The sequence below is a fragment of the Diadema antillarum genome, unplaced genomic scaffold (assembly GCF_040938485.1).
Source record: "Diadema antillarum isolate AM-2024a unplaced genomic scaffold, OU_Dant_1.0 seq00001773_RagTag, whole genome shotgun sequence".
In the NCBI taxonomy this organism is placed as follows: domain Eukaryota; kingdom Metazoa; phylum Echinodermata; class Echinoidea; order Diadematoida; family Diadematidae; genus Diadema; species Diadema antillarum.
In genome coordinates this window covers 241,571-372,882 of record NW_027272454.1, presented here as the reverse complement: position 1 = coordinate 372,882, position 131,312 = coordinate 241,571, and the positions used below count along the sequence as shown (strand labels likewise).

General features: G+C 37.3%; 3 protein-coding genes across 3 annotated transcripts; 2 read left to right on the top strand and 1 right to left on the bottom strand.

The window, feature by feature from the left end:
• Positions 1-75,731: 75,731 nt before the first annotated feature.
• LOC139712204 (uncharacterized) lies at positions 75,732-78,086 on the top strand. Its single transcript, XM_071624043.1, has one exon. It carries the CDS (start codon positions 75,732-75,734, stop codon positions 78,084-78,086), a length of 2,355 nt encoding a protein of 784 aa, XP_071480144.1.
• Positions 78,087-92,578: 14,492 nt separating this feature from the next.
• Positions 92,579-100,613, bottom strand: LOC139712203 (proton-coupled folate transporter-like). Its single transcript, XM_071624042.1, has 7 exons — positions 100,194-100,613; positions 98,316-98,812; positions 96,684-96,864; positions 95,508-95,639; positions 94,363-94,446; positions 93,773-93,929; positions 92,579-92,648 (listed from the first exon to the last, which is right to left on the bottom strand). The coding sequence occupies exons 1-7, from the start codon at positions 100,609-100,611 to the stop codon at positions 92,579-92,581; spliced, it is 1,539 nt and encodes a 512-aa protein (XP_071480143.1). The 5' UTR covers positions 100,612-100,613.
• Positions 100,614-123,208: 22,595 nt separating this feature from the next.
• On the top strand, positions 123,209-130,650 carry LOC139712202 (uncharacterized). Its single transcript, XM_071624041.1, has 5 exons — positions 123,209-123,737; positions 124,968-125,273; positions 125,578-125,737; positions 126,633-127,411; positions 128,324-130,650. Exons 1-5 carry the CDS (start codon positions 123,209-123,211, stop codon positions 130,648-130,650), a joined length of 4,101 nt encoding a protein of 1,366 aa, XP_071480142.1.
• Positions 130,651-131,312: the final 662 nt, after the last annotated feature.

The window sequence follows — 131,312 nt, the reverse complement described above, 5'->3', positions numbered from 1 at the left end:
AAGAAGCCTTGATGCATGGTGTTTATCAAATAATTTTGAAAATGGAGGGGAAGCTAAAAGCAAAGCTTCTAATATGCATTTCCGTTAAACCATCATTAATAAGGTACAGAAAAATCCTACAGTACTGCAGAGATACATGGTTGAGGACAAAAACACATCGAACATTAATGACAAAACTAAAAAATCCTTAATAATGTAGCTTTTTTCAGCATGGAGAGGGGGGTGGGTCCTGAGGCGAGTTTGAAATGGCTCATAACCTCCATTACTTTAATATATGATATAATTTAGGAGTACCGCCTTGATATTATCGAGCAAACTTGATTTTCTTCTTGAATTAAAACAACGAAAACTAGTGAAGACATAAACGAATCTGTCCAAACGCAATACCGTATAAACTATTCATTAAACATCAACCAAGGAGCAAAGTGAGGTATTTTTTTTAGTTCTTTCACAGTTCCCAGGTGTTGATATATACACCTTAACATCATGAGGTCATTCAGTCTTGTCTTAAAACTAATACTGTCATTTTTATTGTCTTCAATGATCTCTTTAATTGGATATTTGGCAGCAGGCGACATCAGCCCCAAATTTGCAGGATTCTCAGGCTAAAGATGGATATCAGTCCTACAATTGCCTTAATTGCAACCACATCTGATTATGTTCAGCATTTCCTCAAGGGTCAGAGGGTGATTATTTGCCATAGAAATAGGGTGAAGACATAAAGACTTGATTCATTACCCGTTGAAGCCCTGTGGCTTTGTTGCCAGGCCAGAGACACTATTGTAGGTAACTTGGGTGGTATCAGAGATGGCATCAGACCAAGTCAAAGCTTTCAAGTGATGGGAGGGAAATCTAGGCTGGCTTGTAAGATTTCAGACCCGTTGATGGCAGGTTGTTCAGGAGGCATTTCATGAAGCGTTTTGTCAGATATATATATACATATATAAACTGTTATGAGCTACTAAAATCCTTGCATCTGATTGAATGAGGGCAAATTTGTTAGACAAGTGTTTCAGACAAAACGCTTCATGAAATGCCCCTCGGTTAGCGTGATTGTCATTACACGTATCATGAATCACCTGCATTGTACTAACATTGATAAATATTCCATAATTCCACATTTCATCACTGAAGGAAAGGTGTGAGCAAAGTACTCATCTCCAGACACAAAAATTTTACAGTGGCAAGCACTAAATAAAGATTACCTGATGTTATTTTGAGCATGTTGGGTGATAATAGGTGCCTACTTATGAGGTCAAATCTGTATCAGTAGGAGTAACTAGGCGCTTCCCACAGTCGTGCGGGGTAAGACAGACTTTTCTCCTGATGGAAGTAGCAATGCTCCTGACAACGACTTACTCTTATAATATGCGAATTTCAGCATCATATGCATCAACTCCATTCAGTGATTGCATTCCTAGACAAAATATAAAATCATTTTTGGATGTTACAAAATAAGACTACTGTGGTGTGATGACTTTCTGTTTACCATTAAAAATGAAAGAAATATGGTGGATATTGTACTATCAATACTTTACCAAACTCTTTGTAATCCTCCAAACACAAGTCCATGCTGTTACATTTCAACCAGCCTTGAGCAAATAGGTGAAAAATCACGCAAACACAAAACCAGTGGTAAACGTAATCTACGATATACAGATAAGACGGAAGGTAATTTGTCATTTGTATTTTCAAGCAAATCATATTCTGGGTTAGCATAAAAAACTTTGGGGCTTTTTTAATCTTATTTCAGAGATTTGACTTGAGGAAGTGAGATGGTCCCTTTTTTCCACTTTTCCCTGCTTCATGTTCTTTGTCGGAAGAGGGGATTTAAAAGTTTGTATAATAATATCGCTTTTAGATAATGTAGAACAAGACAGTTATTTGGACATTGCATTTGTGTCATCATCTAAGATTCAGCTTCAGTAAATCAGAGTGACTAATTTCATATCTAATAATTCCTAATAAACGATCTTGATGTTAGCGTCAATTCAAGTTTTTGGGGGCTTTTCCCCTAATTCCTAGGGAAAAATCCAGTTTGAGATAGCAAATTTGGATGTTTGCGTCACAAGTAAAACAGCTTTTTGTTAGAAACAACCTCCTGATTTCTAATGAACACCCATATTAATAGACTGTGTAGCTGCATGTCAGAAAAAAAAAATGTATTAAGAACAACAAATAAGCCTACAGATAATATATTTTCTGTTTGTTTGTTTGTTTGCTTGCTTGCTTGTTTTGCTAGTGGCACTCATCAGATTTGCATTGCACATGCAAAACTTGATAACAGAGTAGCTATGTGACTGGAAATACAGCAAATTCGTCTTTTGTTTCTATGCATATTTTTTACCATTCATATAGTACATGAGTACAGGATTGGCGGCCATTTTGAGTTGAAAATTAGCTTAAAATGCTAACTGTACCTACTTCAAATGAAATTTTTCTTGAATGTGTTAATAGAATTACTCAAGGAACTAGAATTCAAAAAGTTTGATGGAATAATCGGTCATAACATTGACATAACTGGGATTATCGTGGCCAAATTAGCATATCTGGCGGCCATTTCGGATTTTTGCATTTTGCCGAAAATGCTGAAGGTTAAGCGAGTGTTATCAATTAGATTTTGAATCAGTACCCTCGAATTGACAAGAAACCTTCAAAAAACATTTTGTATTTAAAAGACAAGGTTAGGTGCACTTCATATGGAGCATAGCCTGTACTATAATGACCTGATAGCGACAAATCACAAAATGCTAATACATGGCTCTATCTATTACATTTTGAAATACAGTATTAAGATAAACAGAGCTTGTAGCTGCGTGTATGTAATATATATATATATATATATATATATATATATATATATATATATATATATATACAGGGTGGCCCAAAAAGAAACGGAACGCCTAAGATTTTTAATTTCAGCAATATTGTTGCAAATATGTCATTATTTTGCATACTATTCGAAAGGCCATTCTTTTTCCAAAAGAATAACACCAAATTCTTTAATTTTGGTTCTGCATCATGGTTTTAGAACCCTTTTGTAAACCCTTGCAATTTTCAAAATGAGATCATTTTACACTCTCAGAGACACCGAAATCAGCGAGAATTCGGCTTGTCATACTAGCAGTAACGTTCACAATGTGTGGAATGTGGCTGTCATTGTCCGTTACCATTGTGAATGAGACGACCTGACGACAATAACACTGTCCGCCCCACATTCCGCATATTGCGAACGCTACTGGTTCTACGGTAAGCCGAATTCTCGCTGGTTTCTGTATCTCTGAGAGTGCAAAATGATCACATTTTGAAAATTGCAAGGGGTGACAAAAAGCGTCCTAAAACCATGATACATGAACCAAAACTAAAGAATTCGGTGGTATTCTTTTGGAAAAAGAATGGCCTTTCTAATAGTATGCAACATGATGACATATTTGCAACGATGCTGCTGAAATTAAAGATCTTAAGCGTTCCGTTCTTTTTGGGCCACCCTGTATACTAGGTGTTACATAAAAACATTTCCCACTTTTTATCCTTAATAGTTCAAAAACTATATACAATGTATCAGATTACACTGACATTAATATAAGCAATAGCTGAATATTGTACAAAATTTGTTGAAGTACTTTGAAACTGAAAGCATAAATCAGTTACATTAAATTCAAGATCTATTTTTAAGTTGCTCTGTTTTCAACCCTCTGTACAAAATTTTAATTTTGCACAGGGGTCAATTGGTGTGTATGGGAGTATATGGTTAACACCGGCCTGACAATGGTCCTGAACAATGGCCAGGATTGGAATTGCTCTTTTACATATTCATTGGAAATTCCACTTTCACAGCTAGTCTTTATTCATCCTGATATGAAGTGTATCCAAGCAAATGAAAACATGTGCTCATTGTTTTCATGTGCATGTATTTTATACTTTACCATATATTCAGACTAGCAGTGCCCAGGGCAATCCATCATGAATTATAGATAAAGCATTCATATGCCTTGGAGAGTCCAGAAGCCTAATCAGCAGAGCTCTGAAAAGGTGGTATTCGTGGTATTCATGTCTATTGTTCAGGATCGTTGTAAGCACACACTCACATACACATCATTGGTTCTTATGTAAAGTTCAAATTTGTACAGGAGTTCAAATTTGACCAAAATCTGAAACTTAACTCAGAGACTCCAACTCTCCCGCTTTTGACTGGAGATCTCCCGCCGAAAGCCTTTTTTTCAAAATCTCCCGTTCTCCCGCTTGAGATTTAATTTCTCCCGCCCTGGCTCTGTGTCTCCCATTGGAAAGGATTCCTTACTTATTAACCATCATATGTTGAAAAATAAGCCTTTGATAGCACAAGATAGCATCTAGAACCCTAGAGCTGGACCCCAGCCACAAGGAACTTCGCGCTTTGCGCACATCATCTTGGAGTCTCCCGTTTGCTAGGGGTTTCAGGCGGAAGAATCTCCAGATCAGAAGGTGCTTGGGGTTGGAGTCTCTGTTAACTTGAAAATTAATCATGGATTTAACGAAACTGATTCATGCTCTCATATCCAAATCACTTCCAACTAAATTGTACACTATTCAGGTATTACTTATATCAATGACAGTGTTTAGTTTTCGAACTGTTATGAATCAAAAGTGGGAAATGTTTTTTGTAACACCCAGTATATGTATATGTATATCTATATCTATATGTAGGCCTATATGTATACATGTAGATGTATTAATTTTGTATATGTATATATATATATATATATATATATATATATATATATGTAGGAACAATTGTGTCTCAATAGAGGAAAGCATTAAATGCCAATTGCCTTACAATAACATTGCACTTTTCACGTCTTTTCATGTCTGTTGTTGTCTAAATTGCAGGCTGTGTGCCCATATATCTGTAATCAAAATGCATGAAGATGCAGATGATAACTTAGTCACAGGATTAGGATTGTAAACACCAGCTGACAAAAATGGTAGGAAACAGTACATTGTAGTATTGCAATGTGAACGCAAGGTGATAAGAATTACAATATATGTATGTGTGTGTGTGTGTGTGAGTGACTTGTTAAACGTTTGTTCTTGTCTTTTTCTTCAATATTTCTGCAATCACGTGTGGATGAAAATCACCTAAGATTAAGCAGAAATGCAAAGTTTTCATTTACGTTTGAATGAAGGAATACGGTTGTAATAATTATGATCTGTCTTCATAGAGGAGCATGGCTAAAATATAATGCGGTTTCCTCTACCCAGTCTGGCCTGATTACTGGTGCCACTGCTCTTCCTGAGGGGATTATCACCAACGGGCATTACCATTATTATTAGAAAGCTTTAGTTCTACGACATGCACGCTAGTACAACACTAATTAGGCAAAAATGGTTTCTGCATATGCGCGGGACTGCTGTTGCCATTGCCCCACCCGGGAAGCTACGTCGTCTTAGTCTTTGCGTCGCAAATATAAAGCTCGCTATTACCCAAGCATAAGGCAAATGAACATGGCGTCTATCTCTTATGTCAGATCAGGTGGCGAGCCGATTTCCACACAGGAAGGAATTTGTATTGAAATTTTTGTGTTAAGAGACCGTGATGCCTTATTATCATAGGAGTAGTGATAGAAGGAGCTTCTAACATGTCACTAGACTTGCGCGTGGGAAGAGGGCCAATAATGCTGCACGGTGGGATGAAGTAACGCGTGGTTTCCTATTCAATAATATCATTATTATCTAAAGTCGTGCATAGGCAGTCAAAAAAAATGTCAAACAGTGAAACACCATTGCAAGAATTTTAAGGTGGGGTTGTATGTTTGGAGGGGATGTCAACAAACGCAATAAAAAAAGTCAACAGAAATTTGACAAGTCATCACGACAGAATAATGAGACTTAAAAGCCGAATGCCCACTGTGCGACCTGAGCCTGCGAGCTGTTGTGAGCTGTATGGGGCACCAAGGGTGGTATTCTGAAAATCTTCCTAAGTTTCTTCCTAAGTTTGAAACTGAGGAAGTGGCTAGGAAAGACAGAATTGGTATTCTGAAATTTCTTCCTAGGCACTTCTTAATGCAAATTAGGCCATCCTTATTCCCACCCACGTCCTTTCTTAAGCCAATACGAAATGCCGTATCATATTAAAGGAACCAACCAATGACAATCGCATACTACTATGACGTAGGGTCAAATACACGAAAGCGCGACATGTCCCCTTTCTCACGCCCATGTAGTACATGTAGCGCGCAGTGAATGACAAGCGCGACTATCACGATGTTTGCAGCTTGCTATTCTGAACAACGTACTTAGGACAGGGGTGGAGCTTTCCTAAATATCTTCCTACATTTCTTTCCTAAGTGTATTCTAGAATACCTACTTCTTCCTATTAAAGTCAGAAATTTGAATACTCCCGCCCCCTTCCTAAGTTTCTTCATATTAAGTCTAGGAAAAAAAAAACACTTTGGAACAGGCTTAGGAAGAAACTTAGGAAGATTTTCAGAATACCAGTTAGGTAAAATCCTGACTTATTATTAGGAAGAAATTTCTTTCTAGGAAGAATTTCAGAATACCACCCGAAGTGTCGCATGGCCTATTGCGTTAACAAATCAGTCATTTCGTACCGACATGTTGTCATTTCGTTACAAAATGATCATTTATTCAGTCATTTCGTCGACGAAATGACTGATTATACGTAACGAAATAGGCCATGCGACACTTGGGGTGGTATTCTGAAAATCTTCCTAAGTTTCTTCCTAAGTAGACTTAGGAAGAAACTTAGGACGGGGGCGGGAATATGCAAATTTCGGACTTAGGAAGAAGTTGGTATTCTAGAATGCACTTAGAAAAGAATTTTAGGAAAATATTTAGGAAAGCTCCACCCCTGTCCTAACTACGTTGTTAAGAATAGCAAACTGCAAGCATCGTGATAGGCGCTCTTGTCATTTACTGCGCGCACATGTACTTTGATGCGCGAAATGAGCGTGAGAAAGGAGACATGCCGCGCACTCGTGTATTTGACCCTACGTCATAGTAATATGCGATTGTCATTGTCAGGATTTGTTCATTACATTCTGAAAGCCATTGGATAGCCGTTGCCAGGCTTCTTCTTCTTCTTCTTCTGATTAAGTCTGCCTCCTTCAATAGACTGAAGATTCTTGCAGACTGGTGCTATTTACATTATAATACAATTTATTTACAGATATTTACAAGCACATAGAAAATTTGACGAAAATACTAGCCACTGTGATCAACCGTTAGACGGTTTCGAAATGATCCCACAGATGGCGCTGAAACAATTTCTGACGACAGGGAATTCCAGTTCCTTACAGTTCTTGGGAAGAACGAATGGCGATGCGATTCAGTTCTCGAATATGGCTTTTGCAGCGGGACGTCGTACACTGCAACACCACCATGCAATGGCTTTCAAAAATAGGCCCACAATAAGACATTATAAAATTGATTATGTGCATTTCGATTATACAATCTTATGAACAGGATGCACATGATTATGCTATTTAGGTAAGCCAGTTTGGCCTCTAAAGTCTCCAGTGAACCTTCAGACAAATGTGTTTGACATGAAATAAATTGTTAAAACAAAAAACTTTATTTTTGTTGTGTTGCAATTATCTAGTGATGACGGCTTTGAAAGGATTTAGTTCTTCAATAATTGACCAAAACATGATTTGTATGATGAAATTGATAATTTTGTATACCCCAACCAATGAAGGTCATTTGTTGTTGGGTCTTTTGTCAATTGATTACATCAACTAATCACAGCAAATATAGTTGCAACACTATGATCTGAGAAAACACAAACACTAAACTTCAAGATGACATGCAGTAAGTTTCATATCGAATGTCCAAATTTTGATACAGTTTCTCGCTCTTGAGTTGTCTGATTGTACTCTATATATCAAAAAGTCGATCTGACTTAATAATGGTGTATAGAATCAGAAAATCATGGCATGAAATTATTGAGGAGTTTTCTACACGTACCTTCACATTTTTAAGACGAGACAATTGATAATGTTTATCAACTTTATTTAATTATTAATGTTTATTAGCAATGTCATTAACATTGGCATTAAAAAATGAAAAGGTATATATTTACGACCTTCGGAATTACGAACCTTATTTTGATTTCGGATAAATGAACCTTCTGACTATCGAACAGTGCAACCGAGAAATTATGGACTATATGATGTCATATCGGCTGAACAAGTGTCTGTAAGTTTTACCAGTTTTTTTACTCCTGTTTCAATGCCCTAAGCTAGAAAATGTATATCGTATTTCCTTTCGGAGTAGAATTTTCCGCCCAAATAGATTCATATGCTACGAGCATGGTCAGCATCTCATGGCCTGTAAGGAAGCAGCAGGCATGCTCATGAGATTTGAAAGTAACGGAATGACAAGTATTCAACCGTTTTAACAATGTGAAACTTTTATCCGGTCTTATAATGTATTGTTCCAGTGCTGTGTAACATGGGTGAAGATCTAAGCTGTAATTTTTGGACAATACCTGTTTTTCTTCTGATTAAATCTCTAGATGTATGATTTGTCGATGTCCAGGTGAACGGGTCCACATCACAGTGCTTTCAGTTGGATTTTCAGACATTGAGAATGCAACCTCCCAGTTGCAATGCTTTCGGAGCTCTCCATCCACGGATGCCTCCCGAGTCTTTGGCAGGACAGCACCAATCCCCAGTGACACTTCACCTGACCCACCTGCAGCTACCTCTGTAGGAGATGTCGCGCGTGTGATCTTCCCATCCACTGCAGAATGGGATGTGGAGGGATTCGGAGCATTTTATTGCCGTGGTTCACAAGAATTATACGACGACCAGACCATATCATCATTCTTTAAACGAAGTGACGGTATGATGACAGAACAATGCATTGTGCTCAGATGACGATGTATGCATAATCAAACTTGTAAAAAAAGCTTACCCCAGGTACTTCTAGCTTTTAATATATAAGATAGTCAAATCCTGAATATTAACACTTAAGGTTGTCAAAAGCTTCGTCTGTAATGCTCACAAAGCTAGCAGGAATATGATTATACTGTCTTATATTATTACAGTAAATATGATCAAAATGACACACACAAAAAGAAAGTATTGGGCCAGAGTTTTTATGATCATAATTTTGAAGATTAGAAATATGGTGAAAAACATTCCTACCAACTAATTTGCAGCTTACATAGAATTTTTTTACATTTTCCATGTTATTGGGCATTAAAAAAAGGTATTTATACGTTATAAAATACTCCTCTGTAATGGGACCGGAAAATGCGCGTATTTTGAAAAATGAGTATAGCTTTTTTTATCAATAAGACATCACAATGCTTCCGCTGATGACGATCTTGGGTCTTGCTTTTCATGAAATTCAAATTATCAGAGCATTTTAGAATTTGAAACCTTCCCTTCTTCTACATTAAAATGGCATCTGTTTTGAATGTACATGTGAATTTTGACTTAGCAATGTAATAACACTATGATCAGCACTTCAGCAGTACACACAGTCCGTTTTTTGTTCATTAGGCTTCAGGTAGGAAAACAATTCCTCATTACTCTAGTGTGACACATCTAATTATGTTGTATTGATGCATTATAAACTACATTATGTTTGTACATTTAGCCTGCTTTGAGCCTGTGGATGGGGTATTCACCCGTACGGTCAATGTAGGTGACACAGGAGTGATGATCGAAATGACAGATACAGGTGATTGTACTCCTGGTACCCCTGTCTGGCGAAAAGATGGAGGAGACCCCGTGACAGGACAGACAAACACAACGTTCATGTTTTCTGATCCAATCGTGGCTGAGGATGAAGGCATCTATGAGATTTACTACAGTGGTATGCGAAGTCAAGGAAGAGGAGCCTTGTAAAGACTTATTGTTCGAAGTAAGTCACAGGAGCCAAAGCTACGTTATGATGTAGAGTTGATATCAAAACAGAAAGCTATAGCTGCCCATTGTTTATGTCTTGACTGTGTCTGTTTCTGTGCTTGGGTTGAATTTAAGATCACTGCATTTGAACATTCAATAAAATATCGAATAATAATCTATGCCTCTCAGAATGTCTTGACGGTTATTATTGATTAACTTTATCAGCCTTCATGATATAGTAGGGATACCATTTATTGTGTGTCTTATTCAGTTTTCTACAAAGTTCAATCAGATGCAACATACTCCCCGTACTCGCACTATTTTTGCAAAGAAAACAATTATATTTACTGGACCCAGATATTGGAATGATCTCCCTCTAGATATCACTTCTTCCTTATCTTTATTCACCTTTAAACGCAAACTAAAACAGTTATTACTTAGGGGATACACACTACCAATATTTTAGCAACCTTTTTATGCTCCCAGTCTTTTGTCCTTGTCCGCAGCACCAAGTCATTCAAGTTATTTCATGGTAACGATACATCTTTTAATAATATAGCATTTTTGTTTTTCAAACACTGCGAGATTTGTATGCAGTCTGGTTTGTGCGATATCTATGTGGTTCATTAGTTTATTACTCATCGATTTTTTGTACTGGTGTAATCTTAGTTGGTCAAGACAAACACATCCGTTCTCCGTGTAAAATTATATGCCTATGAACTCGGGAACCTACAGTTTTACAAGCTTTAAAGCTTTTATGTAGACCCATCATATTTCTTATACTTACTAGTGACATTTTCACACGATATGACCATGTACATTAGTGTCAGGTATATTTTCTTTTTCTTTTTCTTCTACAATCAAAAGACATGATTGTATATATTTTGTATTCTTGTTTTGTTGTCAATAATTTTGTGATCTCATCTTTGAGAAAATGGAAATATGAAATAGAAATTGAACTGAACTGAAATTTGAACTGAACATACCGTACATATTTCTTTTTCTGTTGGTAGATTGTCCAGCTGGTAGATGGGGTCCACCTGACTCCATCAGAATCTGTGACAAATGCTACAACGGTGGGGTCTGTGATGACGAGACTGGCAGGTGTATATGTCCAAACAATTTCAGAGGTCCAAACTGTTTGGAGAGTAAGTACACAGTTGATCATTGAGGTGTCTCACCTCACTATAGTAAACACCTATACAGTTAAATGATATATATATATATATATATATATATATATATATATATGTGTGTGTGTGTGTGTGTGCGAAGAGACTTATTGCAAAATGAGCTAAGCACCATTTTTAAACACTTCAAAGTGAGTCCATCATCAGCAAAATGAAACCTTTTCCAGTAATACCTCACTTGTTACATAACAATTACAAGGAATATTCTAAAAGTTATGATTAAAATTATTCTGTATTTTCTTATTATTTTCTGTTTTTAGCAGCTTTAATCACAAACATCTCAACTTAACAAGAATGGAGTTAGCTTGTTTTGCGCTAAAACTCTTCATAATAAATGTACGATATTGAACGGGATGCATACGATCTTGAAGTTTTAGACGTAAATGGACATGCAGGTCATTTCTTCGTGAATAATCAAACTATTTTTCTAAGGTGGTGCAAATTCAATGGTCAGATTAACTTTACAGTGATAGAAAGAATCAGATTAAGATACAGAGCCATGAAAATTTCATAATAACTAAACAAAGTAGTGGCAATCATTATTTGCATGATCAAGACAGGAATAAATCACGTATGAATATAATGGTAACAGTTAAGAAACGATGCTAATTTTTTTTTCTTCGATATATATAACGTCTATTAATTCATACGATGTATCAATGTACGAGTGTTCATGTATACCAGCTGTATACAGGTAGGAGAATAGAGAATTATTGGGCTTTATTATATATCATTTATATATTAATACCGAGAATTGGGCTTTTAACTTTTTTTTTTCGAGATACCAAGAAAATACTTATGAAATAGCAAAGAGCATACCCTTTTAAGAGAAATTCAAAGCTTGTTTGATGAAAATCGGGTTCGGAATGACTGAAACATCCAAAAGCAAAGTAAAACAAAGCGATCGTAATAAAGTGTGGATCCCACACTTATTAGAATCGCTCTGTTTTAGATATCTCAGCCATTTTCAAACCAATTTTCATCATATAAACATTGAATTGTTCATGGAATTACATGCTCTTTTACGTTTCATGAGAGGTTTCTCGTTATCTCATCAAAAAATGTTAGAAACATGAAATTAGATCTTACCCAAAACTATACGATCCCTTTAACAACATTACAAAATAATTTCAAACAAAATAATAATAATATCTGTTTTGTCATTACAGTACACTGGACTGTAGAAAATGCACATAATTCTACTTGATTTCATTTTTCATAAAACTGCATCTTCCTGCTTTTATATTGAAACAATTGCATGCCATGGCTGAGATGAATGTATGTGCTATTTCTCTTTCACTGATAATATTTTTCACTTATTTCCAAAGGTAATTAAAATAATTTGATACAGAAAATTGAACTGAATGTGCATTTGTGAGAAGGTATTGCATTGCATTGTCCCATCGGTTACAGTTCGTTATTCCGAAGGTTCGTTGTTCCGAAGATTCATTATTCCAAAGGTTCGTTAACCCGAAAATGTGATAAGGTTTGTTATTCCGAAGGTTCATTAATCCGAAAATGAAATAAGGTTCGTTATTCCGAAGGTTCGTTAATCCGAAAATTAAACAAAGCTCGTTACTCCGAAGGTTTGTTACGGACCTTATATTTCACTTCGGATCAACGAACCTTCGGAACATCGAACCCTATTTCATTTTCTGATTGACGAATCTTCGGAATAACGAACCCTATTTCATTTTCGGATAAACAAGCCTTCGGAATAGCGAACCCTATTTCATTTTCTGATCAACGATCCTTCGGAATAACGAACCTTCGGAATAACGCCACAAATGTTCTGATTAACGAAACTCTAGGTATAGGGAATTTGTGTGTTTCGGATTAACGAACCTTCGCAATAACGAACAGCATCCGTCCCATCAGTTCATTCTTATCAAATTTTATATAGGTAGTTGGTGGAATTTTGCCAGCCGAGAGCACTTGCCATGCAAACTACACATTTGTAAATTCATGTAATTCTCCTTTTATTGCCGACAAGTGTTAAAAGGTTTGAAAATGTAATGAAATATCAAGACAATCTTTAATTTTGATTAGAAGACCCCCCCCCATGTTTTCATCAATATTTACCGACGTCAGTGTTTTAAATATCTAACTTTTTCTGGTTCGTGAATACCTTTGGTGAAAATGTGTATTTTGTATGCATCTTTCAAAATCATGCTCAGTGTAGTATTTCAATGGAAACCGCAGGTATGCTTGTCTGCAAATTTTCTGTCATGTAGTGCTCTCATAAAGAGCCACGCTTTTTAATAGGTGGTCCATGGCCACCAGTTGGTCGCAAAGAAATTATTCAAAGTACACATATTTTCCCTAACCTGTGCATGGTGAGCCACTGGCATACAATTGAAATAAATTCCAGTCGTGGTTAACAACTTCACATCCTTCAAAAACTCTGACAGTAAAATTGGGTTTCAAATTAAAATCAAGGCAAGTGCCAAATTGTGTCTCGCCCATTCGCGTACAAGCAATTAATATTTTTCTAACTCCCAGAAGTTCATTGACCCACCTATGACCTTTGACCTTGTGGTGACCTTCAACTCCCCAAGGGACATTTACCATCCAAGTTTGGTCACAAAAAGACAAAGGGATCAAAAGTTATGAGCCATAATAGAAACGCGCCAGAAAAAATTAACAATGGGCCCTAAAAATTTGTTGACCCCTTTCTGTGATGTTTGAACTTGTGATGACCTTTAATTCCCCAAGGGACATCTACCGTCCAAGTTTGGTCACAAACGGACATAGGGAGCAAAAGTTCTGAACCACAATCGAAACGCGCACCCTTAAAAACATAACATTGGGCCCTAAAAATTTGTTGACCCCTGTCTGTGACCTTTCACCTTGTGATGACCTTCACCTCCCCAAGGGACATCTACCATCCAAGTTTGGTCACAAAGGGACAAAGGGATAACAAGTTATGAGCCATAATCAAAACACGCCATAAAAACTTCACATTGGGGGCTAAAAGTTCGTTGACCCCTGTATGACTGTGACCTTTGACCTTGTGATGACCTTCACCTCCCCAAGGGACATCTACAATCCAAGTTTGGTCACAAAGGGACAAAGGGATAAAAAGTTATGAGCCATAATCAAAACACGCCATAAAAACTTCACATTGGGGGCTAAAAGTTCGTTGACCCCTGTATGACTGTGACCTTTGACCTTGTGATGACCTTCACCTCCCCAAGGGACATCTACCATCCAAGTTTGGTCGCAAACAGACAAAGGGATCAAAAGTTATGAGCCATAATCAAAATGCGCCATAAAACTTAACATTGGGCCCTAAAAGTTTGTTGCCCCCTGTCTGTGACAGTCTTGCAAGTAAACTTTAACGTATGACCTCAAATGACCTTTGACCTTATCATGTGACCTCTTACGGCACCACAACATGAAGGTACCCCCAGTGCATCCATCACCCAAGTTTGACTACCATTGTAGCAACATGTGTCGAGTTACGTGTGATAAGAGAGTCTTGCAAGTAAACTTTAACATTTGACCTCAAATGACCTTTGACCTTATCCTGTGACCTCCAACGGCACCATAACATGAAGGTACCCCCAGTGCACCTATGTAATCCAAGCAACTTATGAGAAGTTATTTGTCAAAAGAGAGTCTTGCAGGTAAACTTTAACATAGAAAAGTGAGTTTTGCAGGTAAACTTTAACATAGAAAGGAGAGTCTTGCACATACTCTTTAATATAATACCTCAAATGACCTTTGACATCATCACATGACCTCCGACAACACCATAACATGAAGATACTCCTAGTGCTTCTATCACCCAAGTGTGGCTGCCATTGCTGTAACAGTTGCCAAGTTATGCATCATAAGAAAGTCTTGCAGGTAAACTTTAACATTTGTGACGGACGACGGACGGGCTAATGTCGATTGTATTTTTCTTTTTTCTGTCAATAAGCATATATCCTTCTTTGAACTGCCCTTTTTCCTGAAGCACGATCTAGCCTATTAGGGAACAAAAATTACGAAAATGTCCTGGAATAACTTTTCACTGTTTTCCAGGTGGTTCAGTGTTCAATCACGTGAATAGGTCTTTCATACATACAAGATTATACGTATTATCATTACTGTGTGTGCACGCATTCATGTCTCAAACCAAGGAGGTTCGAGAGATGGAGTACAAATGACTCTAATTACCCAACCAGCAGTCAGTTTTCTATGGATGGACAAAAGAATTCCACAGGTGCATTTGTGCCTTTGATGTTTGATGCTTGAAGCCGTCATCTTTCTGAGCAATCTGAAGATTCATTTTTAACGCTAACATGATATCGGGTATATGCTGCTCGTTTACATATCAAATGCAATGAAGTTTCATCTAATGATTAAGCATTATCAAACAAAGTCAATTCCGTTCGAAAATATTTGCAAAAGTGTAAATCTAAGCTGTATTTTGTGAAAGTGTTTGAAATTTTACCCTCATGGATAGCCGGTTTTACCACTTTTTTCCTTATTTCCGCAAAATGAAACTACTATTGTATCATCTTCAAGTATAGTTCTTCATAAATTAATATGTCAGATTAGCGTACAGACACGTACAGTCGAGTGATTTTGATATCTATTTCAGCAATATTTGAGCAATTTCTATTCGCGCATCCCCGTGACTTTACCATTGTCTACCGCCCATCGTTTGTAAGTAGGGATAGCGAAAAGTAGTTACCATCATAAAGACATATTTTCCTTGGAAAGTGGCTGGTGATTACTTAATGAGACACGAGTCAATTGCCTTCTCATCTGAGCGGCAAACTCCAGTTTGGCACATACTTCAAACATTTTTGAATGGCGGCTTCGAGCATGGGATCAAAGCGACCAAGACTCCGTTTACAGTGCGAGGCTCGGCTGCGGCTCGGCCACGGCCGAGCCCACTTTCGTTTCAGTGTAAACGCGCAATGCGAGGCCAAAATTGGCCGCGCATTATTTTGGCCTCGCTCTGGAGGTGGTCTCGGCCGCGGCCGAGCCCGGCCTTTTCTCAATGTAAGCGCAAACTGGGCCAAATGCGCGGCCAATTTTAGTCTGACTTCCAAACCCTCTGCCTGTACTATTTCGTCATTCAAGATATCAACCCCCTCAACGTCGAAAACTAGTATAATTTAAGGTGTTTTTTTTTTCAAGTCCTGCAAAGGATTTTTTCCTTCGGCAAAGGTCTTTGCCCGAACGGCGACTTCGTCGCCACGGAATTCAGTTGGCAAACGGTCTGAAAAGCAGACAATACCAAATTGAGTTTGTTTACAAGCAGAGCGCCACTACGACAAAAATAATATTGAAAGGTTTGAATAAAAAGCGCGGCCAAGCCCGGCAGTGTAAACGGACAAAATTGCGGGGCTCGACCTCGCAATTGAGGTTCGGCTCGGCCGCGGCCTGGCCCAGCCCCGCACTGTAAACGGGGTCTAAGACCCCGTATAAAGTGCGAGGCTCGGCCCAGCCCCGCTTCAGTGTAAACGCGCAAAAGCCGAAATGCGAGGCCAAAATTGGCCTCGCATTTGGCCTCGCTCTGGAGGTGGTCTCGGCCGCGGCCGAGCCCGTCTTTTCTCAGTGTAAACGTAAACTGGGCCAAATGCGCGGCCAATTTTTGTCTGACTTCCAAACCCTCTGCCTGTGCTATTTCGCTGTTCAGGATATTAACCCCCTCAACGTCAAAAACTAGTGGTTTTGTCCTGCAAAGGATTTTTTCATTCGGCAAAGGCCTTTGCCCGAACGGCGACTTCGTCGCCACGGAATTCATTTCGCAAAGGGGCTGAAAACCAGACAATACCAAATTGCATTTGTATACAAGCACAGCGCCACTACGACAACATAATTATTGAAAGGTTTAAATCAAAAGCGCGCCGAGCCCGGCAGTGTAAACGGACAAAATTGCGGGGCCCGGCCTCTCAATTGAGGCTGGGCTCGGCCGCTGCTCGGCCCAGCCCCGCACTGTAAACGGGGTCTAGGTCTGCGTTTATCACCTTTCCCCTGTTTAAACGGCTTTCCAAAGCCCTTTCCAAAGCCCTTTCCAAAGCCCTCTTCAAAGCCCTGTATACTATTTACGTGCCGCTTGTTTTCTAAGAAGGGACGGCGAAAAGCAATTACCATCATAAAGACATATCTTCCTTTGAGAGTGACGAGTTATGATGCAATGCCACATGAATCAATTGTCTTCCTATCTGTGAGGCAGCTCCAGTTTAGCACATCCTTTAAATATTTCTGAGTTTCTGTTAGCTATAACATTTGATGCATGTATGTAAAGTCAGTTGTATAAAAAAAAAATCCTACCATAAAAACATTTTGCAATACAGTATTAAAGGGATCTTATAGTTTTGGTTGAGACCTAATTTCAGATTTCTAACATTTTTTTTGGTGAGATAATGAGAAACCTCTTATGAAATATGAAAGAGCATGTAATTCTATGAGGAATTCAATGTTTATTTGATGAAAATTGGTTTTGAAATGGCTGAGATATCCAAAAAAAGAGCGATTCTAATAAAATGTGGGACCCACACTTTATTACGATCGCTTTGTTTCACTTTGTTTTTGGATGTTTCAGTCATTCCAAACCCGATTTTCATCAAATAAACTTTGAATACCTCTTCAAATGGTATGCTCTGTACTATATCATCAGTGTTTTCTCGGTATAGGCTCGCAAAAAGTTACAAGCCCAATTTTCATCTCCACCAATACTGTACCATCCCTTTAAGTATAAGAGATCACTATTTTTCTCAATAAACCATAACAGTATAATGATTTGGTCTAGAGACAATTCCATGATAAAGACTGCTCACAATTTGTATATTTAATAACACAACTGCACCTAACATCAATAAAATAGAGATCACATATGCATGTTCTTATATTAAAGACAGTTTCTGTATCCATAACTCACATTTTACAACTATCTTGAAGCACCAAAGATGGGATTTTTGTTTCATCTTTGAATAGTAAATAATGTCATTAGTGAAGTATGTGCTAGGATAGACAGAGTTGCTACAAGGTGAGATAGATATTAATGAAAAGGGTGTCGGCTGGATGGAGATGGGTTAGGCTGGACGGAGCAAGTGCAACGTGAGACATACGCCATATGAGGGTACATTGTACAAAAAGATATTAATGATCTCTTTGTATACATAACAGTATTGACCCTCCCCCCCCCCCCCCGTGTCGCCCATGTGTATCACCAAAAGATATCAATGACATCTTTGTACATTACCGTATTGACTCTCGCCCAAGTGTCGCATCAAAATACTTTTCTGATTGTCCTTTGATTTAGAGACTTCATTCTCACCCCAGTACAAGTGTTGTACCAAAATGAAGTATTTTTTTTTAATAAATTAAGTATCGATTCTCGCCCAAACGTTGTATCAAAACAAATTTCTGATTTTTTTTTTTGAGGATCTACGTACTTGTTAATCACCACGATGTTATATTAAACACAATACTAGTACATCAACACTGCTATATTTCTATGATCTATAGAATTAATTCTCGACCCAGTCACTGTGTCGTACCGAAATTGTTTTATCAATGATCTCTTCGTACATTACAGAATTGATTCTCACCCTGGTGTCTCACCGAAACAAAAAAATAACCTTATCGATTTGACTTCCGATCTTCCGATGCCTTGTAGAATTGATTCTAGCCCCTGCGTTGCGCCAAAATATATCCCTCTTTACATTATCGTATTGACTCTCGCCCCCAATGCATCGCACAAAAATGTGCCAATGATCTCCCTGTACATTTCAGAGGTCTCAACGACGATTTGATGTGCTTGTCACAATGGATGGAAATAAACTCTTTTCTGCTTTGAACGTGAACAAGTATGAAGCGATGTTTAAAAGGTTCCAGAAAAAAAAAGGATTAGGAAGGAGGTGTTGTGAGTCAGCATTGATGAATCTTAGGTTCCCCCTTGTTATTTGCTGCAAATACTTAGGAGTTTATCTTGACCAACATCTTAATTGGAGCCAAAATGTGGATCATAGGGTTATAAAAAGCACAGTGAAAATTTGTTTTTATTGAAAAGAATACGATTTTGTATATCTGAATGCTTTTGAATTTTACTAGTCCATTATTCAGTGTAAATTCGATGATTTTTGCGTTGTATGGAGTAATCTGCGAAAAACGGATTCTGAAAAGTTGCAAATTATTCAAAATAGAGTTTTGAAAAATGTCCTTTGGGTACTCTACCTCAGGAATCTACAATCGTTTGTCATTAGAAACTTTAGAAAAACAAAGATATAGATAATTACTACAATGTGCGACATCTCTAAAGGAATGCATCTCGAATAATTATGTATTGCAATATTTGGATTTTTGAAGAACATACACGTTACTTTCTGGGAGACAGTATGAAGAAATTTGTTTTGTGGAAGGCAAAATCAGAAGTTGGAAAGAGAACTCTTTCCTTTAGGGGAGTATGGGGATGGAATCAGTTAGCTTATGACTTGAAAATTAATCTCTCTCTCTTCCAAGCTTCACATAAGCTCTTGAGATATCTGTGTTGTAGCCTAAGCAGCTGCCCAGGATTTTTCCTCTCTCTCTCTGTGATATATACAGTGGAAACTCGATATAACGAGATGGTTGGGACCGAGTCATTTTCCTCGTTATAGCCGATATCTCGTTATCAGTAGGCATAAAAGAAGGCATAAAATAAAGACATTAATTTGCACATGTGGGACTACCCATCATATTTCAATCAATACTGATAACTTGATATTGTGTGTGAGGGAATTACTCACCTTTATGGGTAAGAAGATGTTTTTCGACAAGGAAATCCAATATCAAGAATGTGTTTCTTATTAATTGTAGATGTTTGAATTTGTACATTTATATAGCTTGCGATTGTATCAAGATCGTCTGTGGATTGGTATGTGGTTATCGTATGGGTGTGTGTTGTGTGGAAAGCTTGAATAATGGTCTGCACAATGCTGTGTGTGTATGTGGACACATTATGTATGTACATTATGACTGCGTGTGTGTGAAGACGGGGAATTCCCTAAGTAGAAGGCCAATCACAGCATCAGATTGCCTCACACCTGCTAAACGTCATGATGATGTCATGTACACATATGGCCGTCTCACCACATTTTCTGCATGTATCAGTGTGCCTGCACACACACACTTCACACGTACAACATGCAGTGCTAGCTGGAGTGCACTGAAGAAAATGATTACATATATGTGTGCACAAGACAGTTTTTGGCGCATCAAGCTTTACAATCTCGGAAGATGATAGCACAGGCGAAGTAAAGCTTTACCGAAGGCATTTTGCTTTACCTCGCTATAGCAGGTTTGATTTACTATGTTTTTCTTTGTTTGGAAGTCACAAAATTTATCTCGTTATAGCAGTTATTTCGTTATAGCCGATCTCGCTATAAGAGTAGCATTTTACATAGACTTGTGTGGAAGGAAATTTGGGACCGAGAAAATTTCCTCGTTATAACCGATATCTCGTTATAGCAGTGTTCGTTATACCGAGTTTCCCTGTATTCTTAAAATTAACATGGTTAACGAAGGTACTTGCCCAGTTTTCATTTATTTTATCATTTTTTAAAAAAATTAAATGTTTCGTTTGTTGTTACCTGACACTTGTTCCTTTCTTTGTTATTGTAAATACAGTTTGTATGCAATTCTGCTGTATTTATGTTTTTACTATTATTGTTATTTATTCGGCAATTCAATATACAATATACAATACAAGCTGTCATAAAATACAAACAGAAAATCGTAAATACATGATATAAAAATTGTGGTGGTTCCAGGTGCATGCTGCTGGTTGCCAGGGGAGGAAAAGGCAAACTTAATCACCGAGGCTCGAGACCTTCCTGTTTGTTTTTCACAGATTGTTTTTCACGGATTTGCAGCAGAACAGCAGCTTTGCTGAAGCAAACTGTCGTGATTGAATGAATTAAAGGACAAGTTCATCTTCATGCATAAACATAAGGATTGAGAGAATGCAATAATATTAGTAGAACACATCAGTGAAAGTTTGAGGAAAATTGAACAATCGATGCAAAAGTTATGAATTTTTAAATTAAATGTTTGTGTTGGAACCGCTGGATGAGGAGACTACCACAGCTTGTGAGTCATTTGCGTACAACAGTATAAAGAAAATGTATAAGAAAATTCAACATATTTTCACTTTTTTTCGCATAATAAAAGAGCACTTGACTTGCCTCTTTCTAAAGGCAGGGGGAATAATATTACCCATAACATTTGTCGGTAACGAGTCAGGGGAATGTGTACTTTTTTTTCAAAAGATGGAATTTTGTAAAATTCTCTTTATATTTTCCTTATATTGTTGTACGCATGTGACATCGTACACTGTGCACAGTAGTCTTCTCATCCAGCGGTTACTGCACAAAAACTTCAAAAATTCATAACTTTTGAACGGATTGTCTGATTTTCCTCAAACTTTCAATGATGTGTTCTACTAATATTGCTACTTTCTCTCAAACCTTATGTTTATTAAGGTGAACTTGTCCTTTAAACTGAAACTGACGTCACCCGCACCCTCCCCCATATGGGAAAAAAAAATGTAAACTCGTCCTGGAACCACGATATACCCTTTTGCCAAATGACGCTGACCTTTGTACTTCACCTTTATTCTTCCTCGGCTTTGCTGTGCTTGTCGTTTCAGCAACACTTACGCTCCCGAACTCCGATAAGTGCATTGTGAAACGCTTTCTGAATATTCTGTTCCGCGTTTGTGTTTTGCAATCATTTTGATATTCACTATAATCAACTGGTGTTGTGGTCATGACGGTGCGCAAACATGGATGAAAACCGTCGTTTCCCGCTTTTATTCTGATACTAGTATTCACAACTGAAGTGCTTGCTATCTGTGTTTCGAAAGTAAAAGGCAGCTGGTAAGTAGGCAACTTACGTGTACTTTGGACATCGCACGTAAAACAAAATGATCTTGTTACTTATACTTGCACCTTTTTTTTTTTCAACAGAAGCCATGCGGATTTCAACAAAATGTTACGGATCGGGATATCGTAATTTTTAGGGTTGGAGGGGAACTGTTACTCTAATTCAATGTTATATTTTTTATTTGTGACGTTGCATCGGGGAAAGGAGTGGGCTGATAGACCCTTTTCATAGACAAGCCTTTTTTTCAAAATGGCGACTCTGTGATGTGTGCCAAAATGGGAATCCCCGCCGTTTGTTTGCCTCCATTGATTCTCCACTCAGCAATACGACGCTGCAGCCTGCATTGCTGCGAATGCGTAACGGCATACACGACTGTAGACTGGCTATTTGATAATGAGATAATACGCTAGGAGAGACTGGAAATGGAGTCTAGCACGACGGGAAGGCCTCAGCAAAAACAGGGAACACAAACAATCCAGCCGGCGGGTCTTCATCGATCACGGCCTCATCTTATAGGATGGCATACTTACAAATTAATAAGGAAAGACCCATGCCCCCATTTTTCTACCGATATTATAATTTTGTTGATGGCTCTAACATGTTCCCTGAATTGTTAACGAGCACTAAAGCTTTTGTTCTTGAGTGATATAAAAATTATGAATTGCATGAAATTAAAAGCTACATTTTGATCCAGATTAATCTAAGCCTAACTCGAACCCCTGTCGCTAACCCTAAATTAAGGCCCATTAATCTAGCGGATATAGAGCACATATAGGGTGAATCATGCCCATTATGGTAAAAGCACCATATTTGGTACACATGTACATGATGCCAATACAAGTCATTTCTGATATGGAAGCCACTCTGATTCTGCCTGTGGCGGCCGTGGCGGCCATTTTTCAAAATGGCCGCCATGTGATATAGCAGTGCTGTGTATTTTGGAAACTATAAGTCCGATTGTCGTGATTCTTGTACCAAAGTATAGGTTTTTTGAGGGCCAAGGATTCCAATAAAATAATTTTTGAGAGGATAAAACCATGGCAACCTACTTATTTGCGGCCATTTTGAAAAAAAAAAATGGCCACCATGCTAGATATAACATATCCTTAAAACGTATGGACAAAGGGTCATGACTCTGGTACCAACTTATATGTTTTGGGGGTCAAGGATTCTGATAAATTCAAGTGTAAGTGAATATGAATCGTTTCATCCTACGTTTTGGCGGCCATTTTAATAAATATGGCTGTCATACAACAGATAATGAATATTGTATATATTCGAACTCAAAAGATACATAATCACGATTCAAGTGTAAAAGTATAGTTTTGGGGTGAAGGTTTTCAATATAATGATGTTTTGGCAAAGTGAAGAGGTTCATCACATCCTTTGTTTTGGCGGCCATTTAATGAATAGTGTACGAGTGTTATGAAAGCAGGATGCCGATTGTGGATTGATTCTGGTGTTAGCGTTTGTTTTAGGGGTCAACAATCACTTGTTCACTTATCTTTAGTATTCTAATGTGGAACATCTGGGCATAGTTAACTTTGCAAGCATTTTGGAAAATGTGCTCAACTTCCTTTTTAGGATTTCTGTATGTACAGTGTATGTGAAAAACATGATCTTCACAATTTCATGTCTGAAGTACATGTTAATCAAGATTATACATTTTTTAGAAATATAGACTCGCTTTCTCTGGTCCTTGGACTATGGAATGAAAATCATAGTTTCCAACCAATATAGTACATCTGTTTTCTTTGGAAACATGACACTACGTATGAGAAAACTTCTAAAACTTCTTGGGTCACTTACATCAAAATGTAAACACACTATATGTATGTCTATAAAATCCATGATTGACCAGGCTGTTGTGATACTTATAACTACACTGGATCTTATACATCAAACGATAAAGTAAATAGTGGCAGTGAGCAGGTCCTTCTGGCCCTGTACGGGTAGAGAGACGTCCCCGTCCTCCACGAGTCTCCCGCTGCCTTGTGGGCAGTTTTTTGGTTAATCAAAGGTTAGAGAGTAAACCTTATCCAAATCTGGAGCGGAACCCCTAAGGCCGTTAGGTATTGTAGTTTATCATCTCTCCGGCAAATACAATAGGTATTATACAATACATCTTTATAGGTTTACATCTAATTGCCATTTGCAGCTCCACATGAGTCTACTAGCAAAATATAAACAACAAGAAAAATTATGCTAATTCATGAATTTAAGGAAAACCTCAAAGAAATATAAATTTTTAGGTTCATAATTATTGGAAGATAAAACTGCAGAATAGAATATTCAGCAAATCGATCTTAATTACCGGCACCAGTAGAAATACTGAAGACGTTCTCTAAAGCGCACCTGCATCTATATATGCATTCACGTTCATCACTGCTCATCAATGGATGATCAGGAACAATATTTCTTGTTTTGGATTGTCAGAGCTAATTCGATTCCTTCGTATGACTCCTTATAATTTTGTGTAACAGTTTTGACAAGGTCATGCTATGAAATAATGAACAAGAACTGAAAAAAAAAAAACCTTTAGAAATCAGTAGGTCTTATGACACTGCAATACTAATGTCTTTGTGGCTGGAAACTATGACAGTATATTAATTGTACTCTCCTGTCTGTGCATCCAAAATTGGGGGGAAAGTCTTCTATTCCATTCTCACAATTTCATTATACCTCTGATATTCAACATAATTATCTTAAGTATTCCAGGTATGCAACAATTGTACTTAGGTGATGTTCAATACCTACTTGAATAATGAATGTGATAGAGGTATGGTCAATCAACAACAATCAATGAACAATAAAGAACTAAACGCCGCAACAACATAGGAGGTTCATTTACCATTAATAGGTGAACGATTCTTGTCAATGGGACAATACATACGGCAAGTGAGGGTGTATATAATATATACAGGGTGGCCCATCAGAAAATGGCAACGAATATTTTTCCAAAACCAAAACGAAATTGTCCAATTTGGTTGAGTACATTTCTTTGTAGACATGTTTTTGTTAATCATTAATTTCTTACTTTATTTTATCAAAGCTCAGCAACGGAGACTACCCAACAATTAAAGGTCAATTTTCGACAATAATCTTATTCAAGCATTCCACATTGTAATGTGCGGCCTCAATTCTTTGTTAGTCTCCCAAGGCAGTGGCTTTTGTTCGATGCTGAAATTTGTTGAATTGAACTAAGAAATTTACGCTTGACCCGTCTTTACAAAAACATCTGCGGAATGAAGACTACTCAACCAAATCGGATGATTTGGTGTCATTTTTCTTCTAGATAAATTTTCTACAACTCTATGTCATCGATTTTGGCATCAAAGTAATGAAAATGTGCAGATATTTGCGAAAACTCGCGTTTCCGTTAATTCTAGGCCACACTGTATATAATGTGTGTGTGTGTGTGTGTCTGTGTGGGTGTGTGTGTGTGTGTGTGTGTGTGTGTGTGCATACCCTATGTAATGCGGCAGTCATATCCATCAATATGGACATGAAAACGAAATGTGTTAGTTCTATTCATCAACAAATGCTTCTTTAAAATCATTGACCCCAATTAGTTTCAAAGACGTACAGTATAGTATATATTGCGGTGGCCATGTTTTAAAAGGGCAACCAAAACATAGGATGTGATGGTTGTATACACGAAAAGATGTATCCATTTAAATAATTGAACCTCAAAAACATATTTTTGTACCAAAATCATGAAGATGCATCCATTGGTTTTAAAGATATATGAATAGAATGTATAGCGGCAGTCATGTTTAACTAGAGGGAGGCCATATTTAGTAATATTCACTTTGCTAAAACATCATTATATTGAAAACCTTCACCCCAAAACTATACTTTTACACTTGAATTGTGATTATATATCTTTTGAGTTCGAAGATATACAATATTCATCATCTGTTGTATGGCAGCCATATTTATCAAAATGGCCGCCAAAACGTATAGATGAAACGATTCGTATTCACTAAAGTTGAATTTATCGGAATCCTTGACGCCAAAAACATATAAGTTGGAAATTGTAAAGATCATGTTTTTCACATACACTGTACACACAAAAATCCTTTACAGGAAGTTGAGCATATTTTCCAAAATGCTTACAAAGTTAACTATGCCCAGATGTTCCACATTAAAAAAATAAGTGAACAAGTAATTGTTGACCCCTAAAACAAACGTTTACACCAGAATCAATCCACAATGGGCATCCCGCTTTCATAACACTCGTATGCTATTTATTAAAATTAATGGCCGCCAAAACAAAGGATGTGATGAAGCTATTCACTTTGCTGAAACATCGTTATATTGAAAACCTTCACCCAAAACTATACTTTTACACTTGAATTGTGATTATATATCTTTTGAGTTCGAAGATATACAATATTCATCATCTGTTGTATGGCAGCCATATTTATCAAAATGGCCGCCAAAACGTATAGATGAAACGATTCGTATTCACTAAAGTTGAATTTATCGGAATCCTTGACGCCAAAAACATATAAGTTGGAAATTGTAAAGATCATGTTTTTCACATACACTGTACACACAAAAATCCTTTACAGGAAGTTGAGCATATTTTCCAAAATGCTTACAAAGTTAACTATGCCCAGATGTTCCACATTAAAAAAATAAGTGAACAAGTAATTGTTGACCCCTAAAACAAACAAAACTATACTTTTACACTTGAATTGTGATTATATATCTTTTGAGTTCGAAGATATACAATATTCATCATCTGTTGTATGGCAGCCATATTTATCAAAATGGCCGCCAAAACGTATAGATGAAACGATTCGTATTCACTAAAGTTGAATTTATCGGAATCCTTGACGCCAAAAACATATAAGTTGGAAATTGTAAAGATCATGTTTTTCACATACACTGTACACACAAAATCCTTTACAGGAAGTTGAGCATATTTTCCAAAATGCTTACAAAGTTAACTATGCCCAGATGTTCCACATTAAAAAAATAAGTGAACAAGTAATTGTTGACCCCTAAAACAAACGTTTACACCAGAATCAATCCACAATGGGCATCCCGCTTTCATAACACTCGTACGCTATTTATTAAAATTAATGGCCGCCAAAACAAAGGATGTGATGAACCTATTCACTTTGCTGAGACATCGTTATATTGAAAACCTTCACCCCAAAACTATACTTTTACACTTGAATCGTGATTATATATCTTTTGAGTTCGAATATATATAATATTCATTTTCTGTTGTATGGCAGCCATATCTATTAAAATGGCCGCCAAAACGTAGGATGAAACGATTCATATTCACTTACAGTTGAATTTATCAGAATCCTTGACCCCAAAAACATACAAGTAGGTACCAGAATCATGACCCTTTGTCCATACGTTTTAAGGATATGTTATATCTAGCATGGTGGCCATATTTTTTTTCAAAATGGCCGCCAATAATTAGGTTGCCATGTTCTATCCTCTCAAAAATTATTTCATTGGAATCCTTGACCCTCAAAACCTATTCTTTGGTACAAGAATCACAACAATTGGACTCATAGTTTCCAAAATACACAGCATTGCTATATCACATGGCGGCCATTTTTTTAAAATGGCCGCCACGGCCGCCAAAGGGAGAATCAGAGTGGCTTCCATATCAGAAATGACTTGTATTGGCATCATGTACATGTGTACCAAGTATGGTGCTTTTACCATTAAGTGCATGATTTTTTTTTCTATATCCGCTGGACTACATAGGAATATCCAGCTGCCATAAAATCTCGACAAAAAAAGAATAGTATAATGTATGAACAGTAATCCTATGATGTCATCATAATATGAGGCCCGTAGGAATATCTAACTGTCATCAAAGCTCGAATGAACTACTGGTAATACTTCTATACTATATTACTGCTCGTTATTCCGAAGTTTTGCTATAGAATATATATCATTACAAAATATGGTGCTGTAAATTGCACACTTATGCGTTTGTTCATACGCGCGCGTATGTGTGAGTGTGTGTATTAAGGTCAAGAACATAGAGCCTTTGAATTACTGTTTAAAAGCCCATCTTATCCGCTCTCACCTCCATTATCGTCGCCTTATAGCGTCACGTTTATCGTAAGTCTAAAATTCATCATCATCATCATAACAAATCAGGAGAGGCATGTTCACTTTGAAAAGGGGATGTCCGCATAATCATACTCTCTTTACACACATAAACACATACGAGCACACACATGTGAACAGGCACACACAAACACACGCGATTCCATACAAACTTTTATCGTCGACGTAAAGAATGCCGTCGTCATTTTTTATTTCATTTGTTCATGTATACTTATGATGAAAGTATAGGTATTTTCTCCTCCAGAGGATAAGCTCGCCCCGTCCCCCTCCTTCTTCACATCTCTATCATTGTCAGGATAATACATCCATTATTTGAAATAATTACCATATTCTGCGACTCTTACATATCTTAAGCAGGAAAAAACACACAAGCATGGACTTAAGATTAAAGGCTTTTAAACAAATAGATAATCATATACTCAAACAATGAAATTTAAAACGTAACATCTTTGTGATTAAGCTTCACAGTGAATAGTGGAATGTAATCAAACTTGTCCTACTGATCAGTCACTTGGTAAGAAATTATAATTTTTTTAACCATCTAAATCAGAAAGGAAATGGGAAGAATTGTTTTATAAAAACTAAGACTGGACTAAAATATATAATGTTCCTTATACATCTACTTTGAATCAAAGACTTCGTTATTTTCAGTACACATTTTTACATAGAAATATTGGTGTTAACAAACTCCTTTTTGCAATGGGGCTATCTGACACACACCTCTGTACGTTTTGTTCGAGCTCCACAGTAACAATCGCACATCTATTTTGGGAATGTGACGCTACCCAAAGATTTATTGCTCAAATACAAGAAATTATGTTACAGAACAAAATTCCATTTACTAAAAGTTCCTTTATACTTGGTTCGACAGAAAATCCAAAATGTTATAACGTGGTTTATTTGTACGCAAAATACTTTATATTTTCTGTCAGATATAAAAAGAAATCGTTACATTTTAGCCAATTTTGTTAATTCTTAAAACAAGCAAAGAAAGTAGACGAATATGTGTCTGACAAAAACCAAAGGTTTTGTATCTAATATTAGTTGGAATTGTATCTAAATTTACATTGTTTCGCAGTTACCTGTCAAATTTCGATCATTTGTCTTTATGTACTGCATGTGACATTATTTTATTTTGTACTTGAATGTTTATATGACTAAATTTTCTTTGTGAAAAAAAAATTGCGTGAATTCAATGAGAAGTTAGATACAGTTCTCCACTTTTATATGTGACATGGTAACACATGGAACTCATGTCTTTATGGTAACTGACAAAATGTAAACCAGTGCTATATATCATTTTTAGCTCTCGTAAAATTAAGTAAATTGGGTTTACACTCTATTATGATAGCCTTTGCCATGTCACTTGTCGCATTTCGTTCGCAGAATTAAGAAAAACTTACTAAGCAATGTTTGCGTTCGGTTCAAGCCCAGGTTACTAATTGCAATTTACACTGTTGTGTTATTACACCCATCTGAAACAGTAAATCTCTCGTGAAGAGTGGAATTTAATGTAGGCCCACATTGTATTGTAGCTTGTCCACTGTCATTGCTACAGCAATAGCTACAGCTACAGCAATAGCAATAGCTACAGCTATTGTATTTCTTTCATTTTCTTATCTCTTTTAATTTGTTTCTATAAACTTGACTTAATCAGCTCTACACCTTTTACATGTTCGCGTAATTATTTATTTCATAAGAAGAAACGCATGTACAGGACTACCGTATGTGTATATAAAACTTATGTGTACGGAAAGAAACTGCAACTTTTCTGGTGAGTACAACCCGATTTTTGACACATAGTTAGGTGCACTTTTTGGATATTCAAGTTAATACCCATCGTTAGAAGTGGAAAAAAAGAGTTGTCAGCTTGCAGGCATTTCACTTTCTTTAAACATAAGATCTTTTGGGGAGGAGGGAGGTCACCATCTTAGAATAAAGGGAAGGCATTCAAAATTGAAGGGCTGGTATACTATTGACTAAGATGGGATTTCAGGTTTCCAACTTTTTTGTGAGAAGGTTCGACTTAAGTATTTAGTAGCCTGTATCACTGATGATGCTTTGCTCTACTCACACCAAAGGCCCTTGACATATAGCTGTTACAACCATTTGACTGAAGTACTACTTACCAGGTACCAATTACTAACGTATCAGTGGTGTCAGGAGACCCGTAAGCATAATATATTTTTATCTCAGTTCGATTAATGTACCAAAAGCATGTGTAACTGAAACAGACGTAATCATGAGTTCACAGTTTTGTATTATTGATTTATTAGCTATGTCTAGAGGCCAGTGGGCAAGAGTGGACATCTCAGTAACTGTCTCCTGACTTACACGAGAAAACGTATCACCGGCAGTCTTACAATCTCATTACACTAGAGGCCCATATAAATAACGAGCTGTCATTAAAACTCGAATGAATTAGGTAGCAAAATGAATCACCGGCAATACTTACAGGTGAACACACTAGAGACCCGTAGGAATATCCAGCTACCATTATACCTCGTCGAACTGTGATAAGAGCTGGTTCTGTTCTCGGGCTTCTAAACATCATAGTAGGGTACCTATGGGGGGCGGGTCACCATGCACCCCCAGGACTCCTCGAAAGTTACATTTTCAGGATCCCCAGGACATACCAAAAACATAATCAAGATGTTAACAGGAACAAAAAGTGGCTGTTCTAGGTGAAATTTAATGTTGCATCCAAAAAATTAAATTTTCACATAGTTTCAGTTTCAAGGAGGTTGTATGGTGTGCTTTACTAAGTATTCACTCCATATCTTTCGTTCTGATAAACCGAAAGTCACTTCACTTTGGGGGTTCGTTTGACATACCGTGCCCTACATGTACATTGCAAGTCATTTTATTCGAAGAAAGTATGTTGTCATGGCAAGGCACAGTATCTCGCTGTAAATCTATTTTCTTTAAGGAAAGGTTATTTTTGACAAAAAAATCAATATATACTAACATAACTATCTCCTGTACAAACATTTAGCATCACCAAGATGCATTAAACATACAGAAAATCTCTGTAAACCATTATAAGCTCAAATGTAAAAGGAAGAAAAATCATCTGTTTCCATGGCAAAAGGATGTGCCTATAATAAACCAGTAACACTGAAATTCAGGTGTTTATCAGCTCTCTTAGGCCCTAAATTGTGTACATTATCACACTACTTGTTATGGTCATACCTTTGCCAATCGTTGTCAAATTTAGAATATATTTTTGTCAAAGTCCCATACCAGTTATGTAAAATAAGCTAACGACATTTGAAACATTGCCAGAATTTATTTAAGTCACCATATGGGGCGCTGTCAGCACAATTATGATAACATACAAAGAATTTGTGTATGATTGTATGATTGTATTCCTGGGAATCGATGTGGTGTGGATAAGGTCATGGAAGAGAGTAGACTTTCATGAAGTTTGCAAATTCTCGTTGTGGTGCTGGTGGCGCAGGACTTACAGGAATCCTGGAGAACAACAGTTTATAGCAAAGATGGATTCGCACCACTTCTGAACGAAGCAAGTACATGTACTATCAAGCCACCCCGGAGATGTGTGGAATGACAGGTAGTAACGATGGTGCAAAACATGACAAGCATCATGAAGAATCAAAGTCAGAGGTCAAGAAGAGTGAGACTGCAGTGAAGCGGGTACTGAATGCATTTGAAGGGTTTCTGAATCCTTTCGAGGTAGCTGATAAGGACCACCTTCACACCCTTTTATCTGACAATCAAGCCGCTCCTGATGTCGAGAGAGATGTTCTTACCTGTGAAGAAGTTGGTAGAAGAGCAAAAGAACAGTTCATTCGTGAAAGCCTGCAGAAAACATCAGATGATGGAGGTAAAGAATTCTTAGACAAGCTAACAAAACCAAAGCTGAAAACTTTGAAGAGAGCCAACAAGAAAGTCAAACTGTCATCAGACCAGGGCAAAGCTGTTCAATTTCATGAGCAGGGAGACATTGCCTTCCAAATCCTTGTCAAGTCCCAGTTACTGCCCAAACCAATTGACATTGCAGAACTGATGACATATTCTTTCACTCCAGTGCCACATTCACTTGGAACCCTTGATTGTTACATGGCCAATACCAACAAGGGAGCAGCAGTACGCTTTTTGACAAGATATGTTGATGATGCCACACAACCTGAAAGGGAGTCTCAAAAGACATTGTTCATTGAAGACGGCAATGCTCACTTTTATACAACGAAAGACGTGCCATCGACCTTCAAGCAAATATCTCGACCAGATAGGCCACAAGCAAATTGTTTCTACTGACATGTATGTGGAAGACTCTATCAAATCACAAGAACGGCTCCGACGAGGATGTAGTGACAAAATACTCCTTGAAGGTATCAACACACGAAAGCCAGTTGATTTCAAGGCTTTCCTTCAGAATGACGAGAACAAGAAGCAACTTTGCAAACTCATGCTTGACGTTTGAACATGTCCTGAGGCAGCACACAGATTGGTAGGGAGGAAGATCATACTAATAGTTGAGGGTGCAGCATTCCAACTCACTTCTCTAGATGGGCAATCCGTGAACAAACAGGAGTTCAGTGAGTTGAGTAGTAACCAGGAAGAAACCGACACACGGATCAGCTTGTATCTATTGTATGCAAAGGAGCATGGCTACAAACATGCCACTTCTCGTAGCCCAGACAGTGACATATTTTTCATAACACTGTACTACGCCAAGGAGTTGGCTCCAATGGTCATATACGTTGACACGGGAAGCGGAAATAAACGAAGGCTTCTTAACATCACTGAGTTAGCTCGTGATCTTGGCCAAACATATCCAGTATCTCTGCTAGGTTTATACTGCTTTGCCGGGGAAGATTGCAACTGTGCCTTCAAAGGCAAGGGCAAAGTAAATCCGCTGAAAAAAAAAAATGGAACAAAAGAAACGGTATCAAGCTTGCTTTGCAAAACTTGGAGATGACTGGGAGGTGACAGATAAACTTCTAGCTGAACTGGAGGAGTTTGTTTGCTTCATGTATGGCTTTCCAAGAATAAGAAGGGTTGATGATGTTCGTACCCTGATGCTAAAGAAGATGGTTGGCGAAGGAAAAACTATCAAAGCATCCTCAAAAGTGGACTTGTCTCGCGTGCCGCCATGTAAGAGGTCTCTAGTTCCTCATATTAAACGCGCTAAGTATGGGGCAGGTCAATGGAAACGTTCAAATGAGTTCTTTCCTGAAATCCCACAACCAACAGGGCACGGCTGGACTCACTCAAATGGCTTTTTAGAGCCAGAGTGGCCAAATGGGCCAATTCTGCCCTCACAACTTTATGACTTGTTGAAAGAGGCCACAGAACCCCTCCACTCAGATGATGAATCGTTGGTAGATGATGATATACTGCTCACAGATGAATCTGATCCATCTCATCTCGATAGTAGTTCAGATAGTGACTGAGTATACATGCCTTTTGTCTGAAACTCATGCACAGCAGTTTGTTTAGGCAAGTATTGTGGTGATCAGGCTGATTGATCCAGATTATGATGTCACAACTCACTCTTAAGATAGTCCTGTTGTAGACTTCTTAATTTTTAAGTTCTTTTTATTATTAAATCTTATTTCTTGTATTTTAAACAGGAAAATATGTGATTGAAGTATGGTATTTGAGTTCCAATAAACCTCCTTCCGTTATCATGTCAGTCAGTTAATCATATCATGAAGTGATCATGAAATCATATCAAGTCATATCAAGTTAAATATATCACAAATGGGCATTAATAACATTCGCTAGAAATGTTCTAACTCATTTGGACACAAAGTTTTATGTTTGCACCTCTACTTTTTTTTTCTCTCCTCGGGATTGATCTTCACACCAGTCATACCACTGCCGTGTCCTTGGTCTGTTACTTGAACCAGTTACTGCATTTCTGACAGCATTACAACCAACGAAATATAATTTTACGAATGGAGTGATGATTTCTTATTCGATTGTTTCCCAGTTTCATCTCTTTCGAAGCATTGATTAAAATAGAAAAAATAGCGTTTCGATATTGACTTCTGAAAACATTGAGATTTCGCATATCTACATAATTTCACACAAAATTCACGATAAAGTGAACATAGTTGAATTGAAATTGATTGAATTTTTTTTGGCCACTACTACGGCAGATTATACAGAGTACTTGTCAGAAAAGCAAGTATTGCATCTTCGAATTAAATATTGGCCGACAAATGCCGTATTTCAGAGCAAATGTCGACAGATCGAATCTGCCCTACGTTGGCAAAAGGAAGGAAGTGACATGTTCATGAAAATTGACTCTTTTATTGGTTTGGTATATTTCAGGCGTGTTCTATTTAACTGAAAAATCCTAAAGTTACAATTTCGGCCCATCTCTGAGATATTCGAGTGGCAAAGGGAAGCAAGTCCACAAAATTGCATTAAAAAAGTAAAAGGAAGCAAGTTACAACCTCATGATATGATTGTCGCTTGCTCCCCTTTGCCAAATCATTTATATTTACACACAACTTTGGCAAAAAGGAACAAGTAATATCCTTATGATATGATTGTCACTTACTTCCTTTTTGCCGATTATTTATGTTTGTAACACATGTATAATAATTTTGCAAAAGGAAGCAAATATAACATTCTCGTGATATGATTGTCACTTCTTTCTTTTTGTCTTTTTTTCATGTTTGCTAAAAACCTGAAATACTATGGCAGAAGAAAGCAAGTTACAACCTCATGATATGATTATTATTTGCTTCCTTTTGCCAAATCATTTATATAGCACACAATCTATAATACTTCGGCAAAAGGAAGCAAGTGACATCCTTATGATATTATTTTCACTTGCTTTCTTTTGCCAATCTTTTTTTTTAAATGCTACAAATCCTACAAATCTATAATACTTTGGCAAAAAGAAGCAAGAAACATACTAATGATAATTACGATTGTCACATGCTTTATTTTGCCAGATTTGTCATGTTTGCTACAAATCTATAATACTTTGACACAAAGGAAGCGAGTTACATAGTAATGAGTTTCTATGGGAATGTCAAAATTCTTCAAATTGTTATGAATACATCATTTTATGACTTGCAAAAATAGCAACATTTTTTCTCATCACAAATTTCAATGTTGGAGGGCCTACTCAAAACGATTTTTTTTCTTAATTTGTAGCAATAGTACTCGATATCACTTGCTTCCTTTGCCAAAGTAGGGCAGAAATAATGTCGGCGGATCAACTGTCCGTGAAACAAATACCGACATAGCCAATTTTGGCGAAGCAATCACCCCTTGCCCACCCCCCCCCCCCCCGAATCGTGTAGTAAACTAATCAGTGGAAATCAGAGGGAATGCTGGGGGATAATTGTTCCAAATTTTATGGGGTTCATTTGAGAGTACATTACATACCTATTGTTGTGTCAAAATTATATGCTTCAGAATGGTCTCATATTCAAGTAATATTTTCAGTTTACCGATTACAATTGCCCCTTCACTGTACGGGCTAACCTGGAAACATTTAACTATTAAACTGCACAATACTTTAATATAAGATTATTCTGAAGCAAATAATTTTCACACAGCAACAGATATATATATAAAATGTACTCTTAAATGAATCCCACAAAAGATTGAAACAACCATCTCCCAGCATTCCCACTGATTCCCACTGATCAGTTACAGCCATCCCCTTTAAAACAAAGTCCGTTTAGAATACAGTGTATTATATCAATGCACGTTATTATCGCGTTTATGAAAATTCTGAGACTTAACTTTCATAATTGATATATCCAACCAAACTCATGCTCATCTTGGACAATGGTGTTGCGATCCCCTTTCCAATATTGTTATTTAAACTGACACGTGTAAGGGCAATATCAATTGTATTATTATTATTTTAATAACGGCATGCAATCAGGGCAGATTTATGGGAAATAGTAAGTTAAGTGCGAACTGACGTGCATTTCAAGCAGAGTAAAGTGTTTATGAATGTTTAGTACAAATATCCTACTGGGTACAAATGTTCCATAGAGGCAATTTAAAAATGTTCATCTATAAAAAGAGACACACTGCATCTATGCAAATAAGACAACATTTGCATAATTTATGCAAAAGACATGTTAAAATAAATGCAAATATATATATTTGTATCCAGCAAAATACCCAATTTGGTCGAAGTATCTTATAGAGTATATGGAAACAATAGCTACAAGAATTGATTTCATACCAATGTAAATAAACATGAAATTTGCATTAATGCAATGCGAGGTTATTGTGCAAAAAAAAAAGACATCTGCATTTTTGAAAGAATTTCTAACCTAAGCACTGGATCTTGAAGTATAAAGTTTGAACCTGGGATGGATCTTCCTTGGGTAAATAGCAAATGATTCATCTAATGAGACAAACTGTTTCTATGCATTTCAATACCTATACATCAAAACAAAGAAAAACAATCATGTGACAATGTGTTTAATCGCTTTGAACTTAATATCCAAAAAGCTAATAGAATAAGGCAATATTCTCGCAACAAAACTCTTCAGTTGCTTAAAAAGTTTCCATATGCTCGTGTCAAAGTGTAGTGAGTCAGACGTGAAAGAACAGTGGACAATACCACAGTACTTGATTGTGATTCGCTGCAAGTTTGTAAGTATTGGTGTCAGAGCAGTGCATGTGTACAGAGCACCAGTATGTGATGATCGATGTGTTGACTGATGTGTGAATTGGAAGTGGAATCGGGAGACGGATCGTCGGAAGAGTGGAGTGATTAGAAAGAAGCCCGTGTATCACACATTAAAGCATATAGCAGTCAGTAGTAATAACCAGCAGCTACAATACTGTTTGCGAGGATGATAAAAGTTACATTCTTCTTGGTTTTGATTGATTTCCCTTGGAATAATGTAACTTCCTGGCGGTCCAAAGAATGTTATATTCCACCACATACTAGCTAATTTTAGTAATGATGATCATGACCTACATGTTATTGAACTTTTTCCAAATATAATTGTTAACTGGTTTTGGGTAAAGATGTCAAAGGTTAAAAAAAAAAACAGGTAAAAAATGCAAAAGGTAAGAATGTCGGAAGTTATACTTACGTGCATCGAAATTAACTTTCATGCGACCCCTATACAGTATAAATGCAATGGCAGTGATAACTATACCATGTCACTGAATTTCATACCTTTTCCAACGTATTGAGAGGGGAGGGCTTAACATTTTTTCCGATATTCAACAAGAGAAGCACTGTCAGGTAGAACATGCACAAATATGTACCAAGTTTCATGATGTTTTGATTCACATTCAAGATATGACGGAAAAATGAAATAAAGCACTTTTATTAGAGCTTTGAACTTTTGCTAGGAAAATTCGCGGAGAATCCCCACTAGGTAATAAATGTATATAAAATATGAAGTTTCAAGAAAAATCCTACAAGCATTCCGTAGATATGAGGGAAATAGTGAATTTTGAGGGCCCAACTGACCTCGATCTTTGACCCTTGACCACTGATAAATGACCCCTAAATTTCCTAGAAAATCCCTGCCAGTACCAACTTCCGTGAAAATACCGTGAGCCATTTGCGAGATACGAAGAAAAGGTAAAATGTTAACATTTTCACGTGACCTTTGACCTCCTGACCCGAAACTCCTTCACTAATCTTGAAAATCTTTATTCTGTAGTAGGTTGCATGTATGCAGTCACAAAGTTTCAAGAAAATGATTAAATATTCCAGGCTTTGTATAGATATAATTGAAATAATGAAATTTTGAGCATTGAACTTGACCTTTTTTACCTTTGACCTCTTGCCCATTAACTAAAAGAATGCTTAGTTAATTGTCTCATAATACGTCATTCTTGGACCAAGTTCAGTGAAATTTTATAAATCCAATCTTGAGTTGTCGTGTAAATTGATACAATTTCTTTAGTCGACCTTAACCACTGACTTTTAGTATATTCGAGTATTGATATGCACAATATGATAAGGCCTACTATCAGGTTTTGAGCAATCGACTTTAGCACGTGTAACGGCTATGTAGCTGTGCAAACTTCATTTTTCGCTAATGTCAAACATTTTATTGCCATAGTAACAGCACACAAACTAAGTATTGTTAGTTGAGTTAACTCCTTTGAGTGATAGTTTTTAACATTAAACTAAAAGTAGACTTCCCCTAAAACAATTGAATCGCTGTATGAATCAGGAACCTTTGAGGAAATCTAAACACAGGGGCAAGTAGCTGTACTTCCAAGTTACCTAACATTTGGAATTCAGTGTATATCGTCGCATCACGCTACAGTCATTCAGTCATGAAAGGGCTGACGTTATATCAAATATCTGCTTCCCCATACATGAACTGTAAGAACAAAATCTTAAGAGTGGTATAAACTGATGCTGAAATTTAGCACTTGTTATTGTATTGACAGCCTGTATTCATGGTACAGTGAGTTACTGGATAGGCCTATACATATATTTATACCACCAACAAGCAAGCATTTACCACCTAAACTGTTCCTAATGGCAGTTTCACCTCCTTACAAAAATTCTTTTGATAGGCATATTTCTTGTACTCACTGAAGCATAACATAGCGGAATGTTTATCAAAATGAAATTAGACTAATTTCCCATGCAAAATGTTGAAGTCTACACAACACAGAAAACCAAAGATGACATTCAGTTGAAAAAATCAAAGTATATACTACCTTATGCATAATTTCAATATCATTTTCGTTTGCTTTATAATGTGCTCATTCAACCGTGAAATTGACCAACATTGTGTGCAAAAGTCGTTGGTAGCTTTCTAAATCATAAATCCTATATGTTGGAACGAACGAACCATGGGAAACATGACCAAACTGCCATTTTGGCAATTTTTACCCTATAATCACTCATCCGTAATATTTTTGCCCACAAGTCATGGTATGACAGGAAGCACATAAATTTTGAATTGCATATTTTTTTTTATGCTGGGAAATTGAAATTCGTTCCAATATCATTAAAGTGAAAACTAAGTTTCGGTAAGTGCTTGAGAACCCGTCTAGCACCATTTCATTTTTGCTTGCAATATATCGAAAGAGTCCACTAAGAAACTTACCTGGCTGACGCGGTTTGCCGGAATGATGAGTCGGTTTAGAGTATTTTGAGAAAAATAATAATAGTAGGAAAACCGACTTTTATTTCAGAAGGCTCCAGACTAACTCGGTCTCGGGAAAAATTCGACCCTACTTCAGACAAGTCACACGCAGTAAGTGATCGCCACATTCTACTGGCCACTGCATAATACCAAATGAGGCCTAACTCAGTGCCGTATATTAAGAGAGTCTGGCCAACTCATGAATTGGACGCCATGTCGTTACCCAGCGGACAGTGCGCTTAAGGTTTTAGCGCGTGCGCTTGGGGAACTAGCGTGTACGCGCAGGCGTCCCAAAGGCGCAAGGGACATACTGTCTGCAATGCTTAACATTTTTTTTTTCTCGAGGGGGAGAGAGAGAAAGGGGGGGTAGGTTGGGGGAGGGACATTCTTTCATTCCAACCATGTTGAACAAAGCCAACTGTCATGGCAATCATTCTTACACATTCATATAGACACAAACACAAAGGTACATAAACTTGATGAATAATAGGCATAATTCCTTTATAGGAATATAAAGATAAATTGCTGTAAAAAAAAAGGAAGTTACAATGGCGGGGTCATTATCTGTCACCAGACTGTATGCTATAAATATATTGTGTTTAGCAAGTTGTCCAGGTAACAAGATTGTTGTATAACAAAATGATATATAAATTTACAATTCTAGCTGTGCACAGACGATAGACGAATTCCACAATTGTTAATGATTCGCACGTACATAACCATCAATTACCATCCTATTTACTCCCATATGTATGAAACTGGCATGAAGGCCTACTAGTACACATTAGTATGTAATTCAAAAGGAATACACTTATGTACAATGTACAACATGGCAACGTCATCGATAAGTGCGTATTAAGGTATGTAAAATGATCTCAAATTGTTTAAAAATAATTTAAAGAGAAAGATCTGAAATTGAACTGAGCACAAGACAGTATCTGGATTACGTTATGAGGGATATCCTCGGTGGCATCCGCACCAAATTAGAACTACACTGCCATGATCATTGAATAGATATGTAGTAAGTAAAAAAACAAATGAAAATGTCCTATACAAGATAACGGCGACTGGTAGACCTCCGCCATATTGTTCTCTTAACAGGTCTGGAGTACGTCTTTCCAATGTTACACGAAAGTTTCACATACCTGGTAGAAAAAAAAATGGTGTGATTGTCACAAAATTTAATGCGTCGAGTGTTTACTTTCCTTAAACTAGGTGTGAATGGATGGAATTTTATTGTTAAAGACTCGCAGACTGAGCAAGTATTAAGGAATTTGAGCATTTTTACTTTGACTAATCTATCTTTATGACAATTCAAATACTTTGAGCGGTCATTTTAAAAATATAGGGAAAATCCTGTCATGTTAGTATTTCACTTGACCTTTGACCATCATAGCCAAAACCTTTCCGTACGTGTCAATTTGGAGTGATGGTGGCATGCCAATACTGTTTTTGTTAATATACATTGGGTAATCCCCAAGGTATGGAGGAACTATGTAATAATATTTCAACAATAGATCACACCTGTAGATAGTAGAATTTCAACATTTTCCTAACTTTGATCCTTTGACCTGTAAAATGAATCTCACCTGGAACAGAAACGAGTTGCTACTCGATGACCAGATTTCTGGTCGCACTCTCATTTCCCACTTTTTCCTTCCTTTTGTGTTTGGATCTGCTTTCTCGTCGCACTCCGATTTCCCACTTTTTCCTTCCTTTTAGATCTGTCGGAAAGCGGTGTGCAATTACACTTGTGCCAGGTTCTTTCATGCAACGCCATGCTGCGCAGGAAGGCATGACGAATCTTCAGTTTATCCAGGGAGTCACCTCCCTAGTTTATCGCGGTAAGATAATAATATCAAAATATCTTTCGTGTATACCTTCTACTTCGATAAAGTAGACAACGGCAATGACAATTATTATACCCACTGCACCGTGACCAATATTGGGGACGTCCTAAAGGCAAGCAACATTAGCGCGTAGCTGCGCGAAATGAACAATGGGCACTGCGTGTGAGCTATGCCTGCGCCCGCGTAATTGACTTTGGTAACGACATGGCGCCTGTAGATCATGGGACCAGCTTTTGACCACTCACAGGCTTCAAATCTCATATGCCGAAAACCGAGTTGGCCACTCTCTTTATATACGGCACTGGCCTAACTGAATGGACTGGAAAGTGCGTGCTAACGTACTAGTAATCCTGTACAAAACAAAACAAAAATGACAGCGCGCGGTCCTCAGTTGCTGAGACGCGCGGTCTTTGGAGTTTTTGTTGTTGTTTATCAAGCGCCTTTGATTGTTTTAGAGGTGCTTGATAGGCGCACACTAATTTTGCATGCGCGCAAAAGAGGTTTTTGATGCGCGTGTTGTAACAACTCGGACCATTACTGCGAGTAGCCAGAACACAAAGCGCTAGTTTATACAGGCCGCTCCCATTGGACAACACTGTACAATCAGAGGGACAACCATTACAACTCATCCCCCGCCGTCAAAGCCGAGTTATCCCCGAGTCCGAGTTTAGTCTGACCCCGTTCGGGTAAGTTCTGAGACTGAACCTTTTTGATTAATATTTCGTATTTTCGTCGTTGCCCATCGAATATCTTGTAATAACATCGTTATCCTGCACATTTCCTAAGCATACGTTCACATTTGGGACCGAAATTTGACAACTTTTGTAGGCGTACCAGAACTTTGTTTGGGCTTTAAAATAAAGTTACAAAATACGCCTTATGAACTTCAAAAAGTGACCATTTTGCCTTTAAGGCGTGCTCACTGAAGCGTGACGCGTCGATATACACTGAATTCCAAATGTTAGGTAACTTAGAAGTACAGCTACTTGCCCCTGTGTTTAGATTTCGTCAAAGGTTCCTGATTCAGAAATTACAGCGATTTATTTTAGGGGTAACTTACTTTTCGTTCAGTCTTTAGTTTTGATTTGTACGCATGTGCTACATCTTTTGGCCGAAAACCACTATTTCGGCACAATTGGACAATCGCAAAACGCGAAAATTAAAGTTTTTAGAATAGGTTTCATTTTTATACCAATCCATGACACAAATATTCAAGTTTGTAGTTGAAAAATATGAACACACAATCTTGCTTTATTTTTGTGGTGTGATAATTTCTTTCATAGGGCGTAAATTTCATCATGTAACATACGTAACCAATGTCATTCTATTTCAAATGCTTTAAGATTGGTGACTACAGTCTATGATTGAGATAATTATGCGTCAGATGTGAAGTATACCATCGGCTGCCATGTTTGTAAATGCTGCCTGCAGATGGGAAGGATGGCAAATGACCTCTATGCTATACTGAACACAGCATGTCCTATTGTGTTCAATCTTATTTCATGTAATGTTCATTTGTTTTCTCGATAATTTGATGTCAGACTTTCTTCAGAAAATATTTTCAACATTTATCAGTCCCAAATTGCCAGCCAATTCTTGAGTATCATCGATGAAACATGTGAATCTATGTGCGCAAAAATATATTCGTCAGATTCCACGTAACGTATGTTTCACGTTAATGTAACGTAAGTTACAAAGATAATACTACTACATGTGCAACTGATTTTGGTACTTTTTCTTTTTGGTTTTGGTATATATTCTTACATTAATTTCTCGTCAACTCTAAGTGAACGTATATTATAACAAGATGTCGCAATATCATGGTGATACAATTCTCAAAAATTACAATTGAAATAGTTGTAAAACTGCAAGACTTTATAACACGTCCGTGTATAAACTCTGGAGTAGAACATTAATCCGTTACTGTTGATATTTTGAAGACAATTGGCTTCATACTTATGAATTTACGGCATTGAGATGATAAGAGTTGGGAACATGCTTTCACGTGCCTTCACGGACGAAAATATTGTCATGATGTACGTGTAATATAAAACGAGTGGTGGGTAACGTAGGTTTCACTTCAATCTTATCATAATGGAAGTTTTCGTATGCTTGACGTCTTGTAACGTGTTATCTTCATATTGATGTCTTGTAACTTGTTATCTTCAGCTGTCACTTCATGCTGTTGAAAGATATGTTTCGAATCCATAACTTTACAGACTCCATAACTTTGCTGTCGCAACAGTTATTCTATGCAGGAACAGTTTGAAAATAGCAGCTGCAATACAATAGTATTCACAAAATTTTTAACACCTGTATGAAACAAGAAACGGTAGAAACGAGATGGTTACTCTATTAAAGTGCTTCATAATGAACAATAACGCCGTATTGCTTGTATTTGAAATTTCTGAACTCGGTAAACAAGAGATAGGGACAGAAGGAACCAAGAAATGTTCTTTGTTAATTAAATAAATGACCACTTTACTAAGTTGGCTATAGCAAATGAGGTCGATGAAATAACGTCAAATTACATAGTTGCATATTAGCACAATACTGGGTAGGATGAATGAAATTGTCATTAGTGAAATGATGTACTCGATTGTCCTTGTTATGTATGCATAAGACAGTATAATCCACAAGGATAACAAGAATAACAAGTCTTGCATTAATAATTCTTGCCGTATCTGGAAATTGTCTCCAGCATGGAAAAATGTTTTTGAATCTTTCAAAAGAAAAGTGAAAGGACAAGTTGCTATACATGCACAACAAAGGTACTGATAATGATTACAGGCAGGCCCGTAAGTAGGATTTTCATGGGGTGGGGGATGGGGTCAGAGTTAAAAAAAAGTCGAATACTTCCAGTTTTAATCACCTGACAGGGAGAAAAATAAAAGCTCCTGTGCCATTTTTTCTTTTGTTTCATTTCTTTTACCGGGTTTCATCGACTGACAAGCAAGAAAAAGAAGAAGAAAATTGAAGAAATATAAAGAAAGGCTTTTTTTAATTCTATGCTGCCAGTACAAGCCCAATTTCATGTTTTTTTATTTGTTTATTTCAAACTGGGGAGGAGGATTCTGCGATTCATTTTTTCTTTTTATTTCCTTTTGTTTATATTTTGACTGCTGGCAAAGGGGCGGGGGACCTCGAACCCCCTCCCCTATAGTTACCCTGGTATAGGGTAAATAAAAAAAAAAGATGCGTGACTTTGCTTCTTTTTTTTTTTGTCAACTACGCGACGGGTACATGTTTTTTTTTCTTGAATCTTTGCTTAGAGATATGATTTTTCGCCAATCTGATTGCAGCTTATACGTTCCCTATATAATTATGGGGTTTTAATCTCAGCACTGCTCTTCCCCATTGCAACTGCATTAACTTCAACGAGAAGGAAGAACAAAAAATGTTGATGTCTTAAACATATATCTTACTGAAACATACATCACTATAATTATTATTAGCATTATTATTATCATGTAGGCCTGATCTATGATGGTATACTCAGTAATAGCTAAAATTACATTTCTTTAATGCACATGTATTTTTGTTACCTTTTTTTCATTCAAAGTGTGTTTTTCTTCACTTTGAGATCATCAACGATATAACGACACAAATTTGAGTTAATTTTCTCAGTTAAAAATAGTCAGGTAGTAGTAAGTCACCATATTGATTTATGATAACCGAAGATAAATATAATTGAAAAGACTTATTTCCCTATGGAATTCCTTCAACTATAGTTCTAGAACAATTAAATGTTATTTTTATCCACGCACATTCTCTAAAATAATCCTTTTTCAATGACATGAATTGATGAAACTTACGTTACCAAAACTAGAAACTTACGTTACTATATTAATGCGGGGACCTGATCCAATAGTTTTGAAGTAGAGATCTGCGTTATCCCTAAGTTTATTAGCTATTCATTGAATTTTCTTAAAACAATGTTAAATTCATTGTTTATACCTGGAATATGACATCATTAAAGCCAAGTTGAACATCAACGCCCACCAAACGATTTTTTTCAAAGATACTATGATTATGTCCCCTTTTACTGCATCCTCCTAACAAACAAGAACATACAGCTGTAAATGAATTTGATATGTTTTGACGGAGAAACTCATCAACATCATAACTGCAACAATTAAATTGTCTCAAATTAAATGGGCTTTTCTGTGGATTGTCTGTTATCAACATGACAACATCTTGAAACTTACGTTACCAAAATTTGAAACATACGTTACGTAATAAATTGAGTGATTTATTTCAAAAGAATAAACCTGTACAGCAAAGCAATAACTGGATATTTACGGTGGAATCTACTGACTTTATAAAGACGCAATAAACAGAGTAAAGCATGATTCTATGAAAAACAACAACACATTTCCAACAATCAAATACTTACTCATTTTTTCAACACATCATGTAAAGGCCCAAAACCACTATTTCGGCGCAATTGGTCAAAAATCGTGTCGCTTATGTTCCTTCTCACCTAGGAGAGATAAAAAGCTCTTTCAAAATGCTCCGGTGATTTTATGTGATGCCAAGGGACATATAGACAAAAACTGAAATCATTTCGAAGGCGAGATTGTACCACTAAGCCATCGGTGGAGGGTTAAGTTCGGCCAACAGGCTCAAAAGTGCATGTCGCCAACGATGATTTTTTATGTTTTCTCAACTTTGTGGGAAAATATGAGCATAAAGAAGAAGCTTACTCACAGTTTCAGAAAAGTAGCCGAAAGTTCTATGAAAACCTATCACAACTTTATAAGCTTATCATTCTTTAACAACAAACTACCTGATGGAAATGTGTCGCCAGATCTGCTGAAACATATGTTACCATCTTTGTACTGCAAACTTGGTAACGCTATTACAGTGAATGCTACACAATTGTATTGTTTTTCTCACCAAAAGGGGTCTAAGTTTATGTTAAAAAATATTTCATCACTCAGCTTCAAAAGACATGCGACTGCTAATCTCGCAAATATAGATTTTAAAAAGGTAGATTTAAGAGAAGTAACATACGTTACCATCTTTGTAAAAAGTATGAAGGTGCATGGCTCTGAATGATTGTTCTAAAGTTGAGACTTATGGAGTAGATTGTCCTCATACCCATGGGTGGCAAAAGATTCATCATTATGTTGCTAACTTATACGATTTAATCCACAAGTGTAACATACGTGATGTAACTTACGTTACCACCAAATGACAGAAAGCTTAATTACACCATTAATTACCACCTAAATGTATATTTCTCGAATCTGTGCCGTCGATTTGAGGCCATGGGATAGCTCAGCAACCTCTTTTACTGGCATCTTGAGCATTGGCAGGGCGCAAAATACCTTTACATGATGTGTTGAAAAACTGAGTAAGTGTTTGATTGTTGGAAATGTGTTGTTGTTTTTCATAGAATCATGCTTTACTTCTGTTTATTGTGTGTTTATTAAGTCAGTAGGTTTCACCGTAAAAATCCAGTAATTACTTTGCTGTACAGGCTTATTCTTTTGAAATAAATCACTCAATCTATTAAGTAACGTATGTTTCAAATTTTGGTAACGTAAGTTTCAAGATGTTGTCATGTTAATAACAGACAATCTACGGAAAATCCCATTTAATCTGAGACAATTTAATTGCTGCAGTTATGATGTTGATGAATTTCTGCGTCAAAACATATCAAATTCATTTACAGTTGTATGTTCTTGTTTGTTTGGAGGATGCAGTAAAAGGGGACATAATCATAGTATCTTTAAAAAAATCGTTTGGTGGGCGTTGATGTTCAACTTGGCTTTAATGATGTCATATTTCAGGTATAAGCAATGAATTTAACATTGTTTTAAGAAAATTCAATGCATAGCTAATAAGATTAGAGATTACAAAGATCTCTAATTCAAAACTAGTGGACCAGGTCCCTGCATTAATGTAGTAACGTAAGTTTCTAGTTTTGGTAACGTAAGTTTCATCAATTCATGTCATTGAAAAAGGATATTTTAGAGAATGTGCGTGGATAAAAATAACATTTAATTGTTCTAGAACTATTGTTGAAGGAATTCTGTAGGGAAATACGTCTTTTCTATTATATTTATCTTTGGTTATCATAAACCAATATGGTGACTTACTCCCTGACTATTTTTAATGGAGAAAATAAACTCAAATTTCTGTCGTAATGTCGTTGATGATCTCAAAGTGAAGAAACACACATTTTGAATGAAGAAAAGGCAACAAAAATACAGTGCATTAGAGAAATGTAATTTCAACTACATTGTATTACTGTTACCATCATAGATCAGGCCTACATGATAATAATAATGATAATGATAATAGTAATTATAGTAATATATGTTTCAGTAAGCTATATGTTTAAGACATTAACATTTTTTGTTCTTCCTTCTCGTTGAAGTTATACAGTTGCAATGGGGAAGAGCAGTGCTAGGATTAAAACCCCATATATAGGGAACGTGTTAGCTGTAATCAGAATGGCAAAAAAGCATATCTCTATTAAAAGCAAAGATTCAAGAAAAAAAAAACTTATGCCCGTCTCATAGTTAACAAAGAAAAGAAGCAAAGTTACACATCTTTTTTTTTTACCCTACCACATCAGGGTAATTATAGGGGAGGGGGTTCAGGCTGCCCCGCCCCTTTGCCAGCAGTCAAAATATAAACAAAAGGAAATAAAAAGAAAAAAATGAATCGCGGACTCACCCTCCCCCGTTTGAAATAAAAAAACAAACAAACAAACATGAAATTGGGCTTGTACTGGCAGCATCGAATTGAGCTGAAGCCTTTTTTTTTTTACATTTCTTCAACTTTCTTTTCTTTCTTTTTTTTTTCTTGCTTGTCAGTCGATGAAACCCGGCAAAAGAAATGAAACCAAAGAAAAAAAAAAAGGCACGGGAGCTTTTTATTTTTCTGCCCGTCAGGAGATTAATACTGGAAGTGGTCGACTTTTTCTAACTCCTGACCCCATCCCCCACCCCATAAAAATCCTACTTACGGGCCTGCATGCCTATAATCATTATCAGTACCTTTGTTGTGCATGCATAGCAACTTGTCCTTTCACTTTTCTTTTTAAAGATTCAAAACATTTTTCCTGGAGACAATTTCAAGATACGGCAAGAATTATTAATGCAAGACTTGTTATTCTTGTTATCCTTGTGGATTATACTGTTTTATGCATACATAACAAGGAAAATCGAGTACATCATTTTACTAATGACAATTTCATTCATCCTACCCAGTATTGTGCTAATGAAACTGTGTAATTTGACGTTATTTCATGGACCTCATTTTGCCAAAGTCAGCTTAGTAAAGTGGTCATTTATTTAGTTAACAAAGAACATTTCTCGGTTCCTTCTTTCCCTATCTCTCCTTTACCGAGTTCAGACATTTTAAATACAAGCAATACGGCGTTATTGTTCATTATGAAGCACTTTAACAGAGTAATCATCTCGTTTCTGCCGTTTCTTGTTTCATACAAGTGTTAAAAATTTTGCGAATACTATTTTATTGCAATTGCTATTTTCAAACTGTTCCTGCATAGAGTAACTGTTGCGACAGCTGATGAGTCTGCAAAGTTATGGATTCGAAACATATCTTTCAACAGCATGAAGATAACAAGTTACAAGACATCAATATGAAGATAACAAGTCACAAGACATCAAGCATACGAAAACTTTCATTATGATAAAATTAAAGTGAAACCTACTTTACCCACCACTCGTTTTATATTACACGTACATCATGACAATATTTTCATCCGTTAAGGCACGAAACAGCATGTTCCCAACTCTTATCATTTCAATGCCATAAATTCATAAGTATGAAGCCAATTGTCTTCAAAATATCAACAGTTACGGATTACTGTTCTACTGAAGAGTTTATACGAGGACATGTTATAAAGTCTTGCAGTTTTACAACTATTTTAATTGTTATTTTTGAGAATTGTATCGCCATAATATTGCGACATCGTGTTATAATATACGTTCACTTAGAGTTGAAGAGAAATTAGTGTAAGAATATATACAAAAACCAAAAAGAAAATGTTCCAAAATTTGCTGCACATGTAGTAGTATTATCTTTGTAACTTACGTTACATTAACGTGAAACATACGTTACGTGGAATCTAACGACTATACTTTTGCGCATATAGTTTCACATGTTTCATCGATGATACTCAAGAATTACCTGGCAATTTGGGACTGATAAATGGTGAAAAATATTTTCTGAAGAAAGTCTGATGTCAAATTATCGAGAAAACAAATTAACATTACCTGTCTAAGGTTTAACACAATAGGACATGCTGTGTTCAGTATAGCATACAGGTCATTTGCCATCCTTCCCATCTGCAGGCAGCATTTACAAACATGGCAGCCGATGGTATACTTCACATCTGACGCATAATTATCTCAATCATAGAATGTAGTCACCAATCTTAATGCATTTGAAATAGAATGACATGGTAACGTATGTTACATGATGAAATTTACGCCCCATGGAAGAAATTATCACACCTTTAAAATAAAGCAAAACTATGTGTTCATATTTTTCAACTACAAACTTGAATATTTGTCTCGTGGATTGGTATAAAAATGAAACCTATTCTAACAACTTTAATTTTCCCGTTTTGTGATTGTCCAATTGTGCCGAAATAGTGGTTTTGGGCCTAAAGGTATTTTGCGCGCTGCCAATGCTCAAGATGCCATTGAAAGAAGTTGCTGAGCTATCCTATGACCTCAAATCGACGGCACAGATTCGAGAAATGTACATTTAGGTGGTAATTAATGGTGTAATTAAGCTTTCTGTCATTTGGTGGTAACGTAAGTTACATCACGTATGTTACACTTGTGGATTAAATCGTATAAGTTAGCAACATAATAATGAATCTTTTGCCACCCATGGGTATGACGACAATCTACTCCATTAGTCTCAACTCTAGAACAATCATTCAGAGCCATGCACCTTCATACTTTTTACAAAGATGGTAACGTATGTTACTTCTCTTAAATCTACCTTTTTAGAATCTATATTTGCGAGATTAGCAGTCGCATGTCTTTTGAAGCTGAGTGATGAAATATCTTTTAACATAAACTTACACCCCTTTTGGTCAAAAAAAAACAATACAATTGTGTAGTACTCACTGTAATAGCATAACCAGGTTGGCAGTACAAAGATGGTAACGTATGTTTCAGCGGATCTGGCGACACATTTCCATCAGTTATTTTGTTGATAAAGAATGGTTAGTTTTAAAAGTTGTGTTAGGTTTTCATAGAACCTTAAGCCACTTTTCTGAAACCGTGAATAAGTTTCCTCTTTATGCTCATATTTTCCCACAAAGTTGAGAAAACATAAAAAATCATCGTTGGCGACATGCACTTTTAAGCCTGTTGGCCGAACTTAACCCTCCACCAATGGCTTATTGGTATAATTTCGCCTTCGAAATGATTTCATTTTTTGTTTATATGTCCCTTGGCATCACATAAAATCACAGGGGCATTTTGAAAGAGCTTTTTATCTCTCCTAGGTGAGTAGGAACATAAGCGACACGATTTTTGACCAATTGCGCCGAAATAGTGGTTTTGGGCCTTTTATGCTGGTTATTATGATGTTATTGCTTACGAGGTCAAATGTTAAGGGTTTGAAGTCGGCTGGAAATCCAGGAATTTGCTCGATTAATGTTGAAGTTTGATGTGGGCCATGGCGTTAAAGGTATGAGATCAGAGGTTGAGTGATATTTTGTAAGTTTTGAATGATTGCTATATGTTTCTTTATAGGGGCAACATGTGTGGGTTCACATGTCTAATAGCAATAGTAAATGTCTTTACTTTTGTTTGCCCTGACCCTCACGCTTTGATTTCCATCACCTTTCTTGGTCTTTGACTGCCTAGCTGTGATGGATAGAAAATACGGACCCGTGCTGTTTCTAACATTGGCTGCTTCTGTGTGTGGATTAGCCGAAGAAGGTAAGTGTATCTCTGCATTTAGAAGAGACTACTATGTAATCTTGTGAGATTTTTAGTTCCAATAATGATATTTTTTGCTTACTTGTTAACTTGGGGGTGCTGAAAAAAAAAAACGAAAAATTTGGTTCCATTTTTTCCAATAACATTTTGTGAACATTTCATGTTGAACACAAAATTCTGAAAATAAAAGAGTTGTATTTGTTTCAACTTGGTCAATTCATGTTTAATTACAACTGCAACCATCTACCCAAAATATTTTATTCTTTATTTCACCGCAACAGCCACGTATATAATTATCCCACGAGACAATCTAAAGAATTTCATCTTCCTTTTAGTGAGAACTGTACACACTCAAAATACATTTGTTTATACTGGACCCAGATTTTGGAATAGCTTAGATAATGATTTAAAAGAATCTGTGAAGTTAATTACATTTAAGTATTAACTTTAAAAAATATTTGTTTTCTAAATATACCAGTTAATTTTGTTTAGTGAAAAAAAACCCGTTATGTTTCAATTGTCCTTGAGATTTTGTAGTGTTTCCACAGACCTTTTCCATCTCTCTCCTTTTCCCTCTCCTTTTCCTTCTCTATTCTTTCCTGCTCCTCTTTCCTCGTTCTTCGTTGTCCAGTATCTGTCTGAGTGCATTTCCTCAAGTTCTGTTATTTCTGTGTTGTGTGTTGTTATTGTTGTTGTCATTTCTTGTGGCCGATTGCATATCTTCCTTTCCGTTCAGTTTTCCTGGCATACCTGGCCCCACAGTGTCTGTGCCACAAATGTGATATGTTATATAGTTTATATGTTTGCATTCTAAAATTCTAGTAAGTGTTGTTCTTAGTATCAGCATCCATAAATGAGTAAATGTACAGTAGTATATAGAAGAATTTAAAATGAATATGTTTCATTGGTATAACAAATTGGTGCTGTTGTTCTTATGTTCCAGTATTCCACGTCTTACAAGCTTGGTTTTCTTAGTGGAACCCTGTTTTTTATAAGTGTGATTATTTACTATTTTTGTTGCCATAGCAAAAAGCGTTGTTTCTTTTCTATGACATCATTTCGTGCATATACTTTATATTGTATTTGAAAAATGACAATCCAAATCACTTTGGATTATGTCAACTTTTTTTTTTCTTTTTGATGATGGAAATAAATACACTATTGAATTGAATTGAATTGAATAACGTCCTCAGCCGCCATTTTGAATTTCAAATGGCCACCACAGCAAACTGTATTTTGACCCATTTCTCATAAAGTGAACATTGTAGAAGCTTCAAATTTGGGGCAAAATGCATGGTTTTGATGTTCGACACTGTAATATATCGTTTTCAGATATTTTGGATTGCTTTGATAGACTTTATGGGCTGCCATCTTGAAATTCAGAATGGTCGCCATAGCGTTTTTACCATATCTCAGTTTGCAATTATTGTAGAAGCATCAAATTTTCAAGTATGCACATGCTTGTTTTGTCCAACGTTCCAACACAGCTGTGTCCCAATTGTTGATCACTAAATAGGCCATCACGTTGAAATTCAAGATTGACAGCCATAAAAAAAACAAAGACCTATTAATGTGGTAAGCGCCTCAGATGAATTTACCAAAATCGTCTTAGACCAAATTCATTTCCACGATACGCAGAATGACAGCTATCTCTCAATTTAAAATGGCCGCCATGAATTCAAAATGAAAGGACGAGGTTCCAATGACGTCATCAAGTTATGCTGAGGGGGAAAAAACTGCGTATGCGGGCGGGGGGGGGGGGGGGGGAGAGGAGGAGGACGGATCCCATACCACTGTCCCATAAGTGTGGGCAAGCGTGTAGGCATTTAACATCCCATCTAGCCAGGCGGGTAGATGAGCTTTAATACACGCGTGGTTTGTTTTTGCCTCTCAGCCAACACAATATTGTAATCTCATTAATGATTACATTCATTCCTAATCATTAAACATTTGTACAAAGCCAAGCATTACATTTGTACAAAAGCAAGCATTGTTATTTAATTGAAGGTGATTTTCAAAAACTTGATGCTGCCATGAGAGAATAAAGACAAACCAGGAAAAGTGTCGCAATGACAAGAAATGCCATGGTCGCCATATCAGGCATCCCATTCACAAGCCTCTTTGTGGGCAATAAACTAAAACAAGGTTTGCTGGACATATTTCTGGAATAACGAAGGAAATGAAATTTGGAATAAGAAATTAGGTATGAGTAGGCTTTTTCCTGATTGCCCTTGTGTGGGTAATCCTCAATTATCAAGATTCCCAAGATGCTTACTGCTATACGGCCAAGGATTCTAAAACTACAAAGGAAGAATATTATCTCAGTTCTGTGGCGCTTTGCATGCATAAGAGTTCCTCCACAATTTACAAGACCATCAAATGAAAGCAATCTCAAGAAATTTTCACTGCATTAAAGCTGATGAATGTTGTGTGTGGCAATCAGGTATCAGAAACATTCAAGGGGGATATTCTAACAAAAATAAAGAAGGGAAGTTTTCATGTTCTGTACTAAGAATTTGTATTTGAAAGAATTACATATTATAGGATAGTATGAGAAAGGCCACTCATTCAGCTCTTGGAATTAGAATGCACCCTGTAAGATCTGATCCAAAGTCATCACGCTTGAGAGGATCACCAACTTCTCATAACATTTCTACTGGTTCTACAGTCTGATAGACCTGTAAATACCCAGTCATTGCTGAAGTTGAGATTTGAGGATGTCTCGAAGAGCAGATGGACCAAGAAGGATTTAAGCCTTGAAACATACAGCATGTGCAATGACACAGTCCATGCCTTCCAGAAGTTGAGCGCGAATGAGTTCAACGAGGAAAATCTCCCGCTTTAGCATGGTAGAGTCTTGACACAACTCATCAAGAGAGCAAACCTTATACACTTTTCACAAACTAATTTGTGTCGGTACTACAGGAGAATATAATATGGCACATTGTAGATATTTCCTGAAGGTATACGTTAACTCTGTAATTGAATGCTAGGAGCTCCCTACACCAACGGTAGCCACAAAATTCATTATCGTGCTCATGTAGCAAAAAATAAATGCAAAAGTCATTGTTTCTAGAAGAATTTAGAACCAATGCTCCCCTGTGTACAGCCTTAGATTTCTGTCACTTTAAAAATACATGCAGGGAATGAGCCTGGAAGACATTAACTAGGTGACTTCCCCATGAAATTAGTAATATAGGGCTAATATTGTTTATTTAAATTCTACAACCAAATCGCCAAAATTGGGCATTTAGTCACTAGGAAACGGTTATCAGGAGGCACATTTCAAAGTCATTTGTTTTGACACAAGAATCACATGATTTCCCATTCACAAATTGTATTCAAACGCAATGCCATCAGAGTAATGTTTCCCACGGAAGCCATTTTGCATTTCAACCTGGCAGTGTACCTTAAGTACAAGAAGCATTTCGTGGTCGAAATCCATCTTGAATTTCAAGAGTGGCGACCGATACAAATCCAGTATTACAGAATGTATAGGTTCCATGTGTGTGTTTTTAAAAGAATGTACGCTGTACATAACCATAGACATTGATGTCTAGAAGTTGCTTGCATCCAGAAATATAAGTTGAAAAGCAGCCATTTTGAATGTTAAGATGGTAGCTTCGAAAGTGATCTGCAATATCAGGGAGGGAAAAAGGACGTTTGAATGTATGTTCAACGTCACGAGCCCGGCTTTTGCCCGAAATGTGAACTTTTGTATTACTTATACAACATGAAAAATTGGTCAAAATAAACATTCAAGTATGGTGGCCATTTTGAATTTGAAGATGATCACCAACAATATCAAAATGAGCCATCGTTTCAGAAAAATATGTTTCAGAATGTCTGATAGCATACTCATGCTCTTTACTCCAAATTATGATAATAATAATAATAATAATAATAATAATAATAAGGTCTTATTTACCCAGGGTAGCCTCTTCAGTGTTGCCACTGCTCTACCAGAGGGCCTTGCTATCATTATTACCCTAGCGTTGCCAGGTACACATTTATACACCTGGGTCGAGAGGGACATTGTGGGTAAAAACATCTTGTCCAAGGACGTAAGCACTGGGCGGGATTCGATCTCGCGGTCCTCCGTTCGGGAGTCGTGAGTCTTATCCACTATGCCCCAGCGCCCCCATTACAATCTACACAATGCATGTTTTGTTTTGTTTTTTTGCCCCAAATTTGTGCTTCCCATAATGCTTTTAACCCGGAATATGGGTAAAAACATATTTAGCTATGGTGACCATTTTGGATATCAAAATGGCTGCCCGAAAATTGAATCAAAAGAATGTACAATATCAGAAAAGGGTGTATCAGAATGTCTGACATCATATAAACATGCTTTTTGCATCAAATTTGAACATTCTATGATGCTACCATTATGAGAATATTGGGTCAAAATACAGTTTTCTATTGCGGCCGATGCAAAACTCAAAATTGTGACTGAAGACGAGGTCGAACAAAAAATGGAACAAAAGGTGTTTTTTTTTTCATTCAGCCCCCCAAATTGACAAAGTTAGCTACAATATATATATATATATATATATATATATATATATATATATATATTTGTAACGTACATGGATACAGGTGGCCAAATCTGGAACTGTATTTTGCTGTATTTGGTGAGATATTTTATGCATTATTTTCTTACAAGTTCTGATATGAGCTACACTGAATTTGTAAACCATTTTGTGTACACAGTGACTATGCACTTCACTTTCATCTGCGCCTTATTCATGTTCGCTCAACTCTAACAGAGTGCCCGCCATACTCTAAGTCATTGTTACTCTGGTAGTATAATGGATCTATTGAGACTTTGGCTCATCATTCACATTGTATCTGTTTGTCAAGTCTCAACCACAAACTATCATGTACGTGTACAAGGGTATTCAGGGAATAGAGAGCCCTTTCTTCATTGTAAATACTTTAAATACCGGCTGCCATACTACAGGAATTCCTCTGCAACATTTCAGCTCAATTTACTGAAAGCCGGAGATGTCGCCCCTAACCCAGGACCAACAGCTGAGTATTCTCACTTGAGCTGTCGCACTCCGATACATTCTACATCCTACAATAGACTTGGTACTGGGGAACGCATTGTATACAACAGGGAGATTCTACTGCTGTGCAACCCTGCATGGAGACATTTGAGTCTGGAGACAGTGACTAATGATTTGCCCAATTTTCTTCATAGAACAGGCAAGAACAGGGGCATGCTCAATGAGAATGTATGGAGAAGAATCAAAGAGCTAGGTGTTCAGACACATCTTCGAGGGAAGAGATGGGGACGTCGGAAGAATGTTAAGACACGGACACGAGTGAGCACAATACTAAGTGCCCCTTCATTGTCACATATACCAGTGATCACCTCATCATGTAGGAAACTGACCTACAAGAAACTGAGAGGGATGAACGTCGACAATCTTAAAGTCGTGCCAAATTTAAGTAATTCTTTTGTAGAGTCCAATTGTAATGTCTGTTTATGGAATGTACATTCTGTTAGAAACAAAACAATATGCATTGCTGAATATGTTCACGAACATGACTTCGATATCATGTTTATCACAGAAACGTGGCTTAACCCCCAGGATGATGTGATAATTGGGGAGTTGACTCCTAGAGGGTATTCTTTTATAAATTCACCACGAAATACAAGTACACGTGGGGGTGGAATTGGTGTATTGTACAAGTCTACTCTTAAGTTGATGATGAAAAATTCTGTTCTGTCTTTTTCCACTTTTGAGTGGGCACACATTACTGATTTGTCATGTTCGGTCAATTTTTTCATTGTGTATAGACCACCACCCTCTTCAGTAAATAGACTCACATCTTCTAAGTTTCTGAACGAATTTGATGAATTTGTAAGTGAGATATCCTTGTATCCGGGGAAATTGGTGTTATTAGGAGACTTTAATATCCATTGGGAAGACATGTCTAAAAGCGATGTGCTTCATATGAATAATAGTACAGCATCTGCTGGGTTTATCCAACACGTCCAAGGTCCAACTCATAATCTGGGTCACACCTTAGATTTAGTTTTTACCCGAGATGTAATATCAGATTGTAATATATTTGAAACATGTATCTCTGATCATCATATGATCCGTTTCTCACTGGCTAAACAGAAATCAGAGTTAATTTCTATTACTTCTTCATTACGCAATTATCGCAAAATTGATAAAGTTCAATTTGCTAATGCTTTGCAGGAATTAGTGTCGTCTCAACCCGCAGGATTAGATAGCGAGTCCTTGTTTGATTGGTATGTTTCTGGAGTTACTAAGGTACTCGATACCTATGCTCCATCTGAGACAAAATCTCGCCCTTTGAAATCACGTATGCCTTGGTTTAATGAGTCCACACTTGTAGCTCGCCAACTTCGTCGTAAAGCAGAACGAAAATGGCGGAAAACAAGACTTGATTCAGATCGTAAACTGTTCATTGCAGCAAATAAAGATGTATGTCGGCTTATTAATGTCTCTAAAGAGAAATTTTTGAAAGACAAGTTGAGTTCATGCACTGTCAAGGAGGTATATCGCATTATCCACTCACTTTTGAATAAGAAAGCAAGTTATCTCCCCTTGTATGATTCTGCATCCATATTAGCGAATCAATTTTCTTTGTTTTTTGTCGGAAAGATAAGAAAAATTAGAGATGAAGTAGATGCGTGCAACAGAATCACTGTAAACCAATTTTGTGATACTGTAAACGTAAATATTCCTCTTTTTGAGAATTTTCAGTTGCTTACACAATCAGATTTATCCAGAATCATTATGTCATCTGCTACTAAATCTTGTCAACTTGATCCCATTCCAACATGGCTCCTGAAAGAGAACCTCAATCATGTATTACCATTGCTTACAAACATAGTCAATCAATCTCTTTCCACAGGTGTTTTTCCCAAAGGAGCACACTCGGCAATAGTAAAACCACTTTTGAAGAAACCCAGCCTGGACCAAAACGAATTTAAGAATTATAGACCAGTGTCAAATTTAACATTTCTAGGTAAACTTATTGAGAAAGCAGTTTGTAAACAGTTAGTTCATCACATTGAGTCTAACAATCTTTTTGATTCTTTTCAATCTGCTTACAGGTCTCTGCACAGTACTGAGTCAGCTTTAGTAAAAGTGAAAAATGATATTATGTTTGCCATTGATTCAAACAAGGTTGTTTTTGCTGTTCTTTTAGATCTGTCAGCCGCATTTGACACGATTGATCATCAAATTTTTCTTTCCCGTTTATATAAACGAACAGGTGTTAGGTCAACAGTTTTGTCCTGGTTTCAGTCATACCTTTTGGGATGGTCTTCTCAAGTTGACATTGCCGGTAATTTGTCAAACCCCACTGTGTTAGAGTTTGGACTTCCCCAGGGATCAATAGTAGGACCCATAGGATACTCAATTTATACTCTTCCAGTTGGCGAGATAGCCCAACATTATGATGTTAATTATCATTTTTATGCTGATGATGACCCGAAGACTCCAGGAGCTTCTTTTAATGCCATCACTAAACTTGAAATGCGTATTTTAGATATTAAGAAATGGATGGTAGCAAATAAGTTGAAACTGAATGATTCGAAGACTGAGTTTTTTGTAGCAGCTTCAGCCCACAATCTGCGCGGTCTTTCAAACATTCAGCTCAATGTTGGTTGCACACTAATTAGCCCCTCAGAAACAATAAGAAATCTTGGTGTTATTTTTGATTGTCGAATGTCAATGTCTCAACATATTTCTCAAATTTGTAGTACTGTTACGTTTTATTTAAGAAATATTGCTAGGATTAGGAGATTTATTGATCAATCTGCATGTCATAACGCAGTGCGTTCTTTAGTTCTATCCCGTATAGATTATTGTAACGGGCTTCTCTCTTCCATTCCTTCAACTCAACTGGATCGTGTGCAGCGACTTCAAAATTGGGCAGCCCGATTAGTGTTTCAGGTTTCTAGGGACTACCCATCTCAGCCACTTCTGAAGTCGTTGCACTGGCTTCCTTTGAAGCAACGGATAATTTTCAAATTAGTTTTGTTTGTTTATAAAATCAATAAGAAATGTGCGATAATATCAATGAATTATATAACATAAAATATTCTGAGGGACATAATACTTTAACTTTTGAAGTATACCAACATTACGAGATACTTTATCAGAGATGTATTGAACATGAACATTCCATTTCATATTTTCATTTATATATATTCCGAGGAATTTAATACTCTCTTTTTGTTCCATTGATATCCACCATAATATTTAAATGTTGCATTTCATTGTTGTGCTTCTTGTTATAGAAATACATAAAATTTGTCTTTTTCAGATTAAGTGATAATCTAGTACTCTTAAACCACATAGATAATTTCGGTAATTCAGTGTTAAGAGTTCTTAGGAGCGAATGAAAATCAGAATTGGAACAAAATACATTGGTGTCATCAGCAAACATAATATATTGCAGTGACTTAGATGAGTTTGAAATATCATTTACATACACTAGAAATAATAACGGTCCCAATATGGATCCTTGTGGGACTCCACATTGTATAGGTAATACTTCAGAGTTAACAGATTCATAGTACACGTATTGCTTTCTATTTAACAAGTAATCTTTAAACCATTCAAGTGGAATGCCACGAACACCATAAGACTGCAATTTACGTATGAGGATAGTGTGGTCAAGAGTGTCGAATGCCTTGCTTAGGTCCATGAAAACACCGATGACATGTTTTTGTTCAGCTAAGGCAGTCGACACTCTATCGTATAATTGGGCTAGTGCAATATCTGTCGAATGAAATTTCCTGAAACCATACTGGTCTTGGTTAAATATATCATATTGTGTCAAAAAATCATACAATCTGTTATATACAAGCCTTTCTATTACCTTAGAAATACTAGGAAGAATAGAAACAGGACGGTAATTTGATACAAAAGAAGAGTCATCTTTTTTATATATTGGAATAACTTTAGCAATTTTACATGCATTCGGAAATATACCAGTTGAGAGTGACAAATTACAGATGTACACTAAGGGTGTCAGTATACTACTAATAATCTGTTTTAAAAAATACGTACTCATTTCATCTTTACCAGTTGCATAACTTGATTTTAATGAGTGAACAATGTCAAGAATCTCACCATAATCTGTTGGTTTAAAAAATAATGAATTATCATTTGACGCACCTAAATACTGCGAAAAATCAGTTTGTGTGGGATCTATTTTTGAAGCTTGACTAGGACCTATAGCAACAAAATACTCATTGAAACAACATGCTACATCCCTAGGGTTACAGAGTGTTTGACCGTCACGCATAATTATTTGAAACGTTGACATATTCTTTTGCTTACCAATAACATCATTAATAACTTTCCAAGTGGCTGACATATTTCCAGTAGCATTTTGAAAGGCTTCTGTATAAAACATCCTACGGGAAAGCCTTATAATTTGTGTCAATTTATTTCTATATGATTTATATCGATTAACGTTATCATTATTAGGATAGCGTAAACTGCATTTATATAACATATTTCTTTTCTTTATTGATCGGAAAATTCCTTTTGTTATCCATGGATTTTTAATTTTTCTATTACTTTTCCTTTCAGTTGCGGGGATATGTTTGTTAAAATAAGAAAGAAATATATTCCAAAACGTATCATAAGCAATATTTGGGTCTGCGCAAAGCAATACATCATCCCATGTCTCCGAGATTAAATCGTCGTTGAGTAATGATATATTTTCTGATGTGAATTTGCGCTTCTTCTTACTTTCTGTTTGCTTGACATGGGAATGTTGTATCTCGTCACAGATAAAAAATATAGGTAAATGATCAGATATATCACTATACAAAAGACCAGATTTCGAATGATCTGTGTCAATATTAGTAACAATATTATCAATCAGTGTTGATGAGTTAACCGTCATTCTCGAGGGCTTATCTATAGTGACATTACAGAAATTTGCTTGCAAAATATTGCAAAACTTATTCTTAGCATTACTTCCTTGATTCAAAAGATCAATATTGAAATCACCCATCAAGTAAATATCTTTGTTTTCTTGATTCATCAGCTCTAATAAAACATCCAAATTTTCCAAAAATAAATTACTGTCTGTATGAGGGGGCCTGTATACAACACAAAGTATTATATTTCTTCTATTACATATATTAATTTCAACACACATGCAATCAAATTCATTTCCGTTATAATCAAATCAGGTCTTACTTTAAACGATAACGAGTGTGATAAGAACAAAGCAACTCCACCCCCTCGTCCACATTTTCTATCAGACCGGACAACAGAATATCCATCAATGTTATATAAAGGGGGAGATTTGTCGTTAAGCCATGTTTCTGTGACACCAATAACTGAAAAATTCATATTTATCGCAGACAACAATAATTGCATATTTTCAAAATTTCTTTGAAGACTGCGAGCATTAACGTGTTTATACTGAGAAAATGTTCATTGCTAGAAAATTCTGAGTTAAACTCGTCAGATAAATAATACCGACATTGGACATTTGTATGTGTACATAGATCTATTTCATCCATATTTTATATAGGAACAACATATTGACCATAACATGATCATAAATACTTGCTTACAAATTACTGAAAGCAGACAAGAAGGGAAGGAAGGAATAGGGCAAGTCAAATGTGCGTGTGAAAGTATGTGTGCTGATTTATCCTCAATAAAAACACCCAAAAATTTTATATCATATACTCGTTTAATTTCCTCATCTCTATACATCAATTTCAAATTACTGTCAATGTTAGTTCTTGTTCCAAATAATATATAATTGGTCTTATCAACATTCAAAATCAATTTGTTTACCGACAACCAATTTCTTATACAATCAAGCTGAACATTCATATTATAAAATATTGTCTTTGGGTCTGTGCCTTTACAAAATACACTTGTGTCGTCTGCAAATGATATATAATCTACATCATATGTTGAATGCGGCAAATCATTTATATACAATAAAAAAAGAAGAGGCCCGAGAATAGACCCTTGTCGTACTCCACATTTTATTTCTATCTTTAAGAGTTTGACTTGCAAAATTGAAGGAAAATTAATGCGCAGTGACACAATCGTCACAGAATGTTAATCGTCATGAGGGTAATGTGAAACTATTGTAAGGCAAATTTGGATAAAGGTATCAAGTGCAATGACTACAGTGTCATTTGGACTCCACTTTTACATGTCATCACCTGTTCATGGCAAAATACATGGACAAGGTTTCACTATATCAACAACGTAGGTAAGAGTAGATCGGACTTAGTGAAAAACAATTTAGGAAAAGCTACTGAATATGATTAAAAAGACAGTGCCTGGCAGCATTCAATCTAGCCCATTCCACTCCCCTCCCATTTTCTATTTCCATGATTACAACACCACACAAACTGAAAACAGAGTTTAACCAAGGAGGTATACCTCCTTGGTTTAACACTGATCAACATATTCCCCATTGTCGACGGAAATAATTTTGAGGATATTCAGTTTCAGTTTCAGTTTAGTTTATTTCCATAAGTTCAGGTAAAATCATATAGATATACAATCAATCAGTTCTAACACATACATATACAAACCAAAAATTATTTTGGATAAGTGCATAATCACAGTTAAAAGTTAAAAAGTGTGTGTTCAAGATTGACATAACAATCAAAATAAATGGTGGAGGAAATCAGCAATAGGCCATTGGCCTTTCGAGGCTGATCCCATGAGCAAATATACAATATCAAAACTGTATGTCGTTATACACTGTTTCATAAATCATAAGTCGCATAAAAAAGAACTGGATTTGCAATAAATAGGGACAAGAAAAAAACAAAACATCCAAAAGGAAGGAACCATGACATACCAAAAACAACCATAAAAGGGTGGGACAAAAAGCTGGGCAAGAATTATCATTGAATTTGAATGCAATTTAAAATATATGTATATATATATATATATATATATATATATATATATATATAATTTGAGCATATAATATTCTATAAAAATCGACAAAGACAAGAAAATTACATATCGTAACAATACTGAGTATCATTGAATATTGTGTGCAGCTGTATAATCGTGAATCTTAACGAGATTCTTCAGTTAATATGTCAAGCAATATCGTGAGCCGCGCCCCGCCACTGAGGGCGCACCACTTCTAGCATGATCCGAACCCTCCATTACGATACATGTACATATAGGCTTTTTACACTTGTGTTTCTTAACCCCGGACTTTCTCTGACCCAGGACTATCGTTAGTCCCGTACCAATTTTTTCAGCTTTTTACACTCACCAATTAGTCCCGTACTATCTCTTGTCCGGGGCTAAGGAGAAAACTGACCTTTTTACACTCGTATTTCTTAGCCCCGGACTTTCCAAACCACATGAATATTCATAATTACGCTGTGTACTGTACACGTACACGCACGCACCGGCAGCACTTGATTACCTCGTTTCTGATTGGTCAGTGAGGGTCGGACTTCGTCTCCGTTGCTTAGCCCAGGATTATTTTTTCGTTCTGTTTACACTCACTTGCTTGGCACCGCAATTGCGGTGCTAACCCCTGCTATTTTGCAGGGCCAGATAGTACCGTACTATCGGTGGGGCTAGCCCACTTTGGCAAAAACGAGTGTAAACAGAAAGTGGGCTAAGGATAGTCCCGTACCAACGGTGGGGCTAAGGCCCCCCCCTTAGCCCCACCGTTGGTCCGGGGCTAAGCAAAAATTTACAAGTGTAAAAAGCCCTATACTGTACTGAGTTAGTGTAAAAGAATAATTATTGTAATACAATGAATGTAGAAGGCTCCGATCATGATCACCACAGGCACGCGCGCGATTTCCAACCTGTATCATTCTGCATCCCCCACCCGAGGCGGCCGCCCGGCGACCCCCACCCGGGCGCGCGCACCCCGCCAGCGCGCCAGGGTGAAGGTCACCGAGCAGGCGCCCGAATGAAGAACACAGAACAACACATGCCGAGAATCAGCCAGTGCACTGTATACATTGTAGACACAGCACAGTTCTATGACCAATAAGCATTAATCAACTGTAATTTAAACTGTCTTTTGAATGATGAAATGGTGGAGCATAATATTCAAACTGGGCGTAACTGAGTTCCATATTTTTGGGCCTGTATACATTATTGACTTTCTTGTCAGGCTAAGACGGTAGAATAGTACATACAAATTATCAGAGTTTCTAGTTCTATACATATTGACTTTGTTATTACAGATAAAATAATCTTTAAAAACATCAGGCAGTAAATCCTTAGAAAATTTGTACATGAAGCATGCTGCCTGCAATGTATACAAATCTAAAACCTTTAAAACCTTCAATTTCTCAAACAAAGGGTTTGTCGGAGCTAAAAAGTGAGAGTTTGAGAGACAACGGACTGCACGTTTCTGTAAAACAATCAATCTGTTCAAAAGATATCTAGAGCAGTTTCCCCATACAACAGTACAATATGAAAGATGTGGCAAAACCAAGGTATTATAAATATTTAACATAATTCGAAGAGGAAGCAAACTCTTCAATCTGTTTAAAATACCCACTGCTTTTGCTATTTTACCTGAAATATTTTGAACTTGTTCTTTCCATGTGAGATGTTCGTCAATAATGACACCAAGAAACTTTGTTTTTTTTTTAATTACTTATTTTTTTTGTCATTGATGAATAAATCAAACAAGGTTGTATCTAGCTGTAATTGCTGAGGTCTAAATATCATAAAATTTGGGTTTTTTTTCAAAATTAATAGTGAGTTTGTTGGACAAAAACCAGGAATACACCTTTTCAAGTTCTGCATTGAATACAACATTCATATCATGGATATCCTTGCCTGACAGAAAGATGTTTGTGTCATCAGCATACATAATGGGCCTTAAAACATCACTTACAAAAGCCAGGTCATTAACATAAAGCAAAAAGATTAATGGACCTAACACTATTCCTTGCGGGACACCAACATTGATATATTGAAATTGTGAAGTATGATTGTCAATAGACACATATTGTTTTCTGTTTAACAAATAACTTTCAAACCAGTTTAACACATTGCCTCTAATTCCATAATGATACATTTTACTTATCAGAATTTTGTGATCAATAGTATCAAAGGCTTATGATAAATCTAAGAATAATCCAATAACAATATTTTTTTCTTCAAAAGCCAAAGTAGCATTATTGATGAATTCTAAAAGGGCCATGAATGTGCTATATCCTTGTCTGAAACCAATATTAGCTCAAGACAATAAAACGCAACGTTCAACTGCAGACAACTTGACCTTATCTGTATATATTTTGATCCTTCCAGGCCGGGATGGGGACTCGGGGATGATAGAGTGGCACATTTGGCCATTATGTACATTCTTCATTATTTGATGTATCTTCGTCATGCTGATTACTTAGCGCACGGGTATTATAGGGCAACTCAAATATTACATGACCCTATACTGAAATTTCTTTAGGTCACCCACTGAGTTAGCTATAACAACAATGCAAAGAAGTACAAAGGAAATATGCTTTGATGAAATAATTGTTGTCCCTTTACAAATCCTTCATCTTTAATAGTTAAGATTATTTGCGGCGCATTTTCACTATTTGCTATGTTTGAGATGTCTAAAGGTCATCACGTGGGGGCGCTATTGGTTGAAATAGAAAACTTTGATTCATTGTTTAGGTAAGGTACATTAATTAGAATCAAATTTCATATTTCCATTATATTAGAATTGTACATAGATACTATGATAAATAAATTGCTCTATACAACATTTGTGAAAGATTTACAATGGCACAAAATAAAAGGGAAATTTTGAAAATACTGTGTTATTACTAATAAAGTGTACCTCTATATTGTCTACTGTTTGATACGAAGGTCACATGAAAAAAATAAAGAAAATAAAAACAAGACCACTTTTGGCCCATTCACTATTCACCATGATTACTTTTTTTATGGGGGGGGGGGGGTTCCTTCACCGAATTAGAGCCAAGAAACTCAATTCGTCCATTATCATATTGCTAACTGAACCTGAAACAGAAAAAAAAGATAAACACACAAAGTCTGACTGACATTCTGTTTGACTGATTTCTTATTGATTTTGAACTATTGGTTTCAGTATTATCATTGTACACTCAGCAAAAAAAAAGTAAACACTTCTTTAAGTTTAACTTTTTCACAGACTATCTGGCTAAAATGGTGTTTTATATACCATTTAAAGGTAATTCAATTAGCTATCAATCTTGGACGTCCATGAAAATATTAACTTTACGCATGAGTGAACACATTCGCTTTTCTCTTCCAAGGCACAAACGTTAAAATTGCAGAATGGACAAGTTGTTATTCAAGCGTATTTGCTCTTCCAATGAGAACAAATGACAAATCCAATACAAAAGAAATGCAAATTAATTTGCAAAAATCAACCTATGATCTCAATAATGTCTCTGTAACCCTCAAAAGATTAACAAAAAAGGAAAAATGGAGGAAACTGAAGAATCTTCTGTCACATTCGCAGTCAAAAGACATAAGAGAAAATTATGGTACAGAAGGTTAAATTTGAAACGTTATTTCAAATTCAGAAAATTTGAAATAATAATTGGATCTTGAATTTGTCTCGTGCATTCCTAATTTCTTTAATTAAAAGGTAAAATGGAGAAATTCTGTCGATTTTATCACCTTTACGGCTTATACTCCCTATGTCATTTATAGTTTGAATTGATGGAAAATGCTTATGTTCCACCTTCAGTTTCCCCACTATGTTTTTGTTTTGAATATAAAGGGAAACAAGGGAACGGAATCTTATTTCTGCTGTTTCCTTCATGTCTCTCATTGCTTTAAATTGGTCTTTTGTTATCATTGCTATCTTGGAGGGCATTTGCAAATGAATTTCAATGTCCAATTCTGCAATTTTTACTTTTCTGCCTCGGAGGACAAAAACAAATGTGTTCACTCATTCGTAACATTTTCCTTTGTATAAACCTACCAGGTTAATAACCAATTAAATAATCTTTGATATGGTATATGGCACATTTTGTCTACATCTATGCAAAATATTAACTGGAAAAAGTGTTTACTTTCTTTTTTTCTTTTTTCTTTTTTTTTTTTGCTGAGTGTACATACATTGTTCGTGTTGCATAAAGATAGGTTGTTAACAAACTATCTTTTCTACATTGCCTTTACACAATGTACAGCAAATCGTATCAGCACTACATCAATGAATACTTTACGGCTGCAACAGGAATCAGAAATATTGGAAATAATCATATCTTATATCAAAATGATGGCAATATGATTTTTGAGAAAGTCAACAAATTTAATTGAGATTCAGTCAAGGGCGCATGAGTGGCAAATGGAAATAGGATAAGAGCATAATGTGCTAACATTTTGGTTTAATATTGTGAGACAGTTTACAAACAGAGAGTACTCGCTATAAGCTGAGTAAATTAAACTTTTACGGAGACGTAGAGGAGACACAAGTGCATTGTAGCACACGAGAGTACAGTGCAGTAATTCATTGCAGTACAGATATAAACTAACAATATTCCACAAGACAAGCTCTCCTGGTTTTGTTGTTGTAATCTGCTATTGTAATGACGATCTATTTTTACTGAAATGTTCCTTTTATCTAAAATAAAACACTTCAACTGGTTTAAACTTATCTTTAATGGGGAATCGATGGACATTAAATATGTTCGATTCTTCTTCATTTGATTTTGTAAGTTCCTGTAAAACGAAAAAAAAAAAAGAATCGAAGATAAGTGAGAAGGTCAAGGCAAAAGTCAACGCTGTTATTGTCGTAGCTAAACCATCAAAATGTATACCTTTACTATTTACACAGTGACAGACACTGCCCCCATCCTTAGAGGATGGAAAGGGGGCGACATCCGGCTGTCATGTGACTTTGAAGGAGAGCCTAAAGCTGTAATCTGGGTCAAGGACATTAGCTCACTTCAGCAGCAAAGGACGGCCAAGGCAGAATTCCTCGATGGGAATTTTCAGAGTCTCGAAGAAAGGTTCAACATAACCAAGAGTTTTAGCCTCGTCATTATGGATATGGAGGTGACAGATGAGGGTCTCTACCTGTGTCAGGTGGTTTTGGCGAATTCGGAGGTGTTAGAGATCTCCACTCATTTAACGGTTGCCTGTAAGTGATTTATTGTCTGGCTTACCGTTTAGATTAAACTTTACTGAAATGTTCCTTCAAAACCACGCGTAAGAGCATGGTGGCCTTTTAAAATCTAAGAGTACTATGACTTTTATGTTTTGAAGATCAATTTTCTATAATATTCTGCCTTTTTCGAAATATTGACGATAAAGATAACCAAACAAATGCGCTGAAAAGACTTATAAGTCAAGAGCAACAAAAACGTGAACGATATCACTATCAATAAAGATGTTTTCTAAATTGATAGATCGAAATATCAATATCAATCACCCTCTACTCTGATAGAGAATGATTCATACGATAAAATGTGAATCGGGCTAATGAAGACTGGATGTATAATCCTATAATATGCCAATATATGAAGAAGCTTTTCTTCGCAAAATCCATTAAGTTTTCTTTTTATTGTAAATAACTAAACAAGCTTCTAACAAGTAAATAATCACACACATCACAACACGAAAAGAAAACACGATCGGCTTTCTCTTAATGTATATAGAATTTTCTTTTACAATAGGCAGTCCGTCATTTCCCACACGCAATCTATGCAAATTCTTCGAAAAAAAAAAGAATCCTGCATTCATGTAACGAGCGATAGAGAATCATGTAAAAGGTGATAAAATGAACAGAATTTCTCAAATTTGGGATCGTAAAACGAGTATGGAATTACTACTTTGTAGAAGATCGTGATTAGGAGTGTTATTTTGCATCACGCCGTATATCTCGTACCATTATGTCATAGTAGATGTGATGCTAGTTACTCGCATTATACTGTTTATTTCAAACACTTCAAGAAAGAACTGATCTTGGTGTAACAGTAGAGATCAGCATGCGACGTACGTGCTATACCGGCCTCGTTCTTGTCTTTGTTTGCATTTTTTCATATCGTCTCAGGTTGTGAACACTCCATAAACAACGAAGATCGCCAACGAAAGATTAGGGCCTAAATGTAGTGTTGTCATGAACAAACTCGTTATCAAACTGCGTTATCTTTAATTATCATTTACTCTCTTTTTATGATAAAATCTACTGATTTCTACACGACTTTAAATGTTCTTCTGTGCAGATTTTCAAATATATTTCCAAACAATAATTCTTTACTGCTTGCTTATTGGTTAAAAAAAATGCAAAAAAATAACTATAAGTACAGTATGGAATATTTAAAGTCATTTTATAAATGATCTTCTCTTTCCCTAGCAATGGCCTCAAAGCATGCAATCGAGGAATGCGTCGATGAGACTCAGTACCATCAAAACGAGTGTACATACGAGACTCGTAGGACTCTTTCCTTCAACCTTACATGTGTCGTAAGTGGATTCAAGCCTAACATTTCTATGCTGTGGACAGAGGAGTCTGGAAAGAGACTAAGTTCCGTGGTTTCAAGACAGGAAATGCTATCTGACAGCACATACGAGAGGAGTGAAACGATAACTGTTTCAACTGAACATGGGAGAGAGCAAACTTTCAAATGCATCGCTATCGGTGACTCGCTGAATGGAACGTCGACCGAAGAAATCACTCTTCTGTCCATATCAGGTTGGATACAAAGTTGTCATTTTTTTTTCTTTAAACATTATAGCAGTTTTTTAACTTATGATATAACTATCTGCTGGCACTATAATACCATATTATGAAATAAGAGGTAACGATACTGTTATGAATTTGAAATCAGACTTGTCACCGGAATAAAACTATATGAGTCAATAGTTTTGAATGATGAAATAGCTTCATACAAGAAATATAATTATGTAAGCCTGTTTCCACGAACAAAGGCAATGATACGACTATCCGCTCAGTTCTGCTGAATGATATTATTCTGTCCAAATAATTATTGTCAGCAAATAGTCATATCAGTGGAGCTGTACATAATCATGGTAATCATGGTAATATGTTGCAGAAACGAAATCTTGTTCCTTATCTCATGCACGTTTGAATATTTCGAATTATACGTAGTGATGAAAGAATGACGTGCTTTCGTTTTGTCTATCTCAAATTTCAGGAAAACGTGACAATGTCGGTTTCATGATTGGGCTTGTCACTGGTGTGTCTGTTCCTGTATTCATCCTTGTTCTCATTGTGGGAAAGTGTCTGCAAAAAGGTAAATGTGCCGATATTTTGTTGTTACATTTATCCTTTTTTTAGCCTGTCCAATAGCTTTATAATCTATGTACAGCCAAGATTATCCTTATTAGATTGTGCGTCAGTTCTTTTATACTGTTTTCGTTTACAAACTCAGCATAGAATATTTGAAAAAAGATACGTGCAATGGCTGATGAAACCTATTAAGAAAAGAGATCTTTATATCATAACTTCACAATCTTTATTTCCCGCTCGAATGATTTGTGATAGTCACAAAAATCTATGAAGTAATGATTTGCAATACACACACACATATATATTATATATATATATATATATATATATATATATATATATTATGTGTATATAATATATATATATATTCATAATATTATATATAATATATATATATATATATATATATATATGATATAGATATATAGATATTACTTGTGTGTGCGTTTATATGTTTATGGTCTTTATGCAAGTATAGACATCTATGATGTGTGAGTGTTTAAATATGTATAGAAACATAAAGATGACCATTGATATATAACTATTGTTGCTTTTTCTGGATATTGTATTTCTCAGGATGTGGCCTCAGTCCCTGCAGGCGAAGACCAGAGCGAGTCTACCAAGAAGAAGAATTAATGCCGAGTATGCTATGATCACACGGATCTCCATTTCTCATTTTCTTTCTTTGTTTTTGGCAATTCACATTGTAATTCCTAGCACACTGTGATGCAATTAAAAAAATGTCGTGATACCAATCATGTTTTCCCTTATTTGCTTGTTATTCCCGGAGAAATTTTTGCATGTATACGCTTAGAACCTAGTTATATAAAATATCAATGAAATCACCGTAAAAATTAACATAGCTCTCATTTGCTTCCAGACCTCTAATGCTTGTTTCGTTTTATCCCTAAAGTTTTTTTTTTTTAAATAAGATACAATCAAATACAAATAAGAGACACTTTTTCTATAAAAAAAAGAAAAAAAGACAGCACGAACATGTGTTGCATAGTCCAGTTTGCGAGTATAATCTTGACTTGTACGTTATACATCAATCTAGAAATTCTTAATCGAATTATTGTTTCTCACCCTTTACACACACACACACACACACACACACACACACATATATATATATATATATATATATATATATATATATTTATTTGTTTATTTACATATATATATTTAGATAGATATAGATAGATATCATATTGTTGCGGAAAAATATGTGTTGTTGCACTTACTGCTGGGTATTTTGCAGGATGTTTACTGAGTGGGAATCATACCTCCAATAGACAGGCTACCCACTTCTGTCAAAGGCTGCACACAAAAATTCACCACCTAAAAAATTTGTAAGAAAATGTACACAGGTATGCTGTAATAGCCATTAGTAATCACATACCAATAGCAAGTGATTATGTTTATTACAAAGAAAAAAATAACATGCACAGCATCTTGGTCACTGAATCAAAAGTCACAAAACGTAACAGAATGAGCGTATACAAGCCTTACAAGACGTGGCATATTTTCCTGGTGGAAGCTTGCTTAGACCAGAGTAAAGTAATGTCCAGTCCAAAGAGCTAACTGATTTTATTCTGAGGATTAGCGTACTCAGGAAGCATAGCATCCCTAAATACAGAATACACTCATTAACATCATTTTGACAAAACAGGTGTTCACTTTGACCTAGTGGTTGTTTAAAAAAAAATGTTATCCATTCAGTGGCAATTTTTGCATGGTGGAGAGTGCTGTTGTGTGGAACGTTTGATTCAATGACAATGATGCTGTGCATGTCAAGTTATTCTTTTGTTATGAAGCCATTCACTTGCTTATGTGTACGTGATAAGTAAGGGGCATTGTAGCACAACTGTGTACAAAAATTGTATATTTCTAGGGGGTGAGTATTTGTGTGTGGCCTTTGACAGAAGTGGGTACATTCTTTTGCTGTCCAGTGTAGTTATACGGTGCATCAGGTACTTTCATACACAACAAGGCACAATTTTTCTGCATAGTCAGTGGTTTTCTGCTTATCTACATTCGTTACAACATATATCTTACAGGAGTTGTTGATATTTCATGTGTATATGATATCTCTACAATCAAACACACACACGCACACACATTATGTGGCCTTGCATCACAAAACCAACAAAAAGTCGCACGCACTGATTTTGTTTAACGACTGAAAATAGATGAAATGGGTCAACCAAGCAATCTTCAGTTTTCATTTTTTCTGAAAGATCAAGTATTTTATTAACGTTATGCCAAAGTTTGGTATTATAAAAGGAACTGGAAATCGTGCTTTTAGCAGTTTTTGTTGAATAGTTTTCAGATAATAATGTGATTTAGTGTCTTTAGTGTTCCCTTTTCTTTTCTTCAAAACTCTGTACACACTCTTTACTTTCCATAATAACTTTAGAAAGGATATTGATAACGATTTGAAATTTAGCATTCAACATGGACTAAATGTGTTAGTAAAGCATCCTTGATAATTACAGCTTTAATAATCTGATAATCCTTTGTTGTTGTTGCTCCGATGGCTTACTTTATGTTTTTCTTTTTACATTCATTGCACAGCTAGCATGGTTTGGTATAGAATAAGCGCTTTAATAGATCCTGTACTTCAGACCCTTCACACTTTTCCTGAGTGTTTGCTTTCTTTCCAATATTTAGATACGTTAGGAGAGTCCATTTCAATTAAGCTTTGCGTCATTTTAGCGCTTAGGGTCTGCTCTTTCAAAATCTGCCCTTAACTAAAAGTCCATGTCTGAGACGTTTTGTTGGTATAGCCAGTTTGTGATGCAGGGTCACATAATATAATCGCTCACTTAAAAACCCTCAAAAATATACCGGGATGAATTGCCATTACTCTACATTGTTTGAAAGAATGACTTCTGTGCCTTAAAATAGTGTGCAATTTATAAGGAGTTTAGAATCTTAATCCGTTCTTAAAGAGATGAAAATAAAAGGAGGTTTAGAAGGTGCAATTTCAAAGGAAAGGAAAAATGGGTTTAAAAGCTTGGCGTTACTCGGGCGTGAAATGAAAGCATTTTCGATTTTACAGTGAAAACAGCGTCTATATATATATATATATATATATATATATATATATATATATATATATACATAGAAACCTAACATATTTCTATTTTTGGGATTTGTATCCAGCAGTAAAATTTTGACAGAAGGTAATGAAAGGATAAATCTGTTAGGTATATATGACAATTTAAGAAAATTGAGTTTGTCAACCCTAATGGCATATTTGGTCCATTACCAGAATCCATTGACACTCACAGACCACAACTTTGGATAGAGGTAATAACATCGCGCATCTCTTTTTGTCAACTGAAATGGCATGCGATTAATCTCGCAATTGGAAAGGAGTTATATCTCATCAATCAAAAATCTCTACTTCATTACTCTTTATTGTAGATTTCAAGTGTTTTCTTAGAATGCATGCAATGTTTCCACTGTACCCAACCACTGTGTATTACCCGCTCAAACCAGTTATAAAATGCAATTGCATCAGGATTGAAACGAATACGTTATGGCATTGAAATTTCAACTCTGAAGGTATGATGTTACTACATGGAAAGCTGACATTAGTCAGGTGTGGAATGTGTAAATAGACCATTATATTTGTTCCGTATACAATCCTATAGTAGCTTAAGCTTTGTTCTAAATAAGGCTTTTGAAAACAGGAGTGAAAATGCCTTTTATCTATTTTGTATTTGTCATGAGAAATTCAAAAAGGATTAATGACCTATGTACCTTTGTCCAATGACCTCACCACAATTCTCGAATCCCATCCACACACACTAGCGACAACAAATTTTTAGAAAAAAAGTTTTGCGGCCCACTTGCAAGCATATACCAGCTAATGAATGATGAATGCTTATACATTTGTAATACCCACGAAAGGCACAATGTGAGTCAGATAAAATCTGACACACAATTAAAGCATAAAGCTCATTTTCAATCCTTGAGAATAAAGCAAAGATGAATAGGCAGGTACTATGATACATCTGCGATGTCATTCTTTTTTCTCCACTATTGAACATTTGAGAAAACTTTACGATACTATTCTTCGTTACATGGAGATATATAAACTTTAATCGGGGAGAAAGATAATCTTATAACAGTGATTGTGTTACTGTGAAAGCAATTATCTATAAGTGAATTGTTTCACATTTATACCCACACTATTTCTTTGTGGTTCAGTCTTCGTTTAATTATATACACTGTAATATAATCTTCATATCGTCACCGTGTATCGCTAAAATAACAAAAAAGTCGCGTGCGGTGATTTACGTGAGGACGCAAAATATGTAAAAGGATTTGAACTAGTCCATCCTCATTTTATTTTTTGTAATTGCCGAAAGAGCAAGTCTTTCTCTACATTATTCTGATGTTTTGGATCATAAAACTAATGGGAAATTAGCGTTTAAGCAGTTTTTCAAGACCACATTTTTTGTGGAATGATGTCATTATAGGTACGTCTCTATGGTCCCTTTTCATTTCTTCAAACCATGTACACCCTCTTCAATTTCAACTCTGAAGGTATGATGTTACTACATGGAAAGCTGACATTAGTCAGGTGTGGAATGTGTAAATAGACCATGCTCAATTTCAGATTGGTATTCTGATGATCCATTTATTGCTGTGGCCGGGGAGATTTATATCTTTTTTTATCCCATTCATTGCACACTGCACGCTTTTGAAGCAAGTATTTTCGATACCATTCAGGCTGATATCTTACCTATTATTTTTAATCTGAAATGTAATTTAGGAAACAAATCATCCGGTTTTACTATGGGATCATCAATACTCCCCTTATTGCTTTCGAGCATTTTCCGGAAACTATTGGGAAACAGATCTATAAATAAAAGTCAGATTATGGCTACCATTCAGAATATGAGTATCAAAACCAATAAAAATACAAAATTTCTATCTATTCATTTCGGATTTATCACCTTCAAGATAGAACAAAATCAGGCACTTTTATAATGTTTTTTTTAATTTACAAGAAAATGCATAGAAATGTAAATATTTTGCAGCTTTATAAGAGTTCATCTGAAATGTTTCAAATCCCGTTGCATTATAGAGATAATTGTTCCACATCCTCGATATATAAAGGTAAAACTATCAATAAAGATACGGACTGACCCTCTGGGAATCAGAGTTAAAGGCTGTATATTGATGTTAGCCTACATTTTTTATCAACTGCCTTTATTTTGCAGACAGAGAATATATTGATATCAGTCCGTATCTTTTCTGTTCTCATATTATAGCTTCCTTATTTCCGCCACATGGTTACATCACAGACATTGATGTGAGCAACACTGGGAAAAGGATGTGATTGCAGGACCATTGTCTCTTTAAACTGAAACATGATTTGGCGGAGTCCTTGCTTGTAAACATTGGGTTTGCAAATAACCCTTAAATTGGAGATGTGAAAACTGCTAATTTTCAATTAATACATGTCCTAACACTTGTATCTTTGACTGCATACCTAGACGTGGAATCATATCTAATGGCTCAGGAGACTAATGTGACGACTACTACAAAGATGGATGATTCAAGACCGCTGCTACTCGCCAGTCGTAAGCAATTTCATGAGGGTCACACACTCTCAACTGACAATGAAGCCGATGTAACTTCTTTGAAAAAAAGTGATGATTCATCAGATGAAAGCGGGCAACTTCAAGCTGAACGTCATCTACTTGAACAAGGAGCTGATGTAAATGTAGGTGATGTAAAGGGTGTCAATGCCCTCATCACTGCATCCATCAAAGGGCACCAAAACGTTGTTTCTCACCTATTAGACCATGGAGCTGATTTGAATGCAGTAGATAATAACGGTCACAGTTCGTTGCATTATGCAAGTGATAATGGGCATCTCTTGGTTGCCAAAATCCTTGTCGACCATGGAGTAGACGTGAATACTACCAGTAAAGCTGGTATTACACCCTTACATCGGGCAAGTGATAATGGACATCTAGAAGTCGTAAGCTATCTTGTTGAACAAGGAGCTGATGTACATGCAGCTGATGAAAATGGTTTAAATGCCTTCATTCTTGCATCTATGAAAGGGCACCAAAACGTTGTTTCTTTCCTTTTGAACCACGGAGCTGATTTGAACGCAGTAAATATTTACGGTATCAGTTCGTTGCATTATGCAAGTGATAATGGGCATCTCTTGGTTGCCAAAATCCTTGTCGACCGGGGAGTAGACGTGAATACTACCAGTAAGGCCGGTGATACACCCTTACATGGGGCAAGTCGAAATGGACATCTAGAAGTCGTAAGCTATCTTGTTGAACAAGGAGCTGATGTACATGCAGCTGATGAAAATGGTTTAAATGCCTTCATTCTTGCATCTATGAAAGGGCACCAAAACGTTGTTTCTTTCCTTTTAAACCACGGAGCTGATTTGAACGCAGTAAATAATAACGGTATCAGTTCGTTGCATTATGCAAGTGATAATGGGCATCTCTTGGTTGCCAAAATCCTTGTCGACCATGGAGTAGACGTGAATACTACCAGTAAAGCTGGTATTACACCCTTACATCGGGCAAGTGATAATGGACATCTAGAAGTCGTAAGCTATCTTGTTGAACAAGGAGCTGATGTACATGCAGCTGATGAAAATGGTTTAAATGCCTTCATTCTTGCATCTATGAAAGGGCACCAAAACGTTGTTTCTTTCCTTTTAAACCACGGAGCTGATTTGAACGCAGTAAATAATAACGGTATCAGTTCGTTGCATTGTGCAAGTGATAATGGGCATCTCTTGGTTGCCAAAATCCTTGTCGACCGGGGAGTAGACGTGAATACTACCAGTAAGGCCGGTGATACACCCTTACATCGGGCAAGTCGAAATGGACATCTAGAAGTCGTAAGCTATCTTGTTGAACAAGGAGCTGATGTACATGCAGCTGATGAAAATGGTTTAAATGCCTTCATTCTTGCATCTATGAAAGGGCACCAAAACGTTGTTTCTTTCCTTGTAAACCACGGAGCTGATTTGAACGCAGTAAATATCAACGGTATCAGTTCGTTGCATTGTGCAAGTGATAATGGGCATCTCTTGGTTGCCAAAATCCTTGTCGATCATGGAGTAGACGTGAATACTACCTGTAAAGCTGGTATTACACCCTTACATCGGGCAAGTGATAATGGACATCTAGAAGTCGTAAGCTATCTTGTTGAACAAGGAGCTGATTTACATGCAGCTGATGAAAATGGTTTAAATGCCTTCATTCTTGCATCTATGAAAGGGCACCAAAACGTTGTTTCTTTCCTTTTAAACCACGGAGCTGATTTGAATGCAGTAAATATTTACGGTATCAGTTCGTTGCATTATGCAAGTGATAATGGGCATCTCTTGGTTGCCAAAATCCTTGTCGACCGGGGAGTAGACGTGAATACTACCAGTAAAGCTGGTATTACACCCTTACATGGGGCAAGTCGAAATGGACATCTAGAAGTCGTAAGCTATCTTGTTGAACAAGGAGCTGATGTACATGCAGCTGATGAAAATGGTTTAAATGCCTTCATTCTTGCATCTATGAAAGGGCACCAAAACGTTGTTTCTTTCCTTTTGAACCACGGAGCTGATTTGAACGCAGTAAATAATAACGGTGACAGTTCGTTGCATTTTGCATGTAGGAATGGACATCTCTTGGTTGCCAAAATCCTTGTCGACAGTGGAGCAGACGTGAATACTACCAGTAAAACTGGTGTTACACCCTTACATCGTGCAAGTCAAAATGGACATCTAGAAGTCGTAATCTATCTTGTTGAACAAGGAGCTGATGTACATGCAGCTGATGTAAAGGGTTTAAATGCCTTGATACTTGCATCTATGGGGGGACACCAAAACGTTGTTTTTTTCCTTGTAAACCACGGAGCTCAGCCGTGATAGGGCAAACCAACGTAACCCCAAAATTTGGCATTTTTAGTTATGAACATATGGCTGCCCAATAAGGTGCGCTCTTTTTAATGTTGAATGTCTCAAATCTCAAATTTTAACAATTTCAGAGATTAAAAAAAACGTATCTCTCACATCTTTTCCACAACTTTGCAGTTTCCAGTTAGGCAAACAAAGTAACCTGAATTTCGAATTCCATTTAGAAATGACAAAGAAAGCATTTTCGCTGTTACGGCAAATGAACGTATCTTTACATACACTGTTTTTTTATGGTGGTTCGGAAAGAAAAAGAAGGAAATTGCGACGCCAAAAGAACGTATGCCATCATAAAGCGCTTTGCCAGCACAGTAATAAAGAACGTATCATATGCTGGGTTATCGCAACATACACCGCAATGTGCATGACTCGAATGAAGAGTGTAGGCGCAAGGCCTACATGCTGCATATCCATTTCAGCGGCCGCTGTGCCGTCTGCAACAGAGCTGCAGCTGCAGCAAAGTAACGGCGGACTGTCATAAGCAGCAAGCTTAGCTGCAGTAGTAAAGCCATGAAGCCATGCCCATCGTGCTACTTTGCAGGGGAATGGATATCCTCCAGATAACGGCACTACCATAATGAAAAATCAGCGGTGAAACTGGTAAGTTTTACTCTTTGCCAGGTCTAAGTGTGATCGAGGTACCTTGGAAAATGACGTTTTGCCAATAGAGTGTCCAGTTCTTTCAGTACTAACACTAAAAGTTCGTGCGTCATAATACTGAATTTTGCGAAAACACTGAGTAAAACATTAAAAAAAGAAACTCAGAAAAGCTAAGAAAACTAGAGCACTCGCACAGGACCCCGTTCGAGCACATGTATTCCCCGAAGCCGTCTTCCTTATCCCCATCTAAATTATACCTTTTAGGCCAGGATGTTGTATGAGATGACATGATCAGGGTGACCTTTGACCCTGTAAAAGATGGAACAGTGAGGGCAGCATTATCAATAGGGTAAGTGTATAGATTTGACTATGATTAATTTACATACAAAATTTGAAGAAAAAAAAATCGGTCAAGAAACAAGGCCAGGGTGGCACACACAAGCCGACCCTGTAAAATTTAACTTTTTCACTTATAAGGACGGAACAAGCGAGGGCGCCATCACCAAAAATAATAGGCGTCTTTGTTTTACCATAATAGACCTTATTTGCAAATTTAAAGATGATCGAAGAAGAACTGCAGCCAGTAGAGCGCTCACAAGAAAATTTCTGCGGCGGACGCGGCGGACGCGGCGGACGCGGCGCAACGAGGCCAAATCCAGTGTATCCTCCGAACTCTGTTAGGGGGATACAATAAAGAGCAAGCATACAGCTATGACTGCCTTACCTTAAGATGTACTTGGCAAAACGTGGCGCATAACGTTAGTAATAATGGTAGGCTAGTAGCGTTGTTGTAGGAAAACGGTAGACAGAAAGATGGGTCTATCCGGAGGAGTCTTTAATCTTCTTGACGATTATAGCTCTCGTCCAGAGACGGGAGGGTTCGTGCAGCCAGACGCAATCTCCGCGGAATATATCCCCAACGACCAGATACAGACCGATCTTTCGGTCAAGGAAAACGGGTAAACTGCATTACAGTATCCAGATACTTGTACTACTACTACTATTCTTTTGTAGTAATAAGTACATCAACACTGACTCTCATTAGTATATTTACAAAGATGAAATCAAGAACACCCGATTAAAGGAAGGATTGATGTTATACGGCTTGACGTCTTCGACCGCAAATTCAATCTACGTCTAAAAGTCTAGAGAGTAACGCAGCTCTAGTAGACAGTAGATTCGTCCACAAACTAATGACAGTAAAGGTCGATACTGATGGATTCAGTTTAGCCTCAAGTGATAAGATAAACTAAAGTCAGACAATAAATAGTTTCTTATAACGACATTGAACCATGGCAAGGGAACGGAAGGACAAAAGTAATCTTTGGTTTACAACTTTGTTTCAACACAGATATCTTTTTTTCCTTTGATGTTGTTTGGAAGTTCTTTAAAAGGATAAAGAATGTGATTGTGTTGTTATTATACATACGGGAGTTTAGTCACTTTAAATTATCCTAAAAGTTAATCACATTCAATTGGGCTGTATAACTGTTAACTGTGGAGGCCTGACTTTTTTTTCTTGTCTTTTCTAAAATTTCAGTTAGCTGTACATATCGCTTAAAACCATAATTTCACATTTTGGTTGATTTTCTTTTTATTCGTATACGATATTTTGCATTGTACACCCTATAGTTTTCTATTTCACATTCTTAACACTTGACAAATAATCAAATGATTTCTGTAAATGCTGTTGTCTTGAGAAACAGATATGCACACATAATGTATTTGCCTATAAAATTTTCAACAGATGTAAATCAGTGTCTGCGTCATCATTTCTATCATGTCTATCTCAAAGTTATTCTATAGAGAGAATGTTTGTTCGTCTGACATGTCTGTGTTTTATTTGAGTACTCGTGTGTTTATGTGTATGTGTATGAGTTTCCAAGGTACATCTAAAAACGTGTAAACTTGGATTCTAAACCATCTTTATTTATTTCCTCAAAGAATTAAGGTGCATTATTGTTAGACGTTTTGACCAATCAACCAAACATTATCAACATTATAACAACATAACAAAGCGCACACAATTATTCTTTCTGTTTGAATTCTGCAATCTCAATGAAAACTGTTCAGATGAACCAAATCTAAAAAGAAGGAAGAAATTAGAATAGTAGTCTCACTTTTAACACATATATGATTTAAAATGCGCGTATGCCTCTGTGAGATGAGGTGCGTGTACAAATGTGTATTAAAATATCTATCCCATTTCATCTTTTTTTATTAGACCAATTCTCATACAGTCATATATCTATGGTGCCACTCATGCAACAGATTGATACCTTAAATTGTCAAACAAAAGAAAAAAATATGTATATTTCAATTTCGTCTCCTTTTCATAAAAAAAAATGTAATAAAATATATTTCCAAGACTTTACCCAAACTCGTAGGTTAGTTATCAATATTGATCCAAAGCCATTTGTAACAATAACAACTAAATGAATAATGAACTAAATTTAATCATGTTTCCAGCGAGAACTCATAAATGAAGAAAAAAAAAATAAGTAAGGAAAACCAAAAAGAATAAAATCAATATTTATTTTGAACTATACTTTTATTACATTCCGATTATTTATTAAAAAAAAAAATAAAATTTTCAAGTGCATCAATGATTTTGCAGTCGACTATATTTTGATATTCTTTATAAATGTATTTTCAAAAGCATACAACCGGACTTTTATCACCATATTAACGAAATGGTTAAACTATATGAGTGATAAAGATTGTTGCTGTCGAGTCGAGATACCTCGTTCTGCCTTACAGCTTCAGATAGGTGATAGAAATGCAGCGCCGATATTTGTAAGTCAAGATACGTTCTTTTGGCATACTGAAGTGGTTTCGCGGGAGAATGCTTTCGCATCATAAGCCGGGTTACGTTTTTTACCTTATTGATAAGTTGCCGCGTGAGGATGATAGCGCAACGTAAAGAAAGAATACGCTTTTTGGCAAACTAGAATTACTCATCAGTACAGTGCTCTGCTTTGGTAAAAGGCTGTATCTATTCTAAACACGTCAATTGCTCTGAAACAACAAGTTCTTTTTCTGAAATTTTGTGGAGATATTCTTTATCAGCACCTTACAGAGTCTGCTGCTTATAAATTGCCATACTCCGATGACGGAAAAATAGGGACAAATTAAATTTTCAAACTCGTTTTTGTCACGTTTTTTGCCTTATCACGGCCGAGCTGATTTGAACTCAGTAGATAATGACGGCTATAGTCCGTTGCATTCGGCATGTGGTAAATTGGACATCTCTTGGTGGCCAAGATCCTTGTCGACAAGGAGCAGATGTGAATGCTACCACTAAAGTTGGTATTACACCCTTATACTATACAAGTCAAGAAGGACATCTGGAGAAGGAGGCCGTAATCTGGTAGAACTCCTTAAGTCGATTTTGGTCGATTTTCCGGTTTTGAGTGTTTTTGTGTGTTTGGTTTTTTTTTTCTCATGTTCTTTCAAGTGGGCCATAAAAAATGATGTGATTCGGTACAGAAAGTTATTTTTAGAAAATACTTTTGGAAAAATTTATAAGGAGAGAGAGGGCGATTAATCTCTGAGAGGGTCAGAGGATGTCAATCGTAGAGGATCCGACTGCCCGGAACCAGAAACTCCTCAGTGAGGCAAGGGTAAATGAAAAAAGCTGAACAGGAATGGAGCAGAGACGATCGTATCTACGTGCTGCTGAAAGGAACAAACAACCAAACGAGACTGGTCCACAATACGAAAGACATAAAAAAGCTGTGACTTTTAGCATGCATCATGTAACTATCAAGTCTCGGCCATCTTATCTCCTGGTGGAACTTGAACTTTATCTTCTGCATACTCAAAGACTTTTGAACTCTTTCTGACGCTTAAATTGATGTGCTTTTTGTGTTTTACTAAATTTTACTAAAAATGTGCTTGATTTTTCCCCTTTATTTCAGCAGTGGTCTTGAAAGAATCCTAATGTGTATGTTTCTTGTGATGTGTCTGTGTGTGTTTATGTCATTTTCATCCATGCTTTTCTCAAAACTTGCAGAATTAATCAAGACATGATAAATTGTGTGCAAATACAATATTCATCAGTACTGATTATAATGAATTCCATCGACGTTGAATATTTGACATATAATTGTGTTTACATTCAAAATGAGTGATACACTTGAAAGCATAGATCCAGATATTCACATCTTAGAAATATCCAATTTATACAAATGTTATACTCCATGTGAATTTAATCTGAAATTTGATGACAGATCTAGTCTTAGCTTAACACATATCCTTCAAACTGAAGAAGAGAAGGCTTGTTGTGAATATCTTTTTGTTGGTTTTGAGTGCAGAAACAACAACTCCACTGTGGGTGTGATATAAAGAAAACCAGGAGATAAAATAGATTTGTTATTTGATTTTTTTAACAGAGTTTTTTGTATCATTTCAAATGAACGCAGAAATGTATATATATCTAAGATGATTTTAATATAAATCTATTGGGAATTTCGTAAAGCTCAAGAAGCCAGTTGTTTTATAAATCCCAACTCATCTTATGGTTTGATCTCTTTAATTGATACCCCTACACGTATAACGAGGAATAGTGAGACACTTATTGATCATACTTTCACCAATGTCATTTGTTCTGAGTTGGATTGTGGCAGTTTTTTTATGCTAATGTCACTAATCATTTACCAATTTTTATGTTTGCAAATACAACAAAATTAAAACATGAGAAAGACCTAAGGAGAAAATTAATCGGAAAATATCAGATGAAGGTTTGAAAAAGGTAAAACAAGAACTGAATAATTCAGATTCGTCTTCTGTATATTCAACTCCTGATGCAAATGAATCTTATGATATATTTTTGTTTATGTTAATTTCAGTTGTAGATAGAATTTTGCCTTTGCAGAAAAGTAATTCCGTAAGAGTAAAATAATGAAACCATGGATTACCCCAAAGTTATGATGTATAAAGAAAAAAACATGAATTGTATAAGATATGTTTGAATGATTAAACACTGATAAATGAAAGGAAATAGAAAATTTATAGAAATAAAGTTAACAGTTGTTTACGTCATGCTAAAACAAAAATTATTGTTACAGAATGTCAAATAATACAAATGATAACAAAGGTACTTGGTCAATGATTAATGATATTTTAGATTTTAGCATAAGATTCATTTTTAACTGCAATTAATGATGGTGTCCCTCCAGGTTCTGATTTGGGTCCTTTGCTTCTTTTTTTTTTTTTTGATTTACATTAAAGATATAATCAATTCTTCTGCAAATTTTGATTGTAGATGATACCACTTTATGTTACACCAAATCTGGAACTGCAAATTTGAAGGATGATATTGAGTTTGAGTTAGAAAAAGTTAGAAACCGGTTTAAAAGTAATAATTTAATTGTTATTAACCGGTTTTTAACCGGTTATTAACCGGTTAATTGTAATTAACCGGTTTAAAAGTAATAATTTAATTGTTATTCTTTAGAAAAACTAGTTTTGTAATTTTTATGATAAATTTAGTAAGGTTGATGATGTAATTGAGAATATTGAAATTTCGGTTGATTCACTTTGTATTGAAAGGTTAGAGAGTGTTAAACTTCTTGGTGTTTATGTCGATAAACATTTACAATGAAATACACATGTACATTATGTTATTAGTAAAATTTCCAGGTGTGTCGGTATATTTCGTAAAGTAAAATATTATTTGCCATTACGTGCTCATATCATTTTGTATAATTCATTGATATTACCTGATTCAACTTATTGTGTAGTTGTTTGGAGAAATTGTAGTCAGTCTAAAGTACATGCATTGATAAAGTTGCAGAAGAAGGCAATTCGTATTTGCACTGGTGGTGATTATTTTGCTCATTCAGCCCCTTTATTCAAAAAGTTGAATATTTTGAATTTTCATGATTTTTCATATTATACAATCATAACTGGATATCTGCATTTTCAGATTATGTTACCTCCTAATATTTCTCAAATATTTTGCGTAAATAACAGGATACATCATTATGATTCTCGTAAGAGTAATTTATTTCATATGTTTAAGGTAAATACAACTTTTGCTTTAAAGAAGAAATTGTCCGTTTTAATCTCCCCATTGTTTGGAATTCTTTGTAAAATGATATACGCTTCAAAAAAAAAATCTGTCAAAAAGGGCTTTTTGACAAATACTAAACCATATCTTTTTTCTGCACATTTTTATATATTGTTATATATAATATATGTTTTTGTTTTGTACTGTCCTTGTCTTGAACCTGTGAAACACTTAGTTTGCATCTATATTCTAGTACTCATACATACCTGAGGGAACTTATTTCATACAAGGCCTCAAGGCTTTTCTTTAGTTCTCTTTTTCATTTCCACTGAACTGTCTGATTTGGAAAATATATAAAGTTCAACTTTGCTTGTCTGCATTTTGTCATTTATTTAGTTTCGATTGAATATTGTTTTCTATGTTTTGTAAACTCCGATTTTATTGGAATGAATAAACGAAACGAATCTGGCAGAACTGCGTAAGGCGAGATACGACAAGGCTTGAACCAAGGTGTTTCTGCGGGTGCACGTCACGAGACCGACACCCAAGAGTCATACAGCTCACAAGTCATACAGCTCACAAGTCATACAGCCCACGAGTCATACAGCTCACGAGTCATACAGCTCACAAGTCATACAGCCCATGAGTTATACAGCTCAGGAGTTATACAGCCCATCAGTTCGACACTAAGCCAACAAGGCCCACGAGACCGACACATTACGCGCCGTGTTGTATCTGTCGAACTCGTGGGTTGTTTTGACTTAGTGTCGGTCTCATGGGCTTTATTTGCCTAGTGTCGAACTCATTGGCTGTATGACTCATGGACCTGTTTTCAGTGTCGAACTCGTGGGTGTCGGTCTAGTGTGGAGGTGTCGTGGCTGAGTGGATAAGAGCGCTCGTCTGTGAACGACATGAGCGTGGTATGGTTCGTGGGTTCGAGCCCATGCCAAGCCCGACACGTTTGCCCTTCAGCAAGGCACTTTATCCACATTGCTGCTCTCCACCCAGGAGTATAAATGGGTACCCGGTAGGATGAGAAAGCTTATGTTGGTTGATCAGCATGTGCGCGCCTGTAAAATGGCTGCGACTGGCTGGAATGCTCCCCAGGGAGTGGAGAATGAGCACTGTTAGTGCTGGTTGGAAATAATGTATCCAGTGACCGGGGTAATAATTGTCTGTAAAGCGCATTAAAACCCTGAAGTGTGTGAAATGCGCTATATAAAAACCAGTTATCATTTAGTGGGATGACCCCGACGAAACAAGAGCGAACGGAGTGAGCGCGGGGGGAGTGGGGGGATGTAGTGGGAGGGGGTGTTTCCCCTCCCACGGTGGAACTTTTTGTATTTTGATTTTGTAAATGGTGCAATTTGATACAGGATTTTGCGTGTTTTATCGACTTGGAACAGTCCCACTACAGTAGCAGTACATTTTGATGTAAATCAGTATCAAACTATTTGCCTATAAAATGGTGTGATTTAAATAACCTTCTTGTATTCATTCTTACACTGAATATTATGAACGTTGTCTGTTAAGCAATCAAACTGAAAAAAGCACGCACACGAGGGTTTACATAAGGAGCATTTCTCCTCCCAAACAAAGATGATTTTTTAATTTCAGACCTCAAATTCAGCGATGTGGGGCAAACTTTTGGTGCAATACAACTGTACTTGAATTTTTTGCAGCCCCTTCCCAAAAATGATAATTTAAAGAATTTTTTCTTTGTCCAGTTAAATGTAAATGGCTCTTATTCCGAGTGTGCGTCAACTCTGTGTATGTACAAAGTATAGTGAGATAGAGATTAGGGGAGGATGTGGGAGTGGGATACCCCTCCCTCTCGAGCTTTTGAGTTTTTAGAATTGATATAAAACGATCTGAAGCACACTTCTTGTGGAAAATCCGGAAATTCTCATTCCCCATATAGTGTACAAAGTCTATAGAAGGGACAAAGCAATTGGAGGGTGGTAAGATACCTCTCCAATATTCGATTATACTTTTTCCGCCTTCCAAATACCCGGTCAAAATGTTGGGGGATGGGGGGGGGGGGGAATGCCCCATCGCCCCCCCCCCCCCTTGGCTACGCCAATAGGAAAGGGTCAATTGTTAATTGAACGGTGTAGAACCCCCCCCCCCCCCCCTTTGCATTTGTTTTCATTAAGTAAAGTGACAGTTTTGGTGCACACTTTCGATCAAACATTTGTAAATCTGTCATTGGGTCCATGGAAAATAGACCGAACGGGGGGAGGTGTGGGAAGAGGTATCCCCCTCCCACTCGAGAGAGACTTCGATTTTTTAGAAGTGAAATTCAGCAACTGCCGTCTGGTGCACGCTTTCTGTTAAATAATTGGACAGATTTCTAACAAAAAAAAGGAAGAAAATCTTTTCATCTCGGTAATTATAATTATGTGGGGTGGGGCAAATATGGTGCGCTTGCTCCTCGAACATTTAATGGAGGCAACTTTTTTCTGTCAAAAAGCAGAAAAATCTTCCCATCTCACTAATTGTCATGATGGGATGGGGGACAAATATGCTTGCCCTTCCTATATTTTTATGGAGGTAAACTTTTATTTTTCCAGCAAAAAAAAAAAAAAGAAAAAAAAAATCTCCTCGCCTCCGGAATTAAGAGTGGACTAGGCAAAATGATATACTCGCCCCTCCAGTTGTTGTTTTTTTTATGAGGTAAGGCTCGCCTTGGCCTTGCATTATCAATATGGATTGGTCAGAGATAACGTGCTGAACGTAGACCCTGCATACTTGTAAGTAGCACAAGTACATGCAAACGAGTACGTGCTCCGTACCGTACGGATGTACAGTACGGTCAATAAGTAGTAAACACTGTAGAATACTCGTAGATATGTATAAAATCAGTGCTGACAGAGCCCAGGATGACAATTGTTTTTGTTCACGATTTTGTTGTCCCTAGTGCAAAAAAAAAAAAAAGAATAAACAAACAAGAATACTTATTTTGCGTCAGGTGTTGAGGTCGCTCGCAGACGGAAGTGGTGATTTTTTTTTTTGTCCAACGCATCCCCCCCCCCCCCGTGACGCCCATGCTGTTATGACATGTAAACTATTCCATTAGCATTCGTGTAAATAATGCATCAAGAAAATCATATATAATACTATTAAGACGCACATGATATATTGCTTCTTTCAGTTCATAAATTTATAAACATTTGTATGATGTTGTAAATAATGTCATTTATAAAATGATAGAGCTTGTGTGACTATATGTAATCCAGCGTTGATTTGCTAAATTTCTGAATTAATCTAAAAAAACTTCGTCGACTTCAGGAACAACACTTTAGATTGTGAACCATAAGAGGTTAGAAGAAGCCCTCAACACGAACTTGCAGTCGTGCAGGCTGGCCTGATGATTTGACCACTTTCATTGACAGATCTCATCCATGCAGTGAGACATGCATTGTTCTTCGCAATAACACGCAAACTTGGAAAAAGTGCGATTTGTCATTGTTGTCTTTAAAGTTCATGTGGTCAGTCATGCATGACATTTGTCAACATAATTAGATATCAATGGAAAGAGGAGAAGATTCCCTTTCCTCACAACCAACATTGTGCTCTCCGTAGCTTACTATTACAATTTTTGATACGCACTGTACAACACTACGATATCAATATCAGTGTCGGAAAAATATGGCATCATTGAAGGTGTTTAGATGTACTGAGTCAGATTTGCATGTGGGTTTGATGTACGTAAATGCAGGTGTGTATATTGTGTATGTCGGAGGTTTTCATATACATATTTTCCTACGACAATTGTTCCCATGTAATAGCTGCAGGCTAGCCAAACGTAAAACTTAACTACAAGCATTCGTCTAACGCTATCCATAATCCTCACGTCGAAGTAAACCTAAAGCCCCATTATATCCTTAAGTCCTTGGAGAAAATTGGCGCTGGAGCAAATGCTGTTGCCTCGTCATACGGGCTTTTTACACTTGTAAATTTTTGCTTAGTCCCGTACCAACGGTGGGGCTAAGGGGGGGAGGGGGGCCTTAGCCCCACCGTTGGTACGGGACTATCCTTATCCCACTTTCTGTTTACACTCGTTTTTGCCAAAGTGGGCTAGCCCCACCGATAGTCCGGTACTATCTGGCCCTGCAAAATAGCAGGGTTAGCACCGCAATTGCGGTGCCAAGTAAGTGAGTGTAAACAGAACGAAAAAATAATCCTGGGCTAAGCGACGGAGACGAAGTCCGACCCTCACTGACCAATCAGAAACGAGGTAATCAAGTGCTGTTGGTGCCAGCGTGTACGTGTACAGTACACAGCGTAATCATGAATATTCATGTGGTTTGGAAAAGTCCGGGGCAAAGAAATACGAGTGTAAACAGGTCAGTTTTCTCCTTAGTCCCGGACAAGAGATAGTAAGGGACTAATTGGCCAGTGTAAAAAGCTGAAAAAAAAAATGGTACGGGACTAATGATAGTCCTGGGTCAGAGAAAGTCCGGGGTTAAGAAACACAAGTGTAAAAAAGGGCTATAGAGTGAGTACATAAAAGCTGTACATTATTTGTGAATATGCGTGCATGGTGGGTGTATGTGCGTGCGTGTGTGTAAATGCCTTTTACATAAGTGGAAAGCATTTCTATTCAAATCAATGATACTACATTTAAACCACAATAAAAGGAAGAGATGATGCAAAAGTTGCAATAAAGAATCTTTCTGAGTTTTTTCATCATTGGATTTTCCCCCCTTTTGTCTTCATTACAAGTGCCTGGGAAACGCACTTCAAGGACAAACCCAATTTTAGTACTGGTACTAGAAGGGCACAACTTGAATGATTTCCCAAGATAATGGGCCTATCTAATGCCATCGGGGCAAACACGACGGAGAGTTTATAGACCTCATCGTTTGTTATACACTTGACATAAAAACAAACAAACAAATAAACAAACTCGGTAATTGTACATGCGTCCATGTATGCTTTTCATGAGATTTATAAGACAATACACACGAAACATGAAAATTTAAGTTTTAGAACTTGCTTCACAAACGTCGTTCTAATTCATTGTCCTGACGTATCGTTACCAGTCCAAGTGAGGTGCAGTTTATTAGGGATGATGTTTTGTTATATGCAGTTCTTCGAGAAATGAAGGAATAGTTAGAGGGGAATAGCACTGAATACCCGTTTCGCTAAGGTCAAATGATGCCACTTTCTTTATCATGAAATGAAAAGATATCACAACCACCTACTGTAATTACGATAAATAGAATACACATAATTTTCCAAATTTGAGGGAATTTGACTTTGCAGTTTTGTTAACATGGGCATGGTTAGATATCCAAAAAAAAAAAAATATCGTATAATTTTACATAGAAAGAATGCTTATAATTGTATAATCATGATTACATTAAAACTTCCTTGACTCGTAAATCGAAGTATTATTATCTTTTTATCGATTTAGAAGATTTGGACGACGACTGTTATTGCACAAGATTCGATACAATTCAGCAGTGCTGAGGTTTAAAGTCTTGAACCCAAGGGAAAAGCACAGTGGCTTATTGGAGCTAAAACGGAAGACATTATGCAAATTAGATCAGATTATTACGTCACAGCCTCAAGTCTCTCCTACTGACCTACAAACGTGTATCACTGAAGTTGTTCACTCTTAAAACATCCGAGTCAGAACTGACCCGGAACTGGGTCCGTTGGGGTCACACACCGTTCCGGGTCAGAAATGACAAGGAATGGGGTCAGATATGACACATTCAGAGTCATGAATTGGGTCAGAGTGACCCCATTCGGGGCCTTCATGACCAATTCCAAGTCATTTTTTACTAGGAACGTTGTATGACCCCAACGGACTCAGTTCCGGGTCAGTTCTGACTCGGATGTTTTAAGAGTGTTGAACTTTTTAGCCAAAGATGAAAGAGAACAGAAGAAGTAATATCCCTCACATCAACCATATCAGCACTTTGTTGTACCGCTATGGCCTAGCAATGACGACATCTACAGGACAATATGTTGTACAATGTAGTTGCTCGATTATCAGCGAATAGTGTTTAAGAGATTTGAGTGCACAAACCAATAGGCGTTTTCACATCAGCCCGATGTTTCGAAATAGCGCGCTATTTTCAGACTTGGGAAATTAAAAAATATCTCGAGCTTGGATTTTTATCGGGCTGACGTGAAAACGCCTAATGTGAGTTTAAGACAACACCACTCTAGCCAATGTGAATGTCTGATATGTGATTACAACCGATGTAACTCTTCAAGAAATACATGTGACGCCTATCAATAACTTCCATATTCTACAGTTCTATATGTTCAATATCCATTGTTCATGAAACGTCTTCCTTTCTCCTCATTTCCACTCTTTTTATCAAAGTCATATTGAACAAGATGTTGAATAAAGTCTTAAGCACGGAATTGCAATGATGGAATCTGTGTCACAGATCGACAAACACGAATTAAATCCGTATAGGTGCGATATTATATAAGGTATACCGCATGTCCCCCCCCCCAAAAAAAAAAAATACAACGGTACCCTTCGCAACGATAGCTTTAAACATAGTGAATCAATCCAAATACGATTTCAGGGTATGAAACTATAACTCATTGCCCACATCTTACAGAAAACCTCATTCGATTTGCTTCAGTGGTTAAGAGAAATTAGGAATTTTGTAGAGCATGTCAGAAATCTCTTCCCTCCGAGTTCTGTCTATTGTGTTCACACATTAATTTGCATTTCCAAGAGCATCCAAGTGCTAAACTTGGAAGAATCAGACTCATGACATGCTTTACAATAATCCACATTTCTTTGTAACCGCTTAACCAAAATGAATGGGGCCTTCTGCAAAATATAGCTAAGATCTCATATTTTCAGACCCTGAAATAGCATTTATACGGCTTAATCATATTGGGTGCTATCAATGCGAAAAGTGGATTGTAATTTTTTTTTTTTTTTTGGGGGGGGGACATACTGTATAATCTTAATAACAAAGTTTACACAGCAGCAAGTAGCACCCGACAAAGTGTATTGGTGAGGTATGCCAGTAATAACGTTCACACTATAAACAGAGACAGACTTTAACTGGCATCTGTCATCAGCCATCAATTACAACTGAGTTTTAAAAAGATAGAAAGAGAGGCGATTCCTTCTTTGTCTTGCTAGTGGAGGTTGATTTACACAAACGACCTTTGACCTTTGAACGGCTTCATGTATATGATTGTTTTCAAAATCATAAAATCTGTCTCGCTCTCTCTCAAAACAAACACATGCACAAACACGAACATTATTTTCGTGATATATGCTTAATATTACATGTAATATTCATATATATTTCTTTTACATCTTTTCTTGATATATATATAGCAATATTAATGAAATATAAGTACTGGAACACAACATTTAGAACGTATTGTACAATGGTCATATAATTTTACAAAAGAAACGTATAGCTTATGGAATATCCCCTAAATACACACTTCACCCATATATGGTGACATTGTACATAATCATAATGCACAGTAATAAAACAAGAAACTGTTTCTGTATGTAGCTACAGATTCTGATCTTTTGTAGTGAAATATATTATTGCAATATCATTATACTGTATGCACATTTATCGATGTCACTATGATCATTTTTATTTCACTTGTAACCTTTATATCATCAAATATATCATAGTTACCACATTCTCTTTTTTGATATGGACTGATTTATTGCACTTCGGGGTCTTTCCAACGAAAGTGTTTGCACAACTCGATGAACAATTCTGGTAGTATTTTGCAAACAAAATGAATAAATCATTGAATAAATAAATCAGAATATAAATGAATTAATAAACAGTATATTTCTCTCCTCCATCGTTTGCTAATTCGTCCGCTCTTCTTCCTCCAGTGGACTGTATGTTGAAGCCGGCTTTCTATCGCATTGAAGTATTCTATAAGAGAATGAGGTAAACGTAGAAAAACAGTGTACTGTAAGCTGTGATAGGACTATTGATCCTATCGGTATCGTTATTGCTATCGCTATCGTTATCGCTCTCCCGATCACAATGTGGTATCGTTGTAAGACACGGAGATCGTCCCAATATTAAACACCAAATCATAAACTTATGCTCATCGTCTCCAAGTCTCCTCATTTACCCTGTGAAACATTAGCCATCTTGTCTTCAGTTTTGTTCTGTTTTTTCTTATTGATGCCGTCACATTCATGGATGTTTCACTTTCTTGGGTTTTTTTTTTTTTCTTCTCTTCTTCTTTGCATTCTTCAGGCTGCGGCTCTCTTTCTATACCCACCAATTGATAATAGCGACCACGAGATTTCAAAAGATGTCCACCATACTCGAGGGGTCTCTAACATTGTATTTCTCTCGAGGGGAGTTTTATGTGACCACACAAAACAGGTGGCCGTTACAGGCAGGTGGCAGCTAAAAGTTATGTTTAAGCTGGAATCTTGCGTGAGATTCCATTTGATCCCACGATCCTGCAGACTATCAGCTCGATAAAAGGTTGCCGTGTAATCTGTTACATATCAGTTCTCCGCCGGTTGCCATTCGATATTCCCATTGTTTGTTATTCGAAGGTTCGTTAATCCGAAAATGAAATAAGGTTAGTTATTCCGAAGGTTCGTTATTCCGAAGGTTCTTTAATCCGAAAACGTCGTAAGGTTCGTAATTCCGAAGGTTCATTATAGTACGCACCTTCTTTTCATTTTCGGATTAACGAACCTTGTTTCCATCTTCGGATTAACGAACCTTCGGATTAACGCACCCAATTTCATTTTCGGGTTAAGGGACATCTCGGTAAAGAATAATAACTGTATTCAGGACTAACAAACCTTATCAGTTAACGAACCTTCGGAATAACGAACAACACCCCACTTAGCCACAATCAATTATATTGACAGGTGGGTGTTTTTGTTTTGTTTTTGTTTTGTTTTTGTTTTTTGATTGTGTGTGTGTGTGTGTGTGTGTGTGTGTTTCTTTCTTTCTTTCTTTGACGCTGGTTAGAAAATGCATGTTGGACGTTCATGTAAAAACGTTTATCGATAAAAAAAACTCACCCAGTCAAAATGGCCGGCACCAGTTGAATGGCGCCGAGAAAAAAGAATGTGAATGGTGAGAAGAAGCCGATGGTGGCGCGATAGATCGAGTTGGAAACTATTGGCGCCAAAAATGAAGACCCGCTTTCCGCGGCGCCGATGAACGCGAGCATCAAACCTGTCCAATTATAATGATAGGAGAATTAAAAGAAATATAATGTACTTATAACGTAACCAAACTGTAACATGCATCTCCTTAATTTTTCATGAAAGTTGGGAAACGCCGGATCGTATTAACTTTAAGAGAATGTTGAAATTGAGTCAACTTTCTCAAAGGCAATCATATTTTTAGGCTTTGAAATCTCATACCCCAGCTTAGGTTGTCAATGATAAAAGACCAAACGATCGACTATACACGGAAGAGTCTTCATGAAAATGAGTATACATTGGCAGGATTGCAGGCTTGAAAGAATGTTGGGACTGAATATTCTTTGAAAAGAAATTATATGTAACATTTCTTCTTTCTTTCTTTCTTTCTTTTTTGACTCGATAGTCTGATTGCGAAATCACAGCGCTTTGATTCCTTCTTTCAATGATTGCAGTGTTCATACCTCTCTCATGAGGGGCTGCGAGCTTCGACAGTTGTGAGCGTATGACGGGAAAGGAGAGGGGCTTTAGAAACCCAATGCCGGCACCTGTTGATTCGAGAACAAAGTCGGGAAAGTAAAGTGACGGAATCCGCTTTCATTTGATAAAAATGTCTATAGCTTCTTTCAAAGTTATATCCCTATAATAGAAGATAATTCATGGCAGCACTTTATTGGGATGTCTCAAAATGTCTTTTAGTGTTCGACAAAACCACGCAAACATTACTTATTCATTTTACTTTCTGGATCTATCAGTTAAAGTCATTAATCAATAAATCAATAATCGTAAAAGCTAATTTTTTTCTCTCATAAATTCATGTAAAGAACGAGGAACGCTCTGGTTAATTTTGGGTGCTGGCATTAAGTGACAGAGTAAGTCAATGTTTGTCAATTTTCAAGTTTGTATTGTTTCCTTTGCTCCGCGTTATGCTCTTTCATTATTTTGGCCTGTAGCAAGTTTTGTTCTCAACAAGACCTGAGATTCAGAAGGAACTGTTTAAAATAACTTCCCTGAAGAGTGAAAATAAAAGGCAGAACCATATACGTCAACTTACAAAAGTAAATCTTTTTGTCAGGCGAATTGTTATCAGACTAATCTATTTAAGTCAACTCGCAAGGATTTGTATAGTATAGTGAAGGTTTCACGTTTCCGACGAATGCATCACGGCCATGTTTTGGTAAAAGGACCCATGTTTTGGTAAAAGGGCTCTCTTATTTGGGAGTTGTGAATTCTCATAGTTCATTGAGCTTTCGTTTCCAAGATATTTGGGCCTATTTCCTACCTATTTGCAGTGTATTTCTTCGTTTGGTGAAAGGGCCTATATAAAGGGGAAAAAATATATCTACACGGAAAGTTTTTCAAAATGTGGCAGAAGGGAGTAGGGTCTACCTGCAGGTACACCCTTCTGCAAACTAATCGATTGGCAAAGTACGAGTGATTCTTTTTTTTTTTCTTTTAGGTAGAAGGGCGTATCTAAAAAGTATCTATAGTCGTGCGACAAAGTAAAGTTTTGTTTTTCTCGTTCTAAAACTGCAGAGACAGCATCTAGATGAGAAGAGCCAATCATGAAGTTCGAGCGATGCAACCAGCACCTAGTTGGGTATCTTACCGATATATAAAACAAGTTTGGTCTTGGCCAATCCAGTGACCAGGCATGATAGAAAGATGTGCACGAAACTGACTTGAAGTATCCAATTTTCTGACATACACCGAGGCATGAGAGCGCCACCACCGATCATACCTAGGAGGTCGAATGTTTCACACACACACAATAAAAAAAAAAATGGTCAAGTAAGGTACGACAGAATAAAACCAAAAGCAGTAGGCTGAATACAGGATGCAGATGACAACGTTTGTTTACAAGATACACAAGTGCCAAGAATCGCCGAAATAAGCCACTCCTTGGAGCATCACAAACTATAGGGGGCGTACTACAAGTCATTGACATTCCGTCTCGTGGCATTGGAAGTCACTATTGAATTGAAATGGTAATTGACTTTCCTATTCCACGCAACTAAGTTTGAAATTCAAAATTTCTTGAATTATGCACTTGATTGAAAAACAAAATCATTATGTATTTCATTTGACTATACTGAATAATTATGAGCAAAGGCTGATTTTAGAAGAAAGCCTTCAATATTAACACTACCATTAGTAGAACAGTATACTAGTATGTATGTAGAATAGAGATCTCCAATTCATTGCCTTAAGGAGGAGATGAAAAGTTGAAATGGAGTAACAGATGTATCCATTGTTATCGATTTGAGATATTAGATATTAAAGATGCTGATACACACAGAAAACAATTAAAATGGAAGTGATAATTTTAATGATATCTTACAAAATATCCTGGTTATGAAATGAGTGCGGTATTTTATTTTTCTTTATTGATGTTGACCTAACTTCTCCAAAAAAAAATGGCTCTTATCTCTTTTTTGCATTCAAACTCTTCAATTCTATGCTTACTAGCAGAAGCATCAGAGTATAGAGAAAAAAGGAAACATGCAAATAGAGTCAAACCTGCCTATAGCGGCCACCCAAGGAAGACGAAAAAATGGCCATTGTAGACATCAGGTGGCCGCTATAGACAGGGGCGCCAACATGGCTTTTCTCTCGGGAGGAACTGTACCTACGATGTATACATATATTTATATTTGCAGGAAATAAATGTCATTTAACCTGAAGCCTAAAACTTGAATTGTGTTTAGTGGCCTTATACGGCAGGTGGTCGCTAAGACAGGTTTGACTGAAGTTTGAACGGAGTGTACGTAACTGTCGTTCTTACCAAGTGATGCCGATACCAATGACACAATGCTGATGTAGGAGATTTCCAAAGAGGAAAAACAAAATGGCCTCCCCTGGCAGTACACCACGGAGATCTGGGCGAAGGACTGCACGCTGAATTCAGCAAACATTATGATGACCGAATACAGGAGAATCTGTTTCCGCCGGCCGTTGGTATTTTCCTACATACGAAAAATAGTGACTAACTTCAGAATAGGATTTGCTTCCTTCACCGCGGATTTACTTAAACATTCAACCGACGTTATTTCTTTATGATATTCATAGTTTTTGTTGTTAATACTGTTGTTGTTTGCAGACATAAAATCATAATTACAGAAGATATTATACATCTATAAAATCGTAAAGAGTTGCTCCAAACCAGATTGACGTCCAACTAATTATTTTAAACACGAAAAAAAAAGACGAACAGAATGGCAATCACAAAAAGAGAAAGGAACTATATGTTTCCTCATGCTTTTAGTTAATAGTTATAATTGGTCGCAATCACGTACGTACTGCTGCTGAAATGACGATGTTATATCAACTCATAATACACATAACGCACACACTCACACCAAGCACAATTCTATCTAGGGGCAATTATTTAGCCATTTACGACCTTTTCCCCTGAACACGCTACCATTTTAGTCAATGCAGCAAATCTAAAGTTTGGAGAGAATCATACTACTTTTGGTTTATTTGTTAAGTTTCATGTCATGATGGCGGGAAAGGGTGAACATTGGTGTTGGCCGATGTTAGATTTGTGAGGCCATACAAATCATTGTAATAGGTCATCTAATTTGCAAAATAATGCGGATGCAATTTACACTATTTCATAAAAACATATGAGATTTCGAAGCCCTATAATTATCTTATCATTTGTAAGGCTTTGCTGAAATTGCAGTGAAAGCCAGCTTGGACATTGATTGATAATATTTCAGTATTCATTGCTCCTGATTAAAAAATAAAAGAAGAATTATAATATTTTCCTCTTTCCAAGGAGTACTGCAACAGACAGGAATGACAAACATTCACCAATCAAAATGAGAGTTATTCCAAACTATCCAATGTGCATTTAGGAGATACTCGTTTGTTAGATGCTTTCAAAAATTCCGAATCAGGTAAATTATCCTATTCCTCCTCGGGACATTAATGTTTAAAGGGATGGCACAGTTTCGGTTGAGATGGGGCTTCAGGTTTCCAACGTTTTTTTTATGATGATTTTTATAGATAATAAGTTATCTCTTATGAAATGTGAAAGAACATTATAATTCTAAGAGGAATTCAAAGTTTATTTAATGAAAATTGGTTTTGAAATGGCTGAGATATCCAAAACAAAGCTATCCTTATAAAAGGTTGGACCCACCTTTTCATAAGGATCGCTTTGTTTTACTCTGTGTTTGGATATCTCGGCCAATTCAAAACCGATTTTCATCTAATTAACTTTGAATATCTCTTATGCTCTTAAACATTTCATAAAGTGAATTCTAAGTATCTCGCAAAAAGTTAAAAGCTGAATCCTCACCTCAACCAATACTATACCATCCCTTTAAGTATCTAGAGAAATCTCTTTCAGAATCAAGGGGACATGAAAAAAATTGACTGAACAGAGGACCTTATTTTTGGCACTCGCCTTTAAGAGGTGGTAAATTTCTGTCGGTATTTTCGAGAGTTTATCGGACGTTTTCCTGTCGACTGTCTCTATGAGCAACCAGGGAACGGCGACATAGGCCATTGACACGAGCGAGCAGGCCAAGGCTATCCACAGAGGCAGAAGGAACTTCGTCGTGGATTGGGTGTGGTCGAGCTGCAGGGCAAATCCAAGGGCCAATTGCCCCACACTCAGGCCAAGAAAAAGCGTTGTTTCCACGATGATGATTCGAAACGTGCGCCAGTTTGGTGACGTCACATCGGTGACGTACGCAGCAGAAGTGGCGAGAGCCAGAAGCATTCCGCCGAAGATGCTGTTGATGAGTTCGACTGGAACGAAGGCTACGAGTGGCAGATGAAATTTGACGATGACAATGCTTCCGGCGCACGTGAGAGCTTCACCCAATGCGCACAGGAAGAGGGAGGGCTTTCGTCCAATCCGATCGCTGAAGGATCCCAGGAACATGGCTGTAAACAGACCTGGATTCGAGAAGCCGGTCAAAGCAAACAAGAAAAGGGGTTATCCCACTAGACCGACACCCACGAGTCATACGACCCACGAGTTCGACATTAAAAAAAAAAGGTCCATGAGTCATCCAGCCAATGCGTCATACAGCCCATGAGTTCGACATTACAATACGATGCTTAGTGTGTCGATCTCGTGAGCCTTGTTTGCTTCGTGTCGAATGCATAGGCTGTGTGACTCGTGGGCTGTATAACTCGTGGGCTGTGTAACTCGTGGGCTATTTGGCTAGTGGGTGTCGGTCTCGTAACGTGCATCCACAAGAAAGACTCTGACACCTATCCATGTCCATGAGCTTCGTATAGATGAAATAAGATGTGATATGAGGCAGTAAATCGTACACCATCACCACTTCGTGCCTGTGACCCTATCGGAGAACGATGTCATCCGAACAATGGGGCACGTTTATCGATCGACACATAGGAAACATAGCTTACATTCTACAGAAAACAGAAATTAACTTTAATCGGTTTCATGATGTTGTGCAAGCTTGTGGTTTTTGAATAAAGCGTTTATGAAGCGGACATGACGTATGACTGTTCAGAGCACTCTGGATGTGGGTGATAAATAAAGAGAGAGAAAATGATGACCTATCATTGCAATGATCTGGGGTCTTGATTATACAATGGTTTTTTTCTCTCCTTCTTCTTCTTCTTCTTCTTGTTCTTCTTCTTATCCTCCTCCTTATTCTTCTTCTTTTTCTTCTTCTTTTTCTTCTTCTTTTTCTTCTTCTTCTTCTTCTTCTTCTTCTTCTTCTTTTAAGAAACAGAACTTTACAAATATTACGCACGAGATTTTTATCCGTTGCTTCCCAGTAGAGTTATTGCGATTCCCTTCAAGGTCAATACGGGGTAGGCCTAAACCAAGGGGCTGTTTCAGAAATGAACGTTTTAAAATCAGTCCTAAGTTCAATAAAATTAATCTTAGGGACAACTTTGGGATCAATCAGCCCTCAAAAGTTGGAAGTTGTTTCACTAAGCGATATGGGAGCAATATCTTGCCACGTTCTAAACTATCTTTAATTTCTATGTATCCTGCCCAACTAGATCAGAGGCCTGTTTTACTGAGCTCTAAAATCTATCCTAAGTTCAGTTTAACTGATCGTAGCGACAGGTTTTGGGATCAATCAGTCCTCAAAAGTTGGAAACTGTTTCACAAAGTCATTTAGTAACAATATATTGTGCCCACCTTGCCACGTTCTAGAATACATCATGAATTATTTCCTTCCCAACTAGATCTGATCCGAATCTGTCCCAACTCTGAGTTCATTCTTTGACTAGATTTAGTTCTCATGTCACGGAAACAGGGTTCTGGTTCCAGCAAACAGTAAGTATGTACCTGGAAGTGCGCCAGTAGCGCCTAACCACAGCATCCACCGAGCTGTTTCTTTCTGAATCTCATCGTCGGTGGTGGAGTTGGCCTGACATTCGGACACGGAAGAATTCGCAGTCTGGTTCTGATTAAACTCGTCTACCGCTATGCGTGCCCGGATGTACTCCGGCAACAGCGTGATTACGACGCTTATGGCCAGGGAGATTAGGAGCAGTGGGACCTCGACTGTCACGTAACGAGAACGCGCCCTCTGTAGTTGATGCCCGTGGCTGTCTTTACCCGGAAGTACTTCCTCCTCCGCAGTGGTGTCGTAATTGATGCTGGCTTCAGGAGGTATGAGTTCTTTGAAACTGCCATCACGAGAGTTATTATTAGAGGATGGGAGAGCCGAGCCGTCCTCAGCAGGAGTCCAGTCGTCCACCATTTTTTTTTTCTGAAAACAAAAACAGCAACATGAAGGAGGATGAACACGCAGGAGAATGATACAAAGATTAATTTTTCATAAGCAGTCCCAATAATATTACATTACATTTGCATATAGGGGTCCTAAAACAGCCAAACCTGTCTATAGCGGCCACCCTTCGGAGATGAAAAAATGGCCGTTAAAGACAGGTGGCCGCTAAAGACAGGGATGTTAACATGGCGTTTCTCGGGGGTGTTTTCAGTGGCCTTATACGGCAGGAGTCCGCTATAGACAGGAGGCCGCTAAGGCTCAGTGGCAGGTTTGACTGGACAGTGGGCCCTTTAATATCGGTTGTATACTGTTGTTGAGAGTGATCCATTTCTTACAATCCATTTCTTACAAGCTCGGCTTATCAGTACGGTATATCACTCTTTTTGAGCGCTGTATTTACTTTTTTATCATCGCGTGCATTGTTCTCTCATTATAGTCGTACATTATATTTGGTAATTCTCTATGACTTGTACTTCTGAAAGTATCGTAGAACAATATGAATTGACAAATGTATACTTTGTATAATGTATTACTTTTCGTTTGATGGACATAAAGTAAATAATTGAATGAACAAACACAGCATATAATATCTTATTCTTTCTTTTGAACGTGATGAAACATTGAAAATCTAAAACACTTCTTCTGATTCAAAACGAACATGACGAATGCCGACAAAAGTCTAGCAACATAATCACTCTATACCAATTACATGAGGAAATATCTAATTTTTATTGCAGTATGGATAATAAATCCCAGGGCACACATTCCATTATATGATGTCTAATGTATACTTGAAACTATTTTGTAATCTTAAAGACGTTCGAAAGTTGGAATCGTCCGTGTAAGAAATCTTATTACAGCTTTCTAAATGTGTGCATTGAAGAACACTTGCGATATACCCGTTTTGATTGTTTAATCACTGTTAATGAGGTTTACCTTCTCCGACAATATGATTCTTTGTTGAATACTTGTAAACACTCAGTTTCAATATGAACACAAGAAGATGTTTGTAATTTCTCAAAAGATTGCTTCACCTGGCAAAGAAAAGTACAATGCAAGGTCTAGCTGGCTCACGTATCAGTGCATGCAATTGACAAGCTATAGCTGGTTGTCCGTGTAATGAAGACCCTACTAACCACTAACAGAATAATAACATGTTCTCATCGGATGATCAGTATTATCTAAATTGTGATCTTTTTATGAGAATTAAACAATTAAGGGTCACTTTAAATACCCCTCTAATCAAATCGAAAGAGGTAAGCAAAGAATAATAGAGGACAAACATACATACTGAGGAATGCCTTATCATAAAGTCTTGTGACAGTAAGTCCATTTCTACACGTGATAACTCTGTTATGTGTGTATTTTGTAGTTGATCTTGACTAAAGGTTCTATCCGACGGTGTTGGTAATGCCTGTGCTTTGTGCTTTGGGTGTAAAAATAGTTCTCAATATAAAAAAAAGTAGTGCAGAACCTTGCATTAACCCCCATGCATTGTAATGTACAAAATGCTTTAGTCATGTTAGTCGGTATGCCTATCCGTCTGGTTGCGATATACAATGTACCTGTCTCAAAGACCATTGCATTATGTCGCATAACCTATAATCTTCAGTATAGCAGTCCGTTACCATGTAACAGCATTCTTTCATTACAAGGTTTTCCTCGCAACGTATCAGCCGTATCAGGTGAAAGATACGGCTGAGACAAGGAAAAAAATTAGCGAGCCAATTATACTTTTTGAGCGAGCCAATTATACAGATATTTTTTTAAACGGCAAATGAAAAGAAAAAATATATATACTCATGTTGTAATCACACATTCGTATTGGTGTTGCAAGGTGTTATCGTACAGCTTTCTCCCTCCCTTTCTCTCCCTCTCTCTCCCTGTCTCTCTATTTCTCTGGCCCTCTCTCGCTATCGTGATATGGAGATAAGACAGGAAATGTTCATTGCTCGAAATAGTACAGTCTTACACCTTGATTTCATTGTGGAAGCAAAGCGGCTCTTAGATCTGCCATTCTATTTTAAATATGTCACGATGTAGCTCTTAAAGGGATGGTACAGTTTCGGTTGAAATGGGGCTTCAGATTTCAAACCTCTTTTGATGATAACTTTTTTGAGATAATGATAAACCGCCTATGGAATATGAAAGAGCATAAAAATCCAAGAGGAATTCCAAGAGGAGTATATCAATTTTGATGAATATTGGTTTTGAAATGGCTGAGATATCAAAAACAAAGAAATCCTAATAAAAGGTGGGACCTATACCTTTTAATATGATAGCGTTGTTTTACTTTGTTTTGGATATCTCGGTCATTTCAAACCCAATTTTTGTGAAGTAAACTATAAGTTCCTCTCAGAAATGTGTGCTCTCTAATATTTCATCACGTGGTTTCCAAGTATCTCACGAAAAGTTAAAGGCAGAATCCTCACCTCAACCAATACTATAAAGGTCACTACCTTTCCTGACCTTATACTGGTCAAACGTTGGGTTCTGTCACTATATTAGTCATTGCTATATTGGGCCTACACTAAGGACACGATGAGAATACATAAGGCATATATATGTTTGTGTATATGTTTGTGTTGATATAATTATATGTATGCGTGTGTATGGGTGTGTGCGTGTGTCTGTGCATATGTCTATGATAGCTATGTACATTACTATGTACATTCCTCAACACTGCTTTATAAATGCAGCACCTTGAATATTGAGCCTGTTTATTTCATCTATTACTAATCACTTAGTGTCGCTAGTTTTGCGCTATACGTGGTATACTAAGTATAATTATAGCTATAGCTGCTCTTTTCCATAGGGTCACGTAACAATCCAGATGAATTTGATCTGCACGTTGTCATCTATATATTGACCTGTAGTCTCTTACGTCGCGTCTTCTACTTTCAGGGAAGAAAGAGGAAGCTCATAAGGAAACGAGTTTACAGAGAACTACTCCACTGCGAATCTATTTTGATCAATGAAGTGATCACATACGGCAAGTAAACGATACCCAGAACAATGCAAAACGAGTTTAAACTAATCAAACCATCATGTGACCATGTACTGAACAATGCAAGGCTTCAGTTGTCGGTCCTGTATACAATTGGGTTCTCTTTCTATCTCTTTCTGCAAGTCTAGACGAGTTTCAGACTTACGAAGAGAACTGGTTTTTTAAAACACGATTGTGAAAAGCGTTTCTGTAGACGTCTTCATAGAGTATTTAACACTCAGAATTGAGTATAACTAGGAGGCCACATATTGCATGATTAACCAACATTAATCGCAAAAGGCATTTAATGATAAACCAGCGGCGTCACACACTCCACGGCCAGCCAAATACACATGTAGCTCTCTAAGTTTTTTAGCATTTTATTCTACAGTACTCAAATATTGTCCATTCCGCCATTTCCTGGCGGAAGTGAACTCCAGGTCAAGAGACGCTTTTTTTTCTACAATCAAGTTTAAAAGGAACCCGTACAACAGACTTCAAACACGTCTCCAGAATCGAGCAAAACAAGTATACATAGGGGAAAAAAAAACTCAAATTAATCTCACCTCAGTTTAGCCTGATGCCATATTAAAATGTGTGTGGTAGGAAAAAAAGTGACATATCAAGTTTGCTTTCAGACTGATACGTAAGCTACTGGATATACAGAATGAAACCAGATATGTTTTTCATTAACATGGCTATGAGCGAGTTATTCTTCAAGTCTGAAACCCATCCTAAATTACGATTATTTTAAACACCTTTCCAAGTACATTTTGTACCTTGATCAAAAGTGAAAGTGGGCTCGATGTATAGGCACTTCTCGGGCATCAATGACATCAATATTGATTCATCACTTTCGAAAGAATGGTTTCTATGAGGCTATGCAATGCAACTCCTTTCTTATACAATAGCTCATGTAGCAGCAGTGAGAATTTTAAAAGCCTTTAAGCTGTATCCCTTTCGTAATGCACCACGCTGAATAACGATGTAATGTTAACATACATCTGTAACCATTTCATGATGGACCTGGCTTGTGCTATCGACATGGGAAATGTCGGAGTTTAAAGGGATGGTAGAGTATTGGTGGAGATGAGAATTGGGCTTTTAACTTTTTGCGAGATACCTAGAGAACACTTATGATGTAGTACAGAACATACCATTTTAAGAGGAATTCAAAGTTTATTTGATCAAAATCAGGTTTGGAATGACTGAAACATCCAAAATTAAAGTAAAACAAAGCGATCGTAATAAAGTGTTGGTCCCACACTTTACTGGAATCGCCCTGTTTTGTATATCTCAGCCATTTCAAAACCAATTTTCATCAAATAAACGTTGAATTCCTCATACAATTACATGCTCTTTCATATTATGTCATAAGAGGTTTCTCATTATCTCACCAAATAAAATGTTAGAAACCTGAAATTAGTCTCAACCAAAACTGTACGATACTATAACACTCCCAGGGTCGTGCCCGCAAAATGTCAGTGACAGTGTACACACTCATGTTGCTACCATAATAAGAAAAAAAAAAGCGGTAACAGAGTTACATGTAGGGCCTAAGTTTGGCTAATATCAAGCAATTGGTTCTGTAAATATACGCCTATCCTTTCTCAGCAATCTAATGACGTCATTATTTTTTCAGCTGTTTACAGTTCAACAAGCTTGTTTGCTTTACGTATAAATAAAGCCCCCATCTATCGTTTCTATAGTTGTCCTCTGTATATGGACACTACACCTCATAATTATTAGTCTTGCATAGGCCTATTTAAGTTTTCCAATGTGTTTACATGATCCTCATCTCAGAATATGACAATAAGTTCATTGAAATGAAACAAATATGATACACAGCGCGTTGCAAATTAAACTGTCAAACTAAACCGCGTTCGAAAGTAGGTTGAGTAGATATACCGTAAATGATTTATAGAACGTAAGCATCTCCAGCAAAGCATTCTACCAATAAAACATAATATCGTAAGAATTTGACCTTTCATTGGACTATAGGTGGGAGAAAAACACGAAGATGCGATGTGCAACTAGTACCGTCCACACTTACCTGCCGTCTGCAGCAACGGTCCCTGCATACGAGATACCGTGTAACGACTGACACTGTTTGCATTAGATGTATAGCTGTCACTGCTCATTGGAGAGGGATCATGAGCTGACGATTACCCGTGGGGACAAAAATAGGAACATGACAATGTTCAGCTGAATGCTGTCAATACTTACGTAATCAAGAAATGTCTCGCTGTCCTCCTGGGTACCAGACCAAGAGTAAACTACTGTCCAGCTGCAGTCAACTAAAAAGTATTCTCGGCCTAGAAGAGACTTAAGTCTCTCAGTCTCATAGCATCATGTTTACACGCAGTGTCATTGGTGTATAGGTATCTTGTTCGCGACAGGGTTAAAGAGAAGAAACGCTTCAAGATATTTCAATAGGATTGGTTTTACTACACGGTCTGACAAGAACAGTCCCGGCCGGTTTCAAATCTGTGCAAACCCGACCGCAACTCACACCGTCCAAGTAAAGCTGCCGTATACGTCGAGTTGGCATGTGATTGCAAAATGCTTCAGTATTGACCGGCCAAGGCCCCTTACTATCTAGGTCTTCTGAGTACAATAACCATTCTTGGCTGGTAAATATTTGCGTTCCGGTCGCTCTGCGGAATTTCCCCTTGCCTTTCTGTACTGTAGCACTAAAGAATGGCACTTAAACGCCTCTGAATGTAGTAAGACTTTTCCCAGTGAAAACTCTCATGTTCAGTCTCGAAGCCTTTCAAATCACCCCGCTGAGTGAGACGAAGTTTACTGGATGCGACACAAGCGCAGCTGATTATACCGGGTTGGTTATCACTAGCTTGTGAATTCATACCAATATACAAACTCAGTGCACAGCCTGACCGAAGATCTGGGGGCGCGTGCGAGCGCCCGTACGTCCGCAACTCTGTCGTGTCGCCGCCGTCTGTTTACGTCAAGGAGCAAAGGTCTTGATTTTGCCCGGTCATCGTCTTTCTTTCCCTTCTTATTGTTCTATTTGCTCACAGCGTCAGGTGACTGAGGGAATTAAACCCGCGAGGGTCCAACTCCCATCCACACGCCCCTCTTTTAGTAGATTTTTACCCTATGACATACAAAAAATAATAATTAAATTCGTTAACGATTTCATATTATCTTGCACATGATCATAAATATCATAATTATATGAATGGGGCCGTGAATCTGAGCAAAGTCGACCTTAACCTTTGTTTATACAGAATGAGTACAGAAGAAACGAACAGTGTATGATAACGAATTTTCTTTGTCATTGTTATCACTTTAGTTGTAGGCCCTATTTCATTTTTTTTTTTTTTTTTTGTAGTCATCGTGTTATCATTATCTCGGTAGTATTACCAGGTTCATTTACAGTACACTGCGTTATATCATAAGTCTACGCCACAAACTGAATATGCAGGTTTTATTTCAATTTCAATGAATTGGAAGCAAATCCAGCATGCTGAATTAGATGAATAAGAACATAATCACTCCACTATTGTGTTATCCAAATCAGCTTTGTTCTGTCACGAGATAGATTATACCTACTAGTACTTCGCAAGCCTTTATAAAATGGTAAAATGACGGTTGCAAAGTTGCAAATAAGGGGGAAAATGTCTGTCAAAATGTATGAAGATACGTAGTGTATACTGCAGAAATATTGATTATTGTATTTACACATTTCGACAGAGTTTACAACAACCGGGGGGGGGGGGGAGAAAGATGTTGTAAAAATGAAGAGTTTGTTTTCAAAAACAGATTAGTCCATTTTTGAAGATTTTGAAGTACGATCTCTTTCATAAAGTACAAAATAATACCTTTAAAATGATATATTGGTCACTACATATAAAGGTATATGTTTTTGAAGTTATGGTCAAAAAGAAGCAAATTATTTTCTTATTATTCTCTTTATTTTTCTTGACCTTTAATCGCAAATATCTCCGTTTGGCAAATATGGACTTATCGGTTTTTGCAAACAAACTCTTCAAATATTGTTTATGCCATCGTTTGAATCTCTTGTAAACAGAACGTAAAAGGAGAAGCAACCAACGGAACGAGAAATAGATAGACGACAATACTGTGCAAGAAGCTAAGACTACACAATATGCAGAGCACATTAGAGAGCGAAATGATTGGCGAGGGAACACACTGCTTTGTATTTTCGAAAGCTTTAGATATTTCAAACACGCCAACATACGTCATTACATGTAATGGAATTATGGCGCTAATATATTGTTTCAAAGCAATAAAAATGAAACCAAAAATTGTGCAGATCAAAGCTTGCATTTAATGTAATGATGGTATTTGCGCAAGAGATTTCAGATGGAAATGGATTCAGTACTCTGTACTTTGTTTTCATGTTACCCAACTGAATACAAATTCAGATACCGCGCGAATGATATCATTAAAAAAATCCCTTTTTTTCGGGGGGGGGGGGGGAGGGGGTAAATTTTACAGTAAGATGATTTAGCTTTCATGTGCAACGCGTTCCCCTGCATACATTCACTTTAGCTCTCGTCATAACACACTCTGCCGGGGTTAAAAGGTGGACACATTATACATTGTTTGCTGCAAGCATTGACTTGTTTGTAAACCTCTTTGGCTGAACGAAAAATATTTTGGTCTGTGCCGATGGAGAACAGATACATGAAGAATGGGTGGGATGCCAGACAACATCGGCTTAGTGTTAGTGGAGCGCACGAACATAATACATGCAATGTAACACGGAACTTGCCACTCTCTAACACCTACCATCAAAAAAAAAGAAAAGAAAGAAAGAGGTGTAAAACATGCAGGCTTTGAATTAGGGGAGAATACTCAGTATTGGACACACACAAAAAAAAAAAATGGCGAAGGAGATTATTCAACATCTTGGTTATAATAAGGGCATGAACGTACACAACAACCACTGCATGAACGTATGAAAGACACATAGCATGCATTGTCACATACCCACAACTCCTTTTCACACAAAGACTTCACATTTTGCACAATGCACACCTGCTGGCATCCCTTTTCTTTTCCTTTTTTCTTTTGTTTTCTTTATTTTTCCCCTCTCTCTTTATCTCCAATCAGTAAGTCGTGACTTGAGTAGCTATATCTTCTTAGTATGTCGTATTTTCGAGACAATCATTTCTGAGACCATTACCCCCGTCAAGCAATTGCTTATGATGATGGTCTCCTGCATTTGTTATATCTATACATAGTTACATAGAGTTGCTTAATTTGTCTTTTGAACGGCAGGTACATGGGACTCTATTATGTTTCCATATGCATAGAATAACGCCTGCTAGTTTTCATTTTGCATTTTAATGGAATATTTTCCAATATTTGAATCCATTATTTATCTGTTTCAACTGTTAGATTCAAATGATATTGTACTCTAGTTCGTTCAATTGACATTGTATTACATATTATTATGTATGAAAAAGAAATTCAGAAATTAAATCAATAAATCAAATGTAGCCAAGAATGAGTTACTCAGCAGCATCCAACCAAGCAGCCTACAGGAAAAGGTTGGCGTGATCACATTAAAGGGATGGTACAGTATTGGTGGAGATGAGAATTGGGCTTTTAACTTTTTGCGAGATACCAAGAAAACACTTATGAAATAGTACAGAGCATAGCATTTTAAGAGGAATTCAAAGTTTATTTGATGAAAATCGGATTTGGAACGACTGAAACATCCAAAAACAAAGTAAAACAAAGTAATCGTATATGGGTCCTACACTAAATCGCTCTGTTTTGGATATCTCAGCCATTTCAAAACCAGTTTTCATCAAATAAAGGTTGAATTCCTCATAGAATTACATGCTCTTTCATATTTCATAAGAGGTTTCTCATTATCTAACCAAAAAAAAAAGGTTAGAAACCTGAAATATTATTAGGTCTCAACCAAAACTGTACGATCCCTTTAAGTCATGATAATGATTAGAACATGTTTGAAGACTGATTTCGTGACCACTGGCGAAGGAGACGTCGTATTACGGGCACTAAACAATGGTGACAGCAGTACACTAAAGATGTTCTCCCGATGATATCAAACTTTCAAAGACAGTCATTTCTTTCAAGGAAATGCTAAAAATATACTCTTACTTTCCTTCTTTCACCCTTCGTTTCTTCTCTATAGACATTACTGTCTCATCTGCGTTCTTCCAATGTGTTCTTTGTCAATCTCTTTGCTTTACTGTAGGCCTACTTTCATACTTACAGCACATAGACAGAGGTTTCTTTCAGAATATGAAATGGGCTCAGGGGGCGTTTCATGAAGGAACTTGTCGGATAAAATATCTGACAAGTCAATTATATCCGACAAGTTTTGAGAAATTCTTTAGTCTGATTGGCTGATTTCTCTGAACTTGTCGGATATAATTGACTTGTCGGACATTTTATCCGACAAGTTCCTTCATGAAACGCCCCACTGATTATCATCATTTATTATAGAGGGCGCACTGTATATTGGCGTCTCATTGAGTTTTACAACTCGGTGGCTTTACAAGTTTCCCACCTTCATGGTTCTGTAGGCTTTTCCCATGTCGCCGCGGCGCCGCTGTTTTAGTATGCTTCTTCGTTCATGTTAGCGCTTTGACTGAAGTGTATCGTGCGCAAATCCTATTTTTCCTCAAAAAGTGACGTTTTATCTTCGAAGGAAATGAATTCGCCAGAAAAAAAAAATCATATTTTCATTTCATTTTATGAAAGATTATGGGTCTTCTCTTAATACGTATATAGTGAAAAATATTTGAAAATTGAAGTAAGATAAAGAACTGTGTTGGTGGATTTTTGGCCTGAGAGCCATGCTTTGAGCTTTGGCAGAGTTGTTATTTTAGCATTTTTTGTGTGTGTGTTTTCGTTAATGTGATTTCCAAGAAAGTAATAAACAACATCTTTAAATAACCACATCTGTACATAAAAAGTAATGGTCCCCGCTTTCGGGAAGAGATGTGTTTGCTTGTTTTGTCGGTTGTGTGTGTGTTTGTGTTCGCCTTTGATCTGTTGTTGTTGTTGTTGTTGTTGTTGCTGCTGCTGTTGTTGTTGTTATTATTATTATTATTATTATTGTTGTTGTTGTTATGAAGCAGGGGTTTTATAAAACAATTACCGCAGCTGCGTCTATTCCGTAAGACCAGGCGTCCACTAGGGCGCGGACAAGACGCGGACAAGCCCCGGAATGCAAATTTGGTATTCCGCACTCCTTCGGGAACCTGTCCGCACGTTCCTGAACGTGTCCGCTCACTGTCCTAAACATGTCCGGGCGTTTCCGTACCTTCGGGAGAGAGAAAAATTTCCGCGTCCAAATTTTGATCGAGACCAAAATTTGGACGCGGAAATGAACTTCCTGACACCTTCGGCGACTTGTCCTGACGATGTCCTGAGGATGTCCCGCTTGTCCGGAACCCTTCCGCTCCTTCCGCACACGCTCCGGAAAGAATCCCGCGGTGTGGGGAAGCTTCCCGAATGAAAGTGGAAGACACCAGGAATGTTTTAGGACAGCGCGAAGCCGATGCGGATCTATATATGCAAGTGTCCGGAACCGATGCGGAAATTTTGTGATCCAAACACGAAAATGTCGACACTTTCCGCGAGCGTCATGCCAATGAAACGCAATATGAGCAAGAAGGGAGGCGAGGCCCCATGCAAATATACCCATCACAGGCACACCTTTCGTCTAGTGATGAAGAACAGGTAAATCTAAGGAATTTCCGGTCCAAGAAGGCAAAGAAGAAGGTAGTAGAGACTGTGCCAAAAGCAATCAGAAAAAGTGAAATCAGCCCCCTAACTTCCTAATAACTTTGTTTTGATTTGATCTTTTCAGAAATTATTTTTCATCTGAGTGACTTTCCTGGTTCCTATTACTTACTATAGTACATTTTCCTTTATGTTGTTTTCGTATTTTATTTGCAAACAAACTAGGTTGTCCCATGTGACAGCCCAGCTGAAAAATCACAAAAGTAGGTGGAAGTACACTCAGAAAAAAAGCATAGAATTTTTGGCTAAATGTTAATGTATTATATAAACATGAACAAGTTGTTATTCATGCGTAAATGCTTTCTAATGATGCAACATATTAGAACAAAAGACAAATTCATCACAATAAAAAGCATGAATTCAATTGCAAAGATATACATGCAGTGGTCTCATGACAATGTAATATCTTTGAAGTCCAAAATAACAATGAAAGCTAAAGATGATGGAGGAAAATGAAGAATTTTCTGTCACTTCAAAATTCAAGTGAAATGAGAGAAAAGCAATAAATCATGGACTCGAAAAAGTGTTAAATTTCTGTCTTTCTTTTGTTTTGTTTTTTGCTGAGTGTATATATTTAAGTACACATTAAACATCACAAATCATTTCAGAAATATTCTTTACCTGAATGATTTTCGTAGTTGTTATTACCTAATATTTTTTTCTTGTCTTTTTGTTTTAGTTGCAAATAAACTCGATTGTCCAATTTGACAGCCCAGCTAAACCCCCCCCCCAAAAAAAAAGTAAATTAAAGTAGGTTAGAAATATTTCCCCATGTTTACACTTCATTGACAATAGGCTAGTAAGCTCTAAGCATAAAAAAAAATTCTCAGACTTGAAAATGTTCAAAAGTGATCAAAATAAGAGAGGGTTAGAGATGGACAAGGGTAAAAATGAGAGAAAGAAAAACATTTAATGATTAGGATCATTTTAGCATGCTCTACAGAAGTATCAGACAAAACATGTATATACTTCGCGATGGATAAAGCACAGGTCTTAAAAAAGGGGAATTAATGATATATATATATATATATATATATATATATATATATATATATAGATATATAAGTAACAAACTGCAACAAAGTTCATGCTGTATTCACCAACGGTTTATTTCTTGTGAAGAAATAAATCGTTGGTGAATACAGCATGAACTTTGTTGCAGTTTTGTTACTTATCTTTTTATCTTGCCCACACGTGGACTACCTTATCAACATGATTATATAATACATATATATATGTATATACATTTACATTTTTATGTATATTATATATATATATATATATATATATATATATATGGTTCAAAAAGTTTGCGAATATCATCCATGTGACTGTAGGCAGAGAAAAAAAAAATGTTCTCCCAGATGAGACAAAAAAAAATGAGTCGTCAGCCAACATGCAGACAATCCTATTCTTCGACTTTTAGTGGTCACATTTATCAAATAATATTGACAAATCATATCAATATAATATCAGCCGCTACTGCGGAAGCACAACAAGGAGCATCAATGACGGCTAGCAGTCAAATGAGGAAAAGTCAAAGTCAGCGCCAAATTCATACCTTTCCATTTTCCTGGTATTGTCCGCAGTTTGTCCGCATGCCTAACTTGTGTTGTCCGGAAGGTATCCTGATTGTCCGCGTTCATTCCTGGTGTGATTCTAGATGTTTCCGCGCTGCCCGGCTACGATTAGCATATTCCGAGGTATTTCGCGCTCTTCCGGAGTGATTCCTAGGAATGTCCGCAGTCAGTCCGCGGACAGTCCTAGGAATGTCCCAGGACAAGCCGATTCACAAAGTTATTCTGCGTCTGTCGCGGACAGGATGCCGAAATAACAAAATTTGCTTCCGCAACCCTTCCGGAGCTTGTCCGCGCCCAAGTGGACGTCCGCCCTAAGTACTCTGGGGACTATACCTTCTGCACCGATTCCATTCACGAAAATGGGCTGTTTTTGTTTTGTTCTGTTCTGTGTTTTATCTCCTTTATTAACTGTGCCCACTGACATGTGACATACCAGGAACACAAGAGGGCGGTATTGAATGATGGTGAAGACCTTGTGACACAGGATTCTTATTTAGTTTTCTTTCAGTTCAGTGATACAGTTGTGTTTATTTTTGTTCTTGTCTATTTCGTTTTTGAGCTGTTTCTTTTCTTTTTTTTCTTTTTTCTTTTTTTAGGGGAGGCAGGATATTACATTATTTTTCTCGCATTAGTGAGGGCGCCATTTTCTATTCTTTGGCCTGATCGAGATACACAAAAAAAAATGCATCTCCTTTTTTATTATTATTTTCATGATTCGCGTCTACCCTCTGTATTAATAGGAGGAGGATTATTATGGTTTGCTGCAATGTATTTTGCTTTTGTCCTGACAGACGATTTGTCTTGTCCTGTAGGTAGAGGACGGCAGGGCTGTTCAGTCTTGTCTACTGTTATTGATTGAATCTTACCAATTCTTGCTCTGGTGTCTTAGACGGAAAATGAAACGAAGTATAAACATTTTCAATCTCTCGCATATTTTTCATGAAAACACTATTACGTGCCTTACAAAAGTTACAAGAAAGAAAAAAGGATCGGGGAATTCCTATCTCAATTATTCAAATGTTTATAGACGACAACCTACCAGAGTGTATTTTTTTTGTATTTCTGGATTTTATTGATCAGATCGAAGAACATCGTGCTTTTTCACAGGGTATATGACAAATACACTTTTGAAATCACAAAACAAAAGTTTGATAGCATTCAATGATAGTAAGACTACCAGGCGTCTGATCCTTTTTTGGACTATAGTCTCTAATACACGTTAACACCAATAGTTCTAGAATCGTATACACCAGAGTGTATTGCTGGGACTGCTCCCGGCAGTTAATCATGACTCGATCATCTGTCAAAATGGATGGGGAAGCCCCGAGGTAGATTTTAATACTGAACTGAATTGAACTGAATAGTGTTTACCCTTTTTGGCTAAAGTTTATCCTTAAAGCGCCTAAAGAAGCACCGTATTTGTTGTTGTTATTACTGTTTTATTATCATTATTATTATTATTATTATTATTATTATTATTATTATTATTATTATTATTATCATTATTATTCTCATCATCATCATCATCATCGTTATCATTATTATTATCATTATGATCATTATTGTCATTATCATTATTATTATTAGTAGTAGTAGTAGTAGTAATAGTAGTATCAGCATCTGGGAATCTACACCCTACAAGCAATGCTTCTATGTAGATTCCTCATATTTCACATGTTTTATTGTCTTATAAGCTGTACTTGACAATTCATCCAGGCTTTGGTATTATGATGTTTATGTTTTATATATTTGTTGAAATGTGGAATATGGAACAATAAAAACAATAAAAAACAAACAAAACAATTATCATCGTCGTCGTCGTCGTCATTAGTGACGGGTAAGTACGTCGCCGATCTCTTTATCGCAAAGACGGAAATGGACCTGCGGAAGGAAACTACTGAAGATTACGAGGTGTTTTGAATGCATTGATTCAACGTTTATCTATACTCATTTCACGTATACAGTATTACACAACTAACGCGTGCATGTTTCTACGCGATGTCTTTTGTTAATCAGATTAGTAGCATAGAAACATGCAAGCTTTGCTCAAACTAAGGAAAGGTGCATCCCATATATTACTTTAGCAGTAATTGACAAATGATGTCACTGATTGAATCTTTGTTTGGAGGGGTTTTGTTGTTGGCTTATCCAAGCAGTCCGAAGAAAATCGCAGAAAAAAAAATGTATTAAAACATATAGCACACATTTTGATATTCATTTAGCCACATAATTATAAGTGATGATGAGGGCATTATAAATCAATACAGGTCAACACGGATTTTGTATGACATACGTCCTTTAATCCTCATTGCCAGCCCTTAGCAGACGAGTAATAAAGCCGTTAGTCATTGCAGCTAGTGCGTCATTTTCAGTGGACATGTAAATTAAGTTTTACCATAAGTCCAACAAAGAGGGTAGGTGAAAATTCATCAATGCAATTTTGGACAGAAAGCAAAAAAGACATGTTAATTTCACTTATTTTTCCCGATATGGTTCCTACATCAAAATTACAGAATAAAAGATTTCTCTCTCTCTCTCTCTCTCTCTCTCTCTCTCTTTGTCTGTCTGTCTGTTTAGAGCAACTCCAGCTTGATACGAAGAGTTTTATCGCAGATCGAGTTAATTCTATCCTTGTTAAGTTGAGATATTTGTGATTAAAGCTGCTAAAAAACACAGAAAATAATAAGCAAAAAATACAGGATATTTTTAATCATAACTTCTGGTATATTCCTTGTTATGTTACAAGTGAGGTTTCCCTAGAAAGGTTTTATTTTGCACTTATATCTGATGATGGACTTACCTTAAAAATGTTTTAAAAATGGCGCTCAGCCAATTTTGGAATGAAACTCTTCATAGGTGATTACGTCAACGATCCACATAACTTATGTTCAAGAACAACAAGAGGCAAGGGGAATACCTCTACAATGTGTCATTACTAAATATGTATATGAATACAATTTTGTTTATTATCGAAATGACTAGTAGCGGCTGCCTACGTGATTGCGTCGTTTATTTCTTCTTCTCTAAAACATGTAAAACCTCGTGAACTCCATACCTACAATTCTCAAACTTAGTCTAATACGACTGTGCTTCATCGAAAATCGACTAAATGTACAGCCTGCGGATGTTCTCTTTCAACAATGCGCTAAGTAGACTAATGTCGACATTAATTCATTTGGGTTGCAAACGACTGACATAAAGTCTAGGAGTTAATCAAAGTCTGAACACGGTTCGCAAGCGTACAATATTCTCTATTGCTAATCATTCAACCAAATGAAAAGGTAACCCATTGTGACGTGTGCGGGTTTTTTTTTTTCTACCTAAGCAATATGAATTCAAGTTTAAGCTGTCTGCGAATGACAGACACCAATTACAGGGGAAAAAATAGGGAGAGAAGGAGAGAGAGGGAGAGAGAAAAAGCCAAGGTCCCAAACGCCGCGCTTGACTGAAGATATGAATTTCAATGAAAAGCTATAGTTTCATAGGAATGCGTTCTGTTCACATTGTGCTTCTGCTTTTCTTTGTTATAGACAGGTGTGTGTTTTGAGGGAGCTAGCTGATTTTGTACGTGACAGTGCGTGTTGTGATCTGGAGACTGATTGTGTATAATGTGTGTGTCCTTATATGACTGTGATACTTTTCCAACAGACGACCAAGCAGTGATTCCATAGACCTGTAGGTCGAATAAGAAGAACCAAGGTAAGTTTAGAGACGGAGTGTTGTGGTAATTAACCTTTATCAGAGGGGAAAATCTTTTATCAGTTGTCTGGTAATCCATACAACTTAACGTTTGACATGCATGCACGAATCAGCGAAAGCCACTTCTACACAATTTCCGTATATTGTAGAAGTGATACAAAATAGGCCTACTGCTGCACTAAACCAAGATTAGAATGCGAAAGACTGCCTCCGTATAGCACACTTCTGATTACACGTTCCAAAATCATGATATATGTATCTATTCTGAAAGCACAGTTTGGATAATAAACCCTTAGACATGCCAGTGTTACCAATTTTGTGCACTGCACTCTCTAGACCAGGAGACGGTTAGGCGATCGTCTGGCTCCGTTGAACTAATGTTAGCAGGGTGTGTCCATAATGTTGAGCACATGTCGTATGTCATCCGGTCCTAGTGCGGTATAGATCTAGGCCTAAGTCTGAATTGGGATTTAGGCTACGTCTTTCGTTGCCACTTGCAACTACACATCTGCCCTAGATATCCATGGAATTTCATAGCTATTTTAGTGCGAAAGGTTAAATATATTTCAATTTTGGCAAATTTGAGGTTTAACTTTGCTTCACTTTCTCCAGAGGATTGATATAGTTTTTGACTTTGTTCTTGGCTTAAAGTCCCAATATTTCGGTATCGAGTTTTGTTTTGGGTTTTTTTTTGTTTTGTTTTTAATGATCAACTACACAAGTTGCTTTGTGTAAAAAACAAAGAAATCGTTTTTTTTATGATGATTTTTTTATTATTATTATCATGAGAATGCTCTTATGAAAATATGAAAGATAAGAGGAATTCAAAGCTTATTTGATGAAAATAGGTTTTCAAATGGCTGTGATGTCCAAAACAAAGCAATCCTAATAAAATGTGGGATCCACCGTTCATTAAATCGCTTGGTTCTACTTTGTTTTGGGGTATCTCAGCCATTTCAAAACTGGTTTTCATCAAATTAACTTTGAATTTCTCTTAGTTTGTGTACTCTTTAACATTTCATAAAGAGTTTTTTAAGTATCTCGCAAAAGTTCAAAGGCTGAATCCCCACATCAACCAATACCATCCCTTTAAGCGAAGTTGGCCGTCTGCAAACTTTCTGTACATCTTCAGAATGAAAAGGCCTTGTGAATCAGGCTAGCAAGTGCATTTTGTTCCCTTAAAGGACAAGTACACCCTCATATACATAAGGATTGAGAGAATGCAGCAATATTAGTAGAACACATCAGTGAAAGTTTGAGGAAAATTGGACAATCTGTTCAAAAGTTACGAATACTTTAAGTATCTGCACAGTCACTGCTGGAAGAGAAGACTACTACAGTGTATGATGTCACATGCGTACAACTATATAAGGAAAATAAAAAGAGAATTTCACAATACTTTACTTTTTGAGTAAAGTGCACATTTCTTCGACTTGCTACTGACGTATGTTAAGGGTGATATTATTCCCCCTGCCTTCTGAAAGAGAGAAGTCAAGTGTTATTTTGTTATGCGAGAAAAATGGAAATATGTTGAATTTTCCTTATTCTTTCCTTATATCGTTGTACTCATGTGACATCACAAGCTATAGTAGTCTTTTCATCCAGCAGTGACTGAGCAGAAACTTCAAAAATTCATAACTTTTGAACGGATTGTCCGATTTTGCTCAAACTCTCACTGATGTGTTCTACTAATATTGCTGCATTCACTCAACCCACATTTCTATGAAGGTGAACTTGTCCTTTAATTCCTGTGATGGTGATTGACGTCAATACCCAGTATTCTATGATTGTCATTGAAGAGTTGCTCTAGCAATGTATTTCCGTTTAGTCTGGCTGGAAGTTTTGTCTTGTCCTGTACGTGGGCACAGGATAGAATGTGGAATGTTCAGTCTTGTCTGCGGTTATTTGCTTTTTTTCATATTCTTCTTGTCATGTTTTAGACGGAAATGAAATAAACACGTACAAAGAAATGATCCTCCAGATTGAGGATTTAAAATGAATGAAAACTGTGTAATATATATATATATATATATATATATATATATATATATAGTCCACGTGTTGTTATCAACATGGATATTCTACATATACATATACACTCAGCAAAAAAAGTAAGTTCCCCCCTAACATTTTTGGATATATCTCAAAAAGTATTTTACGGATGTTCATAATTCGAACGGGAATGGATAGGGAATTTCATCACTCATAACATGAATGGCATATCATTGCCACCAGATATCATTATTGGTGTAAAAAATTGCATTTTATGTCAAAATGCATGGGAAAAAGTTGCACTTTAGGCCATAGAGAGCATATTGTATACATTTCCTATGTAAGTTATCAAATGATCTTTTTAAATTGTGTAATTCTCAGGAATTTCTTCAGGTACAATGTGCTTCCCTATTAAACAGATGTTATGCATACTTTTTGAACAATAGGCCTTCTCAATATGAAAATATTGGTAGAAACCATGTGATTTGTAATTCCAATTCAGGTTGATCACATTAATGTGCCTGTAGGCATTTTGCATTTTAAGTTGTAGATCAGTTTGCTGAGGGAAATGACATCGAACGTATGGAGTGGCCTGCAAGATCCCCTGACTGTAATCCAGTAGAGAATCTTTGGGATATCATTAAGTGGAAAGCGAGCAAGAAGTTGAAAGATGACACTTCACTGCAAGAATTTCAGCGCATCTTGCAGAGAGCATGGACCAACATTGAGCAGCGCCAAGTACAAACTTTAGTTAACAGTTTGAGGAGGAGATGGCGGCTGGTCATTGCGGGTGGTGGACATATCAATTATCAAATACTTCACTATATGCTCATGAAAAGAAAGAGATAGAGAAATATGCAATAACCCATGCTTAAATGTTCAGAATCATGAGTGATTGTTTGATTATTTGTGTAAAAGTCATTGCAAATCACTAAAGTACAACTTTTGTTTCCATGCATTTTGACATAAAATGCGTTTTTTCACACCAATAATGATATCTGGTGGCAATGATTTGCCACTCATGTTATGAGTAATAAAATTCTTTATCCATTTCCGTTTGAATTATCAAAATCGGTTGAATACTTTTTGAGATATATCCACAAATGCTAGGGGGCAACTTACTTTTTTTGCTGAGTGTATATATATATATATATATATATATATATATATATATATTTCAATTATTTTATTTTGTTTTATTTTACTTTATTTTAGTCTCGAAATGCTGGCATCCACAAGGGTAAAGAATACTGTATGTCAGTCATATAACGGGAGGGGGAGGGGAAGCTTCCAAAATAAGAAGAGAAGATGTTCAATGAGTCATGTGCATTGCTATGTGAATACGTAAATCAGATAATTGAGTATCTGAATATAAGAACGACCCAAGTCCATCGAAGACCATTTCGAGTAAACTTTAAAAAACTTCATATCTTTTTTATTTGTCCAATAATATTCTATTTAACTGTGATGGGAAGGCAACATTGTATGCACAAATTAGTACATACATTATTATGACAATCAATATTTACATTAATTGTGGAGAGGCCATTTTGTGTGATGGACTTGGGTCGTTATTTGAATCATATGGACTTGGGTCGTTCTTTGAATCATGATATTCTGCTGTAGAGATGAGAGAAGGATTAGAGAGGGCGCTATAATATGAATGTAAGAATGACCCAAGTCCATCATTCTTACATTCATATAAGATTTTACTTATTCATTTCAGGCACTTCCAGGGGGTAATTAGGATTTGTCATTTATACACAAGATGAGTCCGTGCATAAGCTACAATTTCCAATGAGAAACTAAATTTGGCGGCCAAAAATTGGACTTGGGTCGTTCTTATATTCAGGTCTTTAATTCTTAAGAATACTGATGCCAAAGCCCCCGCCCTCAGTTATGACTGCAATAGACAACAACATACAAAAAAAAAAGCACCAGAAAAGAAGTTGCAATCTTTAACCAAGATATATGGGACAAGTTTCATCATCATTATTGAAAGACTTTGAGCCACAAAAGACAACATTTTTTTCTAGAGGCCAACTTCACGACAAGGGAGTTCCCAGACTGCTGGAAAGCCTTTACGGGTCTTTCCCCTTCATTGGTAGTTCAGATGATGTATGTAAACTGAGTTCGAAGTATGGGAATGTGTTTAGTATAAATAGGAACAGTTAAAATCCGCATTAAAAATGTATTAAATCTCTAGACCATTTTAAATCTAAGGACCCAGTACATGCAGTAGCAAGATATCCGTCAGGATAAACGTCATGCACTTAAATGCTTGGAATCCAGTTTGCATCATTGTATAGTTGGTGCTATGTCGGGTAAGTCTCGGGCATTTTTTTCTGACTGTTAAAAACAACCCTTCTTGTAAAGGTCTGCTTTCGATTTGCATAAATTACGTCATTTACTCGGGCTCTTGAACAGATCGTTGCAGAAAATTTGGGCACACTACATGCCCGTTTTCATGGCTAAAACGTCTGCATTCTGTCTGCACAAACCATTATATTCATTAAAATGACAGGAAAAGGAAAGGTAACTTTTTGATCTAATAATTTTTGTTGCTCCAATGATTTTTCCAACAGCGCAGTCTTCCTTGAAAAGTGTGGTAAACAAGACGATTCCAAATGAAAAATCATTCTTGCGTGGCTTTCAGTTTGTGGTTGAAGTTTTGGGACATTGTGGGAGGGGTTTTTCCACACACTGTCGCCATGGTATATTATAGTATTATAAGCATGGCAGTAAGGGCATTTGGTATAGCATAGGTAGAAAAAAATAAAAATCACAGGTACAGTATTAGTGGTATCAAGTTTAGACTGTTGTTAGAGGTAAAAAGGTCAGAATCATTTAAATGTCAAAGGTAAAAATGTCACAAAGAAAAGTGTCACGATACAAATAAAATGAATGTCAGATGTTAAAACATCACGTTAGAAATATTGGGAGTAACAGATCAAATGTCAGATGCAAATATGTTAGATCTATTGATGATAAGTCTGAGTCGATGTCAGAGATGAAAATATCATATGGACAAACTAGTCAGAGTTACAAAAGTGTCAGAGATAAAAATGTCTGAGATAAAATTGTGACTGAGGTGAAAATGTCAAAGGTAAAAATGCCATAAACAGATAACAGATGCAAACATGTCAGAGGTATCCCTCAAGTCAGAAATGAAAAAAGTCTGCAAGAAATTTCGATCATTAATGTGATTCTGTATTCATGGTATTGTCAATCATGTACACAATCACATTTCTACCTCCTCAGGTGGTGGCATACACACTTTGCAATACATTGCTAAATGGCTTATAGGCAGAGAAAAAAGATAAGAAAGAGATTGGGGGCAACTATTCGGAGGGCATAAACACAAAATATTGCCTGTAATAGAGATTTCATGTTCTTCACATCTCTTTCCATCTCTCTCTCTCTCTCTCTCTCTTGCTCTATCTATCTATCTGTCTGTCTATCTCTCTCTCTCCCTCCATCTCTCTCTCTCTCTCTCTCGCTCTATCCATCTATCATCTATCTGTGTATCCCTCTCTCTCTTTCTATTTCTATCTTTCTTTTTATCTCTCTCTCTATATTTCTATATTATCTCTCTCTCTCTCTCTGTTTATCTCCCCCTCTCTTTCTACACCCATGACATTCCGACCTAAAACGTGATGAAAAAAAATTCAAATACAATAAGCTTTCAGATGAGAGAATATTGTAAGCACACAAAATTGTTTGATGTGGGGTATTCTATCTGCATTCATACTTTTGAGCCACCCCCGTTAAAATGGCATAGAAAATCAATCAACCGTTAGGCTTTTGTACTGCGCATACTATAATGCCTTCCAGCGAATATGCTGTCGAACTGATTGTGATCAGCTTCACGTTGACAGTGTGCGCAAAGTGGATGCCTACGGCGCCGACGGGGTCAAAGGTTATTGTTAAAGAACACCAAAGCACAATTGTAAAACGTTATAATGAGTAAAAGCAGCAATATAAAATCAGGCAATCGATTCAGAAGTAATGAATCTTCAAAGTTTCGATGCGGTCGTCGCTGGATAAGGAGACTCCTATACTTCATGAGGTCACTTTCATATACGTGTACAATATAAAGTGTGCGGTTTTCGCTTTTTGTTTTTCTTTGGGGGGGGTAATACTGAAACCCTATACACTTCTTATTGGTTTGCACTAAGCATGTTTTTTTTTTTAATGGAAAGGTTACAACACGCAAGCTCAAAAGTAGTTAGCAGGTGAGAAATGACTCGTTCCAATTAAAGAATACAAACAACAACTTCCTCATGAGGGTGTTGAAGTGCATGATGCGTTTTGTATGTAAACACACATACGCACAAACACAAAACTATGATTATTTATACATCAACGCTGATTCAAATTCTGCAGTTTTTATACAGTGGGTATCACATTAAATCATTGGTAATTCATGATTTTATGATTTTACGATTATTTTGAGACTTTAAGCCTTGTTTTCATCTGTATGCTCAGATTTTCCATGTGATCCTGGGTACCCAGCTGGGACTGTACCTTCACCATGGGGCAGGGTGTCTCCAAACGCCACACTTCAAGGCAGTACCAGTTCGGCGGTCATGGCGCCACACCTGCTGCTGGTGGTGGTGGTAGTCGTGGTGGTGGTGGCGGCCGAGGTGGCCGTGGTAACAGGTCGAGGTTCCACCGAAGCAAGAAGCAACATCCACAACACCAGCAACTCGCGCAGCACAGCAGACAGCTGCAACAACAAGAGGCGGAGAACGCTCAGATGAGAAATGTGTTGTCCAGCCGCTACCAACCACGACGGGCCAGCCAGGACTACCTCTCTTTGATGCTGGAAGAAAACGGCGGACTGATGGGCGGAGAGGTCGAAGGAGTCCCGGAGAGGAGCGGTGTTCGCTTTAATCCCGTGGCAATCGCGGAACCCCGCTCACAGCGGCAGCGGTCGAAGGCCCAATACGACGTACTGCGCGCATCGAGCAGAGGGCGCTCGTATATTGCGCGCATCGAACAAGAAGGCGTAATGGGCACAGGTTACTTTTCGCTGGAGAGGGAAGACCGGCATGCCATGTGTAAGTTTGGCGCCCCACACTTTGCTTCTAGGTGTATGTATACTTTTGTCCTGAACTCATCATATAATTGTGATCCCAATTGTACATAAAAATGTACACATCTTTTCCTCCCCACCCCCACCCCCCACTGTCTCTCTCACACGCAAACACACACACACACACACACACACACACACTTACTTCTTTTCTTAGCGGGGGGGGGGGAGATTGCAGTTGCATGGTTACACTTATCGTTTCAGGAGATAAAAGCAATACTTACGTACGATCAATCGTTACTTAATATTACCATTATTGCAATTCCGACATTCCTTTCATAACGACGGAGTAGAGCGATTATACGATGACATTTTAAAAACAGTGAAAAAAAAAATATTTTGAACACTTCTTATAAAGAGATGTAAAAATAGAAAGGAGCAACGAATAAGAGGGAGGAAGTAGATTGCAGATGAAAGATAAGATGATAATGTTAACATTTGTTCTAAGCTTGAATTCATACTACACATGCTCCTCTTTGTGTATGCCAGTCCCCAAAGTAAAGAGACTACTCTTCTGAGGAAGATTGGTATTTGACAACACAAAAAGAAGGAAAAGTCTCACATGCAGGCCATAACCTCACTCTGTTTCAACATTGCAATCCACACGATAGCTCTTGCGCGAATACACGATAGATGTTTTGTAAGGTTTTATGCCAACAAAGCTAAACGGAAATTATTAATGACAAACTACTTTTTAATATACCGTATGTCCTCCAAAAATTACAATGGGATTCTCCACAATGATAACTTTAAATATAGAGAATCAATCCAAATACAATTTCAGGACATGAAACTGTAACTTATTACCCACATCTTACAGAAAACCCCATCCGACTTGCTTCAGTGGTCAAAGAGAGATGGGGATTTTTGAAGAGCATGTCAGGAATCCCTTCCCTCCAAGTTCTGTCCATTGTGTTCACATAAAATATTATGCAGTTCCAAGAGCATTCAATTGGTAAACTCGGAAGAATCAGACCCGTGGCATGCTGTACAACGATCCACATTTCTCTGTGACCACTTAACCAAATTGAATGAGGTTTTCTGCGGAATGTAGCTAAGATGTTATATTTAGATTTAAGACTCTGAAATAGTATTCAGACAGTTTGATCACATTGAAAGTCATCAATGTTAAAATCCGATTGTAATTTTGGAGGGACATACTGCACACTTTTATGATTTAAATGACAATTTGCAGTGAAGGACGCCACCTTCGCTCCCGTCTCGCTGAGGAGAGATAGGTCAGAGGTCAGCGAGGAGGAAATCAAAAAGCTGGCCGAGGAACTCCGCGCTTCCGAGTGGACTCGGCTTGGCGGCCATCTTGGAGTGCCCCAGACCAAGATGGCGGCGCTGAAAGAGAATCACCATGGCGACACACAGAGCTGCGCCACGGAGATGCTCCTCCTATGGAAACATAACTGCTCAGAATTGGCCAATCCCAGGTCGCATCTTGCGCTGGCTCTGTCCACTGTCGGGAGGGAAGACTTATACGGCAAAATCAAACGTAAGTCTGATTATTAAAGGGCAACCGGTCAGGGATTCACGAGGACGCTGATTGCTTGCGTAATGATCTCCTGCATTGTCATTCAAAAGATCGACGATAAAAGCTGAATAACTGTCGATGAAATTAGATCACATGTATATGAAGGACGAAGCTAGCTTCTATAGGCAGTGTTTTATAAAAATCAATACATGTATACAGACCCTTTTGTTCTTTTGATAGAAAATCTAATATCTAACCTGCATAGGACTGCATTCGAGAGGTTTGACTGTGTCACAAATAATCATGTCTGACATTTTTCTTCCAGGAAAAGTTTACCACTCTGAACCAAATCTGCTGACATCTGTAAACATACCACGTGATGGTGACGTCACAATCACTACAGACAACGATGATAACCCGGATCCGTATCGAACTCTAGAAAGAACAGAATCGGGTGTTGAGACAAACGAATCATTAACCGATAGGTAGGTCTGGAATACTGCCTGGCCTTCTTCACGGGGCAATCGGAAGTTGTATGGTGGCTTCAAATGTCAAAAACGACAGTGGTTTGATGGTAATAAAGATACGCTGGAAGAGAGAGAGAACAAGGTGGTGTTGAGAAACAGCCTTCGAAAACCCTAGAATTACTAATCATTGTCTTGTTTAATACGAACAAAATTTGGTCTTTTAACTGTTCTGAAAACAACATAAACTGGCAGATATTCTTTAGAGTCCTAAGTGTGATTGTTCTGCTTATGCTTATTAAGAATTCTTTTAGTTTAACCGGAATAGATATTTCATTAATTCTTCCTTCACTTATTTCTCACTAAATTTGACGTATGCAGGATAAAAAAATAGATAAAATAAGGCACAAATTAAGGGACGCTACGACTAGTGTGTGTATTTAAGCTGTTTTTGGAAGGTTCCATGACATATTCTGCGACAATTACTCCCATGAAATACCTGCACGCGAAGCCAGACATTATATTCTACCCACAAGCCTAACCCTAATCCTAACCCTCACATCAAACTAAACCTAAAACCCTTTATCACAACCCTAACCCTGACCCTATAAGTCTTGGGAGAAAATTGGACCAGAGCAAATGTCACAGGAACAAAATGATGTCCGTCACCCTTGAAAAATGTGATAGGCACGTGGTCTACGATAACTGTCAAATCCTACTAGCAACAATTGTAATACATCGTCCATCGTCACTGCATGCCCATACCACATACCCAGACAAGGATTTACACTTCCTCATAATAGAATAATAGAGCTAATTACATGCTTAGGATTTAATAAACGTTTGTTAAAATGACAATCAAATCAAAAAGCACTTACTCCACGTCATATTTTACTATTCTTCTATTCTCAATCAGTGACGAAGATGCGGATGAAGAAGAAGAACGTAGACTGCAGGCAAGTACAGGGCCAGAGGCAACCACCCCGTCTACAGTTCAACAACAGCCCAACATCATGGAAGATCCACCCTACCAGTCTATAGCAGCTATGGGCATTTCTTGGGACGTCGGCCGAGGCAAGGGTGAAACCAACTCATCGACGCCAAGAAAGACGGTTAAGATTGAGGACACGAAGTCAAGAGAGGGCGCCCTCCATCTCACCCAGCCTCTTCCAGGTCAGGATGAAGAAACGTCACAAGCATCGTCTCGAGAGGTTGACGCACTTCCGTCGCACGACGCAAAGGATGCGAGCACGGCAAGGAAAACTGTGTCCATTGACCTATCGTCTTCCGATGAGGAAAAGGCTTCCAAACCTTTTCCGATTTACGCCAAAGTGAAGAAATTCCGAAAGGTTCCGAAGACCGGCAGTCAACCTTCAGTGACGCAGAAGACGACGAAGGAGAACCGAACATCGGGTCAGCATTCCATGACCGAGGTCACAGACGCCGAGCTGCACATGCTGGCAGGCGATATCCGGTCTTCTTCTGAGTGGCGCATGCTTGGAAAACGCCTGGGCGTGACGCAGTCTCACATACAGAAACTCGCTGCGACCCATGCTGGGGATGTCACGCAGTGTGCCTATGGGATTCTCCAGCAGTGGAAGCAGCAAATCGACAACCCGAGCCGGCAAAGACAAGTGCTCGCCAGTGTGATGTCAGACGTAGGACGAGATGACCTGTACACTGCAATCATGAAAAGTAAGACAGAGATCCATTGTGGCTCAGTGGTTAGGACAGGCTGACTGGCAGTCATGAGGTCCCTGGTTCAAGTCCCCTGGCTGCAGTAGTCATGCATTTAGGCAAAGCACTTATCTGCATTGTCGGTCATTCATTCGGGACTTAAAGTAGCCGCGCGGGTAGTTTGTCCATAAGCATTTATGTGCTCGATTAGTGGTCATGTAAAATAAACCAACCAACCAAACAACGGCAAGGTGCTATCCAGTCTAAGCGTTACTAGTCCACGAAAGGTACTAGCATACTGCTCTAGTGTACGCAAAAATTATTGATGATCGTTTAGATAAGCATTGAGTGTCATTTCTTTGGTATATCCGCTATTTTGCACGGTTATGCTAAATGAGTACTTGACAGAAATCGACATTTTCAGCAAATCTTCAAAAAAAGATGGCAATCACTATGAAATTCTTGAACGAATTGTCTTGCCGTAATCTGATACAGTGTATTCAAGGTCATGGATACTCTGATGTCGTATCACTTGCATTATGCAAGACTCGTTGATTTGAATCGATTCTTTTCTTGTTCGCTAATAATAAACATGGTTATATAAAAATATAAACTGACAATCGACGGTAGGTCACCTTATACTGCAATGCTGAGAGTCTTCAAGTTCTTGTTATCATAAAGAAAAAAAAGAAATTAGAAAACTAGAAATTGCATTAAAAAAGCTAATGTCTATATCCTATACATAGTTGCGGCTCCTTTTTAATACATATTACTTTAAAGATATACTAGTATTGAAGGCATAATATTCATTTGATAACAGTAATCTTGCAATCGATGTATTTCACCAACTCAGATGTGCGTTCTGTTTTTATACAATCTGCCTAAATTGATAACAAGAATAACGCTTGATCCTTATTTTCTTTCTCCTAGACAAGCTGTCCAGCCGAATCTCATCCCTTGAAGAAAATCTCAACAGATGGAAGGAACACCTAAAGGAGAGGTATCTCAGCTCTGATTTCGAACCTTGTGCAATTCCGGGGAGCAGCGAAAGCTTGTCTGGAGACCGAGCGAAGTTCATCGAGGTGGAGTTGGTGAAACTAGACGAGAGCGGCGAAGAGACGAAGCTGCTTAACAGACATGGCATCATAAGGCTCAAGAAGGGTCGGAAACAAAAATCCATGATCGTCTTGCACGGGGACGCGGGAAGCGGGAAAACTAGCTTACTCAAACAGCTGGCCCAGGATTGGGCCTTGAGCAACAGCGAGTCCAGTCTGTCCCACGCGGCACTCGTGCTTATGCTGGATCTGCAAGAAATGAGAACTTGCGACAGTGTTGGTCAGGGTGCAACCAAGTTCCTCCTTCAGAAGGATACTCTGACTACAGCAGACATGATAGATGACTTCCTTAAACTCTACCCTGAGAGAGCAGTTCTACTCCTTGACGGCTCCGATTTGTCTCATAGTTCCGGTGATGACGTCCGCCTGCTGCAACGAATCCGCGAGCAGAGCCAGTGTCACGTGGCTGTAACGAGCAGGGGAAGACCATCCGAAGAAGTTATCCTGGATTGGAGCGTAACATCCATCGAGATACAGGATTTGAACGATGATCAGAGGAACGCATACATGCAGCTGTTTTTCGAGCTGAACCCGACGCGCAAGAGCGAACTCCAGGAGTACTTGAAACAGGACGACATTCTGTCCTGCTTCTGTTCTCGTCCAATGTTCTTGGGCCTCACCTGCTTTCTTTGGAGTCAAGAAGTTAGGCTCCATCGTGTGAACACTCTCTCCGACCTTCTCCTGACCTACACCGCGTTGGCGTTTCAGGATCTTAAAAACGAGGAATATGCTGAGATAGATGGCGAGACCAGCCAAGCTACCAAGGGGATCCTACGAGCACTTGGGAGGTGCGCACTGGAAGGGCTGATTCATGCCACTGATAGGAGGTTCTTTTTCAAAACAAATGAACTTTCTTATGTCGAGGATGAAGCCGAGAGTGCAACCCGTGCTGGACTCCTGGTCGGATCCCCTCCCATTGACAGCAATTCAGGGGACACGTCTCCACTTCCGGAGAGTAAACAGGACAGATCTTGGCGATTCTTCCACACCTTGATGCAAGAGAAATGTGCAGGTATGTACTTGGCAGATCTACAGTCATCGGATGTGTCCAAGTTTGAGAGCTCCCTCGCATCAATCAGATCGGTTCGGGAGGCAGAGGCTTTGCAGTATGTCCTGATGTTCGCTTGCGGAGAGAGCCCGGAGGCTGCCAGGATGATCCTCAAGCACCTCGGTGATCTATGCTGGAAGACCGAAGATGGCAGTGCTCTGACCTTGTGCCAAGAGATCGTTCTGAAATGCAATTTCGAGTGTCATCGGGGAGACGTCCTTAACAGGGAGCTCCAGTTTATTCTCCGATCCCTACAAGTGTCTGCGTTCAAGGGCAATCTTCTTGCAGACGTCACATTGAGGTACTTCATTATGTCAAGCATAACCTCATCGGAGTCTCCTTTGCAGTTGCAACGAGTCTGCTTCAAGTTGGAAAACCGATCGGACATGGCATACGTCACTGCATGTCTCCAGAGGGGTTACTTCCTCTCGGTTCCCGAATTTGAGTTCAAAATGCCGAAGGAATTCAGTCTGTCACGGGACGCTGCGCGAAGACTGTCTGATGACGTCATCTCGCCAAATCTTCGTCGGTTGAAAGTCTTCTCTGTGTTCTCCTCGAGTGACTTCGTCTCGAACTTGCTGCATTCAGAAGTCCTGGAAGAGCTGGTAGGGACCGAAATCGACCCGAAGTACATCGACGTGCCTTCGTGGTGCCGAAGATATCCGAATTTGACTTCGCTCCAACTCTCGTGCATCATGTATCAGGATCCACTCTACCTGGTTGACCACAGGAAGAGTCTAGAAGGCCTGGGAAACGAGTTGTCAAAGCTTACCAAATTAACGAGGCTTTCTCTCAGCAACTTCTACGGCTCCGAGATCATGATCAGAGTGTTAACGACGGTACTCCCCGAGCTGCCGAACCTTGCCGAGGTGGAGATCGGGCCTTCGGGAGAGGGCCTCGAGCATTATTCGGATGAAATTGAAGAGGCTTGTGGCAGTGTGACTGACGAGACGATTCAGGCTTTCATCAAGGTTATCAAGAAGACATCTTTTCTGAAGACCCTGAAGCTGAGTTGCTATGGTAACTTCGAGAAACTTTATCAGTTAATGAGAGCCGAATCGAAAACAAGGGCAAGGCGGCCAAGTGGAATGTAAGTTAATTTATATAACGAATATAGAGCCCTTTAATCACTAATAAGTTCCCATATAGCGCGTACATATAGCATTGATCGTACTGTCTTTAATATCCTTGAATGGATCGTAGGACAAGCGCGTTCATGGTTCATGGCTTTCTTCATCCTTCCATTTTGTTTAATGTTTGACAGAGAATATTACTAACAATTTAGAAAAGACATTGTTCAAAACATAAGTGCATGCTCGAGCTGATCTCTTATAAGAAAACTTTTTCTACAAAAATAATCTCAAAAAAGTTCCTACATATTATTTGTTTCACCTCGTCATTGCAACGATTGTAACACTAAATAGTAGGAGCCTACATTGATCAGTATTATTGGAAATGCGCTGTACGAGAGAATATTTACTGTTATCATGATTATGACGATGACTATCATTATCATTATTACCAGTATCATTTTCATCATCTTCATCACCATCTTCTTCATCATTATTACAGGGTCTACTCGCAGGATGGAAGAGAAGAAGGGTATTGGCTTTTCCGACGTTGAGGGCACTTGAGTCTCCCCCGAGATATTCAGAGTCCCATTGAACAAAGGACCTGACCCACCATAAACCAACAGCCCCATCATGCAATGGATTCAGGATATCACTGTCGAATCTTCAGCAAATGCCTCGCGTCT

Excerpts from the sequence above, each read along its gene's own strand:
- LOC139712204 (XM_071624043.1), top strand. The coding sequence starts at position 75,732 with ATGGATGATTCAAGACCGCTGCTACTCGCCAGTCGTAAGCAATTTCAT.
- LOC139712203 (XM_071624042.1), bottom strand. The coding sequence starts at position 100,611 with ATGGTGGACGACTGGACTCCTGCTGAGGACGGCTCGGCTCTCCCATCC. Across the intron at positions 94,447-95,507 it reads CAAACTTGTTTTATATATCG|GTGCCGGCATTGGGTTTCTA; the intron begins GTAAGATACCCA and ends TCGAATCAACAG. Across the intron at positions 92,649-93,772 it reads GTGCCGGCCATTTTGACTGG|AATACTTCAATGCGATAGAA; the intron begins GTGAGTTTTTTT and ends ATTCTCTTATAG.
- LOC139712202 (XM_071624041.1), top strand. The coding sequence starts at position 123,209 with ATGGGGCAGGGTGTCTCCAAACGCCACACTTCAAGGCAGTACCAGTTC. Across the intron at positions 123,738-124,967 it reads GGAAGACCGGCATGCCATGT|TGAAGGACGCCACCTTCGCT; the intron begins GTAAGTTTGGCG and ends GACAATTTGCAG. Across the intron at positions 125,274-125,577 it reads CTTATACGGCAAAATCAAAC|GAAAAGTTTACCACTCTGAA; the intron begins GTAAGTCTGATT and ends TTTTTCTTCCAG.